The sequence below is a fragment of the Ambystoma mexicanum genome, chromosome 1p, assembly GCF_040938575.1.
Source record: "Ambystoma mexicanum isolate Mex_15411 chromosome 1p, UKY_AmexF1_1, whole genome shotgun sequence".
Taxonomy (NCBI): Eukaryota; Metazoa; Chordata; class Amphibia; order Caudata; family Ambystomatidae; genus Ambystoma; species Ambystoma mexicanum.
Window position 1 is genome coordinate 1,504,316,614 of NC_090921.1, and position 144,179 is coordinate 1,504,460,792.

General features: G+C 46.7%; 1 protein-coding gene across 1 annotated transcript; it reads left to right on the forward strand.

The window, feature by feature from the left end:
- Window positions 1-18,539: 18,539 nt before the first annotated feature.
- On the forward strand, window positions 18,540-60,709 carry LOC138563623 (uncharacterized). The gene is made up of 10 exons (XM_069642858.1): window positions 18,540-18,687; window positions 19,451-19,679; window positions 27,029-27,155; window positions 27,829-28,028; window positions 35,384-35,510; window positions 36,030-36,229; window positions 40,640-40,701; window positions 42,471-42,533; window positions 42,684-42,738; window positions 60,649-60,709. Exons 1-10 carry the CDS (start codon window positions 18,540-18,542, stop codon window positions 60,707-60,709), a joined length of 1,272 nt encoding a protein of 423 aa, XP_069498959.1.
- Window positions 60,710-144,179: the final 83,470 nt, after the last annotated feature.

Below are 144,179 nucleotides of genomic sequence, written 5' to 3' on the forward strand. Positions count from 1 at the left end.
AGGGCGATGGAGGGGATCTAAGTTAACGGTGCAAAGTTGATAATCCACCCTAATGTGGGTGTGTAATTGTTCGGTGTGTTAAATACCAAAAATAAAGGTTTTATAAAAAAAAAAAAACATATATCATCCAAAGTATTGAACATCAACAAACACAACAAAACATAAAACAACAGCACTGTGGAAAAAATAAAGAATAAAACTCATTAAAATAAGACAAATCAGAAATTAAATAAGGAATAGAAATAGTAAATAATAGATACATAATGAATATAACTGCCAAGCATGGTCACCAAGAAGCACATCAGGTCCTAATAAAATTGCAAAATTCAGGAAATAAGTAAATATGATACAAACTCAACCCTACCTAATCTGAGACAAGAAATATGGGGTCTGATTCATGGAATAAAATTGCATGGAAAAAGGGGCGCTTGCGTACAAAATGCACGCAAGCACCCGTTCACTGGTTCATGGAACACAATGCACGGGGCCTAACAGTGACTTGCGCTTAATCCCAGTGGGTCCAACACATCACTGCGACACCACGAACGCCTTGCGTGAGACGCCCAGCGAAGGCGCATACCGTCTTACGCAGTCACCTAAAAAGGGGGCGGAACACGTGAAATGGGGAACAACAAGCACAAATGTGGGCGTTACGTGGGAAGTACCACAGTAAAATACTCGCAACACCCACACGCGCGCTAATAACACGTATTCATGGAATCGAACATGGCTCACCGGTGCGTGGAAAGACACGCTAATCCGGAAACACGTTTGCCACGCGAAAGCAGGCGTAAGCTTCACTGTGCACTAAAACAATGCATAAAAACGGCATGCGAAAAACCAACGCGCGTATAACTACGATGAATTTACCATTTTTCGCAGCAGTGATTGTGGGACACCGCAGGAGGAGGAGGATAGCCAGGGCATGCATTTTTTTACCCAGGCCCAGCCTTTTTGGGAGGCCTGATGACCAGGTCTATGGCAGTTATAGGTTTCCACCCCATATCATATTAGACCTGGTCACAGAGTGGGAAGATAACCTCATATCACCAACCCTGTGCTCCCAAGCACTGAGCCCCTTGGAAAAGGAACTCAATGTACAGCATTTTTTGGCCACTGGGTCATTTCAGCGGACAACTGCCATAGTCGGGGGCATTTCACAGACCACACAGTCACACTGCCTACACCAGGTGTTGGCAATCATGACTGCATGCCCCTCAGTCCGCATGCACATATACATGCCCAGAACACCCACACAAAGGCAAGCCATGGTCCAGGACTTTTTACAGGGTGGCACACTTCCCTAAAGTGCTTGGTGCCATCGATTGCACCCATGTGGCCCTACATCCACGTAGGGCCACAGAGCACATCTATGGCAATCGCAAGCACTAGCATTGCATCAACGTGCAGGTCATTACCTCTGTATATGCAAACTATCCAGGGTCCAGCCATGATAGTTTCATATTCAGAATGTTACCCCTACACCGGGCCCTGGAAGCTGGGAGGCATGGCAACACATGGCTCATTGGTGAGTACAAATGGCCCTGCAAATGCGTGCGTGTCTCACACAGACAAAACCACACCACTGACAACCCATCTCACCTCCACAGGTGACAGTGCCTACACTCTGAGCACCCACATGATGATGCCAATTACGGAACCCAACCACACCACCCCAGGTAAGATGCAACGCAGCTCATATTGCAACTAGGGCCATAGTGGAGCGCACATTCGGAGTGCTAAAGTCGCGCTTCCGCTGCCTTGACCACTCTGGTGGTGAGCTACTATATGCATCACTAGTAGTGTGCAGGATCATTTTGGCAGCATGTGTCCTGCACAACGTTGCAAGACGGCGTGGCATACCAGTAGACATGCTGGTGCCCCCACATCCCCAATCACATGCAGGCCGGCTGCGCATGGGAGGGGAAGGCCACATGGCAAGGCTGCCCGTACCCAGCTTGTGGCACAATTTCTCACCTAAAATCCAACCCCTGCGGAGTGCATACAGCCTTGGCACATTCCAGGTGACAATTGATGATGACAAAGGGACAATCATCTGTCTTAACCTTAACACCCTGAGAATGTGTCCTTGGAAGTGCTACATTGTGTGCATCCCTTAGTACTAAAAAAGTATCTCAATTGGGTGTGCAGAAAAGGAACACATGGAAGATGGGGTATGCCACTAACACCAGGCCAAAGTACACATCTAAATGCCGGTATGTCACCTAAATGCTCCCACACTTCATGTCACCTGGTTGACACACCATGCCATGGCATGCAATGTCCAAACAGAGGCATATATGGCCAACACATAACACTACTGTCATGATGCCTACCCCCGGAGCACCAGGCCAGGCCCAGCACCCCCGGAAGCAGGCATCATGCCCTCGGGTAAAAGCCCAGCGGCCCCTTATAGGGGCTCTTTGGACTCCGTCCTGGCGCCTTTGGCGCCAGGCTCATAAAGGGAGGTGTTTTGTGCACTTACCTGATGCAGACCATGCTGCACGCTTCATGCCTCCCTGAGACCTGAAAGGGACTATTTTTTCACAGGGACTATTTTTTCACTCGGACGTGGCCAGGGACGGATACATACCTAGTTGGGGAAGGATACATACCTGGGACTTCTTTGGAGGCTATTTAAGCCATGCCCAGACAGCAGCTCATGCTTCACGTTGTTCTGCTTCCTGCAGCTTAACGCTCACCGTGTCTGCTCCTGGACTCCAGCCACGCCCGCCTCGAACCTGGAAGACCTGCAAGGAAGGAAGAGAAGAGAAAGGTGAAAACCAAGGACTATTTCAAACTTCTTACCTGCATCCGGAATCTTCTCGCCAGCATCCCAGAAGAAAGACTTCCATTTAAAAGCATTGCGTTGCTCGCTGCAGCGCCACGCTTCACTCACCTGTCCTCGAGACATCTCCCGGCTCCAACGCGGCTGTCAGCATCGGACGCCATATCTCTGCACCTAGGGGAGAGAGGAAGAAACAAAAGGTGAGCAGAAGGAACACAGAAGGAAAGCCTGATTAACAGCCATAATACTTACCGGCTTTTCTTGCACATTTCGGGTCGGCGCCGCCCCGTTGGCAGGTACCGTACCCCGGCCCCTATGGGGAAAGGACAAGAGACATTTCTGGGGAATGATAAGGACATTTAGAGGGATCGCCTTCATCACTACTCACCTCGGCAGTTTAACCCCTCGACGCATCGCCTTCATTCTGCACCTGAAATAAAGGACAGATCACAGGTTAGAAAGACAACATAAAGGGGGCCTCACTTGAACTTTGAACTTTCATACTTACGGCACATCGCTCAGGAAAGTCAAGTGGATTTTGCCAGCGCCATTCTGAAAACCAGTGAAGTAACTGGACGAACACGCGCCCCTGCACAAGAAGCAGGATGGAGAGTTCCTCCTTCCAAACCATAAGGTGAGCTTAAACCGGGGTTTGGAGGAAGTTAGAGAGGAACGAAGGGGGAAGGGGGAAAGGGGGGAGCTAGCACACTATTCTGCAGACTGTTAATCCCCTTTCTCATCTGCAGAAGGGTATTCCTACGGGCCAGGCAAGCACGATTTGGAGGTCTTGTCCAATCAGTGTTCTGGGTCCTGCGCATCACGCTAGAAGAGGCCACAGCAATCCAGACTAGACCAGCGCCCCCGTGCGAACCAGGTGAGCGTTACAACTACTGTCACAAAGCGTTCAACAATCAACGGAACAATTTCACAAATAACTCACTCTCACTCATCAATCTAATAATGTACACATGAACATCAATTGGCCAGTACAACATACCAGAACCCAAGAGTGAATCTGTCTAACCGTGACCATACATAATTGCACATGTGCCTCAATGTGTCATGACTTGCACATGGCACTCTTGTATATTCTTGTGGCACTGCTAACCAAAGGGGACAGGGACGTGCATACAGCAGGAAGGCTAACAATAATGGAGATAGTCAAGCCAATACATGAAGATGGAACATGAACAAAGGATGGATCTCAATGTACAAAAAAAAACAGATGCTAACCATGCACTGGAAAAAAACAATCATGAATCCCACTAGGGGTGTATACACAGGTCGGACTTGAGACTGCCCACAGATAGAATGGAAGCCCAATGGAAGTTACTTTTACACGCTGCACTCCTTGCAAGCCCATGGAAAGGGGATGCAGGAGTGGGATATGTGTCTGGACCCTAAGGCACAAACAAGGAGGGTACCAACACAAGACAAGCTTGCATGGGTCCAGCTGGAATCTACAGTGGATGCCCTCGGCTGCCACTCAAAGCAACACACTGGGCCTCATTACGAGTTTGGGGGTAGCCATGCCCTTAATAAGGGCATGGCTACCCCCAAACTCGGGTCCGGGTCCAGGTCCAGCTCCCGCAAAGGGGGACTTACCGGGCCATTCTGACCTTGGAGGGTCCGGTAATTCCCATTTGCGGGACCCGGACCCGGTACATCCCCATTTCCATTTGAGCCCCCATAAGGGGCTGCTACTATCCTAGTCTGCTTCCCGCAACACTCCAAATGAGGCCCGTTGTCACATAAATATACAATAGACAAAAATTTTTTAAAAAAAACAAAATGCCCATGGGGGAACAGGGGTGGGAGGGTCTACCCATGAGGGAGGAGGTGCAGGGTGCACGTCAACACCCACATGTGTGGATGTTGAGAGGAAAAAAAAAACTCCATGGGTTAATGGGCCACACAGCTAGAATGGATCAGGAGACCTGTTGCTGCTGTCGCTACCCTGTGGTGTTGCATCAGAATGTGGTAGTGGTAAGGGAGGATCACCACCTATAGCCCTGGTCTGGTCCTCGATGGCAGTGGCCATGCAGGACTGAGATGCTTGCATCTGCAACATGATGGGTCGGAGGTCTCCATGCAACACCTCACGGGATGCACGCAGTTCCTCCGTGATGGAATGAGTCATCAGTTGCATTTGCTGTTCAGACTGTCTACTGCTGGCTGCCTAGAGTGCAGCCAGTGTAGTCCTGAGGGACCTATACTCTAACCTCAGGGCTTCCCTGTGGTCCCAACCCTGTGCAGCCATGGATGCGCGCAGATCCCTCAGTTCTGCCCGTCGACTCCTGTTGCTGGCCACCATGTTCAGCCTGTGTGAGCGACATGTGGACCACAATGCCTGCTGCTGGTGCTCCACCTGTCTTGCTGGGGGGTATCATGGAATTGGCCACCCTATCCATGCCCTGAGTCAACATCTCATATGAAGCAGCCTGTTGTTGTGCAACAGCATACATGGACTGCTCCCACACAGCATCGCCAGCCAACACACAGCCACAACTTTGGAGGAAACGCATGCCTGCCTGGGCCAAGGGAACCTGGCCCTTGATGCGATGGCGCTGTCTGTGGCTGCAGGACTGCATCTCTCCCTGGATCAGCTGGCCCAGGAACAGGAGTTAATACTGTGGAGCATGACCCTGCAGCCATAACCACCATAGACGGATGTACCAACACTGACTGGCCCTGTGAGGGTTGTCCCCCTTCAGACGTTTGGGATACAACAGTGCACTCACCTGCGACAGCCCAGAGGAATGCATATCCGTTTCACCACCAGAGCCAAAGGTTTCCTCGGAGGCGGACTCAGACTGAGTCAGGGCCAAGATGCCCAGTAGCACCAGTGGATCTTCATGGGCTACCACACCACGTCCTCCACTGGTGGTTGGCAATGGCTCAGTATCCTGTTCCTCCTCCACCTCCTCCTCCTCTGCATCCAGTGCCTCATCACCTGCACATGGACAGAAAAATATGTGAAGAACCATGTAAATAGCAAAGCCCACACACATAGGCATCACATAGTCAACACGTGCCATGTCACAAACTCCCGCACATACGCAGTGTCAATGCAAGTGAAGGGTAGCATGAAATCAGCCATTGACGTGTGTGGAAGGCTAAATACAACATATAGTGCATGGTGCATAGCACCTACTGCACACACGAGCACCTGGCATAGTTCATTCACCAACATCACTGATGCAAATATAAATATGCCACTTAGCATAGCCATGCCTGAACTGGAAAACTGCATAGGATGGAACTTGCTGACTACTGTCCCAGAGCCATGTACAATGGATGTGACATGACATGTAATTCACAAACTCAGTACACACAAGTGTCACTAGGTGCTACGATGCAAAGGTGGTGGAACAGAGTGAGGCCAGACACACCCATCCCATGAGGCCAGGTCACATTGACATCACGCAAGTGAATAGGCATGGTGAAGGTGAGACCTGCGGTTGGGTTCTTCGTCCTCTTGTGGTGGCCCTCCTCCAGTCACCAGAGTAGAGGCGTAGTTGGCACCCAGATTATCTTTGGCTCGGCGCTGGAGGTCATTCCAACGCTTCACTGCCTCAGAAGCTGTGCGCCTCTCAATGACCAAGGCGTTCATATGATCAGCGACACACTGCCAGTGGGCCATACGCTGGGCAGGCATAAGTGTGCTGCCTGCCCACACAAGCATGTCATGTTCCTGCACATAGTCCACGAGGATCCAGAGCTCCTCATTACTAAAGCTCCTCTTCCTCGACGTGTGGGTCTCCTGTGCCATGCTTTGGGACTGAGCCTGTTCGCCTACTGCACGCTTTGCCTTCTTGGGTCAATAGGGGCTGGAGCACTGGTGGCCTGGGCTGTGGCATCACGCACTGATGGTGTGACAGTAGGTGCCCTTGCAGGGGGCTGTACCTGGGGGCTGGTGCCAAGACGCTTCACAGCACGTCACTTCTCCATTGATGCACAGATAGCATCTGCCCCTGTGTCTCCGTGGACCGGGGTGGGGAGCACTACAGGCCTGGCTGGGTGACCCGGAGACTGGGTGATGAGGTCTCCAGCTGCCTCTGCAGCTACCTGATCCTGGCGGGTGTGTACAGCAGTTGACACTGCTTGATGCACAGATAGCACCTGCCTCTGCGTCTCCGTGGACTCGGGTGGGGAGCACTACATGCCTGGCTGGGTGTCCCGAAGCGTGGGTGGCGGTTGCTGCAGCTGCCCCTGCAGCTTCCTGACCCTGTTGGGTGGAGGGCATAGCTCTCCCTACATGGGCCCAGACAGCTTGGACACCTCACCCACCTCTGCCACCTCGGCAACCTCCACCACCTCGGTCACCTACGCCACCTCAGCCACCTTTGCCTCCCTTCCCACTAGTTGTCCTCCCAGTCATGGCACTGATGCTTTAGTGCAATGGGAGGTGCAGCTATCGATTGTCCTGGGCAATTTGAGTGAGGGGGTAGTACGTGATGTTAAACGTACCAGTGTGCCCCAGCAAGGCTCAATGTAACCCATGGGGAAAAATAAAAGGGCTGTGTAACGCACAGGAACTGCAAATATGAAAAATACATGTACACGACCCCTGGGTAGCCCACGTGTAAAGAAAAAATCTAACGCAGTACGCTGTTGCACCCAGCAACACAAAAAATACGTACGCGAAAGACACGTAAGCTACCGTGATGTCAAATAAGGGGTTACGCAAAACACAGGGGCACCCACAGAGTGGGAAATATGTATGTAACTCACCGTCAGCCTCAAAGAACATGTGCGTGTGTGAGGAGGCAATACCCCACCAAAACAAGAGACTCGCACGGTCACAATAGTGAAGAGATCGGGTGGAAAGGAAGTCCACAAGTTCATCCGCTATGACTCGCGCAAGCGTGTGATGGTCTCCTACGCACTACTTTATCCTGATCCTGAACGCCATGCCCAACGTTCAGCGCATGTCATGTAACTTACACGCTAAGGCCCTTTCCTCTGATTTCACGTTGACGCCCGCTTTCCACACGTGCAGAGTCACTCTGTTTCCGGCTGCCCCTGCGAGTAACACGGAAGACCCACGCTCCTGCCTACAAGCCAATTTACCTGCCTCCAAGTGCCCAGAGCTGCCTCCTACGAGCCATCTGCTGCTCCCTGCCCACTTTGTGTGCCTGCTGCCCATGTGCCCTGCAATTTTGGTGCTTGCTGTACAGCCATTGCCAATGCTCCTGTCGTCAGACCTGTGACCACCTTTGCTGATCAGGAAGACTCCCAACATGCCAGACCACTGCTCCACAGCCCAGCCGCAGAACCACCTGGCCCACCCACACCTGCCTCGGGGGTTGCCATGTCTGACCCAACATCATTGGAGGCAAGTGGCAACCCCCGGCAGCGAAGCAGAGGGCTGTTGGCTTCTCAGCCAGGGAAGTTGACATCCTGGTGGAGCAAGTCCTGCGGCATTATGATTCCCTCTTCCACGGACCAGCACAAGACGGCAAGGAAGGATGGAGGAAGATCTGGGCGCCATCAACGCGGAGGGGGTGGCACCCTGGGACTTCTGCCATGTCCACAAGCGCTGGGAGGAATACAAAGCCAGGACCCACAACAAGGCCCGGCGCTTCCTCCAGGCGAGTGAGAACCAAGATGGGCGCTGGGGCCGTTTGACCACCGACAACATGCAGGTCCTGTTGCGGTTCTACCCAGCGCTGCACGCCCAACTCGTGGAATTGCAGGTCCGTCTGGAGTCGACTGATAAGTGTCCATGTGTTGTTGTCCTCCACAGTGCATATGCATGTTGATGTGTGGTTGGAGTGCGCACCTTGACCTTATGTCAGGCATGCCTCTTGTATGGATGTCTGTGTGCATGTCCCATACAGTGCTGCATGTGTATTCATTCAAGCATGGGTGACATCAACGGTGTTCAAGTTGCAATGTGTGATGTGCTGCAGCATGTAACGATGTGCACATGGTTGCATAGATGTGTATGGACGTGGCCGTGTGAGAGGTGTGACACATGGGTGCTGTCGGCAACATCATGGACATGCATGGTGTACATGTGTATATGTCTGAGTAGTGAGTGTGTGACTGGCCAACACTCCTGGATGGATGTTACTGGGGCATTTGAATGTGTGCTTGACTTTTGCTGCCAAATTGACAATGACATTGAGTGGACTCTGATGTGATGGCTCCATGCCCTGCCTCAGGCCTGTCAGGTGATGTGTATGAATGACATGTGTATGTCCCATTATGCATGTGAGGGGCATGCACATTCTGTAGGTGCTGACAGTCCCCTGTCCATGGATGTGATTGACTGATGTGAAGGATGGTCATGTATGTGCTTGCGTGTTAATTGCACGTACCAGTGTGTTGTGGAGGGTGATGATGTTTGTGGCCTTTCCCAGTGCAATTCATGTGCATATGTTTTGTGCCATACACGCACATGTACAGTACCCTGATGTCTTTTTTTCTTTGTCTCCCTATCCACAGTGACGTTGGAAGAAGGGGGCTGAGAAGGTGCTATGGAGCAAGGCAGTGGGGATGCCTCCACCATGCACAGATGCAAGGCCCAGTCACACAAATATCATCTTCGTGGAGTAAGGAGACTGGTGCTGCGTCCGAGACAATAGGAGCAGCTGCTGAGGGGAGGTCCAAGAGGGCGAAGGTGGTCACGGACTCCTCAGTAGTGGGAGAGACAGGTGAGATCGCACAGTGGCAATCCACTGTGGAAGAAGGTGGGGAGGCAGGTTGGCGGGGGAGGAGGAGAAAGCTGCATCAGCCCAGTCCATGGGGCCCAGCTGGGGTGATGAGGTGGGTGTGACTGGTGCACTCCAGACTCCCGGGGGCAGGAGGCAGTGCAGGTCGCTGTGGAGGTGCCTGTGCCTATTCCCGTCCCTGTGACTGTGACTGTGCCAGTATGCACCTGCGGGCATGCCCCAGGCTGAACACATCCGCAGGGGGCGGATGTTTCCACGGGCGGATGTTTCCACGCAAACGGAAACCCCAATACCTGCAGATGTCGCCATTCGAGACAGGGTGGAACCGTTGCTAGACGGTATCAGGAGGCGTACAGGCACCATTCGTGATGATGTGCAGGCTTCCAATCGGGGGCTTGCACATCATCACAATGAGGTTGTTCATCTCGTGAACTGGCTAGCACATTTCCTGGTCTCGAATTGGGTGCGTGGGCTGGCCACTTCTGCAACCCTCTCCTCATCTTCCTCCTCTGTGCGCCAGTCGTCCTCCCTGCTGCCTTCCGGCCCAGATACCACCAGAGCCCCCTGTGAACCCGTCCCAACCCCAGCAGCCAGTTTGGCGGAAATCACATCCCTGCCAGAGTCGGGAGTCGAGGTGGTCACCATGCAGATCCAGCCGGCGACAGGAGCTGTGACAATGGAGGGAGAGCAGGCACGAAGGAGCAGGGCATGTGCACGACAGCCCCGGAGGGTGTCATCATCCCAGAGGCTGTCCTTAAGGAGCAGGGACCAAGCTATTTGGCAGCAGCAGGCTTGGCGTAGGAGGCTACATTACTCGAGGCATACCACTCTGGGAGGCAGATATCGGCCATCAGGCAGGAGGCAAACGTGGCCCTTACACAAAGGATGTCTTCCATGTTGGAGCATTTCGGGCTGTCTTCCCTGTTGGAGCGTTTCGGGCAGCAGATCGGGACAGAGTGGCAGCGAGCACAGGAGGCACGACTCACCACGACTCACTGTGATGCCACCCCACAGGCAGGCCACACCGCAAGGGACCCCCACCACCAACCCCCATCACCCGTGACCACACCCTGCAGGCAGCCCACACCACATAGGACCTCCCCATCACCCGTGACCACACCCTGCAGGCAGCCCACACCACATGGGACTCCCCATCACCCGTGACCACACCCGCAGGCAGCCCACACCACATGGGACCTCCCCATCAACTGTAACCACACCCCTCGAGCAGCCCACACCACATGGGATTCCCCCATCACCTGTGATGCAACCCCACCTGCAGCACCCTCCCGACCGGACATCACCTGCATGTTGGATATTGAAAGTGTGACACATGTTCACTCCAATGATGGCATGTCGAGCACCTTGACTGTCGTGTAGTGACACCAAACAGAACCTCCTGTGATAAAAATACCCTGCAAACAGAAACAAATGCATACACCTGTGCCACATCCTTCAGTGTGGCAGCTAGACAAACACAATTCCTGTCTGCAACCATCTCCCAACATACACATCACACAAGAAAATGGTAAAGTGAGGCCCTGCAGTCCATGTGACAAACTAATGCAAAGAATCCCCATGTTGAAATAGTCACACAGTGACAGAATCCTAAGCACCCTCAAAGTGTGTCACATGAACAGACACTGCCTAGGCTTGTCACGGCCAGAGCCAACATGAGCTAACATTACCAGGACAGATAACCTGATAAACACATCACTGTTCCTTCCATGTGTGAAGGACATGACATGACATCTCTTCAAATGACATGTCCAACATAAAGCGCATATACACAAGTGTAAAAAGCTGCAACGAGTCTGGGGATGTGGAACACAGTGACAACAAAGACAACGAACTTGGTAGTTGTGCAGGTGACATTCAGATAGCGGTAGTGCATGGGAACTGGGGAAGGAGATAAGGGGTCCAGGTGAGGGGGCATTGCAGTAAATGTGAAGTACACCATAACAAATAGAACAATGTTGAAAATCAAGAAACTTCGGCCAGCATGTGTCAAGTCCAAGCCTGAGCGCAGACAGCAGGTGTGAAGTGCAGGTAGGTGGCTGTTGCCATTCATAAAACCAGTCCAAGTGTGGTGGATGCCAGGGAGACAGTGCAGGTGTGCAAGTGATGTGCAAGGGGACCTTTGCCCAATTTCAGAAGACAGCCACGTGACCATTGTAGATTCTGACACGAGTTCAGCAGGTCAGAGGAGTACCAAAAGCACAAGCAAAGAGAAGTACTGAATGACTACATGGCAATCAGAAAGGGCGCTAACCACTGAGACTGCTGCATTTGTGTGGAAAAATGCAAAAACAGAGAAATGCCAAAAGTGACTGGCAGTGCAAGATGCCCAACCACAGCACAGACAATGAAAACTGCACAAACGCATGCATGTGAAAGTCAAAGCATGTCATTTGCGTCACGCTGCATCAAGCAATTCCTGGCCAAATATCGTGAACATTTCACACTCCAATCAATACCCCAACCCCAACCTCCCGCCCCCCAACACAGTGGGGACCAATACACAGTGATGGTGCACATGTGATAGCAAATGAAACTTCCCTGTGCATACCGAAACTTACCCTTCACACACATCCAGTGGTCATGCACATGTGCAATTGCAACACGTAAATGGATAGCAAACATGACACATGCATGCAAGTAAGCACACACATAACCAACAATGGTCCTTACCTGCGACACCAAACAGAGAAACAAATCAGTAAACATTTGAAAGAAAAGTCAGAGAAGCCATTACTGTCAGTAATTAAATCAAAATATATTATCCAGTTGTATTCATTTCATATAAACTGCAAAACATAAATACAAATATGTACATTTTGAAACACAGAAAATGTTCAAATGTCCAAACTAAAATTCCAAATATGTACATAAAAAAAGGAAAAGTCTCAATACAGGTCCATGTCCATAAAACTCACATAAAAAATCATCTAAATGTAATAAAAAATGATTTCCTGCAATTTTTAAAAATAAGAAAAAAAGAAAACACCACTAAACTATGTACAAAGAAACATGGAGCAAAGTCCAATTAGCACTCAAAATCATAAAAAAACAAAAAGGTAAATCACACACAAACACCTATGTACAAAAAGTGGAGTGTAGTCCAAAAAACTCAAAATCATAAAAAAAATCAAATGAAACTTGTCACTAAATAACTATTTACAAGGGCAGCGGGCTAGTCCTCCTCCTCACCATGCTCCCTCAATGTCTCTGCCAGGGCATCATCGAACACTGCGTCCAATTCCCCTAGGCGGGCCTACGCTCTCACCTCAAGGGCTTGCAGGGACTCCAACATGCTGCTCGCCCACTCCCTGCAAGTCTCCTCGAGGACCTCAGCCCGCCTCTCTGCCTGATGCAGTGAAATCTCCGTCCTGGCCATGGTGAGTTGTGCCTCCTGTGCCCGATGCCGCTCTGTCCTGTTCCGCTGCCCGAAACGCTCCAACACGGAAGACATCCTTTATGTAAGGTCTACATTTGCCTCCTGCCTGATGGCCCATACCTGCCTCCCTGAGTTGGTATGCCCTGAGTAATGTAGCCTCCTAGGCCGTGCCTGCTGCTGCTGAATAGCCCGGTTCCTGCTCCTTAAGGACAGCCTCCGGCATGACGACACCCCCCGGGGTTGTCGTGTACATGCCCTGCTCCTTTGTGCCTGCTCTCCCTCCATTGCCACAGCTCCTGTCACCGGCTGGATCTGCGTGGTGACCACCTTAGCTGATCCAACCTCGACTCCCGACTCTGGCAGGGATGTGATCTTCAACAGACTGGCCGCTGGGGTTGGGACAGGTTCACAGGTGGCCCTAGTGGTATCTGGGCCGGAAGGCGGCAGGGAGGACGACTGGTGCACAGAGGAGGAAGATGAGGAGTGGGTTGCAGAAGTGGCCAGCCCACGCACCCAATTCGAGACCAAGAAAAGTGCTAGCCAGTTCACAAGACGCACAATCTCACCGTGATGATGTGAAAGCCCCCGATTGGAAGCCTGCACAGTGTTAGGGAGATTTCTCACACAAGTGCTTAATTCCCTCTACCTTAGAGCCATCAAGCTCTTTTGCTATATTTTGGGGCTTTGAGGTTTTCATTTTCAATGTGTTTTACTTTTGTGTTCTTTGGTTATGGAGTTTTTAAACAACTCCAGTGGCATCATCTTTTTCTATGTGTCACACAGCACGTTCAGTGCAGTGGCACAGGGGTGTCTTTCAGACTCCCCAAGGTTTAAATACCTTCCCTGAGACTAGTAAAGTCAATTTAACTATACATGCCCTGGGAGACAGTAGTGTACTGACCCAGCACACCCTATCTTAGTATAGTGTGCTGGAGGGGTTGCAAAACACTCATGTAACAGTAAAATCTTACCTTTTCCTATTTTAAATGGCTGGTGACAGTGGTTTAGATCAACTACCGTGATTTTTCGCGACCGCTAACAACGGTAGCTCAAAATCAGGGGTAGCCATGTTTTTCAATATGGTGCCCCAGACCTATCTGTAAAAACAGACTCGGGTCATCTTTTTCCCCATTTCTTTTAGGAAAAGTCATTCTTGTGTTTAACTCTGCACGCCATACCAGGTTTGGTCCCTTTGTGTGTGCCCTTTGGCGGGCTTCTGTGCTGAAGCCCTCCTCTGGTGCCAGAGTGTCTGGGGTGGACAGGATGGGAGGGAGGTGCCCGAAACTCCCTGTGATTAGTCTCCTAGGAGACCTGAATGCACTCTGGTGTGATTGGCTGGCTGACTGTCCGGCAAGGACAGCCACCCCGCTGGGTGAGTGACAGCCAGGCTGACTGAATGGGGGAAAACTGTTTAAAAGCGGGTCACTGGGACTTGGAAAGCAGAGTCAACCACTGGAACGAAAGAACTGAAGTGGAGAGGAAGGAAGAAGACTGCTGCAACTCCTGGACGACCGGTGAAGCCCTGCTGCAGGTCTGAATTGCCTGAAACTCCGACGACATAGGAGCCCTTCAAGGTTAACTTCTTCCCTTGAGTTTGGTGGGAACAACCAACTCGCAAGCGTCCTAGACACCGTCCTATTCTGGTCGAATTTTCACCAGAGTGCTGTTGAAAACCAGATAGCCAGAGGGAAGGAAACCAGGGGAACTTTAAAGCACTTAAACCTTAAACCGACATCTTGCTGCAGCTTTTGGCCTCTTACCTGGGCCGTGCAGGAACCTCCCAACGTCCTCTTTCTTGCCCCCACGACTGAAGCACAGGAACAGCGAGATCTGCTCGAACTGCCAGGAACAACTGCCTCAGCTACAGCTTTCTTTGTTTAAAAAGGTACTGCGCATACGCGGTCCGGAAATCTTTTCGGTCATCGAGAAAGTGCATGAAACTTTCCTCAACCACGAAGGCTTGTCCTTCCCTAAACATTCGTCAAACTTTTCGCCTAGCCAAATTCTTTAAAAATCTGTGGCAAAGGCTTAACCGTTATATACCAGAACTGTGCTATCCTATACAAAAGACTCTGAACCATTGACTTTGGCTCAGGCCTGTTGAGAAGAATTGCTGGTTGTATTTAACGAAACACTTTGCCCTGCCTAGGAATGTATTTGGGCTGTCTATTCTTATAACCTTGTCTTTTCCCTCCTTTATTAAGTAACTGAAGTGCCATTTTGTTCACACTTCATTGTTGAGCTGAACTTGTTTAGTTACTTACCGGTTGGATTTTTGTGGTGTATTAATGTGTGATATTGAGCTGCTTATGCTAGTGTAATGTTTTATAAATGATTAAGTAAATAAATGTACATTCTTTTCCTAAGAAACCTTGAGTAAGTGTTTACTTGAATCACTGTATTGGTTGGTCCTTTGTGTAACTTGTTCTACTGCTCACTTAAATTCTTGAAATAAGTCTGGCTAACACATATCATCCCGAATGGTGCCTGTACGCCTAATGATACCTGCTAGCAACGGTTCCACCCTGTCCCGAATGGCGACATCTGCAGGTATTGGTGTTTCCGTTTGCGTGGAAACATCCGCCACCTGTGGCATGCCTGCAGGTGCAATACTGGCACAGTCACGGTCCCAGGGGCAGGAATAGACACAGGCACCTCCATGGCGACCTTCACTGCCTCCTGCCCTGGAGTGTGGACTCCACCGGTCACACCCACCTCCTCCCCCACCAACCTGGATGCCTCACCACCGTCTTCCGCAGTGGATTGCCCCTGTGCGACCTCACCTCTCCCTCCCACTCTTGGACCTTCCCTCAGCAGCTGCAGCCATTGTCTTGGACGCGGCACCAGTCTCCTCGCTCCCCGAAAATGATATTTGCTGGGAGCCGACTGGGCCTTGCGTCTGTGCCTGGTGGAGCCATCCCCGCTGCCTTGCTCCACAGCACCTTCTCCACCCTCTTCTTCCAACGTCGCTGTGGATAGGGAAACATAGAAAAAAATACATCAGGGTACTGTACATTTGTGTGTATGGCACAAAACATATGCACATGAATTGCACTGTCAAAGGCCACAAACATCATCACCCTCCACAACACACTGGTACGTGCAATTAACACACAAGCACATACATGACCGTCCTTCACACCAGTCAATCACATCCATGGACAAGGGACTGTCAGCACCTACAAACTGTGCATGCCCCCCACATCCATCCAGGAGTATTGGCCAGCCACACACTTACTACTCAGACACATGCACATGTACACCATACATGTCCATGATGTTGCCGACAGCACCCATGTGTCACACCTCTCACACGGCCACGTCCATACACATGCATGCAACATGTGCACGTCGTTACATGCTGCAGCGCATCACACATTGCAACTGGAACACCGTTGATGTCACACATGCTTGAATGGACATACATGCAGCACTGTATGGGACATGCACACAGACATCCGTACAAGAGGCATGCCTGACATAAGGTCAAGGTGAACACTCCAACCACACATCAGCATGCACATTGTTAGGGAGAATTCTCATAAAAGTGCTAATTCCCTTCACCTTAGAGACCCACAGCAACTTTGCTGGATTTTGAGGACTTTTTTTTTACCTGGAGAGAGAATGACCCTTTTTTCCCACTCTCTCTTGTATTTTGATGTGTGTTTTACTCTTGTGTTCTTTGATTGTAGAGTTTTAGACAACTCCATAAGCATCATCTTTGCATGTGTGTCACACAGCACCCTCAGTGCAGTGACACAAGGAAGCCTTTTAGGCTCTCCCAAGGTTTAAATACTTTCTCTGGGGTAAACTACTACCGTTTCCCAGAGAAAGTAAAGTTAAATTGACTGCTAGTCTTTTTAAATTCCTAGACCCAGCACAACCTATCTTACAATAGAGTGCTGGAGGGGTTACCTAGTATCCCCTATGTCTGGAAACTCATGTAGCATTCCAATGCTACCCTTTCCTCTCGAAATGGCTGGAGGCAGTGGTTTTACAACGAACTACCATGATTTTTCCCGACCGCGAATACCGGTAGCGCTACATCGCGGGAACCATGGCGCTTCAGCCTCCTTTGTTTAAAACGGTCCTGGTCTTCTTTTTTTGCCTTTTCTTTTTGGGAAGGTCCTTCTAGAGTTTGTCTCTGCGCGCCAAACTAGGTTTGGTCCCTTTGTTCCTGCGCCTTTGGCGGGCTTCAGGACTGAAGACCGCCTCTGACGCCTGAGTGTCTGGGCTGGGCAGGAAGTGAGGGAGATGCCCGAAACTCCCTGTGCTTAGTCTCCTAGGAGACCCAAATGCACCCTGGCCTGATTGGCTGGCTGACTGTCTGGCAAGGACAGCCAGCCTGCTGGGTGAGTGGCAGCTAGGCTGGAATGAAAGGGAGAAAACTAAATAAAAGGCAAGTCTTTTGGCTTGGAAGGCAGAGTCGACCACTGGAACGAAAGAAACATAGATGAGCTGGAAGAGGAAGGCTGCTGCAACTACTGGACCATTGGTTTTCCCGGTGGAGCCCTGCTGCAGGTTCAAATCTCCAAGTTCATCTCGACAGAGAAGCCCTTCAAGGATGATTTCTCCCTTTGAGTTGGTGGGACCAATCAACTCATAAGCCACCATTCTCGGAGCTGGTTGTATTTTCTTCAGAGTGCTGCAGGAAACTGAATAACCAGGGAGAAGGACACCAGTTTGTGTGCTTGACTACAGCTACCGCAATCAAAGATTTGCAAGTTTGCCAGCTTTGTGACCAGTCCCTGTGCAGTGCAGGAGTCCCCTGATGTCCTCCCTCTTGTCCCACGACTGAGGCTCAGGAACAGCGAGATCTGCAGAAACTGCCAGGAATAGAAGTCTCCAGCTGCATCTTTTTCTTCAATATAAGGTACTGTGAAAACCCGACCGAGAGAACTTACCTCTCACTGCGAAAGTGCGTGAAACTTTGGCAACTTGCAAGCCTAGTCAGCTTGTGACCTGACATATGAATCTTTCTTCTATCAACTACTTCTCAGAACCATGGCAAAGACTTTTCTGTTTAACTAAAAGAACCGTTTTTACCTATACAAGATTCTAGCCCATTGACTTTGGCCTACCTATTGCATTGGATCAACTCCTCTGGTGAACTCAAACTATTTGCACTGTTTGAGTAACTATACTATTCGTTTTATTAACTTATGCCTTTTTGCTCCTACTTCAAATGCTCTGAATGCCATTTTGCTCCTACTTCAAAGTAGTTTAAATGCCTCATAACCGGGTAGTGTGAAGTACTGTAGTATATTTTTGTGTGATATTGATTGCCTCCTTTTAGTGAATGTTTTCTAACTGACTGTGTAATAAATTAATAAATGTTTTACCAGGAAACCTTGAGTATAAGAGTCTATTTCAATACTTGAAATTGTAGACCTCTGCGTAACATCATTACAGCTCACATTCATTCTTGAGATAAGCCTGGCTGCTCAGCTCGCTACCAACAACTGTGTGGTACAGATTTATACCAAAGTTTGCTTACACCTGTAGTCATAGTTGTGGGTAGTGGTCCCAGAGGGTACTGCATGCAAAGTTTGCCTAAAACTGGTGGCAGGTGGTGAGCATAAAGTGTAGCGATGTTACATTGAGAGTTTTGCTTTACTTTTGTTCAACTAGTAACCTTCACAAAGCTAAGCACCACTAAAAAAGCAATGTTATCATGCCTGATATGGATACCTACAGACAGGTGGCCCTGATCATTTTAACAGTATATCAACTAAAGGAAATGTGTAAGGTCAGGAACCTCCCTGTTAAAGGAAAGAAAAATGAATTGATTGAAAGATTGTTGGAATTTCAAAGTCCGAGAAGTAGGTCTGTTACACCAACTCCTTCAGCATATGTGGAAAATGTTGATGAGAATGATAATGATTCAGAGTCTAACTCTAATTTTTTTGAGGAGCAAGAAGAGTTAGAGGAGTCTCAGGATGTGAGCCTCTTTGCACCTCAACAAGCTCTTAGGCCTCAACCTTTAGCCACAGGGACCCTACCATGTCCAGTACTGAGTCCAGAATGTGTCTCTCTTGAAAAAATGAGACTTGAGTTAGAGTTCAAAAGGCTCCAAATTCGAACTGAAAGTAAACATCAAGAAAACTAACTCAGAGAAATTGATATACATCATGCTCTTGAAATTAAGATATTTTCTCTTGAAAATGGTTCTCTCCCAGAGTCTTCTAGGGCTTCCAGTCCTAAGATACCTTGCAAGATAAGCTGTGAGTATGTATGAGGTGAGACTTGATATTTTGGATTGGTTAGCTCCTTTTGAATATAACTATGGGATTCAGGGTTTCACATTGAATCAGTTGATTCCTTGGCTTTTGTCTAGGCTTCCCCAGATTGCAACTGATGCTGTAATGGAGGTGTGGGAACTTGAAAAATTGGAGTATGAAAATGTGAAGATAGCTTTGATAGCTAGACTTGGGAAAACTCCTTCCCATTACCAAAGGAGGTTTATGACCCTCAAAAAGCATGATGGTACCCCTTGGGCTACCTGGGTGTGTGAATGTTTGAAGAATTTAGATGGTTTGGTAAAGGGTAACACTTTTGAAGGAATGAGAAATTTATTTTTGTTAGAATCTATTTTTGATGCCTGCTCTCCTGAGCCGAGACCGCACTTGGCTGAGTCTAAGAAAATTGATCCCAAGAAACTAGCCAAAGCTGCTGACTTGTGTGTCGCCAACAGGGCTACTCACAAGGATTCTGGTGCAACTCAGAAAAAGCATGAATGGAAGCAGCAAAAGAAAGATGGCAAAGAGAATTCTAATACCTCCAATCCAAAAGAGGGCCCCAAACAGAAGAAAGGGTAAGCCACAAGGGAAACCAAATCAAGCTTGTGAAACCTATGGTACTAAACCAGAGGGAGGTCAGCAGAAGCTTGTGGGTCACATGACCATGTGAAAGGGGATCCCAGATGCAAGAGTAAACCTCCAGGGATCCACAATGCCTCCTTAGCCTTTTTTTCCCAGAGGGGGGAGTACATATGGCAAGTGGAAACTTTCAACTACTGGCTGAAGACCACATTGGAGTCTCTGCCAGTGTTTCATTAGTGTCCCTGGGTCTGAGGAAACAGCAGAATTTAGATGTCTATAATTCAATTCCAGATAACACAAGAATATTACAAGGACAGTGTACTTGTAAATGTTCAGGAGACCCCTGCCATTAGAGACACTGGTGACAGCATTACAGTGGTGGATGAATCTTTTTTCAAACCTGGGGATGTTGCTAAGGCACCTAACGGCCTCACTAAGCTTGCTGGAGGCCATGTTCAAATGCTTCCATGATTACCAGCTCTAAACCAGTGCAATAACATGACTGTCAAGATAGCTGTTAGTGTGCAGAGTGAGGTGCCTGGGAGAGTCCTGTTGGGGAATGACTTAAAAACTAGAAACAGGAACAGACAAGGAAGGTCAGAGAGAGTACCTTAACTGACTCTCCAGAGGATGTTACAGAAGAAACTATAACACCCAGCCCACAGGAACTACTAACTGCTATTTCTAAGAAGAAAGAGACAAAGGGGAAACCCAAGGTTTCAAAGAAAAAGCAAGAGAGCACTCCTGTGCTTCCAACAAGGACATCCCAAAGATGACTGTCCAAAGTCACACCCGTGACTATTCCACCAGCTGAGGCTGAGTGTGAGAAACAATCAGGAGAGGTTGAATCAGCTGCTGAAGATTCAGAGCTGGAAGAAGACCTTCCCCTGTTGGAGATCTGGATCCTAAAGACCATCCTGAGCTGCAGTTTTTACTGCCAGAAGGTGGCCCCTATAGGGCAGACATCAGCAGAGGTCAAAGAGAGTGTCCTACTCTTGAAGGACTTCGCCAACAGGCAGCTTCCCAGCTGGACGGGCAAGAGCCAGAGAAAAACAGGTTCTACAGTGAACCAACTGAGTCTATCCCAGGGGTCTACAGAAGACTTGTAGTCCCTCTAGAGATCCGACAACAGTTCCTACAGTTAGCTCATTAGATTCCTTTGGCTGGTTCCTTAAGTTTTAAGAAGACCAAGAAAAGGCTTTCTCTATATTTCTCTTGGCCTAAGTTGGGGTCTCATGTAGATACATTCTGTAGGAGCTGTCACACTTGTCAGACATCTGGCAAGAGTGGAGCCAAGAATGTGGCACCTTTGGTGCCTCTCCCAGTGGTGGGAGTCCCTTTTGAGAGGGTAGGAATTGACATTGTTGATCCCTTAGACCCTCCAACATCTTCAGGCAATCGATTTATATTGGTTGTAGTAGACCATGCTACTCGGTATTCTGAAGCCATACCTATGAGGACTGTTACAGCTCAGGCTGTTGCTAAGGCCCTACTTGGTATTTCTACCAGGATATGTTTTCCTAAGGAAGTCATCTCTGACAGGGGATCAGTTTTTATGTCCCACTACATGTAGACCATGTGGGAAAACTGCAGAGTGACTTACAAGTTCTCAACTGCCTACCATCCCCAGACGAATGGATTGGTAGAGAGGTTTAATAGAACTATGAAGAGCATGATAGGTGCTTTAGAAGAACGCCTTAGAAAAAAGTGGGACCTTCTAATGCATGCCTTCTATTTGCTTATTGATATTGATATTTTATTTCTATCGCGCTCGTACACAAGTGCTTCAGAGCGCGATAAGGCAAGGGAGGGGAACAGGGGAGAACAAAACAGCAATCTTACTAGGCCTGGTGACATTAAGAACGCGCAAGTGCATGGGAGAGGGGGAGGGGAAAAATGCATAGAAGTGGGGAGAAGTGGAAAGTGCGAAGCAGATAAATAACAATAAATAAATATTAAAGGCAACAAACAGTGGTAGTGCAGCCAGCAATTTGCAAGTGCTAGGTTTAAGGCAGCAGACAGGGTAGGTCTGATAAGTGCAGGAAGAAAAAGGGGGTGCTGTATGGGTACAGATACAGACCCCAGTGCAAGGGGTGGCCTGGAGGCAGTGTGGGAGGGTGGCAGGCTGAACAGGTACTTGGGCCCGGAGGACAGAGGGTAGCCAGATGCAGGGTGCCAAGAAAGAACAGATCAGCAGGGGAGAGGGGGAGGTAAGGCAGAAGAAAAGAGGAAGGTCTTGAGGTGCTTCCGGAACCGGAGATGGTTCTCCTCAAGTTTTAGAGTGGCAGGGAGGCTGTTCCAGAGGGAGGCCCCAGCCAAAGATAGAGATCTACCCCACGTTTGTTTCTTTGAAAAACGACTGACCCTGAGGAAGTTGGAGGTAGAGGAGCAAAGAGCTCAAGAGGGGAGGTATTTGCAGAGGGATAGCTGAAGGTTTTTTGGACCCAGGCCCCGGAAAGCCTTGTGGACAATGCAGAGGGTTTTGAATTTAATCACTTGGGAGCCAATGGAGAGATTTCAGAGTTGGAGACATACGATCCCAGGGCTTGAGGCCAAGGACAAGTCTCTCAGTCCTGTTCTGGATTAGTTTCAGAAGGCGGAGAGTAGAGGCAGGTAGAGTTAGAAAGAGGGTGTTACAATAGTCCAATCTAGAGAGAACCAGAGCTTGGGATACCATGAGCTTCTGGGGGAAGGAGAGGAAAGGCAGAGTACCTCTGAGGAAGTGCAGGAGGAAATTTGACTTTTTAGAGACCTCAGAGATGTGGGCGGAGAAGGAAAGGGTGGAGTCAAAGATAACCCAGAGGTTCTTAGCCTTGCAGGTGGGGGAAGGAGGAGGTCCAAGGGAGGCCGGCCAGAGAGTGAGAGGAAAGGATGGTGAAGGTGTGATGAGGAGGAGCAACTCCGTCTTGCTGGCATTCAGACAAAGATCATTGGCGGAACACCAATCTTGAATGGCAGTTAGGCAATCAGAGATGAGAGGGAGAGGAGGTGGCAGAGAGCAGCCAGAAAATGAGTTTATAGAGAAGTCCCTCAGGAGGGAGATGGATTTAGTCCCCTTGAGCTTCTCTATGGTCATCCAGTTAAAGGCCCCTTGGCCCAAATTAAGGAGGGGTTGGAGAGTGCTCCTTCCCCCAAGCCAGTGAGAGTCACTGACTATGTGCTTGGTCTACGGACGAGAATGATACACATGATGACAGAAGCATCTGATAACTTGAAAGCAGGTCAGGCTCTGGTGAAGCATTGGCATTACGAGAAGGCCAAAATGGTTGAGTTTACTGAAGACCAGGAATTTCTAGTTATGGTACCTACAAGGCAAAGGGCCTTACAGGACAAATGGATTGAACCCGTCACGGTTGTGGGAAAACTTGGAGAGGTCTATTATTTGGTGGACTTAGGCAATCCTAAGGAGGTCCCAGAAGTGGGAGCTTTGCTTCTAGCTTCTGCTCAGGAAGAGGAGGAGGGTGAACCTCTACCTGACTTACTCAGGGGACAACCTTTAGATGGGAAGATAGAAGGAGTTAATCTCTCTTCCAATCTGACTCTGGAACAAAAGGAGGAGCGCAAATCTCTGTTGAATAAATTTGCCCCACTGTTTTCACTATCACCAGGCTTGACCCCTTGGGACCAGCATGATATTCTCACTGGTGACTGTTTACCTGTTAAAAGCAGAAGTTACAGTATGTCAGACCATGTAATAACCCACATAAAGTAAGAGGTCAACAAGATACTTTATCTCGGGGTGATAGAGCCATCTACAAGTCCATGGTCTAGTCCAGTTGTACTAGTGCCAAAGGCAGGATCCAAAGAGTTGAGATTCTATGTGGACGATAAAGCTCTAAATGCAGTCATGAAAACTGATGCCCATCCTTTACCTAGGACAGATGACCTGGTAGACAAACTTGGTTCAACCAAGTACCTCAGTACATTTGATCTAACATCAGGCTATTGGCAAATAGCTCTGACAGACCATGCCAAGGAGAAAACTGCATTTTCAACCCCAGCAGGCCTCTACCAGTTTACGGTAATGCCTTTTGGATTAAAGAATACACCTGCTACATTCCAGAGGATGGTTAAGCAAGTTCTGAATGGGATGGAGGACTTCTGCATGGCATACTTGGATGACATTGCAGTGTTCAGGCGTACTTGGAAAGAACATGTTGATGTTTTAGGATATTTATTCCAGGCTCTTGAGCAGGCCCATCGGACCATAAAGGTAAGTAAATGTCCGATTGGCCAGAGAAAAGTGGTCTACCTTGGACATGAGGAAGGAGGAGGTGAAATAAGGCCATTGCCTAGCAAAGTACAAGCTGTACAAGAATGGGCCACCCCCACTACTCAAACCCAAGTGAGAGCCTTCTTAGCTCTCACTGGTTATTATAGGAACTTCATAGAGAACTATGGGTCCGTAGCTTCTCCCTTGAATGTGGTCTCCTAACCCAGATTCCCCAAAAAGGTCAGGTGGAATGAGGAGTGCACTAAGGCATTTGAAGGACTTAAGAAAGCCCTTGTCAAGCTCCAGTCTTAAGAGCTCCTGACTACAGCCAAACCTTCATTGTGCAAACAGATGCTTCCAATACAGGCATAGGTGCGGTTCTGAGTCAGCTGGAGGAGAAAGGTAGGGAACACCCAATCTGTTTCCTCAGCAGGAAGCTGAAGGAACCTAAGACAAGGTGGGCAACAATAGAACATGAGCGTTTTGCCATTGTGTGGTCTCTGAAGAAGTTTAGACCATACTTGTATGGATCTACTTTTGTGATTCAGACAGACCACCCACCCTTGAGATGGTTAATGCAGATGAAAGGGGAAAATCCCAAATTGTTAAGATTGTCAATCAGCCTACAGGGGTTTGATTTTACCATTGATCACAGGTCAGGATGTAATTACCAAATTGCTGATGGTCTCTCCAGAATGAATGACCGACTAGAGTAAGGAGATTCATCCAGGGGTGGATTAAATCCTCCTGTCCCTTAGTCTGGGGGGGGACGAGTGTTAGGGAGAATTCTCATAAATGTACTAATTCCCTTCACCTTAGAGACCCCGAGCAACTTTGCTGGATTTTGAGGACTTGATTTTTTTACCTGGAAAGAGTGTGACCCTTTTTTCCCACTCTCGCATGTATTTTGATGTGTCTTGTGTTCTTAGATTGTGGAGTTTTACACAACTCCATAGGCATCATCTGTTCATGTGTGTCACACAGCACCCTCTGTGCAGTGACACAGGGAAGCCTTTTAGGCTGTCCCAAGGTTTAAATACCTTCTCTGGGATAAACTACTGTTTTCCAGAGAAAGTAAAGTTAAATTGACTTTACTAGTCTTTTTAAATTCCTAGACCCAGCACACCCTATCTTACAATAGAGTGGTGGAGGGGTTACCTAGTATCCCCTATGTCTAGAAACTCATGTAGCAATCCAATGCTACCCTTTCCTCTTGAAATGGCTGGTATCAGTGGTTTTACAACAAACTACCATGATTTTTCCTGACCGCGAACACCGGTAACGTTAAATCGCGGGAGCCATGTTTTTCAAAATGGCGCCAGAGCCTCCTTTGTTTAAACGGGTCCCGATCTTCTTTTTTTGCCATTTCTTTTTGGAAAGGTCCTTCTAGAGTTTGTTTCTGTGCGCCAAACTAGGTTTGGTCCCTTTGTTCCTATGCCTTTGGCAGGCATCATGATATTTGATATGATATTTTATTTGTATCGCGCTCGTACACAAGTGTTTCAGGACTGAAGGCCGCCTCTGGCGCCTGAGTGTCTGGGATGGGTAGGAAGTGAGGGAGGTGCCCGAAACTCCCTGTGCTTAGTCTCCTAGGAGACCCAAATGCACTCTGGCGTGATTGGCTGGCTGACAGTCCGGCAAGGACAGCCACCCTGCTGGGTGAGTGGCAGCTAGGCTGAAATGAAAGGGAGAAAACTAAATAAAAGGCAAGTCTTTTGGCTTGGAAGGCAGAGTCGACCACTGGAACAAAAGAAACGAAGATAAGCTGGAAGAGGACGGCTGCTGCAACTACTGGACCGTTGGTTTGCCTGGTGAAGCCCTGCTGCAGGTCCGAATCTCCAAGTTCATCTCGACAGAGAAGCCCTTCAAGGATGATTTCTCCCTTTGAGTTGGTGGTACAAATCAACTCGTAAGCCACCTGTACACCATTCTCGGAGCTGGTTTTATTTTCCTCAGAGTGCTGCAGGAAACTGAATAACCAGGGAGAAGGACACCAGTTTGTGTGCTGGACTATAGCTACCGGAATCAAAGATTTACCAGTTTGCCAGCTTTGTGACCAATACCCGTGCAGTGCAGGAGTCCCCTGATGTCCTCCCTCTTGTCCCACGACTGAGGCTCAGGAACAGCGAGATCTGCAGGAACTGCCAGGAACAAAAGTCTCCAGCTGCATCTTTGTCTTCAATATAAGGTACTATGAAAACCCGACCGAGAGAACTTACCTCTCACTGCGAAAGTGCGTGAAAGTTTGGCAACTTGCAAGCCTAGTCAGCTTGTGACCCGGCATATGAATCTTTCTTCTATGAACTACTTCTCAGAACCATGGCAAAGACTTTTCCGTTTAACTACCAGAACCGTTTTTACCTATACAAGACTCTGGCCCATTGACTTTGGCCTACCTATTGCAGTGGATCAACTCCTCTGGTGAACTCAAACTATTTGCACTGTTTAAGAGTAACTATACTATTTGTTTTATTAACTTATGGCTTTTTGCTCCTACTTCAAATGCTCTGAATGCCATTTTGCTCCTCCTTCAAAGTAGTTTAAATGCCTCAGAACCAGGTAGTGTGAAGTTCTGTAGTATATTTTTGTGTGATATTGATTGCCTCCTTTTAGTGAATGTTTTCTAACTGACTTTGTAATAAATGAATACATGTTTTACCAAGAAACCTTGAGTATGAGTCTATTTCAATACTTGTAATTGTAGACCTCTGCGTAACATCATTACAGCTCACATTCATTCTTGAGATAAGCCTGGCTGCTCAGCTCGCTACCAACAACTGTGTGGTACAGATTTATACCAAAGGTTGCTTACACCTGTAGTCATAGTTGTGGGTAGTGGTCCCAGAGGGTACTGCATGCAAAGTTTGCCTAAAACTGGTGGCAGGTGGTGAGCATAAAGTGTAGCGATGTTACATTGAGAGTTTTGCTTTACTTTTGTTCAAATAGTAATCTTCACAAAACTAAGCAATACTAAAAAAGCAATTTTATCATGCCTGATATGGATAACTTCAGACAGGTGGCCCTGATCATTTTAACAGTATATCAACTAAAGGAAATGTGTAAGGTCAGGAACCTCCCTGTTAAAGGAAAGAAAAATGAATTGATTGAAAGATTGTTGGAATTTCAAAGTCTGAGAAGTAGGTCTGTTACACCAACTCCTTCAGCATATGTGGAAAATGTTGATGAGAAGGATAATGATTCAGAGTCTATCTCTAATGTTATTGAGGAGCAAGAAGAGTTAGATGAGTCTCAGGATGTGAGCCCCTCTGCACCTCAATAAGCGCTTAGGCCTCAACCTTTAGCCACAGGGACCCTACCAGGTCCAGTACTGAGTCCAGAATGTGTCTCTCTTGAAAAAATGAGACTTGAGTTAGAGTTCAAAAGGCTCCAAATGCAAACTGAAAGTAAACATCAAGAAATCAAACTCAAAGAAATTGATATACATCATGCTCTTGAAATTAAGATATTTTCTCTTGAAAATGGTTCTCTCCCAGAATCTTCTAGGGCTTCCAGTCCTAAGATACCTTGCAAGATAAGCTGTGAGTATGTATGAGGTGAGACTTGATATTTTGGATTGGTTAGCTCCTTTTGAATATAACTATGGGATTCAGGGTTTCACATTGAATCAGTTGATTCCTTGGCTTTTGTCTAGGCTTCCCCAGATTGCAACTGATGCTGTAATGGAGGTGTGGGAACTTGAAAAATTGGAGTATGAAAATGTGAAGATAGCTTTGATAGCTAGACTTGGGAAAACTCCTTCCCATTACCAAAGGAGGTTTATGACCCTCAAAAAGCATGATGGTACCCCTTGGGCTACCTGGGTGTGTGAATGTTTGAAGAATTTAGATGGTTTGGTAAAGGGTAACACTTTTGAAGGAATGAGAAATTTATTTTTGTTAGAATCTATTTTTGATGCCTGCTCTCCTGAGCCGAGACCGCACTTGGCTGAGTCTAAGAAAATTGATCCCAAGAAACTAGCCAAAGCTGCTGACTTGTGTGTCGCCAACAGGGCTACTCACAAGGATTCTGGTGCAACTCAGAAAAAGCATGAATGGAAGCAGCAAAAGAAAGATGGCAAAGAGAATTCTAATACCTCCAATCCAAAAGAGGGCCCCAAACAGAAGAAAGGGTAAGCCACAAGGGAAACCAAATCAAGCTTGTGAAACCTATGGTACTAAACCAGAGGGAGGTCAGCAGAAGCTTGTGGGTCACATGACCATGTGAAAGGGGATCCCAGATGCAAGAGTAAACCTCCAGGGATCCACAATGCCTCCTTAGCCTTTTTTTCCCAGAGGGGGGAGTACATATGGCAAGTGGAAACTTTCAACTACTGGCTGAAGACCACATTGGAGTCTCTGCCAGTGTTTCATTAGTGTCCCTGGGTCTGAGGAAACAGCAGAATTTAGATGTCTATAATTCAATTCCGGATAACACAAGAATATTACAAGGACAGTGTACTTGTAAATGTTCAGGAGACCCCTGCCATTAGAGACACTGGTGACAGCATTACAGTGGTGGATGAATCTTTTTTCAAACCTGGGGATGTTGCTAAGGCACCTAACGGCCTCAGTAAGCTTGCTGGAGGCCATGTTCAAATGCTTCCATGATTACCAGCTCTAAACCAGTGCAATAACATGACTGTCAAGATAGCTGTTAGTGTGCAGAGTGAGGTGCCTGGGAGAGTCCTGTTGGGGAATGACTTAAAAACTAGAAACAGGAACAGACAAGGAAGGTCAGAGAGAGTACCTTAACTGACTCTCCAGAGGATGTTACAGAAGAAACTATAACACCCAGCCCACAGGAACTACTAACTGCTATTTCTAAGAAGAAAGAGACAAAGGGGAAACCCAAGGTTTCAAAGAAAAAGCAAGAGAGCACTCCTGTGCTTCCAACAAGGACATCCCAAAGATGACTGTCCAAAGTCACACCCGTGACTATTCCACCAGCTGAGGCTGAGTGTGAGAAACAATCAGGAGAGGTTGAATCAGCTGCTGAAGATTCAGAGCTGGAAGAAGACCTTCCCCTGTTGGAGATCTGGATCCTAAAGACCATCCTGAGCTGCAGTTTTTACTGCCAGAAGGTGGCCCCTATAGGGCAGACATCAGCAGAGGTCAAAGAGAGTGTCCTACTCTTGAAGGACTTCGCCAACAGGCAGCTTCCCAGCTGGACGGGCAAGAGCCAGAGAAAAACAGGTTCTACAGTGAACCAACTGAGTCTATCCCAGGGGTCTACAGAAGACTTGTAGTCCCTCTAGAGATCCGACAACAGTTCCTACAGTTAGCTCATTAGATTCCTTTGGCTGGTTCCTTAAGTTTTAAGAAGACCAAGAAAAGGCTTTCTCTATATTTCTCTTGGCCTAAGTTGGGGTCTCATGTAGATACATTCTGTAGGAGCTGTCACACTTGTCAGACATCTGGCAAGAGTGGAGCCAAGAATGTGGCACCTTTGGTGCCTCTCCCAGTGGTGGGAGTCCCTTTTGAGAGGGTAGGAATTGACATTGTTGATCCCTTAGACCCTCCAACATCTTCAGGCAATCGATTTATATTGGTTGTAGTAGACCATGCTACTCGGTATTCTGAAGCCATACCTATGAGGACTGTTACAGCTCAGGCTGTTGCTAAGGCCCTACTTGGTATTTCTACCAGGATATGTTTTCCTAAGGAAGTCATCTCTGACAGGGGATCAGTTTTTATGTCCCACTACATGTAGACCATGTGGGAAAACTGCAGAGTGACTTACAAGTTCTCAACTGCCTACCATCCCCAGACGAATGGATTGGTAGAGAGGTTTAATAGAACTATGAAGAGCATGATAGGTGCTTTAGAAGAACGCCTTGGAAAAAAGTGGGACCTTCTAATGCATGCCTTCTATTTGCTTATTGATATTGATATTTTATTTCTATCGCGCTCGTACACAAGTGCTTCAGAGCGCGATAAGGCAAGGGAGGGGAACAGGGGAGAACAAAACAGCAATCTTACTAGGCCTGGTGACATTAAGAACGCGCAAGTGCATGGGAGAGGGGGAGGGGAAAAATGCATAGAAGTGGGGAGAAGTGGAAAGTGCGAAGCAGATAAATAACAATAAATAAATATTAAAGGCAACAAACAGTGGTAGTGCAGCCAGCAATTTGCAAGTGCTAGGTTTAAGGCAGCAGACAGGGTAGGTCTGATAAGTGCAGGAAGAAAAAGGGGGTGCTGTATGGGTACAGATACAGACCCCAGTGCAAGGGGTGGCCTGGAGGCAGTGTGGGAGGGTGGCAGGCTGAACAGGTACTTGGGCCCGGAGGACAGAGGGTAGCCAGATGCAGGGTGCCAAGAAAGAACAGATCAGCAGGGGAGAGGGGGAGGTAAGGCAGAAGAAAAGAGGAAGGTCTTGAGGTGCTTCCGGAACCGGAGATGGTTCTCCTCAAGTTTTAGAGTGGCAGGGAGGCTGTTCCAGAGGGAGGCCCCAGCCAAAGATAGAGATCTACCCCACGTTTGTTTCTTTGAAAAACGACTGACCCTGAGGAAGTTGGAGGTAGAGGAGCAAAGAGCTCAAGAGGGGAGGTATTTGCAGAGGGATAGCTGAAGGTTTTTTGGACCCAGGCCCCGGAAAGCCTTGTGGACAATGCAGAGGGTTTTGAATTTAATCACTTGGGAGCCAATGGAGAGATTTCAGAGTTGGAGACATACGATCCCAGGGCTTGAGGCCAAGGACAAGTCTCTCAGTCCTGTTCTGGATTAGTTTCAGAAGGCGGAGAGTAGAGGCAGGTAGAGTTAGAAAGAGGGTGTTACAATAGTCCAATCTAGAGAGAACCAGAGCTTGGGATACCATGAGCTTCTGGGGGAAGGAGAGGAAAGGCAGAGTACCTCTGAGGAAGTGCAGGAGGAAATTTGACTTTTTAGAGACCTCAGAGATGTGGGCGGAGAAGGAAAGGGTGGAGTCAAAGATAACCCAGAGGTTCTTAGCCTTGCAGGTGGGGGAAGGAGGAGGTCCAAGGGAGGCCGGCCAGAGAGTGAGAGGAAAGGATGGTGAAGGTGTGATGAGGAGGAGCAACTCCGTCTTGCTGGCATTCAGACAAAGATCATTGGCGGAACACCAATCTTGAATGGCAGTTAGGCAATCAGAGATGAGAGGGAGAGGAGGTGGCAGAGAGCAGCCAGAAAATGAGTTTATAGAGAAGTCCCTCAGGAGGGAGATGGATTTAGTCCCCTTGAGCTTCTCTATGGTCATCCAGTTAAAGGCCCCTTGGCCCAAATTAAGGAGGGGTTGGAGAGTGCTCCTTCCCCCAAGCCAGTGAGAGTCACTGACTATGTGCTTGGTCTACGGACGAGAATGATACACATGATGACAGAAGCATCTGATAACTTGAAAGCAGGTCAGGCTCTGGTGAAGCATTGGCATTACGAGAAGGCCAAAATGGTTGAGTTTACTGAAGACCAGGAATTTCTAGTTATGGTACCTACAAGGCAAAGGGCCTTACAGGACAAATGGATTGAACCCGTCACGGTTGTGGGAAAACTTGGAGAGGTCTATTATTTGGTGGACTTAGGCAATCCTAAGGAGGTCCCAGAAGTGGGAGCTTTGCTTCTAGCTTCTGCTCAGGAAGAGGAGGAGGGTGAACCTCTACCTGACTTACTCAGGGGACAACCTTTAGATGGGAAGATAGAAGGAGTTAATCTCTCTTCCAATCTGACTCTGGAACAAAAGGAGGAGCGCAAATCTCTGTTGAATAAATTTGCCCCACTGTTTTCACTATCACCAGGCTTGACCCCTTGGGACCAGCATGATATTCTCACTGGTGACTGTTTACCTGTTAAAAGCAGAAGTTACAGTATGTCAGACCATGTAATAACCCACATAAAGTAAGAGGTCAACAAGATACTTTATCTCGGGGTGATAGAGCCATCTACAAGTCCATGGTCTAGTCCAGTTGTACTAGTGCCAAAGGCAGGATCCAAAGAGTTGAGATTCTATGTGGACGATAAAGCTCTAAATGCAGTCATGAAAACTGATGCCCATCCTTTACCTAGGACAGATGACCTGGTAGACAAACTTGGTTCAACCAAGTACCTCAGTACATTTGATCTAACATCAGGCTATTGGCAAATAGCTCTGACAGACCATGCCAAGGAGAAAACTGCATTTTCAACCCCAGCAGGCCTCTACCAGTTTACGGTAATGCCTTTTGGATTAAAGAATACACCTGCTACATTCCAGAGGATGGTTAAGCAAGTTCTGAATGGGATGGAGGACTTCTGCATGGCATACTTGGATGACATTGCAGTGTTCAGGCGTACTTGGAAAGAACATGTTGATGTTTTAGGATATTTATTCCAGGCTCTTGAGCAGGCCCATCGGACCATAAAGGTAAGTAAATGTCCGATTGGCCAGAGAAAAGTGGTCTACCTTGGACATGAGGAAGGAGGAGGTGAAATAAGGCCATTGCCTAGCAAAGTACAAGCTGTACAAGAATGGGCCACCCCCACTACTCAAACCCAAGTGAGAGCCTTCTTAGCTCTCACTGGTTATTATAGGAACTTCATAGAGAACTATGGGTCCGTAGCTTCTCCCTTGAATGTGGTCTCCTAACCCAGATTCCCCAAAAAGGTCAGGTGGAATGAGGAGTGCACTAAGGCATTTGAAGGACTTAAGAAAGCCCTTGTCAAGCTCCAGTCTTAAGAGCTCCTGACTACAGCCAAACCTTCATTGTGCAAACAGATGCTTCCAATACAGGCATAGGTGCGGTTCTGAGTCAGCTGGAGGAGAAAGGTAGGGAACACCCAATCTGTTTCCTCAGCAGGAAGCTGAAGGAACCTAAGACAAGGTGGGCAACAATAGAACATGAGCGTTTTGCCATTGTGTGGTCTCTGAAGAAGTTTAGACCATACTTGTATGGATCTACTTTTGTGATTCAGACAGACCACCCACCCTTGAGATGGTTAATGCAGATGAAAGGGGAAAATCCCAAATTGTTAAGATTGTCAATCAGCCTACAGGGGTTTGATTTTACCATTGATCACAGGTCAGGATGTAATTACCAAATTGCTGATGGTCTCTCCAGAATGAATGACCGACTAGAGTAAGGAGATTCATCCAGGGGTGGATTAAATCCTCCTGTCCCTTAGTCTGGGGGGGGACGAGTGTTAGGGAGAATTCTCATAAATGTACTAATTCCCTTCACCTTAGAGACCCCGAGCAACTTTGCTGGATTTTGAGGACTTGATTTTTTTACCTGGAAAGAGTGTGACCCTTTTTTCCCACTCTCGCATGTATTTTGATGTGTCTTGTGTTCTTAGATTGTGGAGTTTTACACAACTCCATAGGCATCATCTGTTCATGTGTGTCACACAGCACCCTCTGTGCAGTGACACAGGGAAGCCTTTTAGGCTGTCCCAAGGTTTAAATACCTTCTCTGGGATAAACTACTGTTTTCCAGAGAAAGTAAAGTTAAATTGACTTTACTAGTCTTTTTAAATTCCTAGACCCAGCACACCCTATCTTACAATAGAGTGGTGGAGGGGTTACCTAGTATCCCCCATGTCTAGAAACTCATGTAGCAATCCAATGCTACCCTTTCCTCTTGAAATGGCTGGTATCAGTGGTTTTACAACAAACTACCATGATTTTTCCTGACCGCGAACACCGGTAACGTTAAATCGCGGGAGCCATGTTTTTCAAAATGGCGCCAGAACCTCCTTTGTTTAAACGGGTCCCGATCTTCTTTTTTTGCCATTTCTTTTTGGAAAGGTCCTTCTAGAGTTTGTTTCTGTGCGCCAAACTAGGTTTGGTCCCTTTGTTCCTATGCCTTTGGCAGGCATCATGATATTTGATATGATATTTTATTTGTATCGCGCTCGTACACAAGTGTTTCAGGACTGAAGGCCGCCTCTGGCGCCTGAGTGTCTGGGATGGGCAGGAAGTGAGGGAGGTGCCCGAAACTCCCTGTGCTTAGTCTCCTAGGAGACCCAAATGCACTCTGGCGTGATTGGCTGGCTGACAGTCCGGCAAGGACAGCCACCCTGCTGGGTGAGTGGCAGCTAGGCTGAAATGAAAGGGAGAAAACTAAATAAAAGGCAAGTCTTTTGGCTTGGAAGGCAGAGTCGACCACTGGAACAAAAGAAACGAAGATAAGCTGGAAGAGGACGGCTGCTGCAACTACTGGACCGTTGGTTTGCCTGGTGAAGCCCTGCTGCAGGTCCGAATCTCCAAGTTCATCTCGACAGAGAAGCCCTTCAAGGATGATTTCTCCCTTTGAGTTGGTGGTACAAATCAACTCGTAAGCCACCTGTACACCATTCTCGGAGCTGGTTTTATTTTCCTCAGAGTGCTGCAGGAAACTGAATAACCAGGGAGAAGGACACCAGTTTGTGTGCTGGACTATAGCTACCGGAATCAAAGATTTACCAGTTTGCCAGCTTTGTGACCAATACCCGTGCAGTGCAGGAGTCCCCTGATGTCCTCCCTCTTGTCCCACGACTGAGGCTCAGGAACAGCGAGATCTGCAGGAACTGCCAGGAACAAAAGTCTCCAGCTGCATCTTTGTCTTCAATATAAGGTACTATGAAAACCCGACCGAGAGAACTTACCTCACACTGCGAAAGTGCGTGAAAGTTTGGCAACTTGCAAGCCTAGTCAGCTTGTGACCCGGCATATGAATCTTTCTTCTATGAACTACTTCTCAGAACCATGGCAAAGACTTTTCCGTTTAACTACCAGAACCGTTTTTACCTATACAAGACTCTGGCCCATTGACTTTGGCCTACCTATTGCAGTGGATCAACTCCTCTGGTGAACTCAAACTATTTGCACTGTTTAAGAGTAACTATACTATTTGTTTTATTAACTTATGGCTTTTTGCTCCTACTTCAAATGCTCTGAATGCCATTTTGCTCCTCCTTCAAAGTAGTTTAAATGCCTCAGAACCAGGTAGTGTGAAGTTCTGTAGTATATTTTTGTGTGATATTGATTGCCTCCTTTTAGTGAATGTTTTCTAACTGACTTTGTAATAAATGAATACATGTTTTACCAAGAAACCTTGAGTATGAGTCTATTTCAATACTTGTAATTGTAGACCTCTGTGTAACATCATTACAGATCACATTCATTCTTGAGATAAGCCTGGCTGCTCAGCTCGCTACCAACAACTGTGCAGTACAGATGTATACCAAAGGTCGGTTGTGCTTACACCTGCAGTCATAGTTGTGGGTAGTGGTCCCAGAGGGTACTGCATGCAAACTTTGCCTAACACTGGTGGCAGGTGGTGAGGATAAAGTGTAGCGTTGTTACATTGAGAGTTCTGCTTTACTTTTGTTCAAATAGTAATCTTCACAAAACTAAGCAATACTAAAAAAGCAATTTTATCATGCCTGATATGGATAACTTCAGACAGGTGGCCCTGATCATTTTAACAGTATATCAACTAAAGGAAATGTGTAAGGTCAGGAACCTCCCTGTTAAAGGAAAGAAAAATGAATTGATTGAAAGATTGTTGGAATTTCAAAGTCTGAGAAGTAGGTCTGTTACACCAACTCCTTCAGCATATGTGGAAAATGTTGATGAGAAGGATAATGATTCAGAGTCTATCTCTAATGTTATTGAGGAGCAAGAAGAGTTAGATGAGTCTCAGGATGTGAGCCCCTCTGCACCTCAATAAGCGCTTAGGCCTCAACCTTTAGCCACAGGGACCCTACCAGGTCCAGTACTGAGTCCAGAATGTGTCTCTCTTGAAAAAATGAGACTTGAGTTAGAGTTCAAAAGGCTCCAAATGCAAACTGAAAGTAAACATCAATAAATCAAACTCAGAGAAATTGATATGCATCATGCTCTTGAAATGAAGACATTTTCTCTTGAAAATGGTTCTCTCCCAGAGTCTTCTAGGTCTTCCAGTCCTAAGAGACCTGGCATGCCTAAAGAAGCTGTGAGTATGTATGAGGTGAGACTTGATATTTTGGATTGGTTAGCTCCTTTTGAATATAACTATGGGATTCAGGGTTTCACATTGAATCAGTTGATTCCTTGGCTTTTGTCTAGGCTTCCCCCAGATTGCAACTGATGCTGTAATGGAGGTGTGGGAACTTGAACAATTGGAATTGAAGGAATGAGAAATTTCTTTTTGTTAGAATCTATTTTTGATGCCTGCTCTCCTGAGCTGAGACAGCACTTGGCTGAGTCTAAGGAAATTGATCCAAAGAAACTAGCCAAAGCTGCTGACTTGTGTGTCGCCAAAAGGGCTAATCACAAGGATTCTAGTGCACCTCAGAAAAAGGATGAATGGAAGCAGCAAAAGAAAGATGGCAAAAAGAATTTTAATACCTCCAATCCAAAAGAGGGCCCCAAACAGAAAAAAGGGTAAGCCACAAGAAAAACAGAATCAGGCTAGTGACACCTCTGGTACTAAACCAGAGGGAGGTCAGCAGAAGCTTGTGGGTCACCTGACCATGTGAAAGGGGATCCCAGATGCAAGAGTAAACCTTCAGGGGTCCACACTGCCTCCATAGCCTTTTTCCCAGAGGGGGAAGCACATAAGTGGAAACTTTCAACTACTGGCTGAAGACCCCATTGGAGTCTCTGCCAGTGTTTCTTCAGTGTCCATGGGTCTGTGGGAACAGCAGAATTTAGATGTCTATAATTCAATTCCAGATAACACAAAAGAATATTACAAGGACAATGTACTTGTAAATGTTCAGGAGACCCCTGCCATTAGAGACACTGGGGACAGCATTACAGTGGTGGATGAATAATCTTTTTTCAAACCTGAGGATGTTCCAAGGCCCCCAACGGCCTCACTAAGCTTGCTGGAGGCCCTGTTCAAATGCTTCCATGATTACCAGCTCTAATCCAGTGCAACAACATGACTCTCCAGATACCTGTTAGTGTGCAGAGTGAGGTGCCTGGGAGAGTCCTGTTGGGGAATGACTTCAAAACTAGAAACAGGAACAGACAAGGAAGGCCAGAGAGAGTACCTTAACTGACTCTCCAGAGGATGTAACAGAAGAAACTATAACACCCAGCCCACAGCAACTACTAACTGCTATTTCTAAGAATTAAGAGACAAAGGGGGAAACCCAAGGCCTCAAAGAAAAAGCAAGAGAGCACTCCTGTGCTTCCAACAAGGACATCCCAGAGAGGACTGTCCAAAGTCACACCTGTGACTGTTGCACCAGCTGAGGCTGAGTGTGAGAAAGAACCAGGAGAGGTTGAATCAGCTGCTGAAGATTCAGAGCTGGAAGAAGACATTCCCCCTGTTGGAGATCTGGATCCTAAAGACCATCCTGAGCTGCAGTCTTTACTGGCAGAAGGTGGCCCCTGTAGGGCAGACTTCAGCAGAGGTCAAAGAGAGTGTCCTACTCTTGAAGGACTTCGCCAACAGGCAGCTTCCCAGCTGGACGGGCAAGGGGTAGATCTCTGTCTTCGGCTGGGGCCTCCCTCTGGAACAGCCTCCCTGCCACTCTAAAACTTGAGGAGATCCATCTCCGGTTCCGGAAGCACCTCAAAACCTTCTACTCTCCTTCGGTACCATGCACCTGGCCACCCTCTGTCCTCTGGGCCTAAGTACCTGCTCATCATGCCACCCTCACGCACTGCCTCCGGGCCACTCCTTGCACTGGGGTCTGTATCTGTACCCATACAGCACTCACCTTTTCTTCCTGCACTTTCAGACCTACACGGCCTGCTGCCATAAACCCAGCACTTACCACTTGCTGGCTGCACTCCCATTGTTTTTTGCCTTTTTATTTATTATTTTAGTTTTTTTTCCCTTCTCGCTCCGCACTCTCCTTTTGTTCCCCCTTCCATGCGCTTCTCCCCCTTCTCCCTCTACCCTGCACTTGCACGTTCTCAATGTCACTGGGCCTAGTAAGATAGTTGCTTTTGTTCTCCCCTGTTCCCTTTCCCTGCCTGGTTGCGCTCTGAAACACTTGTGTATGAGCGCGATAGAAATAAAATATCAATCAATCAATCAAGAGCCAAAGAAGCACAGGTTATACTGGGAAGATGGCCTCTTCTACAGTGAACCAACTGAGTCTATCCCAGGGGTCTACAGAAGACTTGTAGTCCCTCTAGAGATCAGACAACAGTTCCTACAGTTAGCTCATGAGACTCCTTTGGCTAGTTGCTTAAGTTTTAAGAAGACCAAGGAAAGGCTTTCTCGATATTTCGACTGGGCTAAGTTGGGGTCTGATGTAGATAAATTCTGTAGGAGCTGTCACACTTGTCAGACATCTGGCAAGAGTGGAGCCAAGAATGTGGCACCTTTGGTGCCTCTCCCAGTGGTGGGAGTCCCTTTTGAGAGGGTAGGAATCGCATTGTTGATCCCTTAGACCAGAGGTCGCCAAACGGTCGATCGCGGGTGACTAGTAGCTCGCCTGAGCCTCTTCAGTCGCCCGCGCTGGAGATACACGAAAAATAAACACTTTTTTTAATTTAAATTATTTAATTGTGTGTTTTGCAGCTATTTTCTGTGCTCAGGATCCGGACCGTGGTCGTCCCAATTGCGGGCGGGGAACTTGGCTGCTGTGCCACAAGGAGCCACTTGTAGATTCACTGACAGATATCAGTATCACTTTCTGCTTTTGCAGGCCGCCTGTAGTACCACAGTTGGCCTTGTGCGCCCCCCCGACACTGTCTTGCTTAAGCCAGCTCTTTGCCAGAGATGTCGGAGGGGATGGGGAAGGATCAGGATCATTGTGACCACGCAATGAAAATATCACAGTAGCACTGCCGCTCGAAATGTTCAAAATAATATTTTAAAAATGGTGCAATTTCTTTCATGTGGCTTCTTTCCAAACGCCACACTGTACATTTTCACTTTAAATCACTTCCATGGAACAGGTACACTCACTTTTAGTACATTAAGCCATCCATAGACACGCTGTACAGTAGAAGCCTACCAGGGTAGCTCAGCAGGTTGACAGACCGATGCTAAAATGTTATATAGTCAAAACTACACGTTGTTAATCTTATGACTTTTTGCAATGCCTTATTAAAACAAGTGCTATAAAATGTGTTTGGCCAGGGTATGGGTTGGGCTGGTTGCTTGCTTATATTCAGGGTGGAGGTGGGGATATTTCTGCCTCTGTAGTGAAAATCAAAAGTTGGCACCCATGAACCCACAGTTTAATTTCCCAAAAACTGCTGACAGCACAACAGAAGCCTTTATTTGTGATAAGCCAGTTTGACAAGCATATAACAACTTTATAAATAGAACCTGTTCTAAAACACAGTCGGGCACACAAATAACAGTATGTATGGTGTCTGACAAAAAAAAACATTTAAATGAAAACTAGTGAACGCAAGCAGCATTTTTCTATTTGGAAATTACTTGTGTGTTTTTTATGGAAGTGTGAAATGCACATTTGGAAAACAGTTTGCCTAGCATGTAGAAAGCCTGCATAAAACGCAAAGGAAGGGGCACAAAGTGTACAGGATATTTGTGTGGTAGTCAAACAAATATCTGTCTTTTTGAGACAGCTAATAATAAATAATAATGCAACAAAGAGGTTTTTGAAGTTCTTAATATAATCGTGAAGGCATATGTTATTCCATCTGTTCATAGAGGGGAAATAATTGGGCCAAAACAATATTGGTGAAAATTCTGAGGTTTATAAATATCCCCACCCTAATATCGGACAAGCTAGTAGCTCTCCACTGTTGGCCTCCATTACAAGTAGCTCTAGCTAACGTAAAGGTTGGAGACCCCTGCCTTAGACCCTCCAACATCTTCAGGCAATCGATTTATATTGGTTGTAGTAGACCATGCTACTAGGTATCCTGTTACTCTCACGGCGCTCGTCCAAGCATGACGCGGCAACATTTTCTTCACTGCACGCTTCAGCTCCATTAAGCTGTCCTGCAGCACGATCGCCGCCCTGAGCTAACACAGAATCATCTGTGCTGCCGGCTCCGGACCGGCTTTCAATCCACCCTGGACTGTCCAAGCTTCACTCAAGCCTCTTTCACTCCAGCCCCGTCTGGTACCGTGCACACAGTGCTGGACCCCCTGCACAACACACTGGAACTCCGGCCCAGGTCCACCACATCTGGCTAATCCTAGAAGTACTGTTAGAAATCGAACACCCCAGGATAGTAGCCTCACGGATCCCCCTGCTCTTTCAGGGAAGAAACTACTATACCACATAATCCATGCCCTGAGGAAGGCTCCAACTACTGATGCCTGTTTTGGCACGCTGAAACGTGTTATCCATGTGTTTTGTTCCCTTCTCGTTTGGAAGTACCCTGGGAACACGTTTTTTGATCTCTCATACACGTTGGCAGATAACCATATGGCTGATAACCATATAAACCAAGTTGACTGACTGATTTTATTTCTACCTACCAGGGTAATTTTTTATACACCCTGGTAATACTTAGTCCACAGGAACAATTATTTTCCTGGGAGGATACCTTCATCAAATTAAGTTCATTGAAAACTATCCAAATTGCTCCTCGATGAGTATACCACCCTTGGTGTACTTAGCTATATATGATGAATGCTATGTTCTGTGTTTTTTTCTTCTCTTGACATTTTTCTTTAACTCGTTTTAGAAGTAATTTGAATAATAATATGTTTTTTTGAATAATGTTTTGAATAATACATTTATTGTTTGTACTCTTAGGACCTCTTTTCTTTGGTTTTTGTTCATGTGACTTTCTTTGAAAGCATATACCTTGTACTAATATGGAGATTTAACCAAAATAACTGACAAAAATTAGGACTGTCACTAGCGTGGGTACCTTTTTTGGTTCTTTGTTTAAAACTAGGTATCCTGAAGCCATACCTATGAGGACTGTTACAGCTCAGGCTGTTGCTAAGGCTCTACTTGGTATTTTTACCAGGATACGTTTTCCTAAGGAAGTCATCTCTGACAAGGGATCACATTTTATGTCCCACTACATGTAGACCATGTGGAAAAAGTGCGGAGTGACTTACAAGTTCTCAACTGCCTACCATCCCCAGACAAATGGGTTGGTAGAGAGGTTTAATAGAACTATGAAGAGCATGATAGGTGCTTTAGAAGAACCCCTTAGAAGAAAGTGGGACCTTCTAATGCCATGTCTTCTATTTTCTTATTGATATTGATATTTTATTTCTATCACGCTCGTACATAAGTGTTTCAGAGTGCGACAAGGTAAGGGAGGGGAACAGGGGAGAACAAAACAGCAATCTTACTAGGCCCAGTGACATTAAGAACGTGCAAGTGCATGGGAGAGGTGGAGGGGAAAAGTGCATGGAAAGGGGGGAGAAGTGGAAAGTGCGAAGCAGAGGAGAAACAGATAAATAACAATAAATAAATATTAAAGGCAACAAACAGTGGTAGTGCAGCCAGCAATTTGCAAGTGCTAGGTTTAAGACAGGGTAGGTCTGATAAGTGCAGGAAGAAAAAAAAAGGGGGGTGCTGTATGGGTGCAGATACAGACCCCAGTGCAAGGGGTGGCCTGGAGGCAGTGTGGGAGGGTGGCAGGCTGAGCAGGTACCTGGGCCCGGAGGACAGAGGGTGGCCAGGTGCACGGTGCCAAGAGAGAACAGATCAGGAGGGGAGAGGGGGAGCTAAGGCAGAAGAAAAGAGGAAGGTCTTGAGGTGCTTCCGGAACCGGAGATGGTTCTCCTCAAGTTTTAGTGTGGCAGGGAGGCTGTTCCAGAGGGAGGCCCCAGCCAAAGACAGCGATCTACCCCCAGCTTGTTTCTTTGAAAAACGACTGACCCTGAGGGAGTTGGCGGTAGAGGAGCGAAGAGCTCAAGAGGGGAGGTATTTGCAGATGGATAGCTGCAGGTTTTTTGGACCCAGGCCCTTGAAAAGCCTTGAGGACAATGCAGAGGGTTTTGAATTTAATCACTTGGGAGCCAATGGAGAGATTTCAGAGCTGGAGAGATACGATCCCAGGGCTTGAGGCCAAGGACAAGTCTTGCAGTCCTGTGTTACGCTCAACTGGCTCCCACAGGGGCGTCGGTCGGACCCGGACAGCTGCGGTCTCCACCCACGTGATGCGTAGTGCAGCTATGACTGACTGGATCTGCCCTCCTAATCTTGTCTGCTTAACCCGTAGAAATATTCTCCTGCAAGTGGAGAGATGGATTTAGCCATTGTGGATTCAAGTGATGGCACCCCCACAGTCCTCCCCAACTAATCACCTCCGAAATGCCCTCACAGCAATCTCACCTTATATTCTGAGTGGATTTGCAGGGGCTCGTCGATTCCAGTTACTTCACTGGTTTGAAGGCTTGGGAGAGTTCCGGAGAGTATTGACTCTGAGGTTCCTGGTGAGGACCAGTAAGTATTAAGTTCATAGAGTTCAATATGTCCGATGGTCACTCTTGTTCCCCCCTTCCTTTCTTGTCTTGCAGCTGGCTCGTGAAAAGATGCTCTTGTGGCAGCTGGTGGCGCTCAGGTAAGAGTCTGTATTACCCGGCGCTGTCCGGTAACTGTTGCACAAGGAAAACGTGTTGTTTTGTCTCTCTTTACAGATGCGGCACGTGAAAATATGGAGAGTCACAAAAGGATGCCTCCGGTGGTAAATCAGGTAAGTCTATGGTGGTAAGAATGATATTTGTTGGTACCCTCAGCTCACCTTGTGGTTTTCTTTTGTCTCCTAGGAGCCGAAGTTCGGCGAGGAAATGATGGAGACAGCGCCGACCCGAAGGATACTGTGAAGACTGGTGAGTATTGCGCGCGCTGCAGCTGGAGGTGCGGTGCGTGCAGAAATTATGTTCTTTACAGATCCGGAGACAAGATGGATCCAGAATCAGGTGTGGAATAGAAATAAGTTAGTTTTCTAACCTTGTCCCTTTCTTTCCTCTTTGTTTTAGGAGCTCCGGATTCGTGGCAGGCGTGGAAGAAGACTGTATGCAAGCTGCAGGCACGGTGAGTGTTACGCTGCTGGATGCAGAATAACGCGAAGCTTGTGTTGCTGGTCGGGTGTGGTTTAAATAGCTGCAAAAGTAGTCCCAGGTAAGAAGTCCCTAGAACCACACCCGATTAAAAAATAGTCCCCGTAGAAAAATAGTCCTTTTCAGGCTTCATGTTGGATTGGAGTCATTTGCAGCATGGTCTGCCTGAGGTAAGTAATGACTATGAGCCTGGCGCCTTAGGCGCCAGGACTGATTCCTACTATGAGCCTGGCGCCTAACGCGCCAGGACTGAACCCAGATAGCCCCTAGCCGGGGCTGCTGAGGTTTTACTAAATGTCTAGATGCCTTTCCCGGGGCTGATGGGCTTGGTCCGGATGCCTGGGGATAGGCATCATGACATCCTGTTCTGGATTAGTTGCAGAGGGCGGAGAGTAGAGGCAGGTAGATTTAGAAAGAGGGTGTTACAATAGTCCAAGCTAGAGAGAACCAGAGCTTGGGATACCATGAGCTTCTGGGGGAAGGAGAGGAAAGGCAGAGAACCACTGAGGAGGTGCAGTAGGACATTTGACTTTTTAGAGACCTCAGAGATGTGGACGGAGAAGGAAAGGGTGGAGTCAAAGATGACCCCGAGGTTCTTAGCCTCGCAGGTGGGGGAAGGAGGAGGGCCAAGGGAGGCCGGCCACAGAGTGAGGGGAAAGGATGGTGAAGGTGTGCCGATGAGGAGGATCTCCGTCTTGCTGGCATTCAGACAAAGATCATTGGCGGCACACCAATCTTGAATGGCAGTTAGGCAATTAGAGATTAGAGAGGGAGAGGAGGTGGCAGAGAGCAGCCGGAAAATGAGTTTATAGAGAAGTCCCTCAGGAGGGAGATGGATTTAGTCCCCTTGAGCTTCTCTATGGTCATCCAGTTAAAGGCCCCTTGGCCCTAATTAAAGGGATGGTCTAGTAAAAATGTTTATTTAAAAAATAGATAGGCCACATAAAAAAAAAAATACTAGCATCCTCCGTTTTAAAACTTCCTATGTAAAATTTTGAGCTATTCAAGCTCAAAATTCGAAAAAGCAAGCACAAGGGCGCAGCCATTTTGTGAAATGGAGGCTCTCCTGTGCTGGCTTTTGCTTTTGCGGCACTAATGAAAGAAAAGCCAGCCAGCTGTAGTAAACAAAGTCTACCGCTGGGTGGCTTTCCCTTCATTAGTGCCGGGACTCGGAGGAAGCGGACCGGAGACCAGAGCAGGAAAGCTGCAGCTGAATCTCGGTAAGTGCCATTTATTTTTTTTACAAAAAATAAGCACTAGCTGCGGTTTTTTTTCTAAGTTTTCCGGGCTGGAGGAGCCCGGAAAACTAGAAATAAAACCGCAGCTTTAAAAATGTTGTATTTATGTTTGCGGTCGCTTTTGAAGCGACCGCAAACATAAATACAACGTTATTGTGTTGGAAAACGCTGCGGTTTTTCTTTCCAAGTTTCTCAGGCTCCTCCGCCTCAGAGGAGCCTGAGAAACTTGGAAAGAAAAACCGCAGCGTTTTCCAACACAACCGCGTTGTGTCTGCCTGAATCTGCTTTACCATTTGGGGCTCTCGGGCTCCCCATGGGGGATGCCCTATGCTTGCTTTTTCGAATTTTGAGCTTGAATAGCTCAAAATTTTACATAGGAAGTTTTAAAACGGAGGATGCTAGTATTTTTTTTTTTATGTGGCCTATCTATTTTTTAAATAACATTTTTTACTAGACCATCCCTTTAAGGAGGGGTCGGAGAGTGCTCTTTCCCCCAAGCTAGTGAGAGTCACCGACTTTGTGCTTGGTCTCCGGACGAGAATGACACACATGACGACAGAAGCATCTGATAACTTGAAAGCAGGTCAGGCTCTGGTGAAGCATTGGCATTACGAGAAGGCCAAAATGGTTGAGTTTACTCAAGACCAGCAAGTTCTAGTTATTGTACCTACAAGCCAAAGGGCCTTACAGGACAAATGGATTGGACCCTTCAAGGTTGTGGGAAAACTTGGAGAGGTCAATTATTTGGTGGACTTAGGCAATCCTAAGGAGGCCCCCACGGTCTTTCACACCAACCGTCTAAAAGCCTATGGGCCTCATTACGACCCAGGCGGTAAGTTACCGCCTGGGTCGTACCTTTACCACCATGGCGTAAACTACGTTTACGCCATGGTGGTTGGCGGACTTACCGCCCCATTCCGAGGTTGGTGGGGCGGTAAGTCCCCAATCCCCATTTACCCTTCCCCATTCCCATTTTTGCCCCATAGGGCATAATGGGAGTGGGGAAGGCGTTAATTACGCCACCGTAAATTACGGTGGCGTAATTAACAACAAGGTCCCTTAGCGCCATGGATTTTAACACCTGCTAAAAGCAGGTGTTAAATCCTCCATGGCGCTAAGGGACCTCGGAATCAGGCGGTAAGGGTCGGCGCTTTTTACGCCGCCGCAAACCCCTTACCGCCTAGGTCGTAATGAGGCCCTATGTCTCAAGACCAGAAGTGGGAGCTTTGCATCTAGCTTCTGCTCAGGAGGAGGAGGAGAGTGAACCTCTACCTGACTTCCTCAGAGGACAACCTTTAGATGAGAAGATAGAAGGATTTAATCTCTCTTCTAATCTGACACTGGAACAAAAGTGGAGTGCAAATCTCTGTTAAATCAGTTTGCCCCACTGTTTTCACTATCACCAGGCTTGACCCCTTGGGACCAGCATGATATTCTCACTGGTGACTGTTTACCTGTTAAAAGCAGAAGTTACAGTATGTCAGACCATGTAATAACCCACATAAAGGAAGAGGTCAACAAGATGCTTGATCTCGGGGTAATAGAGCCATCTACAAGTCCATGGTCTAGTCCAGTTGTACTAGTGCCAAAGGTTGTATACTAACGCAATCCCCCCTCCCAATCCAAAACCCCCACTCAATCCCCTTATATTATTTATAATCCAAAACCAACCCAATACATATATAAAATAACTAAAATAATATAAAGTTCAATTGTGCAGACGGTCAATTAGGACCACTATAATTAGATCAATTGTGCATAAGGTCAATTGAAAAAGGTCAATTTGGGTAATACCGTGCCAAAGGCAGGATCCAAAGAGTTGAGATTCTGTGTGGACTATAGAGCTCTAAATGCAGTCACGAAGACTGATGCCCATCCTTTACCTAGGACAGATGAGCTGGTGGACAAACTTGGTTCAACCTCAGTACATTTGACCTAACATCAGGCTATTGGTAAATAGCTCTGACAGACCATGCCGAGGAGAAAACTGCATTTTCAACCCCAGCACGCCTCTACCAGTTTAAGGTAATGCCTTTTGGATTAAAGAATACACCTGCTACATTCCAAAGGATGGTTAATCAGGTTCTGAATGGGATGGAGGACTGCTGCATGGCATACTTGGATGACATTGCAGTGTTCAGCCTTACTTGGAAAGAACATGTTGATATCTTAGGATATGTATTCCAGGCTCTTGAGCAGGCCCATCTGACCATAAAGGCAAATAAATGTCCAATTGGCCAGAGAAAAGTGGTCTACCTGGACATGAGGTAGGAGGAGGTGAAATAAGGCCATTGCCTAGCAAAGTACAAGCTGTACAAGAATGGGCCACCCCTACTACTCAAACCCAAGTGAGAGCCTTCTTAGTTCTCACTGGTTATTATAGGAACTTCATAGAGAACTATGGGTCCATAGCTTCTCCCTTGAATGTGGTCTCCTCACCCAACTTCCCCAAAAAGGTCAAGTGGAATGAGGAGTGCATTAAGGCATTTGAAGAACGTAAGAAAGCCCTTTGTCAAGCTTCAGTTTTAAGAGCTCCTGACTAAAGCCAAACCTTCATTGTGCAAACAGATGCTTCCAAAACAGGTATAGGTGCAGTTCTGAATCGGCAGAATGAGAAAGGTAGGGAACACCCAATCTGCTTCATCAGCAGGAAGCTGAAGGAACCTAAGACAAGGTGGGCAACAATAGAACATGAGAGTTTTGCCATTGTGTGGGCTCTGAAGAAGTTTAGACCATACTTGTATGGATCTACTTTTGTGATTCAGACAGACCACCAACCCTTGAGATGGTTAATGCAGATGAAAGGGGAAAATCCTAAATTGTGAAGATGGTCAATCAGCCTACAGGGGTTTGATTTTACCATTGATCACAGGTCAGGATGTAATCACCAAAATGCTGATGGTCTCTCCAGAGTGTATGACCGACTGGAGTAAGGAGATTCATCCAGGGGTGGATTAAATCCTCCTCCCTTAGTCTGGGGGGGACGAGTGTTAAGGAGAATTCTCATAAATGTACTAATTCCCTTCACCTTAGAGACCTCGAGCAACTTTGCTGGATTTTGAGGACTTGATTTTTTTACCTGGAAAGAGTGTGACCCTTTTTCCCCACTCTCGCATGCATTTTGATGTGTGTTTTACTCTTGTGTTTTAGATTGTGGAGTTTTACACAACTCCATAGGCGTCATCTTTTCATGTGTGTCACACGGCACCCTCTGTGCAGTGACACAGGGAAGCCTTTTAGGCTGTCCGAAGGTTTAAATACCTTCTCTGGGATAAACTACTGTTTTCCAGAGAAAGTAAAGTTACATTGACTTTACTAGTCTTTTAAATTCCTAGGCCCAGCACACCCTATCTCACAATAGAGTGCTGGAGGGGTTACCTAGTATCCCCTATGTCTAGAAACTCATGTAGCAATCCAATGCTACCCTTTCCTCTTGAAATGGCTGGTGGCAGTGGTTTTACAACAAACTACCAGTAACGTTAAATCGCGGGAGCCATGTTTTTCAAAATGGCGCCTGAGCCTCCTTTGTTTAAACGGGTCCCGATCTTCTTTTTTCGCCATTTCTTTTTGGAAAGGTCCTTCTAGAGTTTGTTTCTGTGCGCCAAACTAGGTTTGGTCCCTTTGTTCCTACACCTTTGGCAGGCATCATGGTATTTGATATGATATTTTATTTGTATCGCGCTCGTACACAAGTGTTTCAGGACTGAAGGCTGCCTCTGGCGCCTGAGTGTCTGGGGTGGGCAGGAAGTGAGGGAGGTGCCCAAAACTCCCTGTGCTTAGTCTCCTAGGAGACCCAAATGCACTCTGGCATGATTGGCTGGCTGACTGTCCGGCAAGGACAGCCACCCTGCTGGGTGAGTGGCAGCTAGGCTGGAATGAAAGGGAGAAAACGAAATAAAAGGCAAGTCTCTTGGCTTGGAAGGCAGAGTCGACCACTGGAATGAAAGAAACAAAGATGAGCTGGAAGAGGACAGCTGTTGCAACTAATGGACCGTTGGTTTGCCTGGTGGAGCCCTGCTGCAGGTCCGAATCTCCAAGTTCATCTCAACAGAGAAGCACTTCAAGGACGATTTCTCCCTTTGTGTTGGTGGGACCAATCAACTCGTAAGCCACCTGGACACCATTCTCGGAGCTGGTTGCATTTTCCTCAGAGTGCTGCAGGAAACTGAATAACCAGGGAGAAGGACACCAGTTTGTGTGCTTGACTATAGCTACCAGAATCGAAGATTTGCCAGTTTGCCAGCTTTGTGACCAGTCCCCGTGCAGTGCAGGAGTCCCTCGACATCCTCCCTCTTGTCCCCACGACTGAGGTTCAGGAACAGCAAGATCTGCAGGAACTGCTAGGAACAGAAGTCTTCAGCTGCATCTTTTTCTTCAATGTAAGGTACTGTGAAAACCCGACCGAGAGAACTTACTTCTCACTGCGAAAGTGGGTGAAATTTTGGGAACTTGCAGGCCTAGTCAGCTTGTCACCCGACATATGAATCTTTCTTCTATAAACTACTTCTGAGAACCGTGGAAAAGACTTTTCAGTTTAACTACCAGAACCGTTTTTACCTATACAAGACCCTAGCCCATTGACTTTGGCCTACCTATTGCATTGGATCAACTCCTCTGGTGAACTCAAACTATTTGCACTGTTTAAGAGTAACTATACTATTCGTTTTATTAACTTATGCCTTTTTGCTCCTACTTCAAATGCTCTGAATGCCATTTTGCTCCTCCTTCCAAGTAGTTTAAATGCCTCCGAACCGGGAAGTGTGAAGTACTGTAGTGGTTTATAGTCATTTCATCGAATGCCTTACCATAGAAAAAAAAGCATTGAAAAAAAAGTATTGAATGTATTTTTTTCCATTTTTTTAATGGCGGGTCCACCCTTAAGCCCCCCTTTTTCTAACTTCAAAAAAACAATTAAAATTAAAAGAAACCCTTTACCATTGAAAGAAATGCATTCAATTCTTTTTTTCCGATGCATTTTTTTCTATGGTATGGCATTCTACGGTTTGGAATTTGATGTATTGACCAGATACCGACTGTAGTATATTTTTGTGTGATATTGATTGCCTCCTTTTAGTGAATGTTTTCTAACTAACTGTGTGAAAAATTAATAAGTGTTTTACCAAGAAACCTTGAGTATAAGAGTATTTGAATACCTGCGATTGTAGACCTCTGTGTAACATAATTACAGCTCAGTTTCCCTCTTGAGATAAGCCTGGCTGCTCAGCTCGCTACCAAAAACTGTGTGGTACAGATTTATACCAAAGGTTAGTTTTGCTTACACCTGTAGTCATAGATGTGTGTTGGGGTCCCAGAGTGTACTGCATGCAAACATTGCGTAACACACATGCACTGTGGAGGACAACAACACATGGACACTTACCAGTCGACTCCACACGGAGCTGCAGTTCCACGACCTGGACTTGCAGCGCTCGGTAGAACCGCTCCAGGACCTGCATGTTGTTGGTGGTCAAACGGCCCCGGCGGCCCTCTTGGTTCTCACCAGCCTGGAGGGAGCGCTGGGCCTTGTTGTGGGTCCTGGCTTTCTAGTCCTCCCAGCGCTCGTGGACATGGCGGAAGTCCCGGGGTGCAACACCCTCTGCGTTGATGGCACCCACGATGTCCGCCCATATCTTCCTCCGTCCTTCCTTGCCGACTTGCGCTGGTCTTTGTAAGAGGGCATCATAATGCTGCAGGTCTTGCTCCACCAGGATGTCAACTTCCCTGGCTGAGAAGCTGACAGCCCTCTGCCTCGCTGCAGGGGGGTTGCCACTTTCCTCCGATGATGTTGGGTCAGACATGGCAACCCTGAGGCAGGTGTGGGTGGGCAAGGTGGTCCTGCGGCTGGGCTGCGGAGTGGTGGTCTGGCACGTCAGGAGTCTTCTGGATCTGCAGAGGTGGTCACAGGTCTGACGACAGGAGCACTGGCAATGGCTGTACAGCAGGCACCAAAGTTGCAGGGCATGTGGGCAGCAGGCACACACAGTGGGCAGGCAGCAGCAGATGGCTCGAAGGAGGAAGCTTGGGGCTCGTGGAGGCAGGTAAATTGGCTTGTAGGCAGGAGCGTGGGTCTTCCGTGTTACTCGCATGGGCAGCTGGAAAAAGAGTGACTTTGCAGGTGCGGAAAGCACGCGTCAGCGTGAAATCAGAGGAATGCACCTAAGCGTGTAAGTTAAGTGACACGTGCTGAACGTTGGGTGTGGCGTTCAGGATTGAGATAAAGTAGTGCGCAGGAGACCATCACACGCTTGCGCAAGTTATAGCAGACGGACGTGTGGGCTTCGTTTCCACGCGATCTCTTCACTACTGCGACTGTGCGAGTCTCTTGTTTTGGTGGGGGTTTGCCTCCGCGCACACGCGTGTGTACTTTTGAGGCTGACGGTGAGTTGCGTATGCATTTTCCATTCTGTGAGTGCCTCTGTGTTTTGCGTAACCCCTTGTTTAACATCACAGTAGCTTACGTGTCTTTCGCGTATGTCTTTTTTGTGTTGCTGAGTGCCATAGTGTACTGCGGTAGGATTTTCCGTTACACATGGGCTACCGAGGGGTCTGTTTATTTTTCCCCAGAGGTTAAATTGAGCCTTGCTGGGGCACACTGGTACGTTTAACATCACGTACACTGCCCCCTCCCTAAAATTGCCCAGGACAATCGATAGCTGCACCTCCCATTGCAATAATACATCAGTGCCATGACTGGGCGTGCAACTAGTGGGAAGGGAGGCAAAGGTAGCCAAGGTGGCAGAGGTGGGCGAGGTGGGCGAGGTGGGCGAGGTGGGCGAGGTGTCGGGCCTGTGCAGGGAGAGCTATGCCCCCCACTCAACAGGGTCAGGAAGCTGCAGGGGCAACTGCAGCAACCACCACCCAGCCTCTGGGTCACCCAGCCAGGCCTGTAGTGCTTCCCACACCAGCCCACTGAGACACTGGGGCAGATGCTATCCATGCATCAATGGGGAAGAGACCTGCTGTGAAGCGTCCTGGCATCAGCACCCAGGTACAGCCACCTGCAAGGGCAGCTACTGTCACACCATCAGTGTGTGATGCCACAGCCCAGGCCACCAGTGCTCCAGCCCCTACTGACCCAATTGGTCCCAGCCGATCAGGGTCTGCATGACCTTGCAAGACGGAAAAGCGTGCAGTAGGCGAACAGGCTCAGTCCAAAGGCACGGCACAGGAGACTTACACGTCGAGGAAGAGGCGCTTTAGTGATGAGGAACTCCGGATCCTCATGGAATACGTGCGGGAACACGAACATGACATGCTTGTGCGGGCAGGGAGCAGATATACGCCTGCCCAGCGTATGGCCCACTGGCAGTGTGTTGCCGATCGTATGAACACCTTGGGCATTGAGAGGCACACAGCTTCTGAGGCAGTGAAGCATTGGAATGACCTCAGGTGCCGATTCAAAGATAAGCTGGGTGCCAACTACGCCTCAACTCTGGTGACTGGAGGTGGGCCACCACAAGAGGACGAAGAACTCACTCCACATGAAGAGATCATTAGTGATATGATTGATGTGGAGCAGATCCAAGGCGTGGGAGACCTGCCAATTTATGAGGGAATATCTGGTGAGTGGTCATGCGTGTGTGTCCAGGACATGTGTATGTTGCTTGGATGAAGTGTATTGATTGTCTGGCAGTTCTGCGTGCATTTACATGACTGAAAAATAGATGGGCGGTAGCTTTCTTGGTTGTTAACGGGGGGCCTGGTTCTGGAAAGCTAGGTAAATATAGAAAAAGACAGTAGAAACCAGACTGCCCCACCCTTAGACGCACGAGGGGGAAAAACCTATTTGGAGCTAGAAATTATTAGTGCTAGCTATTGAGGATCACACTTGTAGTCATACAGATAAAACATATCATGTTTAAAAAACAAAAGGACAACAAATCACTGTTGTTGACCATGAGGACACATATTCATATGTTGTATCATAGATGCTGAATCTAAAGGTAGATCAATGTGTAGTAACAAATTCTAAACACATTTTTGCTGTTGACACATTGGTGTTTCTGGCCCGGATTCAGTTATTACAACCATAAAAAGTCTTTTAAGTGGAAAATGATTTCAGGAACTCCAAGCTTTCTTCAGGACAACGTGAAGGGTGTTAAATGTAACAGTTTTGGATCTAAAATTTAAAAAGAGAGGGGTCGTGTTAAAAAAAGTGTGATCAGGCCTCAACTAATTTAGAGGTGATAGTGAAATAGGATAGGTTGAAACCTCACCTTTCAGTAATTCATGGTGTCTTGGGGTTGAAGAATAAGTTCCAACTATCTTGCGTACAGTACAGGCTGTCTCTCGTGCACAAGGGCTACATACAGTAATACAGACGAAAAATGTTATTAGCACTAAATGCTCTCGATACTAAATAGTTGGTAGTAGAAGAGGTTGTTGATTACCTCATGAGGGTATTATGATCACGTAGTGTGACATCTTTCCACGATTGACTGGGTCTATTTGCCAAGGTGGTCAAGAGCTGATGGCTATTTCAGGCTCAATCATCTGTTTTTTCCGGGATGGACGCTTCTGAATCATCTTAGAGAAAGCACAGAAAATGTGCAACAATCAAACACTGGGGTGTGAAAAAACACAATGCCGGGTGCAGAATGAGTGATGTTATTACGAGCTGGTTTAAAAGTTGACAAAGGAGGTCTCTGGCTGCACGTTAATACATAGAATATTCCACGATAATACTGAGAGAGAAATGTAGGACCTGGTTGAGCATTGCTAACTAGTGTCTTAATATCATACTAAAGCTCGCTGCATGGTGTGTAACACGAACCATACTGGTTAGCTGTCTGGTAACTAGGGACGCTAGAGACAAGTTCTCCAGTTAATGGCGGATGGTTACTGAATCACCAATAATGCCTTGCGCTGCCTGGCGAAATTAGTGGGACCCAGCCCGTGTTGAAATGTAAAACAATAAATGTAGGATCTGATGCCTAACTAGTAGTGCACTAAAAAGGGGGGTGAATCGTAAGGATATGTCTCAATATTGTGCTCACGCTTGCTGCATGGTGTATAACACGAAAAACATGCAGGTTTGCCGCCTGGTAACTAAGGACGCTAGAGACAAGTTAACCAGGCAATAGCAGATGGTCACTGGATCGCCACTGTTGGGGGCGGGTCGGAGCCCCCACGCGGTCCCGTAAGCCCCCGCCACATGAAGGAGTCAACAGACACCAGTCCTTCGTGTTCGGGCTTCCCGGTCGCTCTGATGCGGCCGGGAACGCCCCCTTTATTTATGCTTAGCGCGGCGGCGTGAAACGTCACGCCGCCGCGTAGGCCCGTCATCGGGCAGCGCCACACTCCTCCTTTTCCGGGAGGAACACGAACATAGATTAACAGTAACTTTATTAACCAGGAAAACCACACATCTAACATAAACACTACTGCACACCCAAAACAAAAACCCCTTTAATGTCATCAACCCAGATCTTATCACCCCAGTTCACTAATCAAACGTCCCACAACATATTCGCTGAGGTAGGCAGGTTTCCCTCACCCAGCCCTCTGGGGGTACCTCCGGCCTACCTCCGGCACGTGACGTCCTTCCGCCGCGTCTCCCCGGACTGGGGATTCGGGTCCTTCGTCCCAGAGACCTCCATCAGCAGGCATGCCTGGTGGATCAGGTTCGGGTGGGGTCTCAGTTCGTGAATCACCCAGTTTCTTGAAGAAACTCACGTTTCGGGTGACAGCCGACCGTCCATCCGAGGCCGTCACCATGGATCCTTTCACTGCCACTACATCCAATGGCTCTGGTTCATAGGGGAGCGATAGCTTCCCGTGAGGGTGTCGATTACGGATAAGGACCTCATCTCCCGGTTCAAGTCTTTGAGGTCGGAGACCCCTGCGCAGGTTCTCCTGTTCCGTTCGGACTCGTCTTTCAGCCTCCACCCGCGGACTATCGATGACCCCTGGTTCTTTCTCTCCCACTTCCGGCAGCAGTCCCCTGGGGCACCTCTTGAATAACGCCTCTGCGGGTGCCACTCCCGTGGCGGCATGTGGGGTGGTGCGGTACACCCGCAGAAACTGATAGAGGGCGCGTTGTAAGGATTGCCCCTGCCCCTGAGCAATTCGGAATGTTTTTTTCAGGGTCCTCATCAGTCTCTTGGCGTCCCCGTTTGCGCGGGGCCACAGGGGGGAGATCTTCCTGTGTTGTATTCCGCAGCTCTCCATCAACTCGGAGAACCGCTCACTTTGGAAGGGCGATCCGTTATCAGAGCACAGAGTGTGGGGGAAACCATGGGCCGCAAATATCTTCTCCATGGCCACCACCACATGCTCAAAAGCCACTGATTCGACGAACTCAACCTCCGGGTATCTCGAGTGTTCATCGACTATCACCAGGAAGTGAGTGCCCACTGATGTTGAGCCAAAGTCAGCGTGGACGATCTCCCAGGGCCTCGTGCCACGGGGCATTGCCTCAATTGCAGGTTCTCGTTGCAGAGGAGAGGCCGCCTGACACCATACGCAGGCCGCCACAAAGTCGTCCACCCTTTTCTCCAACTCCGGAAACCAGACTTTCGAGCGGAGCCGCGCCTTGGTCTTAGCGGCGCCCTGATGTCCATGATGGGCGAGACTGATCACATCGCTCACCTTTGACCGTGGAATGACGATCCGGTCACCCCGGAGTAACAGCCCTGAGTCGGAGAACGACAACTCCTCCTTCACCTTCCACAACTGCTCCAGAGCTGTTTTGGCTTCCTGGGTGTGCCCGGACACGGCTCCGAGGACGGACTTCCAGGACCCGTTGTGCATTGTGTCCTTCAAGATTCGAAAACACTCGTCCTCAGCCGCAGCAGCCTCCAACTCCTCTAGGGACATCGCATTTGGCGTTGCCGCCTCCACCACCATTCGTACATAACTGTCCGCCTCTTCTCCGCAGGTGTCATGTCCATCTCCCCCACCTACTCCCGGATGACGAGACAGGTAGTCCGCGGCATTGTTGGCCCCCGGCCTATATACCAGGGCGACTGAATACTCGAGGAGGGCGAGCATCCACCTCTCAATTCTAGCTGGTGGCTTTGACGATGAGCCCACTAGAAACGGAAGCAGCGGTTTGTGATCAGTCACCACCGTCACTGGACGTCCCAAGACATAGAGCCGGAAATGTTTGCAGCCCCACAGCACTGCCAGGGCCTCCCGCTCGATCTGGGAGTACCTCTGTTCCGTTTCGGTGAGCGCTTTGCTCGCATATGCCACAGGTCGAATAGTCCCGCTGTGGTCCACTTGAGTCAGCATTGCCCCCAACCCGAAAGGACTCGCATCAACCACAATCTCCGATTCCAAGGCGGGGTCGAAAAACGCCATAGTATCTCCCGTTGTGAGGGCACCCTTAATGTCCTCAAAGGCGGCCTGTTCGAGAGGGCCCCAATGCCATGGTGACTCCTTCTTGGTCAGCGCCCGGAGTGGTTCGGATCTTGAGGCTAAGTTCGGGATGAACCGCCCGCAATACGTTACCATCCCCAGGAAGCTCCTCACGTCCGTCACAGACTCGGGGGCCTTCGCCGCTTTGATGTCCTGCACCTTCTTCGGGTCTGGCGACACCCCCCCCTCCTTGAATATGAAGCCAAAGAATTCAATAGAGGGGCGCATGAACTCACACTTCTCCCTGTGCAGGGTGAGGCCCAACGATTGAAGTCGTTTCAGAGTGTTCTCGAGCCTCTTCATGTGGTCCACTTCGGTTTTGGCAAACACCAGAATATCATCGCTGATGTTGAGGATGCCCTCTAGATCTGCTAGGGCGCCCCTGATGATGTTTTGGAACACTTCAGCGGCAGACGATACTCCAAAACTCAACCGCTTGTATCGATATAGTCCCCGGTGGGTGGTAAACGTTGTTATGTACCGGGACTCTGGATGAAGGACGACCTGGTGATACCCCGCTCGGAGGTCCAGCTTCGAGAACACTCGAGCCCCTTGAACATCAGCAATGATATCATCGATCGTTGGAATAAGATGGCGCTCCCTTTTGATCGCCTTGTTGGGGAGCCTCATGTCCACGCAAATGCATACCGAGTCGGGTTGCTTGGGCTTTCTGGCCACCACGATCGGGGACACCCAGGGGGTTGGGCCCTCAACCTTTTCGATGATATCCAGGCTCACCAAATTGTCCAGCTCCTTATCGACCTGCTCCCTTAAATGAAAAGGTACTCGTCGGTGTTTCAATGCGATGGGCTGTACTGACTCATCGATGTGTAATCGAACTGGTTCCCCGATCATCTTTCCGATCCCACTGAAGAGTGCAGCATATTTGTCGAGGAGATCATTAATGTCCTCCAGGTGGACAGAGTATGCAAAGCTGACGATACGTAAGGCCTCCGCAGCTGCGCAACTGAGCAGGGTATTGCTGCTCACTGGGGTCACATAAAATCGGGCCTTGATTTGTGAGCCATCATGTTCCACGTCTGCCACGAAGGCACCGTCGAGCGGTAGCGGTTCCTCACCCCCAAAAGCAAATATGCGGGCCTTCGGTGCGACTAGACCTGGAAGGGGTTTGAGGGAGTCATAATGCCCTCTGGCCATCACATTGACAGAGGCGCCTGTGTCAACGAGCACTGGGAATGGGGAGTGGTTGATCTCGACCATACATCTCGGCTGTCTCCGGCTTCTTCCTTTGAGTACTCCCACGCTTGAGACGAAAAAGATGTTCTCCTCGTCTTCCTCCTCGGCTCCTTCCGGATGGGACTCAACTTCCCCTTGTTCTACCTGGGCAATACTGGGCTGTTGGCTCTGGCGCGGAGCCCATGTCCGTGCCTGACCTCTCGGCACCATCACCGGCATGGCTGCCCGACATACTCTCGAGAAAAGATCGGCCAGTCCACACCTCCCACAGGTTTTTCCAGCCGACGGGCATTCTGCCATGTGAGGGAGGTCGTACCCACACTTCTGGCACGACTCCCCGGCTCTTCCAGCCCTGTTTCGGGGTCCTCCACCCGGGCGTCTCACTCCTCGGCCACCCTGCCACACGACACACACCTCCTCCGACCTCACCGACCGAGACCCAGCTTCCATCTTGTTGGCTCGTGCCTCTGCTACCTCGTGGCACCTGCCCAGCTCCAGAATGCGGGGCAGCGTGAGGCCCGGCTCTCTCAGGACTTGCCTCCTGAGCTTGCCGGAGGAGCATGCCTGGATTAGCATGGTGCGTATCATGTCGTCTGCATCCCCCCATGCACAACCGAGGGAGAGGCGGAGTAGGCGACCATAAAAAGTGTCCAGCGTCTCCTCCTCCTTCTGCTTCGCCGAGAGCATGACAAACCTCTCATAGTCCACGTTTGCAAGGGGAAGGAAGTGTGCGAGGAGGGCCGCCTTGGCCGCATCATAAGAGTTGTTGATAGGAGCAAGCGATTCAAATATCTCCTGGACTGTCGGCCCTGCCGAATACAGCATGGTGGCAATTCTGCTGTCATCATCCGTCACCTGAGCAGCCCTGAAATACATGTCGAGGCGACTCACCCATCTTCTCCATCGGGGCCCCATGCTCGAGGGTGGGCCCGACGCATCGAATTCCGGAATCGGCTGCAAGGCGGCATGGGCCGCGGGTGCTCTTGCTTGAGCCATAATGGGAAAACCCGGTTGTCCAGGTGGCGGTCCTGCAAGGACTTGAATCACCGGAGGTAGGGCGGCCTGTTGTTGAGCCGCTGCCTGGCCACGATCGCGGGGGAGGGACGCTGCTGCACCACCACTGTCCGAATCCTCAGAGTCGCCCATGGGCTTGAGCGCACAGGCACCCCCACCTACTGTCCTGAGGGCCGCAACTCAGACACCCACCAACACAGTGCGACTCACCCCTCCTTCCCGGGTACACAAACAGTTCCAACACGGGGAGATATCCGGATAAGGCACCAGTGGATGTCCAAAAGACACAGTTATCCAGAGCAGCCAAGCTTGATGATGAAGAGGACAAAGAAGAAAAACCCACGGCACTCTGATGATGAAGGGGACAAAGAACACCGTGGATCCACCTTGCCGCTATCCAAATGGACTTAGAAGTTCCAAAAATTGAGCCAAAAGTAGTGGATTGGCCCTGTCATATCAGTCCTCTCCTGGCTTTCACACGACGTAAAAGACCCAAAATCAGATTAAAATCCACAAATCAGACATGGGCGTGCAGGGTAGACCTCCTACTATTAATGTGTCCAAAAATTAGGCCCGTCGTAACTCCACGCTCCAAACCGGAGCCTCGTGAAGTTTCACGGCCTCTAAACAAAATGGCCGCCGGCCGCGTGTGCGTCCCGCGACCCGGCATGAGACGAAACGAAAATCCGTTCCGCTTCGTTTTGAAAAATTAATCTTCCACAGATTACACCACCGGGCCCGGGTCTCCCTCACCGCTCGTCGCCACTGTTGGGGGCGGGTCGGAGCCCCCACGCTGTCCCGTAAGCCCCCGCCACATGAAGGAGTCAACAGACACCAGTCCTTCGTGTTCGGGCTTCCCGGTCGCTCTGATGCGGCCGGGAACGCCCCCTTTATTTATGCTTAGCGCGGCGGTGTGAAACGTCACGCCGCCGCGTAGGCCCGTCATCGGGCAGCGCCACAGCCACTGACACGCTGCGGCGCCTGACGAAATTGATGGGGTGGAGCCCATACTGAGATGTAAAACAGTAAATAGAGACCCTGACGCCTAAGGGGGATTCAACGGAGCAAGAGGCTTACCTTCACAAGTTTACAGTGCTAACGTAGTGCAGTGTCCCGGTTCTCGCGCATGTGCAGACGTGCTCGGGACCGGGACATTGAAATTGGAGTTACTTTATTGATTCTCGCATTGAGAAAGAAAAAAGGAGCTGCGTCAGTCAATTGCCTGCAAAAGAGCTTGCGACGAGCCAGACATCTCGACGAAAAACTCAGAATAGGAGTCATTAGTTGTCTTTAAAAGCGCAGAGACCCTAAAGCCATTTTCTGCATCAAAACATGTAAGCAAAATGTCACTTCTGAAAATTCAGATATTTATAATTCCACATGGCTTGTTCAATTAGCTATGAGAGTGTACCATTATTTGACTAGAAACAATTTTTGTGTAGGAGTGGCATGACATGACTAAGGGACAATTATCAATCGTAAAATACAGATACATATACATATATCATCAAAGGTTGTGTTGTTTCATTTTCGTAACTAAGTAAAGAGTGCCTGAGTACAGGTATATTAACATGGTCACAGCAGTCCAAAAAAGTCCAATAAGACAAATATAACAAAATCATATGTCATAGATGCTATTGGCAAAATACGTTATTGCGTAGTAACAGGTTCTGGATAGATTTTAACTCTGTTTGCACAAGTTTATAGCTAACATAATTATTAGACTGGCATCTATCCTCTATATTGGACTCGTCAAGGTATGATTTTAGGCAAATGTCTCACGATCTATCTTCAGATTGTGAAAAGAAGTAGATTTAGTTGAAAAACAAATTCCACTCTCTTGAAACATTTAGGCCCTTCCTTCATTTGTCCAGGCGATAAATCCACTTTTGTTCGAGGCGACGTAGCATCATATCACAGTTGCCCCCTCTCTAAGGATATTTTACTGTTTCAATAATGAACCAAAATAGGTCTGTGTGAAGTGTTTCTTGACTTTGAAGTGTGCAACCATCGGTTTATCCTTCACTTCATTTTTTTATGCAAGATTTATGTTCGTAAATCCATTGGCGGATTTCTCGTTTGCATTTGCCAATGTATATTAAACCGCATGGAATTGTGTGCCATAGACTGACAATTTTGTTTTACAGTTTGTGAAAGAGTTACATTTCCAGATTATGCCATTTAAATTAATTTCTTTTAAATCTTTAGTGAAGGCGCAGGCGGTGCATGTGCCGCATCTGTGCTGGCCAATTACTGGTGGTAGGTTCCACAATGTTCTTTGACCCGAGTTTTCTGGTTTGAGCTCTTCGTATGTATGGACAAGGCGGTCTTTAAGGTTCTCAATACGTTTTAAAGCGAACCTGCGTTTGTTCAATTTGAAAGTGTCGGTGTTGAGAATATCCCAGTGGCGTAGTCTTTCTTAGGGTATTGCTGATTGGTGTGAAGGTGGTTGCAGCAAGCTTTAGCATGATATTAAGATGCTAGTTAGCAATGCTCAACCAGGTCCTGCATTTCTCTCAGTATTATCGTGGAATATTGAATTTGTTAACATGCAGCCAGAGACCTCGTTTGTCAACTATTAACCAGCTCGTAATAGCGTCACCCATTCTGTACCCGGCATTGTGGTTTTTCACACCCCAGTGTTTGATTGTTGCACATTTTTCGTGCTTTCTCTAGGTCGATTCAGAAGCGTCCACCCCGGAAAACAGTTGATTGAGCCTGAAATAGCCATCGGCTCTTGACCGCCTTGGCAAATAGACCCAGTCAATCGTGGAAAGATTACGTGATCAAAATGCCCTCATGAGGTAATCAACAACCTCTTCTACTACCAACTATTTAGTATTGAGAGCATTTGGTGCTAATAACATTTTTTGTCTCTATTACTGTACATAGCCCTCGTGCACGAGAGACAGCCTGTACTGCACGCAAGACAGTTGGAACTGACTCTTCAATCCCAAGACACCATGAATTTCTGAAAGGTGAGGTTTCAACCTATCCTATTTCACTATCACCTCTAAATTAGTTGAGGCACAATCACACTTTTTTAACACAACCCCTCTCTTTTTAAATTTTAGATCCAAAACTGTTACATTTAACACACTTCACGATGTCATGAAGAAAGCTCATAGTTCCTGAAAGTCATTTTCCACTTAAAAGACTTTCTATGGTTGTAATAACTGAATCCAAGCCAGAAACACCAATGTGTCGACAGTAAAAATGTGTTTGGAAGTTGTTACTACACATTAATCTACCTTTAGATTAAGCATCTATGATACACAATATTAATATGTGTCCTCATGGTCAACAACAGTGATTTGTTGTCGTTTTGTTTTTTAAACATGATGTGTTTTTGAATTAAACTTTGTTTTATCTGTATGACTACAAGTGTGATCCTCATTAGCTAGCACTAATAATTTCTAGCTCCAAATAGGTTTTTCCCCCTTGTGCGTCTAAGGGTGGAGCAGTCTGGTTTCTACTCTCTGTTTCTGCATTTACATGACTGCCATGGGTGAACCATGTCATGGTGGACTGACACGTGCTTGTTGTCCTCGCAGACTGCATACGCACGATGTGCTGCACAACGTGACAAACCCCATCACCACACCTGCTCACTCCTTCCATGTCACTCTCTGTCCAGCCTCTCTTGGCCCTCTTCCTGCTCCTACCTGTAATGGCTGATAGCCTGTGACAATCTTCCACTCCACACTCGCCTTCTCACCGCACATCTCTGATGTCTCTGAGAGGTCACCCTGCCAGCTGCACCTCCTCAGGGGTATTCTTCCTTTCCTTTCCCTGCCCCAGCAGCTCACTGTCTCCAGAGGACTGGGCATACCTATGGCGGGTTAATGCAACGGCCTCTACCAAGATTTCTGTGCCTCTACTCCCTTCCCTCTGCAACTCATCCAGCCCTGAACTGTGGGAATTGTCCTTCTGTCTTGGGGCCAGGTATTGTATTTCCCTAGGACTGTGATGATGGCATTGGCTCCCAGTGGCTACGACTGTTCATTTCCAATCCCTGTGCATTGCCCACAGGGCCTTATGGGTCCTGGTGCCGCAGTTCCTTCAACTCCATCTTCCAAATCTGCTTCCTTCTCATGGTCTTTCATAATCTCTTTCCTACTCCCTCAGGGTCAGTTACTTCTCATAGCAATTAGTTGGTGGTTAATGTCTATATTTGGCTGGGTCCTCCCTCTGGTACAGCCTCCCTGCCTGAATGGAACTGGAGGTGAAACTTCTCTGGGTCTGGAGGCACTTCTGATGCTTCCTCATGTGTTGTGCTTTCTCTCCTCCTCTCCCCTGCTGGAGTCCTGGATGACTGAGAGAATGCACTAGTCACCTGCCCACACTCTGATCTCCGACAAGGGCCACTGAGCCACGAGTTGTACCCATGCAATGCCTCCCTGCCACCCCCCACACTCAGTGGCTGTTTACTGTATCCCTACAACCCTCTACCAGCAATTGACACCTGATGTTTGTAGTTACACTTCCTCCAGCCCTCTGCATTTTCATTGCTGATTTTGTAGTTGTATTTTATTAGTATGCCATTCCCATGTACTGCACTGCTCACTCCCACTTCCAACCCCAGGTCTCACCTTCACCATGCCTATTCACTCACGTGATGTCAATGTGACCTGGCCTCATGGGACGGGTGTGTCTGGCTTCACTCGATTCCACCACCCTTGCATTGGAGCACCTTGTGACACTTGTGTGTATTGAGTTTGTGAATTACATGTCATGTCATGTCACATCCACTGTACATGGCTCTAGGACAGTAGTCAGCAAGTTCGATCTCATGCAGTTTTACAGTTCAGGCATGGCTATGCTACGTGGCATATGTGTATTTGCATCAGTGATGCTGGTGAATGAACTATGCCAGTCAGGTGCTCGTGTGTGTACCAGGTGCTATGCCCTTCCACACACATCCATGGCTGTTTTCATGCTACCCTTCACTTGCATTGACCCTGTGTACATGCAGGAGTTTGTGACATGGCAGGTTGATGTGTTGCATGATGACATTGTGATGCCTATGGGTGTAGCCTATGCCATTTGTTTTGTTGAAACTTTCTTTATTGATTTTAACACACAACAACCATAAAACCACGTAGTCTGCCACCACACACCCCCTCCCTTACCAACCCCACCTCCGCCTTGCCCTCTATACGACTCATAAATCACCCCTGCAAAAGTTCAGATCTCGTGATCATCTCTATGAGATAGCATCTTCAGTCATTAAATTGTACATTCTACATTAATTCCACACATTCTCTGTCCTCCCGAGTCCCCCATCCCTCCAGTATACACCTTTATTCACACGCCTCTGATGACTGCGCTGACTGTGCCTCATCCCCCATGTATTGCCGGAAAGAGGACCAATAGTTCAGTGGTCGGCTAGTGGGGGCCAGCATCAACGCATATCTGGTTTCATTAAGTTCACACAATCTCATATTCTCGAACCAGGCTGCGAAAGTTGGGGGACTGCTCTTCCCCCAGGCTCTAGCTATCACATATCTGGCCACCCCTACTGCCATACCTAACAGTCTCTTATCAACCCGGGAATCACTCTCAATTAGTGACAATAGCCATAGTGCCAGCGAGTAGTCCTGCTCCGTGGGAAGCATTTCTTTCACAGTGCTTTGTATTTACTCCCAGTAGGGTCTCATGCGGGGGCATGCCCAAGCCATGTGGTAGAAATCTGCTGCCTCTTTACCGCATCTTTTGGATGCTATTATGTCCTCAGGGTAGAATCTGCTGAGCTTCTGTGGGGTATAGTAGGCCTGGTGCAAGAATTTGTAATGAACTAACCTGTGTCTGGCATGTAGTGAGATTACCCTTGTTTGCATACACACAGACCTCCATTGCTTATCACTTAGCTCCATTCCCAGCGAGGTCTCCCAGGATGCTTTGAACCTCTGTTTCGGCATCTCCCTCTTCCTCCTAGCCATCTTGTAGATGGTAGCAACTATCTTTCTGACTGCCAGAGGTTGAATAACATATTGCTGAACCACATGTGGCACGGGAAGTCTGGCCATTTCGTTTTTATCAACCCTCTCAGTCTGTAGTAGAGTCTCTGCGTTATGCTCCCCTTGTGCCCGCAATTCATCCCATAGTTTAAAACGTCTATCCACTACCAGTTCCCCAGTTTTCATACCCCTAACTTCTGAAAGTGGTCCTTAAATGACTTCTCGAATGAGAGCGGGACACCTATTATGTCATATACTGGGAGGTCATGGTGGTAGTCCGGGGAGAATTTCAGTAATTGTGCAAGGTGCTCCCAGGCCCTACCTGTCACAGCGATTGGGTGGACTTCATCCCTCGGAGTCTGGCCTCTATTTCCCCACAGCGAAACTGCAGCGGCCACCTTTACATGCGGTACATGCGATTGCGCATGATTCCAACCTGCAACATATTGTAGCTGAGCCGCCAGATAATATAGCTGCAAATCCGGGTACTCCAGGCCTCCATGTTCATATGTAGCCGTCATAGTTTCATATGCAATGTGTGGTTGCTTACCCGCCAACACAAGTCTAACCATAATTTTCTTAACACGAGTTCAGAAACTGACTGGAGGCCATAGTGGTACATTGTTGAAAATATACAGCATTTTGGGTAGAATGACCATCTTGGCAGGGCTATGCGGGCGGCCTGCGGGATCGGGAGGAGAATCCACGATTCCACCCTCTGTTCAAGGGTCTCCAGAGTCTTTATATAGTTTTCATTATAAAGTGTTTCCACCTTCGTGGAGACCATGATACCCAGATACTGCAGGCCTTGTGGACACCACCGGAAGTCCCCACCCACATCCCGCTGTTGCACCCCTGTGGTCAGAGGGAGAGCTTCTGATTTGTTCCAATTGATTTTAAGTCCCGATAATTCCCCAAACCTTAGCAACTCCTGTGTCAGTGGGCCTAAATTCATGCACGGATGATTAACATATAGCAGGATATCGTCTGCATAAAATGATATGATGGTGCGCGAGGTATTCACCCATATACCCTTCTGCATGTGAATTTCTCGACTGTGGCATGCTAACGGCTTCATAGCCAGGGCGAATATGATGGTGGAGAAGGGGCAACCCTGTTGAGGTCCCCGCGTGGGTTAAATAGTTTCCGAGACCACCCCGTTTGTGTATACAGTATCCCTGGGAGTTGTATATAGGAGTTTAATCCAATTGATGTACATGAGACCTAGGCCAGATTGGTGGGGCACCTCGAAAAGAAAAGGCCACTCCACCGAATCAAAGGTCTTTCCTACGTCAAGGGTCGCTATTGCTATTGGGACTTCTGGGTTCACATTATGCATTAGGTGAAACAGGCACCTCAGCTTATTCTGTGTGGATCGGCCTGGGATGAAGCCAGCCTGGTCCGGTAGAATCAGGGCAGGCATATGTGGCAGCAACCGGTCAGCTAAGATTTTTGCTAGAATTTTATTATCAGTGTTGATTAAAGATAATGGTCTATAGTGTTAAGACGGATTTCTGAACTCTGTCCTGGTGGCGCAGAAGTTCAGAAGGCCAACCTAATTACTTGGAACAGGGTAACCTCTGGACAAGCCAGACCAATCAGGGTAACGATCGCGGCGGTCAAGACTAGGTCTCAAGAGGGGTGAGGGTGACTGAAAGCCCGCAATGAGCACACAAAGCAAGGACCCTTACAAACTACTCCAAACAGGTGTTATATTAAAATATATACACATTTATTCCAAGGCCTTTAAAACAATGACCGTAGCGAGAAATCACAATACAACTCTAGTAAACCAACACATACCATACCAATACAATATATATATACAAATACAAACAAGTCTCAAGTGTTAGATGCACGAAATGTGTAGTCCACCTAAAAGGGAAGGAAAACAGGCAGTGCGAAATAATGCTTAGACCCAGTCCGCCTTCAGAGTCCCCTAACTAAAAGGAAGTCCGAGCCCTACGAAGAGTGGAGCCATGTGCTCAAAAGTACCTGCACACGCTGGTGCCAATGGGCAAAAGGGGGAGTCTCTTCGAGGGAATCAGGCATTTCAGTTTAGTGCACAAATGAAGAAGAACAGAGTTCCGCGACTCAAGCGCAGCCTCCACTGTGGGCAGAAGCAGAGCGCGAGTACGGAAAGGCGTGCTGTTTTGACACAGCGGGGAAAAGCTATGGGCTCCTGCAGGAGGGCGACCAGTTCCTAGCTATGCTACTCACCGGTCCCGGATGCAAGCAGACCCAGGCTTCTCCGCGTCAGTTTCAGTCGCTGGCAGGTTCAGGAGAGCAGGGGACGTCTCGTCGTCGTGTTGATTTTGCAGCAGCAGAGTTGAGTTAAAGATGTCCCAAACGAAGTGAACCCGCACAGTTTGTTACCACAGCAGGGCAACGGAGCGGCCGTGTGTATCTCAGTCAAATGTACACTACTCACTTCAGACCTGGGAACGCCAAGTGTACGAATCGTGTGGGAGTGACAAGGACTAGAAATACAACACAACCTGGCGGCGGTTACAGAGCAAGACTCCTGTGTAGGCTGGTCAGTCTGCTGGATGGCCCAGAGACGCTTCCGAAGGCTTACGAGCAGAAGATGGTGAAGATACCGAGAATAGCTGTTCCCGCTATTCCAAGGGTCGAAGTACCAGTACAGGCCTTCTGGTTCGATCAGAGGTAAAAAGGGTTTCACAAGGCGACAGCAGTGCAGAGGAGCAGTCCTTCAGCGGGTCACCAGCGATTCCTCGGTTCAGCCTCGTGGTTGCAGGATACTTGGCTCCTGTGTTCCTTCGTTTGTGAGAACTCAGGAGATCGACATGCTAGTGGTGTTTCCAGCCCCCTCTTATCCACGGTTCCCTTCGCGCCAAAACTGAGGGGACCCAATGGGAGATCCGCTCATCAACACTCACACCATACGTGGACCTATCACGGACCACGGTGGTCCCAGGCATTCACACCACCCTAGACTCTCTGGCACCCAGGATGTGTATTGGGACCAGACATCCCAGCCCACATCCTGGAGGCACACACAAGGCCTGTAGAAGCCCGCGAAAGCATCTGTGTTTCGCGGGAAAGTACATGACCAAATAAGGAAGGCCCCGGGTCGGCTCGACCTGGGGAAGGTGAAGGGAGCAAGACGGTCAGCGGACAGGACAAAGGAGCCTCGTGGTCTGGCCATTTTTGGAGCCAGGCCACCATTTTGGGCTAAGCGCGAGAAACACACTTAAAACGCCAAAAGGAGCTCAAAACACAAGAAACGATCGCTGCCACCATTCCCGTCCGTGAATCACTTGCACCGATCAGTTACAATCCAAAAAGAGTATCTAGGCCTGTAGAAGGCTAGAGACCCAAGAGAGCAGTAACTTAGCTTACAGTGCCCTCTTGTGTCATGTTGCACGAAAGCCGCAAAATGATAAAAGAAACTACGGAAAACAGCGTTTCCCGGTACTGACTGTCTTAAGGGCATGTCAGTTTCCCCGTAAGAATGGAGCGAAAGCCCAGAGGAGTGCGGCAGAAGGCTGCACTTCTCTGGCAAAGTCTATATCATGGTGAAAAACAACAGCAAAAAGTTTAGGGGTTGCCACATGGAAGGGAAATTACCCACAATTACGAAATCTTTCCTAACATTCGCCCTTCCCAGACTATGGACAGGGGGAACTAATCCACCCCTGGATGAGTCTCTTGTTCAGGTCGGTTAAACATTCTGGACAACCCATCAGCATTGCTATGTTGGACACCTGGCCTATGCTCAATAGTGAAGTGGAAGCCTTGTAGACTTATGGACCACATAAGCAACTTTGGATTCTCCCCCTTCATGTTCATTAGCCACTTTAAGGGCTTATGGTCAGTTTGCACAGTGAAGTGGGTCCCATAGAGGTAGGGCCTCAGCTTCCGTAGGGCCCACACAACAGAGAAACATTCTTTCTCTACCGTGGACCATCTGAGCTCTCTGTCCTTAAGCTGGCGACTAATAAAACCAATAGGGTGTTCCTTACCCTTCTCATCTACTTGTGATAGTACAGCTCCTATCCCAGTGTCAGAGGCGTCCGTCTGCACGATAAAAGGTATTTGATAATCAGGGGCCATGAGGACAGGGGCCTGGCACAAGGAGTCTTTTAAGCCATTGAAGGCCTTCTCACACTCGTCGGTCCAAGTTACCTTCTTAGGTTTCTTCGGAGAGGTGAGGGCAGTCAGAGGGGCAGCTATGGTGCCATAGTCTGCCACGAAGTTCCGGTAATACCCCGTGAGTCCTAAGAAGGCTCTCACTTGGGTCTGTGTAGTGGGGGTAGGCCAGTCTTGTACTGCTTGTACTTTACTGGGATGAGGCTGTATCCTCCCTCCACCTACTTCATGTCCAAGGTAAACCACTGAGCCTTGTCCAATCTGGCATTTACTAGCCTTTATGGTCAAGTGTGCTTTCTGAAGAGCCTGGAGCACAATCCTGAGGTGTTTCACATGGTCTTCCCAGGTGGCACTGAAAACTGCTATATCGTCCAGATATGCAAGACAGAATTCGTCCAACCCATTCAAAACATGATTTACAAGCCTCTGGAAAGTGGCAGGTGCATTCTTCAACCCGAACGGCATTACCCGGAATTGGTAAAGGCCATCTGGAGTAGAAAATGCTGTCTTCTCCTTGGCATGTTCTGCTAAAGCTATTTGCCAATAGCCAGCAGTGAGGTCAAACGTGCTGAGGTACTTGGAGGCACCCAAAGTATCCACCAGCTCATCTGTTCGAGGCAAGGGGTGTGCATCTGTCTTGGTGACAGCATTCAGAGCCCTGTAATCCACGCAGAACCTCAATTCAGAAGTGCCTGCCTTTGGAACCAAAACCACAGGGCTGGACCAAGGACTACTAGAGGGTTCAATCACCCCAAGGTCTAACATCTTGTTGACCTCGGTCTTAATATAAGACCGTACTTTGTCTGACATCCTGTATCCCCTACTTTTGGTAGGTACACTGTCTCCTGTGTCTATGTTATGTTTGCACCAAGGTGTCAAACCAGGCGACTGTGAAAACAGGGGGGAAAACTGCCTAAGCAAACTTTTCACCTCAGCCTGCTGATCAGAAGTCAGGTGAGGGGCCACTCGGACACCCTCAAAGGAGCTATCTGAAGGACCGCTTTGGAACAGGTCGGGGAGAGGTTCAGACTCCTCTTCCTCAACATCTGAAGCCAGTAGCAGTGCTGCGATTTCGACTCTTGGGACGAAAGCCTTCAGCCTATTCACGTGAAACACTTTTGGAGCCTGTCCAGGCCTTCCAAGGTCCACTAAATAGTTAACCTCACCCAGGGGCTCCACCACTGTGTAAGGGCCTGACCATTTGTCCTGTAAAGCTCGAGGCCTTATGGGATTCATGATCAGGACTTGCTGACCAGGTGTAAAGTTGATGAGGGAAGCTTTCTGGTCGTACCAATGTTTCACCAACGCTTGTCCTGATTTCAATTTATCACTAGCCAAGCCCATCAGAAGTACCATCCGTTTTCTGAGCCCCAGCACATAATCTACTACGTTGGTAGTAACAGGGGGAGTGGGCATCTCCCATCCCTCTTTGACTATGGCTAAGGGTCCCCGTACAGGATGACCGAACAGAAGTTCGAAGGGGCTGAAGCCAACACCCTCCTGTGGTACCTCTCGGTAGGCAAACAGTAAGCATGGTAAAAGAAGATCCCATTTTCTTCTCTGAGGTTCTTCCAGAGCCCCAATCATGCTCTTTAACGTTCTGTTGAAACGTTCCACCAGACCATTGGTCTGGGGGTGGTATGCAGAAGAGAACTTGTAGGTGACCCCACATTCTTTCCACATAGCCTGCATATACTTCGACATAAAGTTGCTGGCACGATCCGACACAACTTCTTTAGGGAAGCCAACCCTAGTAAATATGCCAAGTAACGCTTTTGCAACTGACTTGGCAGTTACAGTTTTCAATGGGATGGCCTCAGGATATCTGGTTGCATGGTCGACCAGCACCAGGATAAACCTATTGCCTGAGGATGTTTACAGGTCAAGGGGACCTACGATGTCGATCCCTACCCTTTCAAATGGTATTCCCACAACTGGGAGTGGTACCAATGGAGCTTGGATTGTCGAGCCAACCTTACCAGATAACTGGCAGGAGGCACAACTCCTGCAGTGACTTTCTACTTGCACCCCCATCTTGGACCAGTAGAAGTGCATGGATAACCTTTGCTTGGTCCTCTTAATACCAAGGTGACCATCAAGGGGCACTTCATGCACCAACTGCAAGAGGAAGGCCTAACAGCAAGGGGAACCACCAACCTCCTATGGTCTCCTTCTGTAGACTCTGTGGGCTCACTATACAGGAGTCCACCTTCCCAATAAATCCGATGCGTCCCAGGAGGTTCACCTTCAAGCTGGGAGCAGGCCTGTCTCCTTAGGCCTTCCAGAGATGGGCACTCACGTTGGCCTTTACTGAATTCGTCCCTATCAGGACCACCTTCTACTAACAAGTCTTTTAGTTCAGAATGGTCGTTGGGGTCAAATACTTCAGGCATCGCCACCTCCTCGTCAGGCCTGGGCGATTGACCAACTTCCTCCACCACAGTGGTAGGCGAGCTCGGGGAATATTCTCTTTCCCTCGACTTGACTTGTTTACTCCTTTCGCCTTGGGTTTCCCCTTCGGCTGGGGCGGCGTATTGGTCTTGGCCAGTGCTGCCCGTGCTTGAGACCGTGTGTAGGGTCTTTCGGCAGTGTCTCCTACGAGCCCTAAAGCTCTGAGATCATTACCTAACAAGACCTTTCCTGGGACGTTTCTCTGAATGCTCACTGGAATCCTGACTGCTGTACCATTTAAAGTAAGATTTACAGGTATTACTGGGAACATATGGAGTGGCCGTCAGCCAATCTAGTGGGCATCAGAGTTGCTCTGGCAACTTCCTCTGAGTCTACCAAGGTAGAATCCACTACAGTTCGACTGCACCCACTATCCCTTAGAGCTGGAGTATCTACTCCATTGATCAGCACACTGTCTTTAAAGTAGTGCTTGGTATTATCTGGAATCCTAGCATAAGCCTCTGCGACTTTAGGCCCCCAGGAACCCAGGGGAACTAAAACTACCTCAGCTTCTATCCCGCTGGGAAATGAGTCTGAGGAGAAGGATGCTCCTGTAATCTCTTCTTCCTCGTAGGAGCAGAAGGCCAGATTAGCGGAGTGGACCCCCAAAGGTTTAACCTTACACCGGGGATCCCCCTTCACGTGGTCAGTTGCTCCACAAGAAAAACAAGATCCATTGGGTCTGTTTACATAGGGAGGCTTATTGTAACCAGAGTTTTGTTTCGGAGGCTGACCTCCACTACCCTGTGAGTTTTCTTGTGTTTTACCCTTATTTTTCTTTTTGTGGCCCTTTTGGGAAGAAGATTTATCAGATTCTCCACCCTCCTTATCTTTGGACTTTTTCCCTTCCTCCTGCTTACCAGGATGAGTTTTGTCCTTATGGAACACTCGATGTGACACCCATAAGTCTGCTGCAATGGTCAGCTTCTTAGGATCTATCTCCTTCGAATCGGCCAAATGCTGCTTAAGCTCCGGGGAAGAAGATGCAAAAATGTGTTCCAGCATGACAAGATTTATCATGCCTTCAAAGGTAGAAACCTTATAACCTTCGACCCAGCCAGTTAAGTTTTTTAAGGATTCAGTTACATAAGATACCCAAGTACCACCTTCTTTTTTCTTGTACTCTCTGAATCGTTTCAAATATTGGGCCGGAGTCTTTCCAAACTTTAAAATGAGAGTTTGCATTAACATTGCGAAATCAGCTCGCTCAGCCTTCGACATTTCCATAATGGCACTACAGCCAGAATGGGGCAGTCTGCTGAGTAACCAGGCAATCTTATCACCATTGTCAACTTCTTCAACTTCACATGCATACTCAAACGTATTCAGCCAGTCCATAATGTCATTCCTTTCCTCATACACACTGAGCACATCTTTCGGAAACCGTGGATGAGAGGAGGCCCCAGACCCATGTCCAGGACCCTTGGACCCATTTGCAACCTGAAGCTTGGCCAGTTCCAACTGGTGATCCCTGTCTTTCTGTTTTTCTGCCTGTTCGATTTTTACTTTGGCTATGCTGAATTCAAGCTTCTTCTGCCTAAACCGCAGCTCTTGCTTCTTGAATTCAAGCATAGCCTCCCCATCAGCACTGGCAGAGGAAACATTAGACATCTCATCCTCCCTGTCCTCGTGGTCGCGGTGGATCAGTGCAGCGGCAGAACCGTCGGTTCTACCAGTGAGAGCAGCCCCACCTCCTTCCGCACTGTCCTCAGAAGTTATAGCGTCAAGCTGCGCTTCTTGCCATGCCACGATTCTTTGGATCATATCCAATTTCGTGCCTTGAGAGGAAACACCTCTCTCCGCACACATCTTTTTCAATGTTTCTGATTTGGAAGCATTTAAAGTTAACAAGGTATTTGTTTCCATACTGTTAGATAGGACTATGGCCTTTTTAAAGTTAAACTATAACAATTCACTAAGTGTCCTGGTAGGAATAACTTGAAATGCCTTAGTTCGTGCGCAACACTGGATACCTTCAGTCGTATCCCACCGCTGTACACCAATTTGTTAAGACAGATTTCTGAACTCTGGCCTGGTGGCGCAGAAGTTCAGAAGGCCAACCTAATTACTTGGAACAGGGTAACCTCTGGACAAGCCAGACCAATCAGGGTAGCGATCGCGGCGGTCAAGACTAGGTCTCAAGAGGGGTGAGGGTGACTGAAAGCCCGCAATGAGCACACAAAGCAAGGACACTTAGAAACTACTCCAAAAAGGTGTTATATTAAAAATATATACACATTTATTCCAAGGCCTTTAAAACAATGACCGTAGCGAGAAATCACAATACAACTCTAGTAAACCAACACATACCATACCAATACAATATATATACAAATACAAACAAGTCTCAAGCGTTAGATGCACGAAATGTGTAGTCCACCTAAAAGGGAAGGAAAACAGGCAGTGCGAAATAATGCTTAGACCCAGTCCGCCTTCAGAGGCACCTAACTAAAAGGAAGTCTGAGCCCTACGAAGAGTGGAGCCTTGTGCTCAAAAGTACCTGCACAACCTGGTGCCAACGGGCAAAAGGGGGAGTCTCTTCGAGGGAATCAGGCAGTTCAGTTTAGTGCACGAATGAAGAAGAACAGAGTTCCACGACTCAAGCGCAGCCTCCACTGTGGGCAGAAGCAGAGCGCGAGTACGGAAAGGCGTGTTGTTTTGACACAGCGGGGAAAAGCTATGGGCTCCTGCAGGAGGGCGACCAGTTCCTAGCTATGCTACTCACCGGTCCCCGATGCAAGCAGACCCAGGCTTCTCCGCGTCAGTTTCAGTTGCTGGCAGGTTCAGGAGAGCAGGGGACGTCTCGTCGTCGTGTTGATTCTGCAGCAGCAGAGTTGAGTTAAAGATGTCCCAAACGAAGTGAACCCGCACAGTCTGTTACCACAGCAGGGCAACGGAGCGGCCGTGTGTATCTCAGTCAAATGTACACTACTCACTTACGACCTGGGAACGCCAAGTGTACGAATCGTGTGGGAGTGACAAGGACTAGAAATACAACACAACCTGGCGGCGGTTACAGAGCAAGACTCCTGTGTAGGCTGGTCAGTCTGCTGGATGGCCCAGAGACGTTTCCGAAGGCTTACGAGCAGGAGATGGTGAAGATGCCAAGAATAGCTGTTCCCGCTATTCCAAAGGTCGAAGTACCAGTACAGGCCTTCTAGTTCGATCAGAGGTAAAAAGGGTTTCACAAGGCGACAGCAATGCAGAGGAGCAGTCCTTCAGCGGGTCACCAGCGATTCCTCGGTTCAGCCTCGTGTTTGCAGGATACTTGGCTCCTGTATTCCTTCGTTCGTGAGAACTCAGATCGACATGCTAGTGGTGTTTCCAGCCCACTCTTATCCATGGTTCCCTTCGCGCCAAAACTGAGGGGACCCAATAGGAGATCCGCTCATCAACACTCACACCATACGTGGACCTATCACGGACCACGGTGGTCCCAGACATTCACACCACCCTAGACTCTCTGGCACCCAGGATGTGTATTGGGACCAGACATCCCAGCCCACATCCTGGAGGCACACACAAGGCCTGTAGAAGCCTGCGAAAGCATCTGTGTTTTGCGGGAAAGTACATGCCCAAATAAGAAAGGCCCCGGGTCGGCTCGACCTGGGGAAGGTGAAGGGAGCAAGACGGTCAGTGGACAGGACAAAGGAGCCTCGTGGTCTGGCCATTTTGGGAGCCAGGCTACCATTTTGGGCTAAGCGCGAGAAACGCGCTTAAAATGCCAAAAGGAGCTCAAAACACAAGAAACGATCGCTGCCACCATTCCCGTCCGTGAATCACTTGCACCGATCAGTTACAATCCAAAAAGAGTATCTAGGGCCTGTAGAAGGCTAGAGACCCAAGAGAGCAGTAACTTAGCTTACAGTGCCCTCTTGTGTCATGTTGCACGAAAGCCGCAACATGATAAAAGAAACTACGGAAAACAGCGTTTCCCGGTACTGACTGTCTTAAGGGCATGTCAGTTTCGCCGTAAGAATGGAGCGAAAGCCCAGAGGAGTGCGGCAGAAGGCTGCACTTCTCTGGAAAAGTCTAGATCATGGTGAAAAACAACAGCAAAAAGTTTAGGGGTTGCCACAGGAAAATTACCCACAATTACGAAATCTTTCCTAACATATAGGACGGTAATTGTTGAGGATCTTTACCCGGTTTGGGGAGTACCATCACCAACGCCAACCTGGTAGTCCCTGGGAGGATACCTTTTGCCATGGCCACTTCATACATCTGCAAAATTCGATTGTGATCCCATCCATTCCTGCTGCTTTACCATTGGGGAGAACTCTAATAGCTTTATGAATTTCCTCCTCCGTGATTGGAGCATTTGGCGCCTCTACCTGGTCCCTTTCCAGCCAACCCAGGGCTACCCCATCCAGGTATTGTGCCACAGTGTCATGCCCACATGCGTGGCGGGACTCGTATAAACGGGTATAGTATTCCCAAAATTCCCTATTTATCCCCAGCAGATCTTTAATGGCGCTACCATCCCGCCATTCAATCTCCATGATAGGGGTATTATGATGTTATATGATATGGCATTTGGCATTTGTTCCTGTCGTATAGCCCAAGCCAGAGTCCCACTCGGTCTATCTCCCTCTCCATATCTTGTCGCGGCTATTGGGTCACCCAGAAACCTTTCTTGGCTTTCAACCAACTGTTTAAACTCCTCCCTTTGGTCCCTCAATTCCTGTTGGATATCAGGAGAGTCTACATTGCCCTGCTCGTTCTCCAGCTCCCGGATAACCCCCTCAAGTCTGCTCATGGATTTGCGGATCGATTTCAACACTCTGCCTTCTTTTTAAATGCAGCAACCTCTGATATAAGCTTTGAAAGCCTCTCATATCGTGTTCTGGTCTGGAACCAAACCGACATTTGTTTCAAAGTAGGTATGTATATCTTGACTTATCTCCTCCCTGAACGCCCCATCCTCTATTGCCATGGCCCTGAACCGCCACCGGAGTTGTCTAGGCACATGTGCAAGGCCCGAGAAGCAAGCCAGCACCGGCGAGAGGTCCGAGAGGGTACGTGGGAGTATACTAGTTGACGTAACTGTACTAGCCATGGAGCTGGTCGCCATAATATAGTCAATCCTTGATGAACTATGGTGGACCCCAGAGTAAAAAGTGTATTCCCTATTCCCAGGGTGTTCATCTCGACACACATCATACAGATTGTGATATGCAGATATGGTAGCCCATGCCTTCGCCGCTTGGGGAAGTGCCTGTTGCGCCGTGACAGATCTGTCCAACTCCAGAGTGAGAGCCACATTAAAATCTCCCACCCAGACCATCTCAGAAGATGGGAATCTACGTATATGCCGCGCACAATGATAACAAAAAGTCGGGTGAGTCTCTATTGGGTGCGTAAATATTTATAAAAATAATTTTTGTGCTGTATATCTCACCCGCTAGGATCAAGCATCGCCCTTCCTCATCCTTTATTTGTTCATGTAGTCTAAACTGTAGGGAGCTGTGTATGTACGTGGTGACCCCTCTGGAATGTGTGGAGTAGGACAAGCAATATCTATGCACACCCCAGCCTGGGAGTCTGTGGAGAGGGGCGCCACGGGCCAGGTGTGTTTCTTGCAAACATAGCACGTTGACCATATGGGCTTTGCTGAAATTCTCTATGGTGCGCGTCCTTTTCTGATTTGTGAATCCCCTAACATTTCACGTCATCACTATGAGAGGCCCCGCCCGCTTGCCGGCAGTGCTTAGTGTGGCCATGACATGCTGTAGGTGCTGGCTATCGATGGTCTGTGTCCCAAGGCATAACCCAATATCTTGTCCCGAGTCTTGAGAGCGACAATGTAGAGTGCATGCTCTAAACGAGTCGTGATACAACTAACCCAAGTGTGAACCCTTGTAGAACTTAGGAAGTGAAAACTGTAGCCCATAACTCCCCCTCCCCTTGCCCACCCCCACCAGAAACTATAACCTACCGGCTCCCCTCCCTTAACCTTAAACAAACTGTGCCGCAGTAACTACGGCTGTTGGGGCTCTGAGGGCAGTCCCAGTGCTCCATATGGCAACGGCCCCTGTATAACTCGTCTCTCCCCCTTCTCCTGGGGATCTGGGCATGCCGGGCCCCCATTCCCCCAGTTCATGGTTCACTACTTAAAGGATATTATTGACGGCTCAGGGCGGGTGCCCCAGCGAGCCACCCGGCTCTGGTAGATCTTTGGCGTATTCTTCCGCTACCTCTGGTGCGGTGAAGAATACCGTTGACCCCGCATGTTGTACCCGGAGTTTGGCTTGGAACATCATAGAGTAAGTTATCCCTTTTCTCCGCAGGATATTTTTGGCAGCTTGAAAGGTTTTCCTCTGGTCCTGAACTGCTCGACTAAAGTCCGGGTACAAGCAAATAATGGAGCTTCCCCACTTTAGCTCTCTCTTCTCCCGCGCTGCGCGCAGTATGGCATCCCTGTCCTGGTGGTAGAAGATTCTGGCAATTTTGGGACGTTCCGGGGCTCCTGGAGGTGGCCTCGCCACCAGCGAGCAGTGCGCTCGTTCCACCATGTACATGTTTGACAGTGGAGGATTATCCAGTATGTCTACAAGGAGTTGCTCTGTGAATTTTTCCATGTTATCTGTTTGTAGACTCCCGAACACCCATGACTCGAATATTATTCCTCCTTGATCGGCCCTCTAAGTCTTCGTTCTTCGCTGCTATTTTTTTAACCGTCTGTTGCAGGCTGGACACCTCGCGCTGCAGCAACGTGACATTGTCCTCCGTTGTTCCAATTCTCTGTTCCGCTTCTCCCATGCGCCTGCAAAGCTTCTCTATCTGTTCCGAGGAAATGCCCACTTTACTGGTGAGGGCATCTATCTTAGCACCAAGGTTATCAGTGCTACCCTTTAATGCCAGGAGTGTCTGGTTCAGGGCTGTGATGTCCACTTGGTCTGTTGCAAGGGGCTGTATATTGAGGATCGAGCCCTGGGCCTGGTCAGTGAGTGTGAATTGGTCCATTCTTGCCTGTTTTTTGTGGTTGCACATGTTATCGCAGGTATAGGAGATCCCAACCAACTCCTGAAATTCTAAGTTCTGTGCACATGAGTGTTGTTCCAATTCAGCCTGATACCACTGGTTCCGATCACTGTCTCCCTCTGCCAATTGCTTCATCGCCCGGCCTCCGACTCGAAGCTTTGGGGTAGAAGGTACCTTAGGAAGGAGGGCACTTTTATTTCCCCCTCCCCAGCAGTCTCTTTGATAATCACCAGCAAATATTACAGGATCAAGTATGGGAGCGGGCCCGATCCTCTCTGTGTTATATCAGTGCAACCCGCTGTTCGTTGGGTCAGGATGCCTTATTTTGTGTCTGCACTAGCTGTTGGTATTGACACTACGGCACGGATCCCCCACCTCCCGGCTGTTCAGCACCCTGTCCGGTACGCTGCCATAGGATCCGCTCTCTGCCCCTCTGTCTCTGGGACAGCCGCACCGGCGAATACTCCCGCTCTCAGCCGGTACCTCGCAGCAGTCTCGCTCTTCGACGTGGGGAAGTCAACCAGAGCGACTGTGTCAAATATTTTCCACGCTCTCCACAGTTCCAGGCCGCCCGCACCTCCCCCTCACTTTCCACCTGTGCTCCGCAGTACCGTGCACTTTTCCAGCAGGGCTCACCGGGGCAGCAGGATGTCCCAGGATTTTCGTTGTGCAATGCCGGAGCCCTCAGCTGTCCACTCTGAGGTGCGTAAAGTGAGTTGAGAAGGGAAATACAGGATAAACAGCAAATTTTTCGCCACCGTTGCGGGAGCTTTTCAGGCAGCGGTCATCTTGGTCTGCTGCGCAACAGCACCCCCGTGGGCTATGCTATTTACATGGCTCTTCATGTGTTTTTCTGTCCATGTGCAGGTGATGAGGCACTGGATGCAGAGGAGGAGGTGGAGGAGGAACAGGATACTGAGCCATGACCAACCACCAGTGGAGGATGTGGTGTGGTAGCCCATGAAGATCCACTAGTGCTACAGGCCATCCTGGCCCTGACTCACTCTGTGTCCGCCTCCTAGGAAACCTTTGGCTCTGGTGGTGAAACAGATATGGATACCTCTGTGCTGTCGCAGGTGAGTGCATCGGCTGTGGGTGCTGTTGTATCCCAAACGTCTGAAGGGTGGGGGTGATCCTTCACAGGGCCAGTCAGTGTTGATACATCCGTCTGTGGTGGTTACGGCTGCAGGATCACGCTCCACAGTATTGACTCCTGTTCCTGGGCCAGCTGATCAAGGGAGGGATGCAATCCTGCAGCCACAGACAGCGCCATCACATCAAGGGCCAGGTTCCCTTGGCCCAGGCAAGCGTGGGGTCTGCCAACGCAGTGGCCGTGTGTTGGCTGGCAATACTGTGTGTGAGCAGTTCATGTATGCTGTTGCACAACAACAGGCTGCTTCATATGGGATGTTGCTCAGGGCATGGATAGGGTGGCCAATTCCATGATACCCCCAGCAAGACAGGTGGAGAACCAGCAGCAAGCATTGCGGTCCACATGCCGCTCACACAGGCTGATTATGGTGGCCAGCAACAGGAGCCAAAAGGCAGAACTGAGGGATCTGCATGCATCCATGGCTGCAGAGGGTCGGGCCCACAGGGAAGCCCTGAGGTTAGACTATAGGTCCCTCAGGACTACACTGGCTGCACTTGAGGCAGCCAGCAGTAGACGGCCTGAACAGCAGATTCAACTGATGACTCATACCATCACGGAGGAACTGCGTGCATCCTGTGAGATGTTGCATGGAGACCTCAGAGCCATCATGGTGCAGAAGCAAGAATCTCAGTCCTGCATGGCCACTGCCATTGAGGACCAGACCAGGGCTATGCGTGGTGATCCTCCCTTAACACAACCACATTCTGATGCAACACCAGAGGGTGGCGACAGGTCTCCCGATCCCTGCGAGCGGTGCGGCCCATTAACCCATGGAGGTTTTTTTTTTCTCTTAACATCCCGACATGTGGATGTTGACGTGCACCCTGCACCTCCTCCCTCCTGGGTGGACCCCCAACCCCTGGTCCCCCATTGGCATTTTTGATTTTTTATACTTGTTTTTGTCCATTGTGCATTTATGTGACAGTGTGTTGCTTTGTGTGTCAGCCGAGGGCATCCACTGTAGATTCCAGCTGGACCCATGCAGGCTTGTCTCGTGTTGGTACCCTTATTGTTTATGCCTTAGGGTCCAGACACATATGCCACTCCTGCTCCCCCTTTTCATGGGCTTGCAAGGAGTGCAGCGTGTAAAAGTAACTTACACAGAGGCATTGGGCTTCCATTCTATCTGTGGGCATTCTCAAGTCCGACCTGTGTACACACCCCTAGTGGGATTCATTATTGTTTTTGCAGTGCATGGTTAGCATCCCTTTTTGTTTGTACATTGAGATTCATCCTTTGTTCATGTTCCATCTTCATGTATTGGCTTGACTATCTCCATTATTGTTAGCCTTCCTGCTATATGCACGTCCCTGCCCCCTTTGGTTAGCAGTGCCACATGAATATACAAGGGTGCCATGTGCAAGTCACAACACATTGAGGCACATGTGCAATTATGTATGGTCAGACAGATTCACTCTTGGGTCATGTGTTTCTGGTATGTTGTACTGGCCAATTGATGTTCCTGTGTACATTATTAGATTGATGAGTGTGAGTGAGTTATTTGTGAACTTGTTCCATTGATTTTTGAGCGCTTTGTGACAGTATATGTGTTGGCCCTTTATTTCTCAGTTTGGACATTGCATGCCATGGCATGGTTTGTCAACCAGGTGACATGAAGTGTGGGAACGTTTAGGTGACATACCGGCATTTAGATGTGTACTTTGGCATGTGTTAGTGGCATACTCCATCTACCATGTGTTCCTTTGTGCACACCTGATTGAGATACTTTTAGTACTAAAGGATGCACACAATGAAGCCCTTCCAAGGACACATTCTCAGGGTGTTAAGGTTGGGACAGATGATTGTCCCTTTGTCATCATCGATTGTCACCTGGAATGTGCCAGGGCTGTGTGCCCTTCGCAGGGGTTGGATTTTAGGTGAAAAATGGTGCCACAAGCTCAGTACGGGCAGCATCGCCACGTGTCCTTTTCCCTCCCATGCGCAGCTGACGTGCATGTGGTTGGGGATGTGGGGGAACCACCTTGTCCACCGGTACGCCACGCTGTGTTGCAACGTTGTGCAGGACACATGCTGCCACAATGATCCTGCACACTACTGGTGGTGCATATAGTAGCTCACCACCAGAGTGGTCAAGGGAGCGGAAGCGTGACTTTAGCACTCTGAATGTGCGCTCCACAATGGCCTAGTTGCAATATGGGCTGCATTGTATCTTACCTGTCGGTGTGGTGGGGTTCTGTATTGGTGTCATCATGTAGGTGCTCAGAGGGTAGGCACTGTCCCCTGTGGAGGTGAGATGGGTTGTCAGTGGTGTGGTTTTGTCTGTGTGGGACATGCATGCATTTGCAGGGCCATTTGTACTCACCAATGAGCCATGTGTTGCCATGCCTCCGAGCTTCCAGGGCCCGGTGTAGGGGTCACATTCTGAATATGAAACTATCATGGGTGGACCCTGGATAGTTTGCATTTACAGAGGTAATGATTCCCTTGGCATCACATACAACCTGCACGTTGATGGAATGCCAGTGCTTGCGATTGTGATAGATGTGCTCTGTGGCCCTAGGTGGACATAGGGCCACATGGATGCAATCAATAGCACCAAGCACTTTAGGGAAGTGTGCCCCCCTGTAAAAGTCATGGACCACGGCGTGCCTTTCTGCAGGTGTTCTGGGCATGTATATGTGCTGGCAGACTGAGGGACGTGCTGTCATGATTGCCAACACCTGGTGTAGGCAGGGTGACTGCATGGCCTGTGAGATGCCCCCAACTATGGCAGTTGTCCACTGAAATGACCCAGTGGTCAAAAAATGCAGTACATTGAGCACCTTTTCCAAGGGGCTCAGTGCTTGGGAGCACAGGGTGGGTGAGATGAGGTAATTTTCCCACTCTGTGACCAGGCCTAATATGATATGAGGTGGAAGCCTCTACCTGCCATAGACCTGGTCATCAAGCATCCCAAAAAGGCTGGTCCTGGGTATAAAATATGTGTGCCCTGGCTATCCTCCTCCTACTGCGTTGTCCCACGATTACTGCTGCCAAAAATGGTGCATTCATCGTAGCTGTATACGCACGTTGGTTTTTCATGCACCCTTTTTATGCATTGTTTTTAGTGGGCAGTGACGCTTACGCCTGCTTTCGCATGGTGGCCGTGTTTCGAGATTAGCGCGTCTTTTCCCACGCACCGTTGAGCCCTGTTTGATTGCATGAATATGCGTTGTTAGCGCACGTGACGGCATTGCAAGTATTTTACTGTGGTACTTCCAACGTAACGCCCACATTTACGCTTGTAGTTCACCATTCCACATGTTCCGCCTCCTTTTTAGGTGACTGCGCAAGACGGTATGCACCTTCGCTGGGCATCTCGCACAAGGCGTTCGTGGTGTTGCAGTGACGTGTTGGACCCACAGGGATTCGGCGCACGTCGTGGGTAAGCCCTGCGCATTGTGTTCCATGAATCAGCGAACGTATCAGACTCAGTCCTACAGAATCTACAGCCAACTGCATCACTCATAATCAATTTCCTCCTAAGCTGTATTTCTTTGGTGGGTAGAAGATTCCACCGAACCCTGAGTAGCAAGCCCCGATAAAACCGATTCGGAAATTGGAGGAGAATACTACAGGGAGATTCTCGCCACTTATGCTCATGTGCAAGATGTCCAGGGATGCGTATGAGTGGAAGACATCCATTGTCTGAATCCAGTCAAAGTCTAGCAGAGCTCTTTTAGCCCTCACAGGGCCATACCAAGGTCTCTAAATCTGAACCAATATCATAAAGAATAGATTTACATCTATCCATAAAAGCATTTAACTCCACAGAAAGATTGACATTTTCACCTATCAGATGATACAGTGAGTTAGGTATTGGAGCCATCATTTTCGCATATAAGGTCAATACTGACCATTGGGCCCTGGTCCATATTGATGCAACCCCCAATTCAAATCTTATGCAGATAACGGCACAACATTGGGTATACCAAGGATTCGCCTCCATATTCTACCCTCAATACTGTCCAGGGTTTTCTGAACCTTCACCTTGGCTAATGGAAGGCCGTAACTTAATTTCGGCACTATCTTCCCTTCAAAAAACATTAGCACCGGCTTAAGGGAAAATCTGCCAAACCTGCGATCGATTTTAATAATCTGTGATTCCAACAACTTGTTGAAGCCCGGGGAACTTTTTGTGCAGTCACTCTTGGACCTCCGCGACTTGATACAGCATAAAAGTGTTACAGTGTCGCACTGGTGGGGGCAGAGAACAGAGACATAGAGTTCCCCCACTCCGTTTGCAAAAAGTGAAAAAGGGTTTCTGCGCCCATTTATTACTGCGCCACAGTGAAGTTCAGGTATGACCCAAAACCAGTTTTTCTTAAATCATCTTATATTTATTGATAGCCCATAAGGATGACACGTGTTTCGGCACCCTAAGTGTGCCTTTTTCAAATCTGGGCATTAAGGGTCGCTTGATAAACTATATACAAGATAGCAGGATTTAAATAAAATTACAAAGCAATTTTTGTGATGTATAGATAAAACAGATTCCCCGGGGTTCCCAAAAGACCAAATGCATATCAATCATATTATCCAGCATATGACCATAACAGATCAGCATTTTTGTTAATAACACAAAACAAAATATATCACCCGTTTGTTTCCACACCATTATGATTCAGAGAAAGCATGTGCAAATCCATCAAAACATAAAAACATAGAACATACCATCATGGCGCCCAAACGTAGTGACGGGACATGAGCAATCACCGTAGGAGAGGGAGGGAAACATCATTGGTGGAACAGGAAAAAAATACAGAAAAGGACTAAAGATTAGTTTATATTTCACTTGCTAGTTAAATTTTAAATAAATCTGTCTCCAGATAGGGCTTACCTATCGTCGGAAATGCATGCACTGATCTCGTGTTGTTAGAGAGAGTCCCATCAGACTCATAAGCGCTGCGAGCACTTCAACAAGAAAAAAAGAACACAGTGGGAGAATATGTTAATTTCCACTGCTTGATACCTTATCGAAGTTTTAATTTTTATATTAGAGTTTTATTTCTATCAGGATTCGGGTATCTGACAATCCTCCTAATTTTTTAAAAAATGTTTAATTAATTGTTCATACTAAAGTGCCCGACCTGGAGATGTTGTATTTAAATCTTAACTAGGTTACGTTTTCTCCAGGTTTCTAATAGGAGCAGAAACTCCAGCATAACGATTAAACTGGGTAATTTCCTGACTTTAACAAAGACGAAGACCAAGACCTTGCGGAAGACTGGGAGAAAAACCTAGGAGCATGTTCCACATGGATGTTAGGGATGTTGGTGGAACACGCAACTCGCGAGCAAAAGAAGCAAAAGAGAGCTAGTGAACAAATAAAAATAATTAAAAAATAAATTGCAGACGCCAAGGCACTAGAGGTAACGAAAGAGAAAAACAACCTCAAGATGTATGAGGTACTAAAAGAATACCAAGAGGACATCAAACTGCGCAAATTACGAACAAATTTCATAGACGAAAGAGATTATAATGAAGACCGAGTATACACATAGAAATATAACACATTTCCTAAATCACAATCTAAGGACAGTACACCAAATACATCACCTGTCAGCTCAGCACCGAGCTCAGATGCAGAGAAACAGCAGAAGGAGAACCAAACACTGAAGAAGACGGAAGAAGAACTGGGAAAGGCTTCCTCAATCAGATACGTAGATATAAAAAGGGAAATAGGATTCAAACACCCAAACAAGTCCGTTTTCAAGTAACAAACCTATCTACCAAGAAACAACCTTTACTCGGAGAAGAGGAAGGGGGGTCGGGTAGACTTCGGCAACCCAGACACCTTAGAAGATTATCGAAGATTAACAAGAGCTGCAACAAGGGAAACAGCCAAGAAGAGTCAATAACTAACCTAGTGATGAACCTATCAGACGTTGAACTATATCAAGATGAAATCAGTCTGCTGAATAAAGGACTATCATTTGCTCCTACAGCAGACATGGAATCCATGCAAGTGCATATTGATCTTTTTAAATTTGTGCGCAAACTTAAACTCAAAAAGTTTTTTGCGACTCAAGTAACCGCATATAAACAACCAAGAGATGTAGCCACAAGGAGCGAAGTTACAATTGTAGAACTGGGCAATATTAATCTCTTAAGATCATTACAAGAGACAGAAACCTTTCCAATTCACCAAACAATGCAAGAACTAACAATTGCACCGACCAGCTTAACCCAAAAAGAACTCAAACCAACTTCTAAATTCCTACCTCAATTTTCGCCGGACAACATGATCGATGCCTTCCATAAATCAGTGACGAAAGATCTACAAAAAATAGAGGACAATCAGAAGAGTATGGGCAGAAAAAACGAACGGGAAAATCTAACAGCTCAGGAGAAAACCGCTTTAAAGAAATTGGAGAAAGACCATACAATTGTTATCAAAGAAGCTGATAAAGGCAGAAATATAGTCATCATGAACCGCCCAGACTATATTAAGATGGCTCAAAACCATCTGGACACAGCAAATTGCTATGAAATACTACCAGGCAATCCCAAGATTCATATTGTTCAAGACCTTAAGGACTCAATAGATGGCTGGTACAGACAAGGCCTCATCACCGATGAGGAAAAAAGATTCCTGTTTATACCAAAACTAATATTACCTACGATTTATTTTCTTCCCAAAATACACAAACCATTCACAACCATCCCGGAAGGCAGATCCATACTGAGTGGAATAGGCTGGGCCACGGAATCCATTTCAGAGTATATAGATAATATATTGAGACCCCAGGTAAAAATGGTACAGGCATATCTTGAGGATTCGACCTCAGCAATCAACATTATCGAAAGTATACAATGGCATCCGTCTTATTATTTAGCAACATGGGACGTCAGGGCCCTGTATACCTCCATCGGCCATGACCTTGCCCTGGACACAATTGACTATACATTTAAACAAGAATCGGCATCACATTTCCCGTTCGTTTGTATGCTTAAAGAAATGCTCATGGCTACATTGGACAACAGTATTTTTACGTTTAATAACACCTTCTTCAAGCAAAAACGTGGAGTAGCCATGGGTGTGAAGTATGCACCAGCCTTAGCAAACCTGGTGATGGGCATGTTCGAGGACTTACAAATTTATACTAAGGAAACATAAAGCCAACATGTTGTAAAATGGACCCGCTATATTGACGATGTTCTGTTCATATGGAAAGGCACACCACAAGAACTGGAACTGTTCAGGCAAGAAATCAACAATAATGACTTAGGTATTGAATTTTCAGGAGAATGCAGCAGTACAGAGATTAACTTTTTGGATTTGACAATCTATGTATCAGGAGACCATCTCGAAACCAGAACGTACCGTAAGAGTACAGAAGTAAATTCAACATTACATGCCACCAGTTGCCATTATGAACCCATAATCTGGAACATCCCCAAAGGGGAGTATATTAGAGCAAGGAGGAACTGTTACGATCAAAGGAGTTTCAATAAAGAATGTCAAACTTTGGGCCTCATTACAAGTAGTGCAGTAAGGGTTTACTGGTACCAGTAAGGGTAAACCCTTACCGCCTTACTACGAGGTCCCTTTGCGGGTTGGTACTTTAACGCCTGCTGTTTAGCAGGCGTTAAAAACCAACCCGCAAAGGGACCAGGGTGCTAATTACGGTACCGCAATTTGCGGCACCGTAATTAGCGCCTTCCCCATTCCCATAGAGCCCTATGGGCAAAAATGGGAATAGGGAAGGGCAATGGGGGAAGGGGGAATTACCGCCCCGCCAACCTTGGAATAGGGCGGTAATTCCCTTTTCCTCCAAGGCAGTGCCAGTATTTTACCGGCATGGACCAAGGTGCTAATAGCCTACCGTGTAATGAGGCCCTTTGTCTACAAGATTTGAAGCCAGAGGCTACTCTAGAACAAGCATTCTAACAGCCTACAACAAAGTGAAACAGACACCTAGGTTACAAACACTTAGCCAGCAAGACAGACCAACCAAATAAATAAGGTCCAATTTATTACAACCTACTTTGCTAACAACCATGTGATTAGGAAAACCCTTAAAAGACATTGGGATTTGCTTAAACTGGATCCTCATATAGGACCATTTATCAATGACTATCCTTCATTAGTTTACAGGAGGGCAAGAACTCTGAAGAGGAGCCTTAGCCCTTCATTATTACCTGACGACAACAAAGAAACGCCAGGTACCTGGCTTCAGGAATCTCGACCAGGTTTCAGGAAATGTGGAATGTGCTCCATGTGTAAACATGCGGTTACGATGACAGATAACTTTAAAAACAAGAATGGAATTCAGATGCAATTAAGAGAACAGATCAATTGTCATACTAAGTACATGATATATGCTAGCATATGCACCTGCGGGGAAATGTACATTGGAAGTACAATTCGAGAACTCTGTACCAGGATTCGGGAACACTTAGCAGCTATCGGAAGCCAAGACAGAAATATGCCACTAGCTGAACACTGGCAGAGGCATCATCAGATGGAACTCAAGCAAAATGTTAAATTTATTGGACTCAAGAAGGTGACCCTGGGACGCAGGGGGAAGAATTGCGACTTCGACAGGAAGAAGCTAAACTCATAAACTATTTTAGATGTATAGAAACTGGTTTAAACACGGACAATGAAATGTCCAATTTTCTGTTAAAACATTGTTTTGAACTGTGAAATGGAATATCCTAAGTGATTTTGCACCAACTGTAATGTACATATGAGAATACAAGTACCCCATGGTTATAGTTGCATTAATATACATACACATGACATGCATTTCAAGATTTTTTGACTTAAAATAGGGTATTAACCTTGCCTGTATTTATATATATGACACTACATCTCCCACAATGCATGGAGCAATGACTAGTAGGACAACGAACATAATGTGCACAATTAAATAAATTAACTATGAAATAAGTGGATAATAAACCTCAGAAAGGAGCACGAATAAATGTTAACTAGACTTAGAGGACATATCTAGAAGTCAGATACACGGTTTGATATCGGCTTAATTTGTCTCCCCCTCGGTGGAAAACTACACTTCCCATGTATCCCTGGGAGTATTTCTTCCTAAATACATGTGGCACTGGCAGTAAAATTACGGGAGCCCATTTCTCACCTGTGCACCTCTGGTTCACCCCCCACTTTTTCCTTTAAATCTTAAAAGGACAATTGTATGCTCAGATGGTAAAGAATAGATTGTGACTGAACGTAACTTAGACTCTTACTGAGCTTTTATCCCAAAACATGGCCGACAGACTTATCGAGGCAGAAGTGAAAGTAGGACAACGCAGTTGCCTAGGCAACACTACATATACGCTCCGCAGCTGCCGTAAAGCCAACGCGTGAAGCAGGAAACCAGATTGTTAAGGTAAGCACTGAAGGGCAGCGGAAGCCCACCCAAATAGCCTCCCAATCACAAACAGGTCCGCAGCTAAACAGGCGGGTTTACACATGCCACTTTGTTTTGTGGACGCTGCGATATACATGCTCACGGAACACTCGTTCAAAGTCATGGTGTTCATTTACTACATGAACGCTCATCCACCTGAATGAGGAATACAGGACATGCATGCTTTATGAATATACGTCTCTTTTAATGACCCAGTTTAATCGTTATGCTGGAGTTTCTGCTCCTATTAGAAACCTGGAGAAAACGTAACCTAGTTAAGATTTAAATACAACATCTCCAGGTCGGGCACTTTAGTATGAACAATTAATTAAACATTTTTTTAAAAAATAGGAGGATTGTCAGATAGCCGAATCCTGATAGAAATAAAACTCTAATATAAAAATTAAAACTTCGATAAGGTATCAAGCAGGGGACATTAACATATTCTCACACTGTGATCTTTTTTTCTTGTTGAAGTGCTCGCAGCGCTTATGAGTCTGATGCGACTCTCTCTAACAACACGAGATCAGTGCACACATTTCCCACGATAGGTAAGCCCTATCTGGAGACAGATTTATTTTAAATTTAACTAGCAAGTGAAATATAAACTAATCTTTAGTCCTTTTCTGTTATTTTTTTCCTGTTCCACCAATGATGTTTCCCTCCCTCCCCTCTCTCTCCTACGGTGATTGCTCATGTTCCATCACTACGTTTGGGCGCCATGATGGTATGTTCTATGTTGTTATGTTTTGATGGATTTGCACATGCTTTCTCTGAATCATAATGGTGTGGAAACAAACGGGTGATATATTTTGTTTTGTGTTATTAACAAAAATGCTGATCTGTTCTGGTCATATGCTGGATAATATGATTGATATGCATTTGGTCTTTTGGGAACCCCGGGGAATCTGTTTTATCTATACATTACAAAAATTGCTTTGTAATTTTATTTAAATCCTGCTATCTTGTATATAGTTTATCAAGCGACCCTTAATGCCCAGATTTGAAAAAGGCACACTTAGGGTGGCGAAACACGTGTCATCCTTATGGGCTATCAATAAATATAAGATGATTTAAGAAAAACTGGTTTTGGTTGATACCTGAACTTCACTGTGGCTCAGTAATAGATGGGCGCAGAAACCCTTTTTCACTGATTCCAACAACTTGGCCTTGTACTGCAGATCTTCAGTGACCAGTTTAGATACCTTATGTGATCCAAAATTGAAACCCAAGTATTTAACACTATCCGTTAGCCTCAATGGACTTACTCCAATGTGCCAAATAGGTCTACTTACTTTCACCCTTGCTTTCGTAAATGCAAGGATTTTCATTTTGCTAGGTTTTATAATGAGGCCATTTTCTTTTGCATAGCACTCAAATTTATTTAAAAGCCTCTGCAGACCAATCCTAGTTAGGTCAAAGATCATAAAATCGTCGGCATATGCTAGCCAGATGATTATTTTAGCCTGCCCAGCCTTTGGGGCAATCAGCCCTTCCTTAGCAAGGGCAGGTGCCATATCAGACATATATTGGTTGAACAGCCAGCAGGCCAGAACAAATACCTGTCTGACTCCCCGATAAGATCTAATTCTCTTTGATATATCTCCCTTCTGGCTTAGGCAGACTTGGATACCGCAGTTCTCATAGACACGCATAATGAGCTTCAAAAGCCCCCTGGCACACCCCAATTTGCCAATTTAGCCCAGATTTTGTTTCGGTCTACGCAATCAAATGCGGCTGATAGATCAATCGATGCAATATAGCAACAGCCCTTTGGCCTACTCCACGCATCTTCCTGGATACAATTGACCACGAGACTATTGATGTTAGTTGAATGGCCCTTCCGGAACCCAGTCTGGCAACGATCAAGAGGATGGATCGCTTCAGCACAATCTTCTAAGTGAGTAAGCGGGAATGCCGAGAAAATCTTGCAATTAGCATCTATAAGCGAAATAGGCCGATCATTTTTTGGATCGGACCTGCTACCACACTTGAAGATCGGAATAACATGGGCCGTACTCCAAGATTGAGGCGTCACACCTGTACTGATGATATCCTTGAATTTCAGGTACATTAGATTCGCCCAGATGTTACGATCTGCCTTAAAGGTATTGTTGGTTAGACAATACCTAGTCCCGGGGCTCTAGACTTTTTGCATTTAGTTAAGAGGGAATATATAGTGCTAATATTCGGGGGGATCCCATTTAATACTATCGAGGGAATCAGAATTCTCAGGTAGGTGATTTGTTCCCCTCAAACCTTCCCCTCAAAGAACTCGACCCATTCTAGTTCAGAGATGCTATTTAATTGGGAGACTACATAATTCGGATCTTGGCCATTAATAAGGGACCAGAATGCACTGACTTGTGCATTAATTACGATGCCTAACATCGACTCAGCGTCCTGCTGCAGTAGAGTGGTTTTTACTGATTTGCAGTAGTTTTTATAGGACTGTTTGATTTTCCTAACAAGCTCAGAATGCTCAGATCCATAATTGATCTCTGTAGCGATCTAATTTCCCTCCTCATGTTACCTTTTACATAGGCTAGATCCCTGTCATAACAGTGGATATGCCTAGCCAGCCCATTCCCTCTAATACCATTCCGCTTTCCAGTATTATCTGAATGGTTCCAAATTAGCCTGGTCAAAGTCCCAAGGATTTATATGGAATCCACAATCCACATTTAAATCACCCACCACTAACATTCTACCATTACTGAACCTTCCAGACCAATCATCAATGACTTGGCACACTTTCACCACACAGGCATCAGCGGTTTATATGCCTTTGTGCCAATATACATTGACTATCTAGATCTTCAGACACCAGGAGGTAAATTCTACTCCAAGAACTCCATAGGGTACATTGGACCCACTAAGACCTAGGGTATTTTGGATACAGATAAGCAAGCCCCCTGAGGGCCTCCCCCAGCACACTCTTTAGCTGATTAGGTATAGATTTTATAACCATCTAGGGTAGGAATTGAAATCAACCAAGTTTCTTGTAGGCAAATACAATTAGCCTCTCTTAAATTGTCTAAACAGGCAGGATTTGTAAAAAGATGTATATTTCCCCTGGTATTCCCAGATTTAAGACATAGAGGAAAATGTTTCCACTTTATACCTACACTGCTTGATCGATTACGGGACCAATTTCTGCCACAAAGAGGAGATGATGGTGACCAAATCTATTTCTTTTTCCACCCCCTTCTCAGTCCCACCTTCCATTCCCTCCCTCTCGCTGACCACCCGGGGGAAGACAGTACTCTCCTTATGGCTGCTATAACATGTCTCCCCTCTCCTCCTCCATCAGCTTAACATCAAACCCTAAGTTTAATAGTCCCTCAAGTTGGGCATTTATAAAGTGAGGCCTGTTTATCAGCGCTCACACTATATAGAGTCAAAATCAGGCTAATTTCGTATTACAAAAGAAAATAAATCTCAAGTTTGTACAGACTTGCAAATGTCAATCTCTGTGAGTCCCCCACAGTTAAGAGATAGCCTAGGACACAACAAATGGTCAGAAAAAATGTAGGTGACTACTCAAGTTACAGAAAGCAACCCCAAAAATGCACGTCTGACATAACAGTTTTATTGGGCTATGTTTGTGTCCCATTTTTAGACCTAAGCCAAATACTACCTACTGCAGATTTGTGGCAGGAATTTATTTTAGAGACTGTTGCCTTGGGATGGGACTACAAGCTGCGTTTAAGAAGAATTGCCATGTGGCAAAGGTTTTGCTTTTTATTAATTAATAAAATGACGCAGGTAATTCCATCTCTCCAAGGGAAATTTGCTAATCGCATTCCCCCTTCATAAGCTCCATGCCAAAAGCATAGTGTGAACCTGTCTCCTACTGCATCAGTATCCTGATCTTCAGCGCCTGCTCTACCAGTGGCTCAGAGCAGGTTGAGAGGACACAAGTGCTCGTTTGAAAGTCAGTGACCGCTACATTTCTGCAACTCCAGGATTGCATTTAAGACATGCACCTGTGTGCCAAAACTCTGTAATGAAGACTTTATTGTCCTGGTTGCAGATACATCTTTAAATATAAGCATACCAGAAAGGATGTGATTACAAAATAAACTCTGTCCTCCCCAGACAGGCTGGCCCTGCCACTGCTGGCAGGATTGTAGCCTTGGGGATTGCCTGTCTCGTCCTTTGTAAGGGCAGGTAAAACCCTCCCCAGGGAGACTGAGACACCATAGGAAGCTGTCCTGGGAACAAGAATCAAAAGGTACACCCATTCACAACATGAGTAGCCTCACACCAGGGTGCTGAATATCTAAAGGCCTTTGATCCTATTAAGAAAGGAAGGGGCATAGTTAGTGAAGACTGAGGGGGCTCTTTTTAGCTGGAAGAATGAAGATTACACCATATTGTTTCTCTCTGTTATATCTTTCCTTCCTGCCCCCTCCATTCCCTTTATCAAAAAGCACTTTGGGTGTTTGGTGGGTCAGAAATAGGAGAACAGACTATTTTATTGAAATTGTGAAAGAAAATAAAACCGAAACTAATCACTACATTCTAAGATAAATTCCATATGCTATATAACAAACCGGTGCTCATCAGGACATATTTACAAAATAAACTCTTTCCTCTGTCAAAGCCATATTCTATCCCATATCTAAACTGCCATTTATGGAAAGAAAGAAAGAAAGAAAGAAAGAAAGAAAGAAAGAAAGAAAGAAAGAAAGAAAGAAAGAAAGAAAGAAGCATATTATGTGATTGATCAATTGTTTTAGATATTTGAAGATGTATCAATAAAAGTGTAAAAAACTTTTGTGGAGATCTTGTCTATCTACTGGAAAAAGTAAGTAGGCAAACGTGTCACTGTTCTGTTAAACACTTGGGGACTAAGAGAGGGTTAGTCAATCTTGACGTGTGTATTTACTGTCTTAAGTTTCTGCCTATTATTTCAAGATTATTCAAGATTGACCCCCCCCATAAACAAAAAACAGGGAGTACCCAATTTTTTGGGCCTCAGATAACAAAGACGTTAACCCAAGAACGAGGAAAACACCACCGGTGAGTGAATGGCAGTGAGAGCCCGGTGTGTTGCAAGATACAATGTTGCAGCCCAAACGCTTAAGACTGGAGACACATCAGGTAAAATTGACAAATGGAATTACAAGAATACATAGTGGCAGATTGGTCGCGTGTATAATTACACATTCTCGAATGACTATGTCTAAAGAAAGGAAGTGTCTGCAAAGACAGGAGCTGTGCGCGGACACGAAATGTAAGTGAAATAGAGATCCTAAAAAGAGGGAGCTGTGCGAAAAATTAAGTGGAAGCAAAATTCCAAAAACTGATAGAAAAGTATTGACAACAAACAAAGTGTGTTGGAAAAGCATTGGGGTGGCCACCAGGTGCTAGATTGATCCAGGGTGGCTGCAGAGACCCCAGAATAAGCAAAGAGTGTTGGAAAAACATTGGTGTGGCCACCAGGAGGAAGACTGATCCAGCTTAGCCACAGAGACTCCAGTATAAGGAAAAGACAACTCTATTAAGGATGAGGCACCTGGTTGCGCGACCTGTAATGGATGGACCGTTCGGTCTGACAACTGCGCTACGACGAGGGGAGCCCAATTGAAAGCAAGAAGATGCATGATCTAATAAAGGAAAATCTAAAAGGACTTGGTTCAGAATGGGTAAGGGAGTCCCGAAAGAAGCCAAGTGAACTGTGATGTTAACAAGTGGAACTTTCGTGAGTTTAACTTTTTGTGTTAATTAAAGAAGTGTGAACTAAAGGGCTTCTGGGTTCATGGAAAGGAGACCCGAAGATGCCTAAAGAACTCACCAGGAAAAGGTACAGTGAACTTCTTTTACCAAGTGAACTTTTTGCAAAGTAAACATTGTGCCAAGTGAACTTTTCTTTGCCAAGTGAAACTTGAGAGACTTGTGGAACTTTATAACCCTGAGTGCCTTAAACTTGGAGAAGGGAGCCGCAGAAAGGCTTAATTGTCACATCTACTTTACTTTGAACACTTTTGAGTTGGCCAAGTCCCATTCTCCCTATTATTCTGTAGAAGTGAGGACAAGCCTAGGTTTTGACCCAGACAGTATTTTGTTTTGGACTGACAGACTTAGACTTTCCTTAGTTTTGTTTCTGTTAGGGAAAATTCACATCTTAGAGTTAGGGCAAGTTAGGCGTTACACCATCCTGACCATTGAGAATAAAGGTTTTCAAACTGTGTTTCACTTGTCTGTGTCAACTCTTGATACCATGCCTGTCTCAAAATGCATAGTAGCTGGGGTAAAAGTGACTGGTTGGTGTATAGTGAGTCCTTACTTTCCAGGCTGGGCCTGGAAGCATCTTTTAAGGACCCTGTAAAGCTGGCTGGTATTTCAAAAAGAACTCTCAAGCTGATAATTGAGCAGCTTGTAGCAGATAGTAGGGAAACTAATAAACTGACCAGTATACAGGTTAGGATGTATCTGCCGCTTAGCCCCGTGGGGGGGCTTGCCTAAGTATTTGACCTTTGTGAGTTATCAACAACACAACATTGGACTGTGCTTACTAGAACATGATGGACATCTTCCATTAGCAGCATGAACCTGTAGATGGAAAGGGGTAGGTAGCCACCTGTGTGTATGTGGGACAACAGAGGACTTGACTCATTTTATTTTGTTCTGCCCCATCTATGCAGATCTTAGGTTGATAAGCATACTCAGGGATAGTGGTTTCAGACATTGGGCCTCATTACAAGTTTGCCGGTCTGATGGTAACGGTGCCGGTAAACTACCGGCACCGTTGCTACCGGACCGGCAAACTATGAGTTGTGCTCGCGGGTGCCTCTCTGCCCGCCAGGTCTGACTTGCTGGGCAGACCGGCACCCGCAGCATAGCATGTTGGATGCACCGGCACCAATATGAATGGTGCCGGTGCATCCAACCTCCCTATTCCCATTCAGCCCTATGGGGCTCATATGGGAATGCAGAGCATTTTTTTCCGGCACCCGTGAATGGGCAGTTACTGTGTCCGGCGGGACCGTATTGACCCGGTAATTGCCCATTTGCAGGTGCTGGAAAAAATTGCAAGTTTGGCGGCAGCCTGACGGCTTTACCGGCAAGGCTACCAGCAAACTTGTAATGAGGCCCTTTATATACCTGCTTTGATCTTTCTACTCATGTGTTCAGAGGTGAAAGTTGCATTCGCATTGGGTTCCTATTTAAATTGGGCATGGCCACGCAGAACAAGGGTTAAAGAGCCCCAGAGGACTGACCATGTCGGGGTCCTTACTAGGGCGGGGGAGAGTTACGTTTTATCTCTATCAAATGATATTTGAATGGGTTTTTGGATATGTGTACGCCTTTTAACCTATTACATTGTATGTTTGTATTGTTCTTTTAAATGGACAAACTGTTTACTGTATTTTTGATCTCATTCACATTTGTGCTTTTGGATATTCATTTATAATCTTTTAAGGCGGTGCCCGCCTAAATAAAGAAATAAAGAAGAAAAGAAGAAAGATTTTATCTCTTCTTCGAGGATGTACTTTCTTGACCTGGACAGATCCGCCTGACCAAGAATAGCAACAGGTTCGGTCTCTGGATGCAAAGCATCTATTAGTGAGAATCTTCTATCCCCTCATGAGACTCTGATTCTTTCAGCCCCCTCTTCTATCTATTTTTCTTTGAGGTATTGTTGGTTTAGTCCCCAGTGGTCTGTGGACTTCCATATGCCTTTGTACTAAGTTTCTATGGGCCTCATTCCGAGTATGGAGGCAGCCATGCCGCTTTTAGCGGCATGGCTACCCCCATACCATGTACCGGGTCTGGGTTCCTTGAATGGGGAAATACCGGGCCATTCCGACCTTGGAGGGCCCGGTATTTCCCCATTCAAGGAACCTGGACCAGGTACATCACCATTCCTATTTGAGCCCCCATAGGGCTCAATGGGAATTGGGAGGATGCTAACAACAGGCCCGTTAATGACGGGCCCGTTGTTAGCATCCTGGTCTGCTCGCGGGACCCGCTAAGGACACCAGGCGTCCTTAGAGTGTCCCATGAGCTGACCTCGTAATGAGGCAGTAGGGGGTTAACAGCGCCGGCAGCTCTACCGGCGCCGTTAACCCCCTACCGCCAGAGTCGTAATGAGGCCCTATGTCTGCCTGTGGGGTTCTGATGCTCTCAGCCCCCAGAGGGCTATGGGCTTCCTTGGCCCTGGTTAGTACGGCTCTGCTATACTCCCTATCCTCATTCTGCGCCTTGCTGCTCTTAGCCCCCAGCAGGTTCTTGGTGTTCTCAGCCCTGATCGTTAAATCTCTCTTATCCCCCCTATGGGCTCTTGTGACTCTCAGCCACCAGCGGGCGCTGGGCTTCCTTATCCCTTATTGCCTTTCGCTGCACCACCCTCCGCCTGTTCCCCTTTTCCTGCTGCTCACCTTCTTTCTTGGATAGCGTTGGGATCCCGGTCCCTGGCTGTTCTGCCACTTGACATTGGTCAGCGCGGGTACTTTTCCAACTTCTCATCGGTTTCTTCCCTTTCGGTACGGGCAGTGTGTGCACTTTAGGTTGATGGTACCTCAGGCTGCATTGCGGCGCACTTCCTGCTTTAGCGGTCCAGGTCAGCCTGGGCTCTCTGCCTTCATTAAAGCAGTGGCCTTGCTCATAGAACACCTGTTTTCCGCCCATCACATTCTCTGATCGGTTCTCATTCCTAGAGCGGAGGGGCCGCCTCTGTCTTCCACGTCTCAGTGCGGGTTGCTCCTCCAGACTTCCTGACAGATGCTCTCTCTTTGGATTGTTCTCTCGCTCACTCACAGTTTATCCCTGTATCTAGGAAAGGAAATCCATTGGTTATCAGGCTTCAAAGGAGGTGGGAGCAAGCAATGGTCAGTCACCAAGCCATCCACTTTAAAGCAGCCCTGCCTTTGTGAATCAGGTCAGTTTTCATATAACCCATGAACAGTGAGCTCAAGGGGGAGAGTGAGGTGGAATGTAGGCCCGTCTTGGGTCATCCTTGTCCCCAAAGGGGGCATCACCCCAGTGGGATTCCACTTGCCCAAACCGATGTTTTGTATAGCGGGCTCATCTCCCTAATACCAAAGCGGGTGCTCCCCTTGGGGAGGAAGGAACACTTCCCTGGATTCGTCGCAAGTGTGATGTAAGAAGGCAAAGTCCAGTTGCTCCAAGAACAGGGATTGGATCCCTAAAGCAGGCTTACTTTAATCCAGTGACGTTCCGGTTTTGGACTTTAAAAAAGGGGGTCTCCCACTCCTTCTTTGATTCACTGTTGAAAAAACACTAAAGAAAAAATGTATTGGACCTCAATTGGGAAGGTTGATCTTTCCAAAGTCCTCCAACAGTGAGGTGAAGACTACGGGCCTCATTATCAGTGTGCCGGTGCGGTAATAACGAGCCGGTAGTAGCGCATACCAGCACGTTACTGCACCGGCATACTCCAAGTTCGTCAGTAGGGTGATGGATTTGCCTCCAGCTCTGAACTGGAATTATATCTGCCACCATACTGGCAAAAAACTGCTGCTATTACCGGCTCGGTAATACTGTTGTTGGACATTAATACCAGTGAATCATGGTATGTGGATTTACCAGTATTTCCGCCACTTGGAATCTGCCAGTAATTTTGGCAGACTAAGTGGCAGACACAGTATTACAGTTTGCTGGTATTCCGCCGGTAATACCGGCAGGATACCGGCAAACAGTGAGATACCGGCAAACATGTAATGAGGCCCTAAGTGTCCAAGGCAGTGGTAGGTTCTGCCCCTAACCATCTCCAGGGGCCACTGGGGTGAACTACTGTTGGGACAAGACCTGATGCTTTCAGACAGCTTCAATGGTTCCCAGAACCTACTGTGTTAAAGAACCCCTGCAGTTGTGTGCCAGCCTCCCACGTGTTTGGGAGCCAGAGAAAAGGACCAATCTGCTGCTTGAATCCCTGGATTGGGAGTCACGGTACCCCCGAGAGTCAAGACTGCCAGGATCCCTGTTTCCATCTCATCAAACCGGAAACACTGCTTTCAAACCAGGTTCACCACATTTCGGACCACAGGAACTGCTGGTGCTGCCTTTGTCACTGAATTGAACTATTCAAACTAGCATGCTTGAATCCCGAACCAGCTCGACACTGCATCGTCCTTCGCAGACCCCATCACCTGCTCGGCTCAAATCAACCACTTAATGCAAGACCCCTACTCAAACCGTTGGAGTGTCACTTGCCGACTTGAACCAGCTATTACATAAATACCTCAACCCGGCTCAGCCTCGAACTGCTGCTTCGTCCAACTGCCCACTGGAGCATCAGGATCACTGCTTTGAACTGTCGAAGATCCGACCCAGAGGTTACAACCCCCACTCAAACTGGTTCCACCCCAAACCAATCCTCTTGAGCCCTCCAACCTGCATCATTCGTACGCTGCCTTTGATACCGCCTAGAGATCCAGATTCGCTCCAGCGTGCTGATTGGATCAACATGACTCGCTGTACCCGAACTTGGCTCAAACTGTCGAACTGCTGAGAACCTCAAATAAGTACTATTTAATGCTAACTGCCCCCTTGGTCCATTTCTGTGCCCTAGAGACTGGTAAGGTCACGTATATCCCTTTTGCACCTAACATCTCCTTTTGAAGAACATTGTGCCTTTTACTTGGCTTCCACCCCATATTTATTATTCAGAGTGCTGCACCTTGTTATCTTTGATTATTGTGTGTTCATTCTTCAGAGATGAGGTTTGTGTAGTGTTTTCAAAATAGTTATCATTGCTTATGGTATTTTTGGTGAGTTTCATTAAAGTGTATATTTTGTAGAACCTTAATTGGACATTACTATTTTGGACAGTTATACTTCGCTGTTTAGGTCGCTATTGAATCACATCTACACCCCTCTTGAGTATAGCCTTTCCTCGGCACACGTTACCAAAACAGTCGAAGGAGGTATATCTTGTAACGGTGCCTGTTTTACCTTTATGATTATGTTGGCTCTTGGTTTGTCGAAGTGTGAGGGTTGAATAGGCGTTTTTGCCTGTACTCACCATCGTACTTCTGCAGGGAAGAAGTCAATTAGTCGACTGCTTTTTCCCGAGAATATGAAGGAATAGATAGATCGTTCCTGTTTTATACTTCTTGCAAATGATGTCTGTCCCATTGTCCGTGTCAGTTTTAAAATCTATAAACTCTATTCTTTTGAACTTTCTATGGGGTGCTGGTAAAAGTAACAGAATTGCTATTAATAAATTATAAACCCTGTATGAGGATGGAAGGGTTTTCTTGTCGGACTTCAAATGTTACCATAATGCATTCATTCAGAAACAGACTTCACTTGAGACCACAAAAGATACTCCAACTTGGGTTGTGGTTGAAAAAGAAATGGAGTTTCCATTTAATACATGTGATTTAGAGTACATGTTTGGTCAAATTGCTGCCAGACTATCTTGCCCTATGAAAGTGCCCTCCAACAATCTTAAAGAATGTATATTTCCTCTTGTAAATAATCATTCACATCTATTCTCACCTTATCTGTGATGTAATTAAAACATTGCTATTAATGGGAGATCTGTTTTATGGAAGCTGACTAAAGGGATGAGATGTGTTAATCAACTGTTCCTGGGTCTTGATCTGTTGTCATTTGAGGACATTAAATATAATTTTTCTTTAAACTCTGATTACAAGTCATATAATAATTTGATAAATGCATTTTTAGATACATTGAATTACTATACTATGAATAGACTAGTTCCTGATAACTCTAGAATGCAATATTTACTTTCAGACTCACTGCTCAATGCCGCTCAAGTATACAAAGTGATAATGCATAGGAGAATACCCAGAACTAACTGGTCATCAGAACTACAATGGGAACAAGACTGTAATTAAATATTTTATGAAAGCACATGCTCCGCAATATGGAAGAAAATTAAACTAACCTCAACATCTGCTAATATTACTCAAAATCCCCTGTTTTTGACCCATAGAGTGTATTTAACTCCTATGAAATTACATAAAACCAGGTAAGTCAAAAATCGGAATTGCTGGCTTGTAAAGATAACCTTGGCTCCTTCAAACATATGTTTTTTTATTATATTCAAATCTGAAAGTTCTGGAGGGATGTGTGGAATTATTTGGAGAATATCTTTAAAATAAATGTTCCATTTTCTATTATAAATATGCTGCTTGGAAGTTTGGCTTTTAATGGATTAGAAATCAACTATTTTTAAATTCTATTTGACCTTTTCATTACTATTGCCATTAGAATGATTACGGCTAATTGGAAACAATTTCAAAACATCACTATTACGGGTTGGTGGAATAATATATGCCATATTCAAATGGCATATGTTCATTGATAATTTGGAACAAAGAACAAACACCGGATTTCGCCAGCTGGTAACCCTTTGCTGCACTCTTGGAGGGGTATAATCCCAAAGTGATTTCTGACCCAGTGAGATCAGGAGCCTCCAAAGGGAGACAGCTATCTCTATTGATCAATGTGATAAATATTTTCAATTCAATGAATCTCAATCATAATTTCACTTAAATTAATCTAATAGCGCACATCCATGGATCAGAGATCCTGTACTCCTGATTTAATACAGTCGAGAACCACAAGACTGTAAATTGAAGCCGAACAGGTAAAACATTTTTTTTATATCAAGGTTAATAAACAACACACTGTACAACGACAGTGTAAAAAGCAAATAGTAATTCAAAAAAAGCATACATCAATAATTTTGAAAACAGTGTCGTATCCGAGCTAATGCATTGCTCAAGTAAACCAAAGGATTAAATCCCCTTCATTCAAGGTAACAACAAAAATTGCATAGACAGATAAATACATGTATGCATTGCAAGTGAGAACAGTACAATTCCTTCTGCTCAATAAATCATCCTAAATACTCCTATTAGATCATGAGTGCCAACGTGTTTCGGATTCCACTGAATCCATCTTCAGGGCAGGGCGTGTTAAGTTTCGTGTTATGTTCTGGGAAATTCTTAATGTGTCTCCTAAAAAAATGAGAATAAGCTAATTAGGTCAGCGAAAATCGCTAATCAAGTAAAGACTTGGTGTCGAGTACTTAAACACTAACCTTGTATTTGGAGCAATAGAAGACACAGACTTCTACCTGCATAATAAACACATAATTGTCATTATTAAGAATCAATCAAAATGATATGACTTACAGTATTACATTAAAAGCAGAATATTGAATATGCTTGTGTCCCTAATTACCCAGTCAGAAGACAAGCTCCTACCCCCGGGTATTAGTGTGATGCAGGGCAGTTGCTCCCCAAAAGTGGGAACTAGGAAATAGCAAAAATCAGGGAGAGTATAGTGATCATCGGATAATTCTTACAATTTCTGTGTCTGTAATATGAACCAGTCACTTGTGACTAAATGTCTCTAAGGGCTAATATTGAAATTGAAAATGCAAGAGACGGGGCACCACCGCAGCACATGACTGTGTGGTGCCCCGCCTCTCGCAAAGAAGTAATAAGCCAACTGGGGCTGGGCAGTGGGAAATGAGAAGAAATACCACATCTCTCCCTGCCAGAGCAAAGCACTGTCTGTTAATATCCTACACAGCTATTGTTTACCTATTATGTTTTACCCGACTCAATCAGTGCTCAGGTCTCGGTCGCTCTGATGAGACCTGTATACAGTACATACAGAGAAATCCAGTTCATCTAAAGTATGTAAGTCTCTCGGTGCGTGGGCCGCTCACATTCTTATATACCAGTAATCATAGTAGTAGCCCCATGCCAGTCTTGCACACATTTCTATTCCAAACCAGATGGCTAGACTGGAGGTAAAGCATATACTGGAGGTAAAGCATATTCATATTCATACAATGTTACATACGTAAGTACAATACATAAAAAACACATACTGTTACACAAGATGTTACACAAAGCACATAAGGTCAAAATCACAGTTCATGCCTCTTGGGCTGAGACAGTCCAACAGATCAATTAAGATAATCTCCCTCTGTAGCAGTCTCTTATGGACATCTCCCCCTCTCTGACCCACTTTCACTTGTTCCAGAATAATACATTTTAATTGGGCAATAGAATGTCTCTCTTCAACAAATGCATTGCCACTTGTGATCTAAGATTTTTGGTCCGAATGTTCGACTTATGTTCTGTCCATCTCAGTTTTGCCTTCCTCATGGTTATCCCAACATGATAAAATCCACAGGGACATTTGAGTGCATATATGACATTTGTCGAATCACATGTGCATGAATGTTTTAATGTGATAGATTTGCCTGAATGTGGATGGGAGATCGTATTCCCCGGCAAAATGTTACTACAATGCTGACAGTTAAAGCAAGGTTGCGTCCCTTTGTATCTTATTGATGAGGCCTGGTCTGCTGGAGTCTCTGCTCTAATCAGGCTTAGGGCCCTGCTGTTTCTGTAGGCAAATATAGGAAGTTGTTGAACGAGTGGCTGTGTCTGGGGATCCATTTGTAGCATCGACCAGTTTCTCTGGATAATACTAATGATTTCTTTACTCTGAGTTCAGTGAGTAGTCACATACACCATACAATCATCTTTATTACGATTTTTAGATGTAAGTAGGATATCTCTCTTTATTGTAGCAACCTTCTCTTCAATTTTGGTGATAAATGTCGGGTTATACCCTCTTCCCTGAAATTTTTTATGTAAAAAGGCTGATTGTGTCACATATTCTGCATCCTCGGAAATATTCCTTCGATTGTTGCTAACAAAAGACTGTTCCTATCGGTTGTCTTAGTGAAGATTCTAGTCTCCAAATTCGCACCTTTGGTATAGACTTCAACGTCCAAAAAATTGATCTTTGATTTGCTTGTCTGCGTGGTAAACCTAATCCGTGGATGCATTCCATTCATCATGGAAAAGAAGTCTGCCAATTCATCATCAGGGCCAGACCAAATGCCAAACACTTTGTCTACGTATCTCACAAAGATAGTCAGATGGCGTAACCATCCAATTTCGTTGTGCCTCCCACCCCACAATCTTTTTGTCAACATTTCTACGGTGGCCACAACTTTGGGGGTGCACACACCTTACAGAATTTCAACCTACTTATTGTTTGACGAAGTAGCCATACATTGGACTATGTCCTTCTCAAAAATTGATGCAACTACGAACAATAGAGCTGAAACATTAGGCTTCAGAGAAGAGGAACCAAAGAGGATCTTAGGCCTCATCAAAACAACAGGGGATGAGCTGATTGCCTCAGACAAGCCTGAAGCATTAATCAAGCAACTGGAGTGGAAAATACAGAGAGAAATCAATCTTAAATTACATTCGACGACACTGGTACAATATCACAAGGCGCAGAGTATTCCTCTGGGACTGAGAGTGAATCTTGAACCTACACTTTGTAAAGAAAAGCCAAACTTTGTGAAGAGATGGAGACAGATCTTAAATAAGTGCTCCCTCGACCTCATCCTCTTGACGATCGAGGAGCTGGCCCATAATCTAGCAACACTCGATGAGGAAATTAACACAATCAAAGGCACATTGAAAAAGAGCTTTACTGCAGACCAGCTCAAACAAATCCTGGATGAAACCAATGAGAAGCTAGCCAAGTACAAACAGGAATTGGAAATTAAGAAGGTTAGACAATTCAGACGAGACACCCAGAATTATAAATTGGATATAGTTTATAGCTGGCAAGAATATATGGCCAACGAGTAGCCTGACAATATCAGCCATGCACTCCAAAAACAGGACCTGTGACTACAGATACTACTTCTTCTGAAGCATTCAGTACAGAACTTGAAGTTGCCCCCGATACGGCAACAGCCACACCATCCACCTCAACGGCAGAAAAAATCATACCGGAGCAGTTGATTTTTTAGATAAAAAACCCACAAGACTGGAACAAAGGAAGAAAAAGATCGGAGAGGAAGAAACTAACGGGGAAAAGACATAGTCGTGAATATTTCATCTTACAAATTGTCTCGAATGGAACTACAGGTCTTTCATAAGGGCCTCTCTTTTGTGGCCCAGTATAACACCAATTTACTGAGAGAAAAAATCGATTTTTTAAGCTAATGAGGAAACTCAAGGTTTTCTTTAACACCCTTGATGAAGATGAATTTATAATGGAAACTTCAGAGTATTTAGAGCTTGCGCCGAAGAGTGTATTCAATCCTCCAATTAACCACCATGTATTAACAGTTTTTGAGAAAACGGTTTTGGACCAATTTAAGAAAATTCCCTTCTAATCCAAAGGATGTGGGAACTTTACGGCAAGTGAATGACAAACCCTTAAAAAATTGCTGGACAACAGTGAGATCATTTTTAAACCAGCAGATAAGGGTGGTACTTTAGTCCTGATGGATAAGAGCAAATACATTTGTGGAAATGGTACGCCAACTCTCGGACCAAGAGACATATAAATAAATTGACTATAACCTGACAGAGAAAGTGAGGGATTTGATCAAGGAAGTACTGGATGGAGTAGAAAGCAGAGAGGTTATATCTGAAAAAACACGCAAGTTCCTGGAAAAGACACACCCGATCACCCCAGTGATATACATTCTGTCGAAGATCCACAAGAGGCTAGTTCCCACAATCTTTTTGTTATTGATAATTTGGCTCATGTGCGCACAGTAATGTCTTCACATCTTTTTGAATTGATGTACATTTTAATTTGTATTTGCGGCGTGTTGTATCCTAGTAATAAATAATGTATTTGATTCCTTTTGTGTTGCCCATCTTATGTTGTTTTGACTTTTCGTTCTTGTGTCATGTATCCCTGGATTTATACATTTTATGTCATAAAACTAATTAGCACAACTCATTGAACTGAATGCGTTTTCTGGTTAGTGTCCATGTCTCTAATAAAAATGCAAGTTCAGCTCGGTGAAAAGGTATGCACTTATCAATTGCGAGAGTAGCACTGTAAAATGGGAGGGGGCTCCTTTTAATCATTATACAGTCAAGCCTAAAATAAAAGTAATTTACATATAAAAGAAATACAGGGGCACAGGTAAGTATAACCAAAAATAGGGGTAGGCTGAAACACAGTAAACAGACTTACAACATGCTTTTGCAGAAAACGTGTGTTCACTTTTGTATTAACCTGCAACAAAGCCACAGTGGCTGGTAACACATTGCAGGCCCCACAATCCCAGGCTGGTATGGTAAAGAGCAAACAATAGTTGTTTTTTTTCAAGGTCACTGATTAAAACCCATGTGTCCCGCCAATAGGCAAGGAGGGCATAACCATTTCATAATTCAAAATTATTTGCAAAACACGATTTTTAGATGGTGTCAAAAGAACCACAGCATTTTCAAATTGCCCCTTAGTCCGTTTCACCTGTGAAGAAGGTCGAAGAGCTCTTAATATGCAACATTTGTACAGCACTATGTCCGTGGTTCCATGCTCTGACAGTGCCATGTTAGAGAGCGTTTCTCATGAGAACGCAGATGAGGTGACTGGGACAGATGACTAAAGTTCTGCTGGTAATCTCAAATGTTTCAATTAATTGTCAATACAATGTGGGAATTGGGGGTTGGATTGTGATGTTCCAAATTATAATTAAGGGCGGTGTGCTAAGGATCGTGGACCCAATTACAGAGCATATTGTATGTTTTTCTATAAGGGTTTAATGTGCTAACACCAATCAGCTTTGTGTGGGGTGATTTTTCATGTTGCAAAAGTTACTAATGTTAATTAGCTAGAGTGGTATACAAGTTTTAGATTCAGGGGCCTTCCATTGACAGCGCCTTTTCACACAGTACTGTTCTGCGATCGGTTTGAATATAGCTGTCCCAGCTGCGTTTGGGCCCTGAATAACCCTGCCTTGCTTCTTGCCTGTGTACACTCCTTTTTTTACTACTTTTGACATTTTTTATTGGTGAGTCTTGAGGTGACCCCTGACACATTTTTGGAGGCCCCAGTGAGATATCTCAGCCTTTCGACCAGACATGGGGGATTCCAGCCATGCTCCCAGAGGAGTGTGGAACAGCGTCCGTTGGCCAGTACTAAGAGCTCAAACAACAAGGAGGTCAGCGGATGCAGAGTTCCCGAAGGTCTGCCTGGTCTGGCGCTACCTTCACTCCGATGGGGTACAGGCCTTTAAAGGGAGACTCTGAAGTTGAGAGAAGTGAAGAATCTCTTAAAAGGATACGTGAGTGTACCATTGCATGAAAGCACAAGTGGTGGGAGGGATTGTTTTATGGTGTATAGCAACATACCCTCAAAAATGGTGGTGGGCGATTGACCATAGTAGTCTTAGATTTTAGATCTGCCAATCCAATATGGAGCAGGTGGACGGTGGCACATCTGCTTTAGAGCAGAGAGGGTTGCGTAGTAAGTGGCAGGCCTTGTTAGACAAGAGTTGCGCATAGTGCAGGCAATTGGTATAGTTGCGTCATTTTATTTTTGGGAGAAGACATTTTAGGGAGACATACATGCATGTGTTTTGTGAGTAGCAGCAGTTTATTTTTTAGTGTTGTGGAAAGTGGTTGTAGTATTTGTTTAATGTGGCTATGGAGATGATGGAAGGGCCAGAGCCGAAATAACATGTAAATATTTACAAATGTGGGTGGAGCGAGTTAAAGGTGCAGTCGATCGAAGGGAGGAGTAACTGCTTGTTTTAACGAACATAACAAGACGGGCCTATGGAAGAGGTAGGTGAATGTAAGTGTGGAGTGCAAAATGTGAAAGGATGGGGCCTGTAGAAGGCCAGTGTGAATTAAAATAGGACGAACAAGTAGGTGGTAAGTATAACATTGAATCTGTGGGATTGATTGAATAAGGTTTATATCATAAAGAGGAAAAAGGGAGGGGGAGTATTGCGACAATAAGGATTAAGGTGGGGTAATGGTGCCCTATTGGATGGATGCACCGCTTAATCACATGTGTAGGAAATTGCCTCAATATCCTGAGAAAATAATGAAGTTCAATTTTGAGTGGGTACATGACACAGTGGGGAAATGGCCTGGGGAGAGAATGTTCGATAAAAATATTATCGTCAGTATGTATTCATATTTGTCAGCTACTTACAAAGGTGGAAATCTTAAAAAGAGGCAGGACATTTTAGGGCTTTGGAAGTTGTACGAAGAAAAGGAAAAAGAGACAGAGAAGGGGAAGGAAGAGGAGGAGCAGGGAAGTGCACAACGCCCCTCCATATACGATATACTCATTACTAAAACCAGCTGCAAGATATACAAATCCTAAACAAGTGTTTCAAGATAAGGAAGGAACACATAATTGACATTAAAAAGAGCACCCAGCAGCAACTTGACTCAGTGTTCAGGGAAGCCAAGAAAGCCATGGAAACGGAGATAGAGAAAAAAGGAAAAGAACAAGGAAAGGCAGCTGATGACCAGGACGCATACAATTTAAAATCGACAACTGGGGATAGGACTCAGACAATAGTGAAGATGACACAACAGAAGGTGTGTGCACCGCCTCATATTGGGAGGACAGTCGTGACAGCGATCATGTGGAAGATGAATTAGATACATGCAATCTGACAGACATGAGCAGCGGAAGGAGAAGAAATGGGAGAGAAGAAGAGGAAAGAGAAGATTCATTGGGAGATTGGAGAAATAGGCTTTGGCGTAGAAAAATGAGAATAGCAGTCGCAGAAAGACCACAACATGGTAATAAATGCAGAGCTCACACACAGATGCCCCTTCTGCAGAAAGCAAGGGGTGAGGTTTACTGTATACCATGGCAGACAATGGATAGGGACAATATGGTTTACAGTTTACCTTCATTAATGGCGGGGGCGAGCAAATGGATTTATGTTTTCTAGAAAGAGACAGCAGGAATTTCACTGGCCATGGGAGATATAAAGAGTTTATTGGTGTTGGTTGGGGAGAGAAGTGACAAAATATGGCAACAGGCCAGATATGCCGGGGTAAAATTAAGCTCTAACATACTTGATGTAGCACCCTTTAATAACTATCAAGCACATGTTTGGACGGCTCAAGGGAGCTGTATCCCGATGCGTCAGGCATGGGTTCAATATTGGCTTATAAAATGAAGCCTGATGAGGACCCCACAGAGTATATTCGGTTCATATAAGAAATGTGGACACAGGAAAATAAACTGGCTTGGGATGACAAAATACCTTTGTTTTACTACATCTTTGTGAGGGGCCTCCTCACAGATGTGCATACATTTCTAGAGAAGATAGTGGGAATTGATGCAAAAGGGTGGCCTGAGACACAGGCAACAATCATACATGATTGCAAAAGAAAGCAGGAGAAGGATAATGAGACAGCTGATAATGCAACAAGAGCAGAAAACAAACGAGTTCAGAAAAAAACTAGCTAAAACAAACATGGAAGGAGCAGTGCTCACAGGGCCAGTTGCCCTTCCATAGGCACAGCAGGGGGGGCTCCCAGTGGCAACAGTAATGCAACCAGGAGGGTACATTCAAGTACTACCCAATCAGCAGTAGGGAAAGGTGCAGATGCGTTAACAACCTGCATTTAGAAACGTGCAGCAACATCCAGGGGTTGTGCAGACAGGAGGAATAAATGGTTACACGGGACCAAATCAGACAGGGAGAGGATATTATACATGAAGAAGTAAAATGGGGTAAAGGGCATGGGACCACGGTTTGGGGAATAGTGCTTTGCATGTGGAAATGTTGGTCTCTTTGCGTGGACATGCCCACTAATAGCACAAGCAGCGCAACAACAGCAGCCTTATACAAAGGCACCTCAACAAATACAGGTGACAACACAGTAGAAAATACAGATACAGCCCAAACAACCACAGGGTATATCCACCCAGGGACAAGTGCAAGTGCAGGGTGGGGAGATGGCAGGAACCCCAGGTACAGTAAGCATACTCCAGGCACCATTACAGACACAAGTACAAGAAGGGGTCATATTACTGGGACAGAACACTCTGCCCCAATACATAGTAGTGACAGTGGTGGGCGGTAATCCATTTACATTGTCCGCCAATACATTTTCCCAGTACGGGTGCCCACAGGGAGTGTGAGTGTGCCCTCTTCTAGCAGTAAATGAGGACCCTGAAGCGGAACAGGAGGTAGCAGTTCAGGTAGAACAGAGGGGATTTTCCTTTCTTATAGATATTGGAGCAGCCAGATCATGTATAAAGGAAGGATTTCCATTATCTAACAAATGTTTGGACATGCAAGACTTTTCAGGGACAATTTTGATAGTTCCTCTGACAAAAGATTTACTCTTGACAATAGGGACACAGAATATTATAGCACCATTATTGTATTTGAAAGATACTCCCATCAACATTCTGAGAAGTGACTTACTCAGTAAATTGAACGCCACAATTTCATTTTCAGAGAAAGGGATGGTGTGCACCACACCCGGAATGTATCCAGCTAGAATGGCAGTATTGATTCAGGCATACTACGCACACAGCACGATAAGAGGGATAACCACACACACAAAGGTGTTTTTGTACGGGGTGCACGTGTTGTTGGGATGGTTACCAGGAATTGAAGGAAGGGTGTTTCAGCTGTACAACAAATTTCTGTTCAAGCCACTGTGTCCCTCCTCTGTTAGTTAAGGCACACACACACTGCTGTACCTAGAGGAAGTAATGGTACAGAACGACATGATCATGTTGGTTGCCAGTGACGAAGACAACATGGAATGGCGTTTAATATTATGTATTGAGCCCACACTGACATTATAAGGAGTACGTGACACAGAGTTGTTCCCAACAAAAGACAATGAAGAAGGAGAGGTAGTGTTCGAATTGAGCATACCTTATCCAGTAAACATAAAAGAAATGGCAGTTCCCCAGATGACTCAGATAACAAAAAAGAATACAAAATATTTGCACGAAGATTTGGAAAAAGTGCCAAAAAGTTTATGGACAACAGGACCCAATGATGTAGGGATGTCACGAGTAAAGCAGTACCCCCTTTCTCGAGAAGCAGATGAAGGCATTTATAATACACTGCATGCCCCTTGGCAGCAAGGCATAATACATCAGAGCACATCACCTTGCAACATGCCTATCTATACGATCAAGAAATCAAAGGGAGGGGTGTGGCATTTTATACAGGATTTATCCTTCTTAACAATATTATTTTGGCAGAGTATCCATTGGTCCCAAATCCTGCAACGAATTTTTGCAGCATTCCAGCGGAGACACGATATTTCACTGTGGTAGATTTAAAGAATGCATTTTTCTCCATCACACTACACCCAGACTCCAGGTATCTCACTGCGTTTACATATCGCAAGACCAGGTTCAAACACGCTAGAATGCCCTAAGGGTACTGTGAGGGACCTAGAATCTTTAACAGCGTTATACAAATGGATTTGAGCAATTTATAGGCTGCAAGCACAGTGATACAGTATGTTGACAATTTATTGGTGTGCATTTCGACAGAAGATGAGTGTAGAATGGACTCAGTGACACTACTGACTTTGCTAGCTGACAAAGGATACAAAGAGGACAAAGAGAAATTGTAGTACTGTAAAAAATAAGTGGTGTACTTGGGTCAGATTGTGTCAGCAGATGGGAGAAATATAACACCAGAAAGAGTAGAGGCCATACATAAAATTCCACGACCAAAAACGGTGAAAGAGATGCAGCAGTTCTTGGGCCTATGCAACTACTGCAGAGCATGGGTATTTGATTACTCCACTTACACCAGGCCATTGCTGCAAGCACTAAAAGAAGCTCAGAAACACAAAACAAACATAAAATGGACAGCTGAAATTGGTGAGAGCTTTGATTAACTAAAACATGAGTTAGCACATGCACCAGTACTGTCTACACCTAATTACAAAGAGAAGTTTCACCTGCTTTCCCATTCAGATAGAAAAGTAATGACAGCTGTGCTGACACAGAAGAAGGGACAGGGAAATAAACTACTTTCATATTACAGTGTATCCCTAGATGCAGGGATGAAGGGACATTTCCCATGTGAGCAGGCACTTGCTGCTGCATTTGCAATTGAGAAGGCTTCACAATAACTAGGGGGTGTCCCGTAATGTTATACGTGGAGCATGAATTATTTGCAATACTGGAAAAATCAACATTGACAACTCATAGATCTTCAGGGTATGAGGTAATCCTACAAACCCAGCAATAGAAGTGGTGAGATGCAGGACTATAAATCCAGCAGAGTTCATTGCAGAAAGAATAGAGGAGGGAGATTATATACATGACTGCATAGCGTGCATAGACAGGAGCAAAGGTAACCCGCTGGTTAAGGAAGAGGTGATTGAAGGTGGGAACATGATTTTCATTGATGGAAGCTTCAGTATTGTTCAGACCACGGGACAAAAGCATTTAGGTTGTGCAGTTGTAGGACACAGACATGGAGTTCACAAAGGGAAGGAGTTGATAGTGTACTCACAGAGGCAACTTCCAGACAACTACTCTGCACGGGCAACAGAAATGGTGGCCTTGATTGAGGCACTGAGCATGTCAGAGGGCCACGTAGTGAAGGTTTTCTCTGATTCGGCCTACGTTACTTCCACGGTGCACTCAGGGCAAGCAAGATGAGAAAAGGAGAGGGTTCAAAAGAAGTGATGATAAACCTGTTCGGCATGCAGGATTACTGAGTACATTATTAGAAATGTTACCACTGCCAGTAGAAATAGCTTTAATAAAGTGCAAGGCCCACACAGGAGAGCAAGATTTTATTTCATTAGGAAATGAAAGCGCAGACAAAGCAGCAAAAGAAGCAGCATATATACCAGAAGGAGCATATGTGCTGTTCCATGGCGAAAAGGAAAATATACCCCTACTAGCAGTGCTAAATGTGAGCATAGAAAAATATGCATGGGATAATTGAGTTGTAGGGAGAAGCATCAGATGATGAGAAACAGTTACGAAGAGGAGAGGATGTTCTTTATCCCCAACTGATTTGGTATGGTGGCATGATAGCACAGGAAAAGTGATAATGCCAAAGAAACTTTTGTGGGTGGCATCGGAACAGCTTCCCTAGTCTGTCCACTTATAGAAAGAGCATGTGGCTGCAGGGATAAGTGAAGACTGGTTTGTACCAAATGTGTATGAGAATGTTGCAGAGTTTGTGAATACTGCATGATATGACAAAAGTATTTGTCAGGTCACACATTGAGAGATGTGCAGAGAACATTGCCACGACCAGAAGGCCCATTCTGGCACTTGCATATTGACTATTTTGATATGCAAAAGCGGTGTACCTCTTACAGGTACTTACTTGTAGTGGTGTGTCCATTCTCACATTGGCTTGAGGCTGGTCCCTGTGCCCATAATTACTCCCGTTCTGCAGAAAGATTCCTTGTGAGGGAGGTGTTCCCAAGGTGGGGATTCCAGATGAAATTCGTTCTGACAATGGTCAGCATTTTGCTAATGATTCAATTAAGGAAATAGCAACACTTCTGGGGATGAAGCATAAATTATGCATGGTTTACCATCCACAAGCCAACAGTTTGGTAGAGAAGATGAATGGACTGCTTAAAGTACGGTTGGCAAAGCTTACGCAAATGCTTGGAAAATCCTGGGTGCACTGCTTGGCTCTTACATTATTTGCACTGTGCAATACGCCTGGACGAGATCATCACTTGACTCCTCATGAGATTGTTACAGGGCGGAGAATGCAAGCACCTATTCCGCCATTGCATACAATCTCTGATGCACACTCTTCTTCTTGCATTCTGGGGGGGATTTGATAAGTATCTCAAAGAAGGTACAAAATCCCTTCTATACATATCCTTCCAGACAAGGCCAAAATCTCATCCCGGACAATGAGGACATTTTCCACAAGCAGCACCTCTTTACCCTGGGGAGAAGATGTTCATCAAGAATCACGTTCGCAAATGAAAGGAGGAGCGCTTCTCCGGCCCACATACTCTGATCTATTCGACACTCACATCAGTAAAAATCAAAGGGCGGCAAGGATGGGTCCAAGTCACAAGTTTTTCTCAGCCTTTACACTATATAGAAAACCAGCAAAAGAAAATTATGAAAATATCTTTAAATAAATGTTTTAATGAATAAGAAAAGGACGTTTTCAGTGTTTTAGACTGTGATGATATTAATATGTTTAGTGTAGGATTAATACTTTTAGTCTATTTGGTTTTAAAGGAAAAAAATGGAGCACAATTGAATGAAAACATAAATAGGGAAAAAAGAGTTTAATGAATGAGGAAGGTTTTCATCATGGCACTGAAGGAGAGCCAGATTCGTCAACTGGAAATGTTTGGTACAACGAGATGTTACGTGTGGGGAGAGAGAGGGCAAATGGCACTGGCTGCATCTGCTCTTTCATCCCACACATGATAGCAACACCCACACTTTTACTACCCCAAGCTGTGTCTCTGAGAAAGCAGGATGCCTGATGAAAAATGGTTGAAAATGAGGACACATGGCATAAGGTAGTGGACTATGTAACAGAAGGTCCAAAAAAAGGGGAATTACAAATAAGAGACCACAAGAGATTATGGTGCACAAGTGAGGAAGGGCAAACATACTCTGGTGTAATATAAGGCCATTGATAAGGGTAGAGGGTAGAGGGAGCAGTGTGGTATGGGGACAAATGGGGGGGAATAATGCAATGTTGTGCTGAGGGATTGGTAGGTTTTAAACAAAACGTGGCTGCCATGTTGAATGACAGTTGCAGGGCAATTTGGGGAAAATATGTGTATGCATTAACTTGGTAACATGAAAAGCATCAAACAGTTGCCATCAAGAGCTTTACACAATTCTCTTTGTGTTTCAGGTCAAGTGGGTCTATCTACCTGAGCACTAACTCTGGATGCACCAAGATGATGCGGAATGCAGCGCTAACGCAGGGGACAGCCGTGGTGATGGACATATGGTGGGCCTGTAGATCGATGGCTTATTCACAGCTTCCGCCTGACTGGAATGGTGTTTGTTCTCTTGTCAATATGCACAGTCCTGCACTGGTAGTGCCTCAAAATAGCACTACCATGAAGATCGTGTTGCAGAGAAAAATGGCACAGGAAGAGGAGGAACAAAAATCAATAAGAAGGAAGAAGCGGGCAAATAATTCATTTTTGTAGAAAAGCGCATTAAACTTGGCCGCAATCCCTGATGAATTCGGACTGTTCTCCATGGCTGCAACGTTTTTTGCCTCAATACTGCTCCCAGGTGTCCAGGCCGCCACTAATGCAAAGTGGCTGCAGCTCCTTCGATATGAGCTGCTGCAGTTGGCAAATTCAACAGCAAAAGGTTTGAATCCAATTAAGGAGGAGATGTGGGCGATACGCTTGGTGGCCCTCCAGAACCGGTACGTGCTGGACCTCCTAACAGCTATTGAGGGAGGGGTGTGCACAGAGTTTGGGAGCAGCTGTTGCACGATGATACCGGATGGAGAGGCATCAAATAGAACATTGAAAACAGCCATAACAGAGATACAGACACTGCATGGAAAAATGACCAGCAAAGTTAACGGAGTGGAATCAAATAACTGTTTTGACAGCATTTTCACATGGGTACCCACCCGGCTTTTCGGACTGTTTCGAGTGACTTTCCCATCGTTGGTGCTCATTCTTGTCACCTTCTGCATCATTAAGAACATTTTTAGATTACATTCTAACAAGAAAAAAGGGCAGTTGATGTTACCTTTAAGTGCTGATAAAAAAGCTACCAAAAAGAAGGGTAGTTATAAAGTAATTGGGGGAAATGAAGAAGAGGATCCTGATCGGCGGGTCTTTACACAGCCAGCAGTTTTAGAAAAGTATCAACAATTTTGGATGTCATGCCTAAAGGATGGAACAGGGTGTATATGGGTGGGGGAAACTCTGGATGGTTGGGATGAGATTGGGGAGACATGACTAGATTGAAAACAATTTGGATTCTCAAAAATAAATTAGCAGAAAGGGAACAGGGGTACAAAAAGAGTTAGTTATTGATAGATCAATAAAAGGGGTGAGAATGTAATAAAAATGCAAGTTCAATGCGGTAAAAAGTTACGCACTTATCAATTGAGAGAGTAGCACTGTAAAGGGGAGGGGGCTCGTTTTAATCATTATACAGTTAAGCCTAAAAATAAAAGAAATCTACACATAAAAGAAATGCAGGGGCACAGGTAAGTATAAACAAACTTAGGGGTAGGCTGAAACGCAGTGAACATGCCTTACAGCATGTTTTTTCAGAAAACATGTGTTAGCTTTTTTATTAATCTGCAACAAAGCCACAGTGGCTGGTAACACAATGCAGGTCCCACAATCCCAGGCTGGTATGGTAAGAAGCAAAAAATAGTTGTTACGTTTTCGAGGTCACACATTATACCCATGGGTCCCGCCGACAGGCAAGAAGGCATAACCATTTTATAATTCACAATGATTTGCAAAACGCAATTTTTAGATGGTATCATAAGAACCACTTCGGTTTCAAATTGCCCCTTACTACATTTCGCCTGAGAAGAAGGTTGAAGATGTCTTAATATGCAACATTTGTACAGTAGTATGTCCATGGTTCAAGGCTCTGACAGTGCCATGTCAGAGAGCATTTCTCATGAGAATGTAGATGAGGTGACCGAGACAGATGACTAAAGTTCCGTTGGTCATCTCAAATGTTTCAATGAATTGTCATTACATTGTGGGAAACGGGGGTTAGATTGTGAAGTCGCAAATTATAATAAAGGGCAGTGTGGGAATGTTCGTGGACCCAATTACAGAACATAATGTACGTTTTTCTATAAGGGTTTAATGTGCGAACACCAATCAGTTTTGTGTGGGCAGATTTTTTCATGTTGCAAAAGTTAGTAATGTTAATTAGCTAGAGTGCTATAATAGTTTTAGATTTAGAGGCATTCCGTTGACGGCACCAATTCACACAGTTCTGTTCGCGATCTGTTTGAATATAGCTGTTCCAGCTGCGTTTGGGCTCTGAATAAATCTGCTTTATTTCTTGCCTGCGTACACTCCTTTTTTGACTACTTTTGTAATTTATTATTGGTGAGTCCACAGGCAACCCCTGACACATCTCCATCCAATAATCTTTTCCATCTTGCATAATTATATTCTGATATCTCTACTGATCATAACTTTTCAAGTTTTGCGTTTCAAGGTAAGAAATAGATTGTGGAAAGTACTAGGTTATTAGCCCCTGTGAAGAGCCAAGAATGAGCCGAGGACAGGGAGAGCTCATAGTTTTGGATCTAAACTTTTATTTAACAAATAAGGGGTTGGAAAAGGTCTGGAAAAGGTCCGGCTATCCCTATCCCTATGCTAGGAGGTGTTTTCCCTACCTCAACAAAAACGAAGGGGCTGTCCGTTGTCAAGAGGTCCAGATCAAAATATTCTGTGCCTGAAATCCTATTCTAGCACTCACACTTAAAACATAACCCTAAGGTGAAGATGATAATGTCTTTCAGCTTGGTAGTGCACACATTGTTCTAGTTCAAAAGTAAAGTTTCCAATGGATACAAACCACAGTTCGAGGGGAGTATTCCCTTCCCCAGGTTGTCTCTTCACATACACAACCGTTCTTAAGGGTATGATTCTTCCTTAAATGTCTCTGTACAACAACAAAAGTGACTTGTATGTTAAGCAACTCGACTTCACCTGGTATACTGTCATGATGCATACCCCCGGGCATCCAGACCACGTCCATCAGCCCCGGGAGCAGGCATCATGTCGCCTTGAGAAAACCCAGCAACCCCTGCTAGGGGCTGTCTGGGTTCAGTCCTGGCGCCTGTGGCGCCAGGCTCATATGGGACATCAAGCTCATAGGTGCACACTTACCTGAAGCAGACCATGCTGCAAGAAGATCCAAGCCCATGTGAGGCCTGGACGGCACTACTTTACCTTAGGGACTATTTTGTTACTCGGGTGTGGTCGGGGAGGAATACCTACCTGGGACTTCTTTGGAGGCTATTTAAACCATGCCCGAAGAGCAGCACATGCCTCGCGTTATTCTGCATCCAGCAGCGTAATGCTCACCGTGCCAGCAGCAGCATCCAGCCTTGTGCCACGCCCGCCTCCAACCTGGAGCACCTAGAAAGAAGGAAAGAAGCAAAGATCAGAACAACAGTATTACCTGATTTCTTACCTGATTCCGGATTCATCGCATCTTCAAACCAGAGGAAAGGTTTTGTTTTAAACGCGTCGCATCGCCAGCAGCGCCGCGCCAAACTCACCGTTCCACGCAGCATCTCTTCGATCCGGCGCTGTCTCCATCTTTACATCGCCGAATCCCGGCGCCTAAGGGTGACAACAAACAACAAGGTGAGCAGAGAGAACAGACAGAGACAATCTCTTTAGCCACCATATGCTTACCTGATTTTACCGCCGGAGGTATAATTCATCAGCATGCCACATCTCCTTATGCCACACCTGTAAGATAAGGAGAAAGCAGCAAGTTTAACCCTTGGCATTATTTACCGGACAGTGTTGGGTAACACAGACTTTTACCGGAGCGCTTTCAGCTGTCAATCGTCTTATTGGGTCAAAGCTGCAATATAAAAGAGGAATTGGACAGGAGTGAATTCTTACGAACTATATACTTACGGCTCTTCGCCAGGATCTTTTGGAGTCAGGATTCGTCTACAACTCTTCCAATACCTTCAAGCCAGTGAAGTAACTGGTCATCAACGCGCCCCTGCGTGCTTCGCAGGATGGAAGGCTCATCCTTCAAGAATATAAGGTGAGATTGCTGAGAGGGCGCTTCAGAGGTGATTAGTGGGGAGGACAGTGGGGGTGCTATCACTTGAATCCACAAGTGGCTAAATCCATCTCTCCACTTGTAGGAGAATATTTCTACGGGCCAAGCAGACAAGATTAGGAGGGCAGATCCAGTCAGTCATCGCTGCACTACGCATCACGTGGGTGGAGGCCGCAACATTCCGGGTCCGACCGACGCCGCTGTGGGAGCCAGGTGAGCGTAACATATACTCTCCTGCCAAATCTTTCTTAAACTTCATTTAGTATACTTGTACACGTCACTGTGCCTGCTATACTCTCCTGCCAGGGCTTTTCTTTTGTTGGTTTTATCCAACATACTTGCAAACGCCACTGTTCCCGGTATGCTCTCTTGCCAGGGCTTTTTCATACGTCTCTCTTTGTTACGCTCACCTGGCTCCCACAGGGGCATCGGTCAGACCCGGACAGCTGCGGTCTCCACCCACGTGATGCATAGTGCAGCGATGACTGACTGGATCTGCCCTCCTAATCTTGTCTGCTTAACCCGTAGAAATATTCTCCTTATATTCTTGAAAGATGAGCTCTCCATCCTGCATGGATTTGCAGGGGCGCGTCGATTCCAGTTACTTCACTGGTTTGAAGGCTCGGGAGAGTTCCGGAAAGTATTGACTCTGAGGTTCCTGGTGAGGACCAGTAAGTATTAAGTTCATAGAGTTCAATATGTCCGATGTTCACTCTTTTTGCCCCCTTCCTTTCTTGTCTTGCAGCTGGCTCGTGAAAAGATGCTCGTGTGGCAGCTGGTGGCGCTCAGGTAAGAGTCTGTATTACCCGGCGCTGTCCGGTAAATGTTGCACGAGGAAAACGTGTTGTTTTGTCTATCTTTACAGATGCAACACGTGAAAATATGGAGAGTCACAGAAGGATGCCTCCGGTGGTAAATCAGGTAAGTCTATGGTGGTAAGGATTATATTTGTTGGTTCCCTCGGCTCACCTTGCGGTTTTCTTTTGTCTCATAGGTGCCGAAGTTCAGCGAAGAAATGATGGAGGCAGCGCCGACCCGAAGGATGCTGTGAGAACTGGTGAGTATGGCGCAGCGCTGCAGCTGGAGGTGCGGCGCGTGCAGAAATGATGTTCTTTACAGGTCCGGAGAGAAGATGGATCCAGAATCAGGTGTGGAATAGAAATAAGTTTGTTTTCTAACCTTGTCCCTTTCTTTCCTCTTTGTTTTAGGAGCTCCGGATTCAAGGCGGGCGTGGCAGAAGACTGGATGCAGGCTGCAGGCACGGTGAGTGTTACGCTGCTGGATGCAGAATAACGCGAAGCGTGTGTTGCTGGTCGGGTGTGGTTTAAAAAGCCTCAAAAGTAGTCCCAGATAAGAAGTCCCTAGAACCACACCCAAGTAAAAAATAGTTCCTGTAGAAAAATAGTCCCTTTCAGGCTTCATGTTGGATTGGAGTCATTTGCAGCATGGTCTGCCTGAGGTAAGTAATGACTATGAGCCTGGCGCCTTAGGTGCCAGGACTGACTCCTATTATGAGCCTGGCGCCTAAGGTGCCAGGACTGAACCCAGATAGCCCCTAGCCGGGGCTGCCGAGGTTTTACTAAATGTCTAGATGCCTGCTCCCGGGGCTGATGGGCTTGGTCCGGATGCCTGGGGGTAGGCATCATGACACTCTTGAAGCACTTGCAAATTTGATTCACAATAATAATTGGTGGAGGGCTTCATTAATGTCTGCCTATTTTCATTACAATGGGCCTCATTCCGAGTGCAGCGGTAAGGGGTTAACAGCACCGGTAAGGATGCCGGTGCCGTTAACCCCTTACCGCCGCATTCCGAGGTCCCTTAGCGGGAGCCGCTAAAGGACCAGGGAGCTAATAATGGGCCCGTTTTTAGCTCCCTCCCCATTCCCATTGAGCCGTATGGGGGCTCGAATGGGAATGCGGATGGGTATTTTTGAATGAGGAATTACTGGGTCCTCCAAGGTTGGAATGGCCCGGTAATTCCTCATTTAAGGAACCCGGACCGATTTTGGAGGCATCCATGGCGCTAATAGCACCATGGCTACCTCCAAACTCGTAATGAGGCCCAATGTCTTGGTTTCCCTCTTTGCCAATGTCCATTGCATGTTCTTTGGCTCACTTTCCCCTTTTGGGTCTTTCGTCCTGTTATTCTTATTTGTTCGCTCTTCCCTGTAGCCTCCCAGACATCTAGCAGCCACCTCTCCCTCAGCGTACCTGTTTCTTTGGTGCAGGTTTCTTCAGTGGTTGGTGGATTCCTCGATGCTTGCTTCCCAGTTGCTTCTCCACCTGGATCTCAGTTCTCAGAGGCGGCTTCATTCATCTCTCACTTCCCGCTTGGCTCTCCCCCGACTTCTGGCTTCTCAGGGAAAGCCACTTGTGCAGATGTCTTCACGTCCGGGGGTACTGCTCCATAGACAGGCCGGAGTTCCAAAGGAAGGTTGTCTCTGGCAGCGTCCTTGTCCCTCTGTCATACTCTCACTCCCGTTCTCCTTCCTCTTCAGCAGTATTGACTCTTCAGGATTCCACCAGGCAGCAGCCATCCTAGATGTGCCCTTTAAATGTCCCGGCACCTATCAACGATTCTCCACAACTAGACTGCGCTCTGTGCTTCTCACTGTCAGTGATCTTCATTGCTCTAAGCAGCTTTCTCATCATAGTACGTTAATTTTCATGTGAATGGCAGTGAGTTTTAGGAAACATATGTACAACACAAGGGAAAAGATCCTCTGGGTGGTGTAAGAAAGTTATGGCAATACGCCTTTGAGGCATGGGGAACCTCCCTGATGTAGCTCTCCCCAGGGTTAGGATCAGGTAGCAGCTGCCATCCCCTGGCCACATGGGAGGAGGTTACCATTGGGAAAGGACTGATGACAGCATCAGATTCATCACACCACATACTATTTAAATACATATGGTGAACTTGTTTCTTATTAACATGTATGTGAAAAGATTTGTTGTTTCATGTGTTATCTTGGCATATATGATATTGTTCATTGATTCAAAATAATGATTGTAATAAACTTGAAAAGAAAGATTGATCCTATATATCAGTCATACGCAGATAAGCCCTAATAGAGCTGGAAGCTTCAGCCTCAAATGGGCAATTGAAGCCCTAATGTACTGCTGGCAGTAGGGTAATTCTTTAGTATGGACCATGCCTCTTTAGTATGGTCCTCCTGGTATCAGGACATCAGCTCACAAGTTTTCATATGCTTTTTTGCTCTACAATCCTACCAATTTAAGGTTGAGCATCGTATAGGACAGACTCACCTCAACATTGACTATTTTACCTGTTACCTAGGAGATTGTTCACCTTCAATATAATTGCAATATCTAAAGGAATGAGTATTCGATAAAATAAACAATTTAAATAGCCTGACAGGAAGGAAAATCTGAAACATTATTGTAGCCAATTTATATCAATTTGTAGGATACACCAGGTGAGGAAAATGACCCGAGGATTTTGGGTAAACCACCATTGTTAGAATTAACCGCGGAAACAGACCAACAATTCCCAGAGATAAACATCATTAACTTGATGGCACTAGGGAGTACTTGAAGGGATGAGAACAGCTGAGATAGTTTCTCTTTGGGGTAGATAACAAGCAGTCTGTTGGCAATAGAGATGTTGTGTGGTGCAGAGGAGATACTAGGCTCTTGAGGAAGACCTGTTTAACAGTAGTCAGAAGACCAGGCTGTACTAGAGATATCCTGGAGGAAAAAGAAGAGATACTGGCAGTGTGGAAGTAGCCAGATGGAGAAGGACTGCGAGAGGAGCTATTGCACGGAGCTCTTCCATCGATCCAACAAAGAAGCTGAGTTGCAGAGTGAACAAGAAATAGAAGTTATAGTTGAAAGATCTCACAATGATTAAAAAAAAAAGACCAACCAGGGAATTTGGTGAGATACAGGGAGATTTCATATAAGTAAACTGCATTGTGGGAACCATACTGTGCTGCCTCACAACTGACTACAGAGACATTTCAAGTAATGTGAAATACATTTTGGGGGAAAGTAAAGTAAGTTGCATTGCAGCAACCATAGGCATCTGCCTCACAAGTGATCACGAGACAGCTCAAGTAAAGTGATGCTGAAACCTTGGGTCTGCTGCTTCACAAGCAACTACAGAAGCATTTAATGTAAAGTGAATTGCACTGCAGGAACCGTTGCCCGCTGTCTTATAAATAAGGCTTCCAGTTTAATGGTATTTATTTTACTGCCATTTCCGTCTGTATTTACCAATATTTATTTTTGGTCCTTTTTTTCTGTATTTAACCACATTTATTTTTTGTCATATAAAAAGATAGTTCACAACCAGTATTTGTCTGCATGTATTCTAATTTAAAAAAATGCATGTTTTAAAGCACACATGCAGCCATACAGGAAAGAAATCCTAGCTCAGTGTTTTCTATAACAACAAACGGTTGCTCCTGGAACTTCTGCTGCCTTAAAATATATGCTGCCAGCAATTTGAAGAAATGTAATGCTATTTTTATGCAACTTTTACACTCTTCATGCTGCCAATGTGCAATGTGATTGGCCTGCAATGTACGAGTGACATCATAGAAAACTAAACAGAAAGACCTGTTTTTCCATTTTTATGAATAAATACAGACAGAAAGCAAATTGATTTCTGTCTGTATTTATGTGAAAAAATCAGTAAAAACAGAAAACTGGAGGCCTTACTCATAAACAACTACAGAAACATTTGATATAAAGTGAATTGTACTGTGGAAAAACAGTGTCAGCTTCCTTACAACTGATTACAGAAACATCTCAGACAAAAATAAGTGTATTGTGGGAACTGTAGTTTACTTATGTATAAGCCATCAAAGAGACTATTGAAGTCAGCCGAGGCATATGATGAACTGCACACCACAAGGAGTAGACAGTGGGCCTCATTACGAGTCTGGCGGTAACACTGCTGGTGCTACCAGCGGGTTGCCGTTGGCCTTGTAACATTTTACTGGTGTCTGACTTCCACGTGCCACTGGGACATTACAAGTCCGGCAGCCCGGGAAGTCAGGCGCTGGCAAAATGTTGTTCCCCATCGCCCTGGAGTCCCATGCGACTCCATGGAAATGGGTTCACGGAAGCGCTGGCACCGTTGATAATGGTGACAGCGCTTCCGTGAAGAGTCTGCCTACTGTGGCCGCTGTGCCCGGCAGGGTCAGACCTGTTTGGCGCAGCAGCACCGGCAGGCAAATTCATTGTTTGCCAGTGCAGAAACAAGGGTGCCGGTGAGCTTACTGGCACCCTTGGTTCCAGACCGGCAAACCCGTAATGAGGCCCAGTGTGTGATACATTGGTCCCTTGGATCCTCTGATGAAACTTGTAAAAAAGAGATTTTGTGACTTCAGGTGTCAGAAACAATCAGGCGTGTGGGGGTTGGTTCGGCAAGATGGGACTCGTTAGGTCAGTAGATCTCTGAAAATCCTATTGACTTGATTTAGAATGAAAAGTATACGATATCTTGTGTATCTGATGACACCATGTTTGTGCCATCCTGTCACAGTTCTCATATCATTGGACAAGGAACAGGCCGTGCACTGCTTTCATACGTTACACGTTATGTAAGGAATAACTTAGTTACCTGTAACTCCTGTTCTCCAGCATTGGTATTTTTCTTAGATTCACATGCTGTTTGAATATTCCCATTGTCAGGCTGGAAATATTTGGTAACATTAGAACAGTTTTCATTTGAATTTGAAAAACTGCATTCACTTTATTTGTATCTCATAGTTGTTTTGGCTAATCTTACCCTCTAGCCAATAGGCAGTGCCTCCCTTAGCTCCACCCCTATAGGCCATATTCAGATTAGCATAACACACGTAAAAGGGACACGATGAGCCAAGAAGAGCCAAATGCAGGGTAGGGAGAGTGTTGCATGAGAATCTATGAACGATAACAATGCTGGAGAACAGGAGTTACAGGGAACGTATTCCTTACCTAGCATTGGATCTTTCATAGATTCACATGCTGTTTGGATAGATTATAAAGCAGTGTACACACACATACATGCAAAATGTGACTAGGATAAGCTTCACTGCAGAAAAGATCACCCTCAGGCGAACAGATGATGAAGCATTGCTTGTCCAACCCTGGAATCCTCAACACAGTAGAACCTCATGAAGGTGTGAACAGATCTCCATGTAGCCGCCCTGAAGATGCCCATCAACTGAACACCGGAGAGGAAGGCAGTAGTGTATGAAACAGCTCTCGTTGAATGCGTTTTAGGTCGATCTAGGAGAAGCCTGTAAACCAAGTGATGACAGAAGGAGAAACAAGCATAGAGCCATGGGGTAATGGAGGATTTAGATAGCCCCTTTCCAACAGCTGTGGGGCCAAACTGCCACAAACAGCTGAGATGACTTCCAGAATGTCTTTGTACAGGCAACCTAGAACATTAAAGCTTGTATGACATCCAATTAATGTAGAGAGCACTACACCAGAGTGGAAGGGGTGCCAAAGAAAACAGGTCAAATCAAAGGTTCATTGAGGTGGTACGATGATGGCCTTTGGAGTCATACATAAAAGGACCTTGAACTTCTGAAATACAAGATAAGGTGGCTTAGAGGACCAAGTCTGGATCTCTCCGACCTGTCTTTCTGAGGTTATGGCAACTAAGAAAGCAGTCTTGCACAACAGGAATTTAATTCTTGCTTTCTGCAAGAGCTCAAAAGGAGGACACATTCATTTTAAAAGTAGCTCCCAAGCTGGAGACAATGCTTACACGCACGGGAAGGCACAGAAAGGGCCCTTCAGGAACCTCTTAATGAGCCGATGAGACTACAGTGAAGGAGCAGTGGAGGTGCGAGGAAAGCATGAACATGCTAACAGGTGAACCGTGATGGAGGCATGGGCCATGCCACTGGAGGTTAAAGAAAGCAGGTAAGGCAAAAGCTGGTGATACTGGAAGAGAAAGGGATCCATCTTGTAAGGAGCACACCATATTGTGAAACGCTTCCACTTGCAATTATAGCAATAAACAGTGTCTGAAGCTCGAGCCTTTGTCTCTGCAGTCTTGGAGCTTGGGAATGTGCCCGAATTTTGAGGAAGCAGGAGCCAGGCCATCAGTTTGAGGGAGGCCATGTTGTGGTGTAGGAACGTGCTTTGGAGATGAGGTTGAAGTCTGGAAGTTGGAGATAGGATGGGATGACAAAGAGCTCAGGAAACCAGTCACAGCTAGGGTGGGGCCACCATGATCATTTTGCAATGCTGTGCCCTGAAAGCGTGTATGACCCTTAATATGAGAGGCATGGAGGAATAGCACAAAAAAGTGTTCACTCACAGGAATGTGAAGGTGTCTCCCAGGCTACCTGCTTGGAGAAATCTGCTGATGAATTTGCAGCATTTCACATTTACTCTAGCGGCTAAGAGGTCTATGTCCGGGACTCCCCATATTTTAAAGACAGGAAGAACTTGGCTGTGGAGGAGTTCCCATTCATTGCAGGAACATTGTTCCCTGCTGGAGGAGTCGGACACTGAGTTGTGGATGCCCAGGTTTAAGGGGGACAAGAACATTTGGTGCACCAGCACCCATTTCCAGAGTCACTGTCCTTCTGCGTAGCGGATGGGTGATCTGATTCTGACTTGTTTCCATATGTAAAACAAGGTGCTTGTGCTGCCTTGAAACACCTGAACCACTTTCCCTTGGAGATGGAGATGAAAGAACTTCAGCACCCAGTACACCACCCTCAGTTGATATGCAGGTATTTTTCTTCTTGTGACCAAAGACCACTGGCAAGCAGATGTACGGTGTGGGCTCCCCAGCCATCCATTGTGGTATTGGTAGTGGCCCTTATCTTCTGGTTTAGTGGCACAAACAGTGCTCCTTAAGTGAGGTTGGTGCTCATTGTCCACCAGAGAAGATAATTGTAGAAAGGACATGTGAGGAACATATTGTCGTGCCCAATGGCTGGTGACTTGTGCCAGCGGGCATCTAGGAATCCTGAACAGGCCACATGTGAAGCTGGCAGTGTTGTATGAAGGGAATACAGGAGGAAATCATTCTTAGGAGGGACTTCAGAGTGCAAATTGACATGACCTGTTTCCGTGACAGCAAGTGGGTTTTTGCAAGAATGGACTTGACACCACCCTCAGTTGATATGCAGGTATTTTTTTTCTTGCGACCCAAGACCACTGGCGTGAAGATATACAGTGTGGGCTCCCCAGCCCTCCATTGTGGCACCTGTAGTGACCGTGAGCTGCTGGTTTGGTGGCACAATCAGGGCTCCTTAAGTGAGGTTCATGCTTACTAGCCACCAGTGAAGAGAGTCATAGAAAGGACATGTTAGGATCATCTTGTCGTACCCAATGGCCAGTGACCTGTTGCCAGCGGGCATCTAGGAACTCCTGAACAGGCCACATGCGAAGTTGGCAGTGTTGGCTGAAGGGAATACAGGAGGACATCATTCCCAGGAGTGCAAATAGACGAGCTGTTTCTGTGACAGCCAGTGGGATTTTGCAAGAATGGCCTTGACCATGTCAGCATATGGGGTAGAGGTGCAAGAGACTGTCCAGTCACTCTCCCAAAGAAAGCCTTTGCCAATTGGGAGTCAAAAAGGGCTTGTTGTAAATGACTGAGAATCAGAGCGAGGAAAGACAGTTCAGGTGTTTGTGGGCTCTAGGGCGAGACTGTGCTCTGACCACCCAATCATTGAGCTATGGGAATATATGGATACCTGAACGTCGGAGGTGAGCTGCTGCTCGGACCTGGCATTTGTTGAATACCCTTGGGGCAGACCTGAGGCCGAAGGGTAGGGTTTTTAACTGGTAGTGACACACTGCCACAGTAAATCTGAGGAATTTTACTGTGGTGATGACTGATCAAGACATAAAAGTATGTGTCCTCTAAATCCAGAGAAGGTAAGAAATCTCTTTGTTTCAACTGACTCAGGATGTGTTAAAGAGTGACCATCCTGAAGGTTTGAGATTAGATGACCAAGGAGAACACCCACTTGTATGTGGTAATGTGTTGCCACTGATGGTTGAAACGGGAAACATGCCCTCCCACTGGGGTGTGGAAGTGGAGGGGCCGGCCTATGTTGTGGTCAGGCCTGTTTACTGGCCTGACAACTCACCTGGGAGGATCCACAGCATCACTGGCTGCCTATGTACAAATGTATTTTACCCCTGAGGCTGTTTCCTGAAGTATAAGTGATGGTTCGAGGTATCAGGTAATAATGTCCCATATGTCGCTGGGAAAAGCCATTGGCAACATTATATATGGTGACATTATGGGGACGATTCATGGATTCTGGCGCGGAAATGATGCAAGGCCTGCATGCAGAGAAGGGCCCTGCGTGACCCGTGGTGCAAAAAAAAACCTGCGCGGCACACGTATTCATGGATTTCAAGAGGCATCAGTAGCTGTCGCGCAGGAATCCACAAGCTGCACGAGCAACGCCCCTAAAACGCCTCAGTGCACACCAAAAAGTAAGTGAAAAGCCTAACACTGTGCAAGCCTCTGTGCCATCCCAGGCCCAGCATCCAGCACCCTACCGAAATTGCGCGTCAACACCTCGCAATCCCCGGCCGCATCCCAGCGTAATCACGCATGAGAACCTCGCTATCCCCGGCCGCACCCCAGAGAATACACATACCCTCCCACGCAAACCCAAGCCGTACACCAGCAAAATTGCAGCTGCTGTCCCCCTACCAAGGGTCAGGAAGCTTCAGCAGTAGCTGTCGTCACCCCCCCTCCCAGGTGCACGGACAGCCTGGGGCAGCTAATGTCTGTCCCTCAAAGGGGAAGGGACGTCCGCGCAAATCTTCTGTCCCCACCACCCAGTTTCAGGCACCTGCAGGGGCAGCTCCTGTCCCCACCACCTAGGGGGTCAGGGAGCTGCAATCAGCGGGTGATGCCATGGCCCAGGGCACTAGTGGTCCAGCATCTTGTGCCCTGAGTGGTCCCAGCCACACAGGGTCTGCATGCCATGCCAAACCCCAATGCACGGCAGAGGACACTGCCACGTCGATGAAGAGGAGCTTCAATGATTATAAACTCCAGATCCTCATGGACTACGTGCGCAAACACCACTGTGATATGTGCACGCAGCCAGGGAGCACACATACGCCTGCTCAGCGTATGGTGCACTGGCAGCGAGTCACGGATGACATCAACGCCTTGGGGAATGAGAGGCGCACCACCGCTCAGGTCATGAAGCGATGGAATGACCTCCACCGACGCACCAAACACAAGCTGGGTGCCAACCTTGCCTCTGCTCTGACAACTGGAGGGGGGTCACCACATCAGTAGGAGCTCATACCATATGAAGAGGCCATGAGCACGTTAATTCATGTGAATCAGGTGCAAGGCGTTGGAGGCCTGCCAAATTAGGACACGTGCGGTAAGTGATCAACCGTGTGCATCCAGAATATGCCTATGTAGTTAAAACATAGAAGTATGAATGTGTTGCATTTGTGCCTGCATTTTAATGACTGCACTGGGTGAACCGTGTCATGGTGTACTGACTCGTGCACAGTGTACTGCAGAGTGGATACAACCCATGTGCCGTACATCAGTTGAACATGGCTTTGTGACAGTACTCATCACTAACCGTCATACACAAAAACACATTTTCTACATGCCACCACAAGGTGGCATCTGGTTGATTGCATCAGTAATGTGAGTGACTCAGCTATGCCAGACAAGTGCTTGTGTCTGAAGCATGTGCTACATAGCATGCACTGCATGTTGTAGAAAGTCCATCCACACATGTCCGTAGGTGGTTCCATGTTACCGATACCTTCCATGAAAACTGACAGCGGGTATGACATTGTGCCATGAGTGACATTGCATTTTACTACACTGTGCACATACACGCTGCAGCTCTGGCACTGACCCCCTTGTCAAATATTTGTCAGGAGTCATCCCTGTTAACCTCCCACACTAAACACACACTCCATGGGTCCATGGCCCTGTCCCTCTTGTGTGTCAGTGTCCCCTCTTCCTATCTCCCAGGGCATATCATTACTCTCTCCACATCACACACCTGGGACTCCACACTCAGGCCATTTCCACATTGTGTGCACTCCCTGTGCCAGTGGTACACTGGTGTTTCATGTAATTGTAGTAGGCATGGCTGTGATTATGTGTGCACATGTTCACGTATACTAAAATGGCACGTTGAATATCACTTGTGAAGTCACAATTAGCACGTTTTTCTCTACTATTTGCTGTGCCATGGGACCGAATGTGCTTCCAGACAACCATGTCTGTTGGCATTGTGTCCAGTGCTTACATGGTCAGGGACATGGGATGTAGTGGCCAGTCTGCATACACCATGATCTGAAAGCTTTTTGTACATAGTGTGTGTATGCAATTAATGGCATGGTAACATGCATGGCAATGTGTTGCAGGACAGCATTGTGATGACAATGTATGTTGTTGATGCAATTAACATGATTCTTCATGTGTTTATATGTCCATGTGCAGGTGATGATGCACTAGATGCAGGGTAGGAGGTAGAGGAAGAACTCTCTCTCCCTCTCTCGGTTGTGGTACACTGTGCTCTTTGACGATTCATTATTGATTATCATTCTCCCTGTGGCACACAGTGTTGCTCCTGCACTGTGTGGTGTATGGACATTTTCTTTCTGTGTTGACCTCCAATCATGTACATGCATGTTGTTTGTGCTGTTACTCTGCATTGTATTCAATTTAGGTGGGGTGTCTCTCAATGGTGTGCATCGTATGCAATGCAGGTGAGTTACATGGACAGGTAAGTGCGTGGCATTTGCAGACACTTCAGCTGTGTTTGCATGGGAGTGTGGCACTGTGTGCGTTCACTATGGAATGACATAAATTGGGCTCATACACTATTGCTTGCGAGGGGCATGATTAACACGACAGTGCTTTTAATGTTGGATATGGTCATGTTCAACCGATGGATTGCTGGAGGCACTGTTAACTGATCATGAAGCATACTTGCCAACATTCTGTGACCAAAAAGATGTAAGATTTTTCAAGTTTGAAAAATAATAATTCCCATAACAATGACGTCACAGGAAAATACAAAACATACAAACAGCACAACATAGAAAGATGTTGAAATGTTAAAAATGTATAATTCTGAATGCTAACACCAAATTGTCAGTAGATGCTGTGTAGTGGTGTTGCACTCTTCCACTTGCTTTCACTGCTGGTTCACCTAAGTGTTGTACCGGCAAGAGTGCAGGACAGAGTCACGCAGCTGTCGGGTCAGTGGATTGGTCTGAGTGCAATCAAAGTAATCACCTACCAGTCCATTGTATAGACAGACTAATTAATGTGGTGCATGCTCTGTCCTGGGGCCTGCCGTAGAATTACATAAATTACTTGCCACTGTAAAAAGCAGTAGGATCTGTCACTGAAGTCTGTAGGCGGTAGGGCTGCTTCAAAAGCAGTAGCCTACTGCCTAAATCTGTAGGGTTGGCAAGTATGTGATCACTGTGCTTTGGAACTGTGTGATGGGCTTTCATGGTTATTTGCAAGTGTGTAGCATGTTCACCATTTTTTGGACTGTGTCAGGTGCAGAAGGTTGGCTTCAGGTGTGCCTCACTGAACTTTTATCATGTCTACGGGGGGACACATCCGATCCCTCGCAGGGTTGTGGGATTAGGGCTGTTTGTCACATCTGGCATGTCCAAAATATGTTTGAACTATTGATGTGCGCTACAGCATTGTGAATACACAAACATGTTGCTAGGTCTAATGTTATGTGGGATACGTGGTTTAATGGCACATGTGATTCAGTGTTGTTCGTGGTGTTTCCTTCATTTCACATGCATGCAGCACCATGGTGTATGCAGCTTCTACTGCAGCGCGTCTGGGTGCATGGTGGTGCTGCATTGGAATAGATGCAGTATTAGACCATTGCTATGCAGTGACAAAGAAGTCGGTATTGACCATGGTCTGGTGGTTAACAGTGTACTTTTTGCATGAAGTTGTTGTTTATATTTGTTCTATTTGATTTGTGTTGTCTGCTTATGTCTTCCTTTGAGGGTACATTGGTGTGCTGAAGTACTTTGTGACATCAAGCATGGTTCTGGCGGAGGTGCAAGAGGTGAGTGACTGAATGATTGGCAATACATCCTCTATATATTCTGCTACTGCTCCTTCACAGTACCTTTGGTATGCACTTGCAGCACATATGTCTGGTAGATACACATGACTGCCTGAACTGACTAGTGGCAGGGTCTTCAAACACTACCCTCCACACCGCTGCACCACCTAACACCATCTTCATTATTTTTTCTCCTCAGTCACTCATGTCTCACCTGAAGTAGTCGACAGAGTTGACAAGTCCATGAGGGTGTCATCCCTGTTGGTGTCCCGCTGCTTGTACAGGACCATCATTTTCAAAAGCTCCTCTCTGTCAAATGGTCTTTTTGATATTTGCACACTCTACTTTCCTGGTGTTTAGTTTCCATCCTCCATCAGGCACTCACTTGTATGCACCATCTTTATTATGACATATGCAGAGCCTTCATGACCACCAATATACTGTGGAATTGATGTGTGCACCTTATGGGAGAAACTGCTAACCAGGTTTGGCCGCACACAAAGTTACGCCCATGAGGGCATTCTTGGGGATGTAAATGGACACCAGTGTCGATTGAAACTGTCCAGAGCAACAGACACTGTTCTACAGGGGTCACAAGAATGAATGGTAGCATCCCGAAATTCATAATGCCCTGCAGTCCTCATCATCCTTGATGTCTCATATGCTGACACAGTGATGCATTCCATCCTCATTGTGATGCTCCATGAAAGGACAGTGGACTTGCTTAGGTCATTCCAAAAAGATAAATAACATAGATAACCCATACTGGTCCTTTCTTCTACCCTACTTCATCCGCCACCTGTGGCATCATGCACGTGTCCATTTCTTTCCCATACATCTTTGTCATATATTTGACCTTGCAACAACGCATAATAGAAACATTGTCGAATTGATTCATGTGCTATGATGAGGATAGACTACTCTTCAGCACTGTTCGTAGTGACACACTTGCACCCTTATTCACCATGTCTGTATCACAGCTATCCTGGACTGGAGCACTACAAATGACCTTGGCTTGTGCCGCATTAACGAAATGGTGGGTCACAACTGGTTCCACTGCAGCCTACTTCTGGCATTGACCTCAGTACTTCCTACATCGGCTCACGCCCTGCAAACTCATCCCAAGCAGGAATCTTTGATTCATCTCCAACTAGCCACTCCCCTTAGTGCCACATATTCGTGACATTGTGAAGGAATCCGACTTGCAGCTCTTGATGCACACAGTTAATGTACACTTCCACAACATCACGCAGAGGTGCAATGTCACACATGCTGTGGTACTCTCCATGGTACACTACTGCAACATTCAACTCCTGTGTGTTCCTTGTTCTGGTTTGCCACCCCTCCAGGTTACCCAGATTGTGTATGTGTGACTCGTCATTTGACTCATGTCCAGGGCCATAGTCTCTCCTGCAATATGAATGCTTCTGAGGCTCACAGACGCTGCACGTATTACTTTGTAATAGTGCTAGTGTCCCGGTACTGTCTTCAACGCCTGGTCCAGGCTACTTATCCCAGTATGTGAAACACTTAGGTATTGTAAGGGATGGTGGTCGGTACATTTGCTATGCGTGATGCCTTCTGTGCAGTAGACTCACGGTGCCCCTGCACATTGAGCAAGTACTCCTTAGGATCACATTGATCATGTAGTCCGTTCTCTTCAACACTTCTATCTCCCACTGTGTTCTGTGCTGTTGATGCAGTAGCATGCATCATGTCCATGTGTTTTATGTGTCCTTGGTGCGCTGACCAGACACACGTATCATGTGAAGTACTGTGTATGTGGTGTACTTATTCACAATCAGCATCAACACATGACAAATGTAGGGGGGGATTGGTCCAAAAGACCCCCCTCGCCTACATCCCCTCCCCCGGTGAGGGCCATGGCTCGTCAGGCGTCCCCTCCTTACCACCAGGGCCCAGGTGGTGGATGGCTCACCTGCTGAAGACATCGCCCAAACCTATTGAATTTAGCTAGGCCTCAGAAATCATTTTGTCTAATAAAGATGGTGTGAGCCCGGCGCACTGCAGCGCGGCCCCCACCTTTGGAGAGTTTCAATTATCCCTGTGGCCGCAGATCCCTGGCAGATCCGCTGCGAGCCCGTTCCCACGAACAAGACGGACATGAGCTAGTGTAAGATACCAACACTGTAGCATTTCACCTTCCGCAGTGTATCACTGCTCCCAACATGACCCAGTCAGCAGAGCCTGGGTGGAAAAAGAAGTGTAAAATGGCCCTCGGAGAAAAGCCAAAGTTCCCAAATACTAAATGCCAAAACTACCTGCGATGGGCGCATTTTCTCCACAAACCTCTTTGATTAAGAAAACATGTAAAATGTATAAATATGGTAGAATGCATGTTCACATGGCATTAGCAATGAAGCACCCACACCACTACAATTACGTAGAAATAGAAGAGGCGTCCCGGGGAGTTATTTGTTATGCATATTATTGAAAAGTTTACACCCCACGGTCCCGCGCCATAACCAAACTAATGCTGCTAGAGTGCAAAGAAAGACAAACGCAACCATACTGAGGGCTCATGTGAAGGACGCGCGAGAATGCACCCTCCATGTGTGTAAGTCCAAGCCCCTTATGTGCCACTACCGTCATGTACGGTGACAAGTCGTTTTCTATGTGCTCCACCAACCTCACTACTACCTCACTTACTGTAAATGTATATGCATATAACAAAATGTTGTAGTTGTTAAAACACAGTGTACAAATAATGTGCTCGGACTGGCTATATTTGAGAGGCATGTAGCAAAGTAAAAATGTAAGCTTTGGAATGATTCAATGAGTATTGCATAGTATGCAAATGTTTATGATGCTTTCACCTAAGGTCGGCAACACACGAGGAAGATACCTTTGTGAATATGAGCAAGGTCATTCCCCCTCCCTCCCTGCAAAGCCTGCCAGACGAGAGAGCAGAGGCCAGCGCTGCACTGCTCCACCTCCCCCAACTAGGCTGGAGCCGCTTCAAAGATTTGTAGTTCCCTCTGCAGCACCCAAGGCCACGGCCCGCCACCTGCATTATTTACAGCCCGGCAGTAAACCTCCGCCTGAATACACAAACCCAGAGACGCCCCCTCTTAAACCCCACAACCCACCGGATCACCTTAGGGTAATGGCCCCTGTAAAATTAGGACACCCAATATTATGGTAACATCGCAGCAGCACATTCATAACGACTTCTAACAAGACAGGAGGACATGTACCGCCTGTCCCATGCCCTGAAACATAGCCCCACGACCTATGGTACCCGGTCAACAGGACACTGGTAACCATGTACTGATGAATCGCCGTCAAACCCCTCTCGAGGTGCATTCCTCCTGTGTTGCATTAACCTGTAGAATAACCTATTGGAAGATTTACTAAAGAAGATAATATTGCAATGACTGAATGACTGCGGTGTGCATGGCCTAGGGCAAAGAAGTCAGGAAAAGACATTCATCTCTGACACTGGCCACAGTGGCACAACAACACCGCCCGGATGAACTCAGCAGACCTGCCAGGCCCAGCCCAACCCACGAGGCTGACCAGTGACGTCCTCCAGCCAAGGCCAACCACATCGCAGCAGCACCTATAGCTAGTCGTCGCCACCCAATCCCATTGAACTTGTGCCCCCTATAGTATGTAGGTTCTGATGACGTTTTTTGTGAATATATACACCTGTCTTTGCTATTGTCAGACAGAGCGCTCTCGGAGTTTGCATAGTTCTTTGCATGCCCTATTCTGATTGATAAACTCCCATTTACGCTCACCTGCACTTGTCTTGGCCTTATTCCCATTCTGGGAGAGTCCATCATTGTCTCTCATTGCGAGGAGGATCGTGCTGGTTGGGGACGCTTGCCTTCAGTGGTGACCCCGAAAGCGTGATTATTATTTTTTCCCAACATATCCCTACCGTCCCCTTTGGCACGAAAATCTCCGGTCGAAAAGGAATACGCACGGTGCGCCGGCTCCGGGAGGCTGCCCGCCAACGGCGACCGGTACGCTCAGAAGTGGGCACTCAACAGAGAGAGGGTACGGGATCCCGGTTGAAAAATCCCCTTTGAGTACCGCTCGCCGGAGCCGGGGCTGACTGTTGAGCGTACAGCAACACTGCCTGGACGGACCCAGTTTCGGAGACTCTCGGTTCAAGACGGGCACGTGAGTATTAAGTGCGAGCGATCATAAAGGGAGTAGAGAAGGAGATTTAGGACAGGGAACGAGGCGGGGTAAAAAGGGGCACGTTGGGTCTACTAAGGACCATCTTAAACTTTCTTTGCTTTTTCTATGCATATGGCCATTAGGATTAAGAGGTGATTAAGAGATAAAAAGTTACGGGAACCTAGCTCCGAGAGGGGGTGGAAGGCGGCGCTGCATAGTGCTATCTTGACTAGTACTGGGAATATATGAAGAAGTGGAAAACAAGATAAAAGTGTCTGGCAAAGGGAGACACGGAAAATATATTAGTGACTGCTATTCTTTCTATTCTTTTCTTTAGGGTTACGGGAAAAATAAAAGTGGGTCAGTACAAAACCAAAGAGATAGAGTAAAGAGACAGAGAGTTTTACTCTAAAATTGAAGATCAAACCTATATATATATATATATATATATATATATATATATATACATATATCTGAATAAGACGGACAGGGACAGCCGGCCAGGGAGGAAAGGGAGGACAAATTGAACTGTGAATAGAGTGTTACAGAGGGGTGTGTGAACATTGTATGTGTCAGGAGATAATTTGGTGTAATGGGTGTGTAAAAATGGTCAGAAATGTATAGCGATTGAGTGGTCATGGTAAGTGTGACCAGACAAAATATCATAAAGACAAGAGTAATGTGGTGAAGTGAGTGTGTACCTATCTGTTTTTTTTTTTGGGTTAACATTGTTGAGATTACTGACGGTTTGCTCTTGTACGTGCTCCCCAAAGAGAACAGAATTGTCATGATCTCTGCTTCCAAAAGATCAGGACTTGCCCGACTCCCTTGGAAGCAGACCCATAACCCCGGTTCCGAGTGCCAGCCAATCCCAATTGGGACCTTTTGGACCCTGTCCTGGCGCCAGTGGCACCAGGCTCATAAAGATGCCCAGTCCCAGCGCTGGAAGCACCGGGCTCATAATGCTTGGGTGGACTTACCTGCAGCAGACCATGCTGCTTACTTACCTGCCAGTTGAGCCCCTGATCCTCTTCTGTTTGGGACTACTTTTCCTGTTGGGTGGGGCAGGAGCCACTCCCTAGGTTCAGAACACTGGAACTCTTCTGGAAAGCAGGAACTCTTTTCTCACCTACGCGAGGCTGTGGAAGGAGACACCTAAGCACTACAGGAGGCTATTTAAACCACACCCGATGGATGAATCTTGCTTTGCGTTATTCTGCATTCTCTGCAGCAGAACGCTCATCGTGTCTTCTGCTTCTGATCCTGGGCCTAAGGGAACAAAGGCTTACCATCCTGGAATCCAGTCTTCAGCAGCACCTGTAAAGAGAAAGAAAGAACAGGTTAGCACTACAGTCTTCAGTGGCAGCGCATCTCTTACCTGGTCCATCGGCTGTCACCAACGCCTCGCGCTGCATTCCGGCATCTGAAAGACAAAGGCTTACCTACTCTTCGCATGCTCCGGAGGTCTTCGCACTGCATTCCGGCATCTGAAAGACAAAAGCTTACCAGCTCTTCGCACGCTCCGGAGGCCTTCGGCGCTGCATCCCGCATCTGAAAGACAAAAGAAGGTGCGTTTAAAGACATTGGGCAACTTTATTACTCACGTGTCATTACTCCTTCCCACGCCAAATCCAGTGGGTATTCCAGCACCCTTCAGCTTCTCTAAAGCTCCGAACTTGTACCTGCAAGATAAAAGGGACAGTTAGTGCGCATCGTGAAGCAGGCTACAAGCGCTTACTTACGTGCTTCCAGGCGCTTCTATTCCTCACGCGGGTTCGATCCTCAACTCTCATCAGCCCGCCATCCGCCATCGCCGGAACCCTGCAAAACAAGAGATATCATTACAAAAGACTTTTAAGACATTTGAAGTGCCCAGAACTTACCGTTCGTGCAGTTAACGACGGACAGCAGTCCTCTGAGGTCAAGAGGCCTGCACCCTTATCCAGTGAAGAAACTGGTTACGGCACCCTGCCCCGAGGCAGATGGAGAGCTCGGCGTTCACTTACCTAAGGTGAGGGCGTTAACCTTTGGGGTTCTACAGGAGAAGAGAAAGGGAAGAGGAGACAGGCACCCAATAACCCCAGTTCATTAATCCCATATTTTCTATCTGCAGACATCTTACTCTTTGAGTCAGACATACAGTGCACAGAGGTCCAGCCCAAAGAGCCAACCGTGTGTTACACATCACCTTTGAAGATACGGCATTCACCCAGTCAAGACCGGCGCCTCTGCGGGAATCAGGTGAGCGTTACAGAACGCAAAGCCAACCGCAAAACTCCCACCCAGGCGCTATGGAAACCTCGGATACCGACCAGCTAGCCCAGTTACTTGGGGAACTAAGAGCAGAAGTGCATGCAGCCCGTCAGGAAACGAATGCTCTAAGAAGGGAACTGATTATTTCCAAGGAGCGAACAGACGATCTCGCTAGACAATTGCTACAGTCACAAGCTGGACAAACTCCGTTACCCGCATCAGGGGCAAATCTTCCTTCAACATCCTCTACGAACCCAGTGCAGATCAACCTACCTGGGAATGTAACTCTGGCTCCGCCCGAACGATTTTCTGGTGACCCAAAGAGGTTTGCAGTATTTATTAATCAGTGCCGGTTGCACTTCTTATGCCGGCCAGCAGCCTTTCCAACTGATCAAGCTAAGGTAGCTTTCGTGCTTTCGTACCTTAGTGGCAATGCGGCAGACTGGTCGATCCCTCTAGTTAATCAAGATGATCCGGTTCTCCATGATTTTCAAGCTTTTCAGCTCAGTATGGAAAAACTGTTTGCAAGACATTCACAGGGGCAGGCCTTGGACAATGAGCTCCTTTCATTGCGACAGGGTAATCAAGACCTTTTGGCTTATATTGCGTCTTTCAACAGACTGATAGTGGAAACTCGATGGCCTGAGGACAAAAGGATTACGCTGTTTTATAGAGGTCTACGTGGAGAGCTCAAAGATGTGTTAGCCCAAGTAGTGAATCCCCCGCAAGACTGTTCGGACTATATTGACTTAGTCTTTCAAATTGACCACAGACTGCAGAACAGGAAGGCCGATCGTTCCAAGTTTGATGCTCGAATATTTTCCAAACCACCAACTCCTACCAAAGGAGTAGACTCCGGGGAACCCATGCAAATAGGGGGCCTGAAAGGACCACTAACACAAAAGGAGCGGGAAAGGAGAAAACAGCTGCAATTAAGCCTCTATTGCGGAAACTCGGGGCACTTTCTTCGAGACTGTCCGGTGAAACCAGCCAAGAAGGCAGTAGGAGCTGCAGTTACCAGGGTCACAAACTCTGAGCAGGGAAACGACCTCGCCCGGCAAGAATAGAGGTCCTCTTGTCGAGCGTTAAAACCAGTTCCGTGACCTCGCATTTCGTGATACCTATGGTCCTCATTAGCCCTGAACATCCGGATCGATTACATGCGATTGAAGCTTACGTCGACAGCGGTGCCATCGGCAATTATGTGGATCATGAAATGGTTTTGAGGATGAATCTGACTCTTTGTCCAAAGGCTGTAAAGGACGTCATTACTACGGTGGATGGTACGGAGATAGCCTCCGGACCAGTAACGCATACCACCCAAGAAGTGACGCTAGTAAGTCAAGATGGACACCATGAGAAGATCGTGTTCGATGTGATCAAGGCCCCTCAGTTCCAGATTATTCTAGGAATTCCTTGGTTAGAGAAGCACAATCCTCAGATTGATTGGCGAGCAAGAACGGTTCAGTTTCCAGAAAGTGTCTCTACTTGTCACCCTCGACCTGGTGTTGCACTGGCAGCAATTTCCTCGGAGGCTCCCCAGTTACCTCCTGAATACCTAGAATTCCAAGATGTTTTCCGGAAGGATCAGGCTAACTCTCTACCTCCTCATAGGTCTTATGACTGCCAGATAGACCTGATACCTGGATCTACTCCTCCTTGTAGTAGAATTTATGCCCTCACCGAGCCTGAGAATCTTCACCTCCGACAATACCTGGATCAATACCTAGCGAATGGGTTTATTCGTCCTTCCAAGTCCCCTGCTTCCTCAGCTTTGTTCTTCGTTCCAAAAAAATAAGGGTACCTTAGAACTTGTATAGATTATCGCGCCCTGAACCAGATCACCGTTAAGAATAGGTATCCGTTACCTTTGATCCCTGAACTCCTGGACCAAGTCAGAAAAGCATGCATATATACAAAGCTGGATCTTAGAGGAGCCTACCACTTGGTACGAGTAAAAGAGGGCGATGAATGGAAGACGGCCTTCCGCACCAAGTATGGGCTATTTGAATATCAGGTCATGCCCTTCGGACTTTGCAATGCCCCGGCCGCCTTTCAATATTTTATGAACGATGTCCTCAGAGAGCTCATAGATTTGTGTGTTGTTGTTTACATTGACGACAGCCTCGTTTATTCTTCATCGGAAACTGAACATCGGAAACATGTGAAAATGGTCCTCGAGAGATTGCGTCAACACAAACTTTTCGCTAAATTGGAAAAATGTGTTTTCAACGTGACTGAAGTTGAATTCTTGGGATTCATATTATCACCTAGCGGAGTGCGTATGGATTCAAAGAAGGTCGATGCAATTCTCAAATGGCCATCGCCATCCTCCGTAAAAGGTGTTCAAAGCATGTCAGGCTTCGCTAACTTTTACCGCAGGTTTATCCCCGAATTCTCTCGAATAGTCCAGCCCATCAATCACCGCCTTGTTAAAGAAAAACAAACGTTTTGAATGGTCTACCGAGGCGGAACAAGCTTTCCAGAATTTGAAGACTAGATTTATCTCTGCACCGATCTTAAAACATCCTCGCCCAGAACTCCCCTACATCGTTGAAACTGATGCTTCGAGCCTTGCCATGGGGGCAGTTCTATCACAAAAGGACCCAGTAACCAATCAGTTGCATCCCGTGGCATTTTGGTCCCGCAAATTCTCGCCTCCTGAAATCAATTACACTATTACTGATAAGGAACTTCTAGCTATCAAGTCCGCCTTTAAGGCTTGGCGGCATTATCTTCTGGGGGCCCGACACACCGTTACTGTGATTACAGATCACCGAAACCTGCAATATTTGAAAACCGCAAAATCTCAATCCTCTAGGCAACTCCGTTGGGCACTATTCTTTGCCGAGTTTGACTTCATAATTACCTATCGACCTGGTACAAAAAACGGTAAAGCTGATGCCCTTTCTCGGATGGGAGTGGAAGAACATTTGATCGATCCTAAACCTGTACCTATCATTCCTGAACAAAGAATTCTAGGTGTAATCGCCACACAATCCATAGAGGAAGTTAAGGATAAAGCCAGGCTACTGGTAACTCCAGCAGACATACAGAATTGGCATCTGCAGGGAAAGGACTTTACGGTGAAGGACAACCTATTATATTTCCAAGAACGGTTATACCTGCCCAGCACAGATTTACAGAAAAAGGTAATCTCTTGTTATCACAATTCTTTAATGGAAGGACATCCCGGTATGACCAAGACCTCGGAAAAGATCAAGCGCTACTTCTGGTGGCCGTCTTGGAAAAAAGATATCAGAGACTTTATAATGTCCTGTGGAGTATGCGCCCAAAACAAGAGTCAAAAGGAAAAACCAGCCGGCCTCTTGCGCCCTATTGACATCCCACCTCGCCCTTGGCATACGCTTTCTATGGACTTCATCACCGATCTACCTCCATGCTCCGGATACAATACGATCCTAGTAATCGTGGACCTATTCTCCAAGATGGCGCATTTCATTCCACTCAAAGGCTTGCCAACAGCAGCAACTCTGGCCCGAGAATTTCTCGAAAACATCGTCCGACTGCACGGTTTTCCTTCAGTTCTCATTTCGGATCGAGGTAGTCAATTTATTTCTCATTTTTGGCGAAGTTGCTGTCGGTCGGCTCAAATTGATGTGAGACTTTCGACCAGCCACCACCCTCAAAGCGACGGACAAACCGAGAGGACCAATCAAACTCTGGAACAGTATTTGCGCTGCATGCTACAACAAACTGAAAAAACTTGGAAAGATATCCTTTGGATAGCCGAATATGCCTACAATAACTCTGTCCACTCGGGAACTGGGAAGACCCCGTTTTTTCTTTTATACGGTAGTCACCCTCGAACCTCGGAGTTGGATCCACTCCAAGATCTTGGAACACCAGCAGTAGACCACCTGCATTCTACCATCACCCAAGCCTTTAAGGAAGCCGTTTCTCACCTTCAAAGGGCTAAAGAACAATACAAGAAAGGAGCAGACCAACATCGAAAGGAAGCCCCCCAATATCAAGTAGGAGATCAAGTCTGGTTATCCACCAAATATCTACCTCTAAAAGGACCATGCACATTCAACCCAAGATACCTTGGTCCCTATTCCATCACTACCATAGTAAATCCAGTAGCGGTCAAGTTGGACTTGCCCCCTCACATGAAGATACATCCGGTCTTCCACGTCTCTCTATTAAAACCCGTGCAACCTCAAACCCGACTAACTAAATCTCTAAAACCTATTCTAGTTGATGGAGAACTCGAGTTTGAAGTCAAAAGCATCCTGGATTCCAAGATCTCCAAATCTAAACTATTTTACCTGATTGACTGGAAAGGCTACGGTCCCCAAGAAAGATCCTGGGAACCTGCAGAATATGTCCACGCCACTCGTCTAATCAAAAGATTTCATCGAACATTTCCTAACAAGCCCAAACCCCCGGAGAAGCCCGGTTTGGGAGGGGCCTTGAGGGGGGGTGCTGTCATGATCTCTGCTTCCAAAAGATCAGGACTTGCCCGACTCCCTTGGAAGCAGACCCATAACCCCGGTTCCGAGTGCCAGCCAATCCCAATTGGGACCTTTTGGACCCTGTCCTGGCGCCAGTGGCACCAGGCTCATAAAGATGCCCAGTCCCAGCGCTGGAAGCGCCGGGCTCATAATGCTTGGGTGGACTTACCTGCAGCAGACCATGCTGCTTACTTACCTGCCAGTTGAGCCCCTGATCCTCTTCTGTTTGGGACTACTTTTCCTGTTGGGTGGGGCAGGAGCCACTCCCTAGGTTCAGAACACTGGAACTCTTCTGGAAAGCAGGAACTCTTTTCTCACCTAGGCGAGGCTGTGGAAGGAGACATCTAAGCACTACAGGAGGCTATTTAAACCACACCCGATGGATGAATCTTGCTTCGCGTTATTCTGCATTCTCTGCAGCAGAACGCTCATCGTGTCTTCTGCTTCTGATCCTGGGCCTAAGGGAACAAAGGCTTACCATCCTGGAATCCAGTCTTCAGCAGCACCTGTAAAGACAAAGAAAGAACAGGTTAGCACTACAGTCTTCAGTGGCAGCGCATCTCTTACCTGGTCCATCGGCTGTCACCAACGCCTCGCGCTGCATTCCGGCATCTGAAAGACAAAAGCTTACCAGCTCTTCGCACGCTCCGGAGGCCTTCGGCGCTGCATCCCGCATCTGAAAGACAAAAGAAGGTGCGTTTAAAGACATTGGGCAACTTTATTACTCACGTGTCATTACTCCTTCCCACGCCAAATCCAGTGGGTATTCCAGCACCCTTCAGCTTCTCTAAAGCTCCGAACTTGTACCTGCAAGATAAAAGGGACAGTTAGTGCGCATCATGAAGCAGGCTACAAGCGCTTACTTACGTGCTTCCAGGCGCTTCTATTCCTCACGCGGGTTCGATCCTCAACTCTCATCAGCCCGCCATCCGCCATCGCCGGAACCCTGCAAAACAAGAGATATCATTACAAAAGACTTTTAAGACATTTGAAGTGCCCAGAACTTACCGTTCGTGCAGTTAACGACGGACAGCAGTCCTCTGAGGTCAAGAGGCCTGCACCCTTATCCAGTGAAGAAACTGGTTACGGCACCCTGCCCCGAGGCAGATGGAGAGCTCGGCGTTCACTTACCTAAGGTGAGGGCGTTAACCTTTGGGGTTCTACAGGAGAAGAGAAAGGGAAGAGGAGAGAGGCACCCAATAACCCCAGTTCATTAATCCCATATTTTCTATCTGCAGACATCTTACTCTTCGAGTCAGACATACAGTGCACAGAGGTCCAGCCCAAAGAGCCAACCGTGTGTTACACATCACCTTTGAAGATACGGCATTCACCCAGTTAAGACCGGCGCCTCTGCGGGAATCAGGTGAGCGTTACAAGAATAGAGACTGTGCGCAGCCAATCTTATAGTGTGCAGGCGGAGGGAGGAACACGAAGGTCCCCACGATTCAGTAAGACATAAAATACACGAACTCACATGGTGATACGTTTGTATTGACATATCGAGATACATAGAGATGCACAAGTACCAGGTGGGCATAAGGTATGGGGGCAGAAACACCCTTATCACATATTTGCAAGAACCTACCTGGGTACGCGGAACGGATTAAGAAATATCATGACCAATGGATCACAGAGTTGAAGGGAGAGGGGTTGCCTCAGATATGGCCCGAAGGGGGTTCATTTGACAAGAGTGTCCTAGACATGGTAGCCACATGCATTTGTTTGAAATACAAGGGGAAGCAGTTGCATAATAGGAGAGAAATATTGGACCTCTGGAGACTATTTGAAAAAATACCGCCGCCTAAGGTAAGGGAATTAGATCCTGACCTACCATCTACCACTGACAATCCGTTAATGATACAAAAAGATGATAAGGTATTACCAGAGGAAGAGCCACCGATAGAAGTAACCAGGTTGTACCCAATACTAAACAAGCCAGTGCCCGCAGAGGGATACAGTGACCCGACATATGTGCCCCCACAGACAACTATCACAACGCAAGGGCCAACAGCACCCCCTCCATATGAGACTCATAGGGAGCGAGCTCAGGTGAGCACACCAAGGGTGGACATAGAAAAACTAACAAACGATCTAGAATCAAGGCTCTCCATAGCGAAAGACGAGCTCTCAAGGATAAAAAGCATATGTGAGCGGACCGCACTTAATGCAGCCAGATCAGAGCACGAGTCTAGAGCGCAGAGCGAGGGTAGAACATTTGAAGAAGGGTGGAAAAAAGGCGAGATACTGTTCAGAATCCAGGAAGAACCAACCCGAATAATTGAACTAGAGACAAGAGAGGGATGTACTGACAATGAAGAGAGGCCTATAGGGGACAGGGAGGAGCTACTATGTGATATAAGGGATGATTTGGAGGAAAGCAACAGGTTGAGTATGGCAATGGGAGGGGGACGCGAAGGGTTGGATGGTGCATGCTCAATGAGAACACTGGATGATGAGTGGACGGGGCGATTAAGGAACCGGGTGGGGAAAATGGCATCATTGGGAAAATCAGGAGTGAAGACGGGTACAGATACGACAACGAAGGGAAAGTTGCAGCTCCCGCTAATACATAGGGGAGGAGGGAGGCCGAATTACATACCCTGGGCTAAGATGGATAAGGCCAACTTACTAAAGTTATTGCCCCCGTTATCCGGAGGGGCGAGCAAGTGGATATACGCCTTTGAGAAACACACTGCCGGGGTACCCCTAGCAATAGGGGATGTGAAGAGCTTGCTTGTATCAGCAGTGGGTGATCAGGCCGACAGAGTATGGGTCAAGGCTAGTTTCCCAGGAGTAACATTAGACTGCGATCGCCATGATGGTGCCTCCTTTAACACAGTGCGTGCAAGGGTGTGGGATGCTTTACGGGAAATGTTTCCAGATACCCCAGACTTACAGTCAGTAATGCAGTGTACAATGAATGATGGGGAAGATGCTATGGATTACATTTTTCGGGTCCAAGAGATGTGGAGAGCAGAAATGGGCACGCCCTGGTATCAATTGACATCGTTATTTTACTTCATTATAAAGAGGGGGCTCCCAAAAGAGGTGCAAAAGGCGCTCGACAAGATAGCAGGTATTGAAGCGAA

What these genes read in the sequence shown, in the direction of transcription:
- LOC138563623 (XM_069642858.1), top strand. Translation starts at nt 18,540, where the DNA reads ATGCCTGATATGGATACCTACAGACAGGTGGCCCTGATCATTTTAACA. An exon ending in AGTTAGATGAGTCTCAGGAT is followed by an intron (nt 27,156 to 27,828) that starts GTGAGCCCCTCT and finishes TGCTCTCCTGAG; the next exon opens with CCGAGACCGCACTTGGCTGA. An exon ending in GGCCCCAAACAGAAGAAAGG is followed by an intron (nt 28,029 to 35,383) that starts GTAAGCCACAAG and finishes GGAATTTCAAAG; the next exon opens with TCTGAGAAGTAGGTCTGTTA.